Below are 109,284 nucleotides of genomic sequence, written 5' to 3' on the forward strand. Positions count from 1 at the left end.
GGCCTAATACTGGACATGGTACTCAAGATGTGGCCTTGCCAGTGCTGAATACAGGGGAATGATCACTTCCCTTGTCCTGCTGGCCACACTATTCTTGATACAAGCCAGGATGCCATCGGCCTTCTTGGCCACCTGGGCACACTGCTGGCTCATACTGAGCTGGTTGTCAATCAGTACACTCAAATCCCTTTCTGCCAGAAAGCTCTTGAGCCACTCTTCCTCCAGCACTGCATAGGGTTGCTGTGGCACAAGTGCAGACCCAGTACTTTGTATTGTTGAACCTCATGCAGTTGTCCTTAGCCCCCTGATCGAGTCTGTCCAGATCTCTCTGTAGAGCCTTCCTACCCTCGAGCAGATCAATTCCCACCCAACTCAGCGTTCTCTGCAAATTTACTGAGGGTGCACTCCATCCCTACGTCCAGACCATCAATAAAGATGTTAAATAGGACTGGCCTCAGAACTGACCCTGGGGGAACACTGCTAGAGACCAGCCACCAACTGGATTTGGCTTTATTAAACACAACTCTCTGGGTCCAGCATTCCAGTCAGTTTTTTACCCATTGAGTAATCAGCTACATGAGATTCCACATTTGAGAATGTTTTGTTTTCTACAAAATGCTTATTAAACTAGTATTCCAATATGAACAAAGAAATCTTGCTTGTAAACATTGTAAAAGTTTTAAACACTTTACACACGGTGATACATTTTTGTAAAGTACTTAGAACATTGCACAATTTTTAACATGTATAATTTAGCATTAATGAAATATTTTCGTTTGCAATACATAATGGTCACAGCTATTAATTCTGATAACTTCTTGCACTGGTTTTGTGAGAGAAGGAAGCAAGGTTAGCAAAGTGTTCAGCTTTTTGCAGAGAAAAGTATGTTCTCTAAGTTGCAGGGGCATATCTCTGACAGCTTAGCGATATCAAAAGGGGTATGCTTTGCAAACCCAGACCAACAGATACCTGCTAGCCTCTTGAGAATCACCAGCTACATTTGGTAGCAGAAGATCTCAACAAATTCACATGAATTTTGGTCTTAAGGTGGGCAAAGTAGAAAAAATAACATACGCTACTTAAAAAAATAAAAGACAAGAAAAATTGTAATAAACTATGTAATTTTCTATTAAAAACCAAGGAATACTGAAAAGTGTTTTTTCTTATTTAATTTTAAAAGAATCAACGTTCTATTTCAGATAGTTTGAGAACAATTACATAATTGTTCATATTAAGGATTAGAAATGTCCAATCAAATTCAAGATTTGTGTATTCAACAGAATCACTGGGTCGAAGAATTTACATTTTTAGGTTCTAAATAATGTATTCCTGGATCTAAAAGGTAGATAATGGTGTGTCAGTAATCCACAACAAAGAAAAAGAGACAGAAAAAAAGCAGAAAAACATTAGCACTGAAGTTATTAAACATTTATTAGAATTTTCTGAAAAACTAAAATCATCTTAAAATACATGAAAAATGCAAAAAATGTAACACTAATCAAAATATATTTTTATATTTATTTCTTTATAAAGTAGATTATTTGTACTTCCAGCTGAAGTGGAAAGGAAATGTAAAAATTTTGTGGAACAAATAATGAACTTGTTTCCAAACAGCTCCATCATCTATTTATTGAAACCCCATCTAACTGCAACCGTCTTCCAACACTTCCATTTTGAACACAACAGTGTCATATGCCATACTGATTTCTACTAAAATTCCATTTCTGCTCAGCAAAGACTTGCATGCATATAGTAAACACTAAGAACTGGGATCTAAAAATGTGCAAATTTATTGTCCTGTTGGCAAGCAGAAAAGAAGCCGGAATGATGACATTACATCTGGATGGATCATTCAAAATAGGTCCATGTGTTCCTGAGGAATGAGTACCTTTGTGAACCTGAGCACATACATTTGCTGTAAATCTAACACAGACAGTCTCCATTTTGGATGCAGGAAACCAGGGGCTCTGAGAATCTCCTCTTCAGTGAAAACGAGACCAGTTTTTCCATGTATTTTTTTTTATCTTGAAAATGTTGTGGTAGCTGACATAGGGTTGAAAGGGTGGAGGGCAACATGCAGCTGAATACAAAATTGAGTAGTAAAACCCCTACTGCTGATGTTCAGCACCTAAAACACCAGTTACAAAACTAAGATAACTAAGATGTGCCCAAGAATAGCTAGGACTGAGGCCAGAGGGCACAGACTGACCCTCACCCATGGGGCCAAATCCTTCCTGGTTACACAACAAGGAGAGTAACCAGGCCTTGGGAATGCCCAGAGCCCACACAGAATTGCTGAATGAGGTCAGCTAACCACCAAATGATGATGATGAGGTGATAAATGCAGAATGCACAACTTCCACAGTGCAGCCAAGAGATGAGCCTTACGAGGACCGCAGTGTTGTGAAATTATATTTATCACAACTCTCTCTCTACCCTAAAGTAAAGGCAGTATGACTGCTATCACAGCAGTGTAGCTGTAAATGATTACTTTAGGAGCCATCTGGGATAAAGAGTTGAAGGAATTACCTTTTTTTTTTTTTTTTTTTTTGCAACCAGAAGAAACCTCAAATGAAGTGTAGAGTGTCCCTAGATTCCCCAGTGGACAGCAATCTCTCTGTGTCTGCTAAACATTTTTTTCCCCCCTGCAAGATAGTAAAATATTTCTCTGAAGGACAAGCAAATTTGAGAGGCTGTCACAGTAGCTTCTATTTTACTGTGAAGGGAAATCCTTACAAAAAGCTGGACCATAGTCTCAGTATAGAAAATTCCCCACCCCAGTCTGGCCAGTACTGCTGCCACAAGTCCATAATTGCCGTAATTTGCAAGTTTGATATGGAGGGGAACCAATGGAAAACTCTATCTGGGGCTGTGTAGTTGCTGAGTGAGGAGAATCCGTACATCCAAATTGCTGGAAGAGCAAATAGTTCCTTTCTCATAAATGAAATGATTTTTTCTGAGGATTTTCAAGTAGGCTTGAAAATCTATTACTCAAAGGTTTGAAAACTTCATCAGCAAGTCATGAACAGCTCTATTTGCATGAACACACACAATCAAAACTAAATGATTTAAGTTTAATCTACAATTTTTTACCACTCAAGCGAAAATTATTTCTTTGAAAGATTTGAACATGCACTAGATGACACATCCCTCTTAAAAAAAAATCTGAAAGCCTCATTTTTAGTGGATTTTATGCACTTACTTCTTTTGAATTTAATAACTTCTTTCTTGATTACAAGCTTATCATAAAAGATAAAGCAACCAAGTAAGAGCATGATATATCTGCACTTAGTGCAAATGGCAATTGTGCTCTCCTGGATAAGGATTTTCAAGAGACTCCTAGCTTGCACAGCCATGCCTTTTATTAGGGAAACTAGATGAAAGTTGAATATTACCTCTTAAAATTCTGTAGTCTATTCAGGGAATCCATCTTCATTTTAATTGTACTTTCTTCTGCAGGGTTAGAAATTATTTTACAGCTTTTAGAATTTGAAGGTATTTTAGAGTTTAATTTTCTTTGAAAACACAAACATGATAAATATCACATCCTTCAAGATAGCCGGATCTTCAAAATTCTATTTAACTGTGAATGTGGTCTAAATATTTTCATTTTCTTTCATGAAAGCTATTAAGACTAAAGGTTATTGTGAGGCTATTTATGCTAGTCTAAGTGCTGGTGAACAGAAATTATGTATATATATATATAAATGTTAACATTTTATAATTCATTTTGTTAAAATGCAGGAAGACAGGATGCAGCCACTGTATGTCCCTAATTTTCAAGGGAAAAGGTGATGAAGGCAGAGTTGTCATTTAAATAAACACATAAAGCCCTTTCCTTAATATTGAAAGAGAAAAGTTTAAAGCATATACAAAGTGACTATAGAGATTTTAGCTCTTAGAGGTTAAAAATTATTTTCATTTTCCAGAATAGCAAACAGAAGTATTTACTTCTGCCATTGCTACAGTTGCTTTCCATAACTGTAAAATGTTGCAAAATAATGAGAAAATAGCAGATAGAGCTATGCTCATTTTGAGGTAAACACAGCACTTGCACTAAGGCTTATTGCAACAACAAATGTATTAGTAATTTATCCAGATTTTTCAACATGAATAGTTTCTTCAAGAACTTGTACAGTTTAGTAAAATAGAAATGTGTAATAGAAAATAAGCATCCAGATCTTCTGTGGTCTTATTATATTGTACTTGCATTTAATGAAGTCATGTAACTCTGCAGCCCTATGTCACCCCATGAAATCCACGCATATTTCTACGCTTTGAATGAGCTCTCACCATCCTCGTGGGAGTGGTTACCTCCATTAGAAATCATTTGGCATTGAGTGCTCTCACTTTTTGTGTCTCTGAAACAGAAAAAATATGGTAAACTATCTGCATTTTGACTTAGAAACTATGAGAAAGATCGTTGGAATCAAGTGTGGAGGAGCAGGAATCAGAGTGGGAACAGTTCCGGGCATGGAAAAAGATATACAACAATTGAAAAAGGACTTTATTATATGGATTTTACAGTTCTTACGTAGTTTCAAATGTGTATTGTACGTCACCCCTACAGTTGTACTGCCCAGGCATGCCAGGAGTTGTCTGTTCCCTGCTTTCCCCGCTTCTCCCTCTGATTAGCTGAAAAAGCTGCAGTGTGGAGAGAGCTACCATTACATCTCTCCTCTCCCAGTTCCTCCCCAGTTCCTCCCTCTTCTCCTGACTCCCTACTCCTAATCGTTCCCCTGGTTGTCTGTCTCATGCTCCACCCCATTTTCTTGCCCTTTCCACGCCAGAGCTTATATAAACCCCCGCACACTTTCAGTGAACGGCCATCGCACCTCCAACCTTTGAGTCGGACCGTTTGTGCAGTGTCGCGGTCCCACAGCCCTCCCCCTCGGACCGTGGCAATCAAGTATGCTGAAATATAAGTCTTTGAAGAGACTCGGCAGCCACCAGTACGAGGGGAAGAGACCTCCCCATTCGAGCACAGACAGCAAATGCTGACTTGCAGAGCTGCCTGCTTTTAAGAGTTGTCCTGCCCTGAAGCTGACTGTTCTGCAATACTATGGGATGAGCATTTAACAACCACTTTACAAAATACAATCATCACACAACACAGCAAGTGGAAAAGAATCGGGTTCTGGTGGTCCATCCCTGCTTTTTGCTTGGAGGGGTGGGAGATCAGCCGATAATTACATTTCTAGTAATGACCTGATCCAGCCATAAGCATCACACAGTCAGCTGAATAATTTACAAGCATTGCAAAACAAACAAACAAACAAAAATCTCCTGTCAGTGGAAAATCACCCAGTTAGGAAGAAAAGACTAACTACAGATAGACATGGTCCTGCTATAACTTTCAGAGGTGTTACTCAGGTTTTGCTTTGAATTAACTCACTTATCTCTGACCCTGACTTAAATAAAATATTTATGTGTTGAAAGAAATTAAAACACCCTGCTAGATACTCCAGAAGCATGGTCAGAAAAACTGTGGTGCTCAGAGATCAATGCATTTTTCCCTCAAACTCTTTCAGTATAGAATACTGAAAAACTTAGGACCATAGTTACATAGTAGTACTTAAAAGACAACACAGGCCTGCATAATAGAGGGGGTTTTGCCTCAAGTGAAAGATTTGAAGTGCTTATATACTGGAAACCAATAGATTTTTTTTCTCAAATATTTTCTACAGCATTGTAATGTAACTAAAATGGATGCACACACCTCATGTCCTAAATAAACTGCTATATTAACATAATTGTCACCTGTAATATCAGCAAGAGCTCTTTTTCAATTGTTAGCATCTTGAATTGAAATCTCCTTCAAAACTGAAACACATACCTTGCTGTTTTGAACCTAATATAACACAACACAACGGTCAACATTTTCAGTTCTTGAATCTGAGCATACACTGTGCACACCTGCAATGTTAAAAATTACAATTCACCAACAGCAAATGTTGATCTCAAAAACCCCTTTATTAAGAACAATCCAAACCAGAAACTCTAATACTATACAGTAACAATTTCAATGCATAATTTAAGAAAATTATGGATTTTTCACATCCTTTCCCCTATACATTCCTTCTTTTGTGTACATACTTTACATAGTAGCATAATTATAATTTCCCATTGGGATTACAGAATAAATAGTTTGAACCACGTATAGTGCAATTTCTTTGGTTCAAAGCAATGAACTCCTTCCTCAAAGGCTTCATAAATTTCTTCCATAGCACATATGCTGCTGCCACAGAACTGTGAATCAGAAGTGCTTTCCTTGAATTTCAGGCTCCCATTGAACAAGCTGTTCAAGTACAACATGAGGAGTCAACTGATGTCACTAACAATCAAGAAGCTGCACTATATTCTCCAAGCATTTTACATAGTAGGCATGTAGTTCATTTTCTTCTGGCTGTGGAGAAGCTAAAAGGAAGAAAAAACAAGATTTGAATTTCTAGTTGATACTTAATACAAAATTACTTTTCCAAAGATTGTACCAAATCCCTTGCTAGAATTTACTTTATGACCTTAACTTCTGCATTATGAGTAGCAAATCAAACACTAGTACTTTATGTTGCAAGGTTTGTTTTGGTTTTCTCTTCAGATAGGACAAAAAAGGAAATGTAAAATAACAAAAGCCGTATTGAAAAATTCCACCATTGCACTCAGAAGGACAATTTACCATTTTAGTTCAATTATCACTATTAAGTGATCAAACTTTTTATAGCATAGGCTAGTTGAGAACCTTAAGGCAGGAAAATATTGATGACAATATTGATGACATATTACATGACTGTAAGCTATAACAATTACAGCATAAAATCTTTTATACACCATATTTTGATACGTAAATGTTTATTGAATTAAAAATCAATAGTTCAGTCTAGGACTTTATGTTCTAAAGTAGTATGCAAGTAAACGGGGATTAATGTTATGAGGTGTTAGTCTGTAAAAGCTGCATATTTCCACCTTGTTGATTCAACAAGCTGAACCTACAGCATCGAAGCTATTCAAACAATAGTTATGCTCATTCACTTAAGCAAAAAATCTCAAGCTTTCAGAATGTCGGGTTACTCATTGTACTTGTTTTAAGATTGGAACCCTTCTCTCTGTGGCTGAACACTGTGAGGCTGACCACTGTTAAGCAAAGTCAATGCTAAAAGAAAAATTTTTCTTATCACTAAATTTAGGAATTAACACAGACCTGTACTGTGAAAATAAAGAATTTTGTTACAAGCATGATCAGATCTACACTTAGAAACTAATCTTAGCAATTACCCAGGGTCTTATTTATAATTTGTTAACCAAGAGGCATTTTTCTCTATCTGTATTTATAGGATGCCTAACCATAAACCATATTGCTCCTTGTGATTTTAGAGATAAAAGTATAATTTAAAAAACTTGTAGCACAACAAAAACTTATTGCAATGACATAAATTTAAATGTTTTCATGATGGAAAAATAAAGAATTGGCCTTAGGTGTAAGTAAGACTTACTTTTCTTCACTAAAGAATAGGCCTCATCTATTCTTCTCCTTATTGATGGATTCTTCAAAGTCACTTTTGCCTGTAGCACACACAGACACACAAAATAGAATGAGCTGACTTTCTTCTCCACATGATCACACTTCAACAGCAAAGTTTAGAGAATGATAATAATTCAGCAGAGCATGAGATGCAGGAATTTTAGAATTAACATATGACTGTATTATCATACAGATTGCATTTATATAAGCTGTCACAAATTACAGAGGACAAGCCACTTCTTTATCACGTTGTTTAATCTCCTAGACTCAGCAGCTACACAACTAAAATAAAATCGAATGACTACTGTAAAATTCATTATTATTTACTTAGAGACTACTGTATTACAGTTTACAGCATAAAAGTATAACATTACAATTTTTTCAAGCATTTCTCAAATACTAACCTTCTGATAGTTGTGCAGCAAAGCCCAAAGCGAAGCTGCTCCTATTCTCTGAACAGAAGGACTGTCACTTTCCAAACAGGCAGACAGTACTCCAATCGCTTGCTCTAATGAGAGAAATAAAAAAAAATGAACCCAAAAGTATCTAGAAAATATAATCAAAAGTACATTAATATATTTACATGCCTCAGTTTATTAATGCTTGGAGTACACTTAGTTTTATGACAAGTATTGGTATGGCAGAGGAATTACAGAAACTTTATTATTGATTAAATTTCAATATGCTCATGAAATTGGCAGACTACACTGAAAGAAATGTTGAAAACAATATAGCAAAACAAAGACAAGTAATGCTAAAAAATTAAGCCATCAGAAACAAAACACACACATTATGTACAGCCATCAGCTATGCATAGGGACTGAGTAAGCCATGAAACTGTTTTATAACTCCCAGTAGCCACAATTAGAACCACATCAGGATGGATATTAAGATGTTTCTATTTTCCTTCATACTTATTATGCAGATGATTTGCAACCAATGAGAAATATTTGCCACTCCAGTGTAGGTGCCTTAATTTTCTATCATTGCTCTGAAGCCAGACTCTTCAAATTTGCTTGTTCACTTCACAACAAAGATGCACAGATTATGTAACTGAATAATAAATGCTTAATCAAGGCAACAAATCCACATCTTAGTTAAAAATAAAAAGCATGAACACTATGGAAAACCTGCTGAGAAGTTATAACAAAGACAAGAGCATTCTCTCTGCAATTAAATGGGGGAAAGAAACATGCCTTTTACAAACCACCAAGAAAAAAGTTCTGTGTGTGTTGTTAGATTAAATATATATGCCATGATCATACCTTTATCATTATCATAATCATTTTCCACACATGACAAGACATAAAATAGTTTGTCTCAACATCCATGACTTGTAGGAGCTAATATGGCTTTGTCCAACTGAAACATAGGACCTTCAGTTATTTCAAACTGACTGACACAAGGAATCCTTCAATCCTCCCTGAAAAACTTGCTGTTTGAGAAAACTGCAAAAATTCTTTAATTCATGTGTTACTATATCCAAATGATCTATCCCACAATGAATCTTGATTTTCTTTTTAAAACTATTTATTTGCTTTTCCTTTTATTATTTTAATTGCCTCTCTGCCAAAATATGTGCTCTGTAATCACTTCTACAAAAATAATTTTTATAAAAATGCTTTTCTAAAAAGCAACAATTGAGTTCTTTGTCAGTAACCCAAACTGCAATGAAAATATAGTCTTCTGGAAGCCACAATATTCTCAGAATACAACAGCATGTATTCCCTTTAGATACTTACCATTACCTAATATCTTTGGTTTATTAGTTGGACTAAAACATAGGTTATGTAGAATAAGAAGTGCTAGATGTTGGCTGCTCTTGTGTTTGTATTTACACATTTCCACGATCTGGTCTAAAAAACCATTTATCTTCATGACCATCTGCTGTCCATCTTCTCCAAAAGATATGTTCAGTAGCAGTTTTAGCCAAAGAGTAGACACATTACCAGGATTTTTATTACTTCTTTTTGGTAATGAAAGAGACAAAAAGTTCTGCAGGAAGTTACTCTGTCAAAAGAAAGAAAAAGGATGTTAGAATTTACAGTATTCCATGGCTTGTTTGCTGCTGTTTGACCTTCCAATCTATGTACTTCCCCAAAAACTGGTACTAACATTTCATTCACATATTTCAGGCAACTCATTATTAGTCAAGGACTTTTGAAAGAATTACATATGAAAAAGAATCTACTTCCTGCTTAGAAAGTTAATATGGTGAGGTAAATTTTCTTCTATAATAATTTATGCAGGGTAGATAAATAAAAGTGGGTCCAGTACGATATATTTCTTTAAAGGCTAATTCTCACCACTATATAGGTTTTCTGTTTTGCACTTAGCATTTCTGCCCAAAAATAAGCTAGAAACATTTTAAGTGAATCACTGCACTACTCAGATAATGTATTCTTGATTTCTTATTTATTATTGCATGTGTTATTAGCAAATGTTAATAACATCTCAAGTTGGAAGTGACTCATAAGGACCTACAGCACCACTCCTCCCTTCACTGACAGCCAGAGGAATATCCTTTTAATTTTTGCAAGATATGAAGAAAAACTGTATGTCATATCAATGCAGTTCTATCTCAGGGTTTGTCTCCACTTTAAGGAGATTCTGAGCAGGTGAAAATCTATCACCATGTTACAAGAGGGAGATGTTCTAACAAATTCCTGTGATGATAAAGTCCTTGATCTCACTGATGATAAATTCCCCATCTCACTGAACCTTGACAATATATACAAGCATCTGGTCAAAAGCAAACAACCCACCATACAAACTCGTTGTTTTCTTCACATGAATATAATATTGGTAATTTAATTTTCACAGATGGAATTAGTTATTCAGCATTGCTTACACTTATGAAAGGAGAGCTCAGGAGAGAGAACAAAGACTAACACATTAAAGTGAAACTCTGAAGAGAGTAAAAGCAAGAACAATTCACAGAACATAACAGTTGCTACAGAAAAGATCTCAAATTCTTTATCTCTATCAAAAAGTTTGAATATGAGCCATTTTCCAACTTTATGATTAGGTTTTACATAATTAGCATCACAAAAAGATCATATTTCCCCCTGCATTTTCTAACAGGTCCATGCACAGAACATTGTCAATAGAGATTGAAAGAAATGGTTGCAATTGTTAAATTACTATAAAATATGATAAAGATAAATAACTTTTTCTAATTTCTTTTGTGTTAGCTCATCTTATGTCACTACATGGCTGACTTTCAACATGGCCTGACTTCTTTTCCCAAGTTGTTGAATTAATTCAAATTATCAAAGTTTAAGAGAAACAGATTTTTCAAATAACATTTGAAAAAACAGAGAAAGGATCATTCTGTATACAAATTAAAAAATAATAAGACACTGCATACATTTGTGTAACAAGAATAGATTTCTATCTAACATCCAACTACTGACATGTAGGACATCTTCCCTAAAACTTCTATAAAGATTATGTTTCACACAGTATACCTAATGATTAATACGTTTAATTTCTTGTTTACTCACGTGCAGTTTGTTCTACCGCATGCTCACTTTCATGATCCAATAGTGATTGCTACTATACATATGGGTTTTAAAAATTTTACACCCCAGTGAAACTGAGAGGTTATAAAAGGTTGCATCTGTCCAGACTATGAATTTCAGGTTGCTTGTAGGGAACGGTAACACAACTAACTGAGAAGACAAAATGGTTTTGATTCCTGCAGAAGCATTTCTACATGATCACAGGACACTCCATATTGAAAGACAAGCATTTATTAAAAACAAAACTGCAACCATCACATTGCTAAAATCAAGAATATTATTTACTTACCTTCTGAATAATGCCTTTACAGTCATGAGACAGAGCAAGGTTAGAAATTAGACAAAAGACCACCTGCTGAACTGGGCTGTTATCATTTGACACTTGGGAAGCCAATCTCAAGATGTTATGCATTAATGAATTGCCAGCTGCACCTCGTGCAGACAGAAGTGATGATTGTCCACCACTGGTCCAACAAAGTGAAGCACAACCTTAAAGCAATGAAACATCATATTAGAAATGCAGATGTATATTCAAAAGAAAACCTATAGAAAGAGCATCCAGCTGCTTAAAGTTGAGATGGAATTTTTGAAAGGATTTGTTATGTATTTTTTCTTTGAACCACAATGAAGTAAATGGGACATACTTTAAATAGAAACCTGCCTGAATGTGGCAGTTTACTGGAATAGGCGTCTACTGTTCTATTGTTCCAAAATCTAAGAGGCGATTCTGCTGTTAAATAGAAGCCATTGCTCCGCCTCAGAGTGTCTCTTTAAAAACTGGAACATTGTATATAAGGCATTATACAATTATTTGGCAACAGAATCTGAAGGGATCCTCTGAAAATGGTTTAGAAAACAGATGTCTCTGTATAATCTGAAAGGACTAATATAAGTTTTTTAGTATATTTTTTCTGAGAAATAAAAGCACTGTCTGCACCTGTCATTACACTGTACAACAGCAGCATGCACAAACCTAGGCTATAGAGCTACAAGCTCAAATTAACACAGCAGCAGGGAACAACTATGTTACCTGCCTGATGCTTATGCACAAATACAGATATAAACCTTTTTGTCTAGTGGCATTTGCCATCTGCAACAAAGGTTAACTTCTGCCATGGCAAAAGTAAACAAAAATGAGATAGTGTTTAACTGTTACAAATATCTATATGCATTTCTTTGACTACACTGAGGAGAAGGGGTTAACCAGTTCAGAGTAGGTAGATTTGGGACACCTCATAAACCAGCTATTCTGAACAGAAAGAAAAAACATGATTGATCAGAGAACACTTGCTCTCATCAGCAAGAAAAAAAATGTAGTCTAGAGTCACTCAGCGTTAAGAAACAAGAAAGACCATCAGAACTTCAGCTTGATTTCTCCCACGTTGACACGACACTATATTTAAATTTTATACCCTGTGGTTGACTATTAGACATTTGAGCTTTCTTCAGTCCATATTAAAAAAAATTCTTTATGAAAAAAAAGCCATTGCAAGATCATTTAGGTCTGGAGACATTAACTTAAGAAAAAGAGTGAAAAAAGCTCAAGAGACTTTTCAGTTAATATATTTTAACCTTGCTAACTCTTTTATTGTATCTTGACAAGGAGAAATGAACAGACACTTATATGTCTCTTCAAGGCACTAGCAAAACATTTTCTGAGTGAATAACCAGGATATGGAATAAGAAAAATCCATACTAGAAAAAATCCACTACTAGGTTTCTAGTAGTGGGGATAATTATCAATGGAAATAACAGATAAGTTTGCTCAAATGAACAAGAAAATCCTTATGAAAAATATATGAACGCAAGCTACTGAGTCGAAGGCATAAATAAATGGAAGAAATTTAGTACAAAATATTAAATTTAATATTGACTATTTTAAAACTAGAATGTTCTCAATAAGGAGTGAAGTAATGTACTCATACACTGTTCTCTATCAAAGAATTCCTAGAGTAGTACTTCTACGACATAACTATTCATCTTTGTAGGACATTCAGTGAAACCTTCAAACATAATGGTTTGAATTAAATGCTACGTAATCCTTCAGTACAGTTGTAGTCTTGCTAAATCCAACACTCTGAAACAGGATCTGAATAAAAGTCTTGAATGTATTAAAATCAAAACTCTTGATAGACTTTGATGAACCAGGGCTTTTATACTTTCCTTTTATGGTAGTAATAAACTTTCTTTTACTTTTATTATGGTTTCCATCTTAATTATTCTGGAAAAAATATTTTTATGTTTTACATCACAAAGTGACTCTCATACCTGCAGGATAGTTTGCAGTGTAGACACAAAGCAGATGCAGACCTATTTGCATTGAGGAGTCATCAGTTAAAAACCACGGCCACAGTGAATGAAGAACAGGAACGAGATGAGTTTTGAGCGCTGCCACCTGCAAAAACATGAGGAAGAATTTAAACTACTATACTCTTAAATACATTTAAAATGAAGTGTAGTGACAAAAGCATATTGTAATCTTACGTTGTGTTATCTTTATGTTTTATCTTATGGTTTAAAAGATTGTACAGAGAACTGACACCTTCATTTCAACACCAATGAAATTAACTCTATGCAAGCGAAAACCTGCATGTTTTCAATTACTGAGAGACATGCAAACAAAAGTAAAGACTTATTCATTCCAACTGTGATTGTTCAAGAGCTCTCTATTCTATAGTTTTATTCAACTCCAACTAAAGTAATTACTGGAACTCAAAAAGCATGGAAATAGAAAAATGCAGTTGTGTACAGAGCAAATGATAGAAATCTTCAGTTATCGACAGAAACCTCCTTATCTTCTGCAAGCAATTGTCTCTGCAGGTCCTGATCAAAACAAGAAAAACATTCCATAACAATTTTAGCTGAGATTATGGCACAACCAAGTTATGGGGATCTTAGGGATAATTAGATTGCTTATTCAGAAACAGGTGTTCTCTATACAAAAGGAATGCTAATACATGCCCTAGAAAAGGGGTACTTCTGGAAAATCAGGAAATCTTGTGGTTCCACTAATGTATGTGCTAAAAGTAGAACAAGTTGTATAAATAGCACAAGTAACATGATACCAAGACAAATTAAACTGTGAAAGAGAAAATGAAAATAAATATGTGAATGGTATCAGCAATACGAAAGAGCAAGAACAGCGATCAGAAAGAATAGAGGAAAAAATGAGAAAAGGTAATCTAGTATTTTACCCATAGAAAAAACAGCTAGGCAGAACTGAAGTTGAAACGAATTTTAGAAGAACAGAGAAAAAGATAAAGAATGTGAAATGAAAAGAAGAAATTCAAGATTCTGAGCAAGAAAATTATTTTTAAAAAATCAAGATGGAAACAAAACTGTGTTGTGGAAGATTAGTGCAATTTAACTCAGATAAAGAAAAGTAAATGGTAAATTATTATTTAGGGTTTGTTTTTTGTTTTGTTTGAGTTGGGTTTTTTGTTTTGGGTTTTTTGTCTTTCAGAAAGGAAAAGAAAATAAGGAGAGAGGAATAAGGAGAAGAAACCACTTTCCAAGATCTGAAGCTATTTCTATGTGCCTTTCTGGTGGTCCCACACTTTTCTCCACATTCCTTTCTCATATCATATGCTTTGAAAATTAGAATTATTTAATTAAGCAAAACAGAAGTGGATATAAAAGATAATAGCCATCTGAAACCACTGGGAGATGATGTTTCAATAAGACCATCGAGTTCCTAATGCATGTATGAAATATTCTTGGAAACTGGGAATAATAGTGAAATTTGAAGCATTTCCTGCTATTAATATTAAACTTAAATTTAGCCAGCTTGAAAATAGCTTCAAAGTAGAAAATAAATTATCTTCATTAGCTAACTGAATGTGTTCACATTACTTCAGTATAAGAATACTTACTTTGCATTCTTCATTTTGAAAGAGACAATTCCTGAGGAGCTGCATAGAACACCTTAAATCCTTGAGAAGGTTCTCCTCCTATCCAGAGAAAAATAATTGAAGATTGTCAACATAGGACCAGAATGAGTTTTGTACAAGGAAGAAAGAGATTTCTAAGGAGAAGTGCAAATCTAAGGCATTAACATTTGGGTCACATCTCTTCCACAGTTTTCTTCTGACCTCAGGTAGGATTCATCTCATATTTACTAAAGACATTTATAACAAGTTACTTAGAGTCATCCTCATCTCTCTTATAACCCACAGAGACTATTTCTAGGGGCACCGATCTGACCAAATGCAGACATCAGCTCCATTTCTCTTACAATTAATGAAGAATGGCTGGGAACATTTCCAAGAATTGGTTCCATCCTAAAGACATCTAAAACAAGTCAAATGAATCACTCCCGAGGAAAAAGAAAGGTGCTTCTCAGATAAAAACAAGGTTAAACTAACTCTGTCTTGCAGATCTCTACATTTGGTCAGACCAATCCATCCTTATATTCCCAGGGTCTTAGCCTCCCATCCTTAATAAAGGAAATAGCTTCCAACCTGATAAGAATATCACGAAGATAAATACAGACCATTGGACAGTGAGGTACTATACTGAGATTAAAGTACACAAGTAAACAAAAAATCCATCTTCATGATAGAGCTGTGACGCTGGAGGCTAATGATCACTGACCTAACTTCTATAAGGTTGACACAGTAAAACACTTATGAAAGATGATCAAATTCCAACAAGCCTCTTCACCACAGCATACTATTTCTGCCTTATAAAGGAACAAAAATGTAAAATAGGATTTATGCTTAATCTCAGACAAGGTGAAGCAATAATGTATGCTTATAAATCATAACATGCACAGTTGATGACATTTAGAAATGAAGTAACAGTCTATCCCCCAAAGGTTAATGAAAGTCAGGTACAGTAGATAAAGAAAAAACATACCAGTCATCATTACAAATACATTTTATAACTGGTTTGTCTCACTTTTAGCCAAATAAAATGCTATCTCCAAGACATTATTTCAAGGAATTCCCTGTGTATTAATTTAGTTAATAAATATAATAACTCTAAAATGCCACAAGTTATAACTCCTATTTAATGTATAATGTTCTATGAGGCTGAAAAAGTTATGGATTGTGTTGATGGCACTGTTGTATTTACTTGTTTTAGGATATCTTGATTTTTACTAAGATCCTATTTTAAGGGCTTTTTTCGAAAGCTTGGCTATTTGTAAATACTTTCCATGCTCTTGGTTAGCATCACACTAATTATTGTGAAAGAAAAGGATTATCAGCTAAAACACATCAGTTGCCCTGAGAATGAAGCTAGGTCAAACACATTTTTCTCAACAGTTAAAAGAAAAAAAAGAGAAAAAAAAAATAAAAGAAGCTCTCATCACTTCATTTTGAGAGTTGTGCCTTGAAGTGGGTCGAGGGGCAGTTTTGTGAATGATCAGCTAAGTCTACTATGAAAGCAGTGTCTCAGTTTCCTTCACATGAAACTCTTTGTCATTATGCACTACATACGATGCTTACATACGCTTACATGTGAAGTAGCAATCTACAGTCCCAGCTCAGCTGGGAAATCTGCCACAAAGTCTTGCAAATCTTTCAAAGAATTTTTAATTCCTTGAATTAAAAAGTCTTTCTGACCTTTCTCAGAGGCTTCTTTCCTCTAATTTCTTTCAAGTCTTAAATTCCTTCTATGTTTAGCAGAGGAAATAAATGTCCCCAGCTTCCCTCTTCTCACCCCAAAAAAATACAAAGAACTAGTTGACTTCAACTTTACAAGACATATCCAGGGCAGGACACCTTTCAGCCTCCAGCCCTTGAAGAAGGGATAATAAATATGTTTAGCAGCTCTAAAGAAAAAATATTGTAGCCTTCAAATGTCAGGGTCAAACTTAAATTTTTTTAAGAGTTCATTGTTTTAAAACACAGTTCTACACTCTCACATATCAGGGCTAATGTCTGTGTCAAAACCTCAGAAAAATACTACTGAGCTCAAGAAATGCAGAAATACTCTGCAGGAAGATGTTTTCTGCAATTTCTGCTTTATGTGGGAGTGGACAAGATATCAAACTTGACAGCAGAGGTTACTGCCTGTATTTTAATAATTCTCTTAGATGAAAGTGGCAGAAAATAACCAGATTGCAACAAAAATCTTACGAAACTGTTGTATGATGGTAAGACATATCTAGATGTGGTAAGGAAGAGTTGGGTGATATGAGCATCTGGAATAATTGGAAGGAAGTTAAAAAAAAGGCTAAATAAAAAGATTGTGAATGGAGAAAAGAAACTAGGAGTGCAGGCGGCAGAAGGACCGCAAGTGTGACGTAAAAAAAAAAAACTGACAAGAAGTTAAAACCAGGGACAATTGAGTCTGATGAGAAGAAACTGAGATGCCTAGACCAAGTTTGAAGACGAACAGAATAAAAAGTACAATTGGAAGCCAGATAATAGAAGAAGGGGGAAAGTAAAAAAACCTATGATTTACATTCATAAGCAGACTGAAACTGGTTTTGGGATGGGAGGGAGATTGACTGACACAGGAATAGATAAAAACAAAATGGCTAGCACTGGTTGAAAGACAATGAGAAAGAAAACTTGAGAAAAACAAAAATTATTATTGTGGAAACAAGATGGGAAAAACTAGCTGGATTGGATAGAACCATGAAGTCACGGCTGAAAGTCCAACTGTGTTTGAAAACAATACAGTACTCTGATATTGCTGTAAGGCTAAATGTCATAAATTACAAGCACTGACAGATTACAAAAGGATGTTTGTGCATGTAAGCGAATGTCTGAAACTTAACTTTTACTCCTCAATCAGAATCCTTCTAGTTGCTGACTTCATCCAGAATGAGCTAATTCTGATAACCTCGACTAAGAGTGGAAAGTCCTGAATCCTCCAATTAATGAAAAGACATGAGACTGAGACAAAACCAGTAACTCAGAGGCTGATTGTGTGTTGTACTTTGCACATAGATTAAGTTACGGTAAACAGGAGCTTGGAGTTCCAGAAAGAAAAGTTGGTGCAAAAAGAAGGATTCCTGAAAAGGAATTGTCTTTGAAACAAAGAAAACAAAAGAAAAAGAAGAACATGAAGATCCTGGCTAAAGGAAGAACCCTGCAAGAAGATCCTAAGGGCTAGAGAGATGCATGGAGAAAAACACCAGTACTTTGTCCAGCAAACACCCAAGACACAGCTGCACAGTATGAACTGATGTGATTTTCTGCCTGACATTCCTGAAGTAGCAGTCATCTCCATGTTGGAAAAGGAAGCTGAGACCTAGTAAGACTTTACAGAAACTCCAGTGTCTAGATCCACTACAAGTTGTCTCATCCGTGACAGATACAATCAGTATCTTCCTCAAGAAAGAAAAAACAAACCAAATGAAAGAGAGCTGGGGAGTGCCTTATCATATCAGTCTTCTGGTTTTTATAGCTACCTTTTTTCTCTGTGCTTTCCCAGGCTTTAGGGAATCCAAATTCAGCTGTGCGTGAATGTGCTTCATGTTTTCTATACAGCCGTCTATCAGGTCAGCTGGAAGACAAAAACCAGTAACATTTATAATTACATTCACATTCAAAAACATTTTAAGAAACACAAAATATCTTTCTGGCAATGATCTTGTTGTTATCTTCTTGATATCAGAAAGTAACTAACAGTTTCTGAGATCAAGTGCATCCAGTTGAATGATCTCGAGAAGCCAGAATACATTTGAGTCCTCTTGCAACACAGTCCCATGAGAGGAATGCCAAAAGGAAGGACTGGTAAGATTGAGAGAGGAAGATGATTTGAGAAAGAGAGGATAACAAGTCATAACTCTTCAGGGTATTTTCAATGATGCTGCTTAGAAGAGTGAAGCTTCAAGAGGTTAGGGCACCCATTTGTATTACCCAACCCTTCCCTAATAACAGCAGATTTGCTGCACGTGAGGTGGGACAAAGGAAAGCAATTGTTCAGGTGACTCAAAGTGCAAAATGGAGAGTTATGTAATTGACAGGTGGACTGTACGGTGGCTGAGGTGGTTAGATGCTTACTCAGAGGGTAGGAGTCAATGGTTCAAAGTCCAGATGGAGACTGGTGACAAGTGGTGTCCCTCGGGGGTCCATGTTGGGGTCGGTACTGTTTAATGTATTCACCATAATAGAGTGGGATTGAGTGCACTCTCAGAAAGTTTTCAGATGACACCTAGTTGAGTGGTGTGATTGACATGCCTGAGGAATGGGATGTCATCTAGAGGGACCTGGACAAGCTCAAGAAGTGGGTCCAGATAAACCTCATTATGTTCAACAAGGTGATGTGAAAGGTGCTGGACTTTGGTTGGGGCAATCCCAAGTATCAATACAGGTTGGGGAATAAAGGGATTGAGAGCAGCCTTGCTAAGAAGGAATTGGGGCTGTTGGTGGATGAAAAGCTGGACGTGACTTGGAAATGTGCACTTAAGAGTCTAGAAGGACAAATGCATCATGGGCTGCATCAAAAGCAGCATGGCCAGCCGGTTGAGGGAGGGGATTCTGCCCCTCTACTCCTCTCTGGTGAGAGCCCACCTGGAGTTCTGCATCCAGCTGTGGGGGCCCCGGCACAGAAAGGTCCTGTTGGAGTGAGTCCAGAAGAGGATCACAATAATGATGGGAGGGATGTAATAGATCTATGAGGACAGGCTGAGAGAGTTGGGATTGTTCAGCCTGGAGAAGAGAAGGTTCCAAGGAGACCTGATTGCAGTCTTCCAGTACTTAAAAGGAGCGTATAAAAGATGGGGACAAACATTTTAGCAGAGCCTGTTGCAATAGGATAAGGGGTAATCATATTAAATTACGAGAGAGCAGACTTAGACTAGATATGAGGAGGAAATTTTTCACAATGATGATGGTGATGCAGCCTTATCCAGTTGGGTCTTGACAATGTCCAAAGACAGAGAATGCGCACTTTGTCTAGCCACTGCTTTACTGCCTTCAAAGGCTTACTTACAGGCAGTCTGACCCTCAAGTTTCAATTTATGCCCATTCTTTCTCATCCTCCTTCACCATGCACTGCTGTGACAAACCTGGCTCTATCTTCTTCAAAATCTCATAGGTATGAGAAGACCGCTACTATGTCCTCCCAAAACGTTATTTTCTCCAAGTCGAACATAGTTCCTTCAGCCTTTCATCTAAGGACAAGTGGACACAATCACTTTGATGGCCGTCTGTTGAACTCGCTCCAGTTTGTTGACATTTCTTGTACTAGGCCAAAACTGGATGCACTGGTCTAGATTTAGAGTAACAAGAGGTAAGCAGAGGAAAGGTAATCCTTTCCCCTTGATCTGCTGGCTGTGTTCCTGTTAATACAGTCCAGGATGCTGTTAAGTCTTCTCACATTCAGCTTGCTGCCTACCAGGCCTGTTTCAGCTCTCCAGTCAGCCTCTACTGCTGTAAGTGGTTGTTCCTTTTGAGGTGCAAGACTTTGCATTTTTAACTTAAAGTAGTCTTTAAGAGCTGAACAGATGATGTTAGAGCTACAGGTGTCTTAAGGACATTGGTTTGGATCCCAGAAGTCCTATTCCTCTTTTTCTAAGATCTGTGTTGCATGACAGCGAGGATGACTTGAAGACTTCTCAAGCACAGAACAGACTTCCTGCAGTGGAAGTGTCTTCACAGGAAGTCATATCTTCGATGATCTAGTAGGTCATCAACAGAAGAAGGACCCTGATTGAAGTAAGGGTTGAGTACAGCACCAATACACTGAGAAAGAGCAGAAAGCACAGGATTTGAAGTTCAGTGTTTTCTGCTACTATTGGGATCAGACATTCAATAGATATGTCTATGCTATCTACTTCAATGTAGTGTAGGTTTAAAAAGCAGGAAAAAAACCAACTGGGAGATATAAGGAACAAGAAAGCACCCAAGATAAAGTGAACTTGGACTAACCAGAAGGTATTAAACGCATGATACATGAGAAATGCAAATTAAGTACTCTCCGCTGTATTCTAGAGGGCACAAAAAGCATTTGGTTAGAAGTTGGTTTACTACCGTAGACTTAGGCATGAAAGATATTGCATAGCAAGGGAAGAAGGTCCTACTTAAACTGTAAAATGGGACTAAATAAACAAAGAGGCAGGGAAGAACAAAGTTGAGAAAAAAGATCTCTTTTTGTCTAGGTACAGTCAGAACTGAGAACACAGGCCATACTTTCACCTACAAAAGTATCGACATAGCGTAAAACAAGAAATGGAAGATACTGTCAATAAAAAATCTCCAGTTTCAAATGGATGAACATGCCGTTAAGTGGTAAAAGCTCATGGAACTCTTCTCACTCTAACACAGAGCTGTGACTTCACCACAAGTTTTCAGACTGGCTATAACATAATATTTTATTCTCAGCTGAAAACTTTTAACTATTAAAAAGATTTCATAATAAAAATCTGAAAAAAAAACCTGCCACTGAAACCCAGGTCTTTTGCTTTGACAAAAACCATTATGATCTAAAGATAATACGTAAAACACCTGCGAGCATTTGATTCGCAAATCATTTAACATACATTTTGAAATGCTCACCTTCCAAAGCACATTTCTGGGCATTTTTACTGACAGCTAACAAAGACAGCAGTGCATTTGTAGCAACTTCTTTCAGCACATCCTTTGAAGATTTTCTTTCACAGACCTACAAAAAAATGCAATTTCATTACCGAAATGAAGTGACCATATTAAAAATAGTAGTCATATCTATAAATAGGTTGTCATAGTCTACATTTTCATTTGGATGATTCATCACTACATTCTTATATGGAGTTCTTTTTATAAATATTCATGTTTATAGACAGTCCGCATTAAAGTGTTTCATTTATTTTTTGTAATTAAATTTTTTTTTAAAATTAAATTTTTCTTCTTTTGCTTGCAAGCCCACTCCTCTTACTTTTTTCTTAACATTCTACCTAGGTTCTCAGCCCGGGCATTCCAGACTTTTCCTAATATTCAAGGTCTGCTATTGCAGACAATTCATTGATGTGCCTTTAGTGCAATCTCATTTTCCTTCAACACAATGATGAAGAAGAGACATTAAATACAGTGAAATTCCCGAGAATAAAAGTATCACTGATAATTATTTTAGATACTCTTCTAAACACTGCAAAATAGTAGTTTGTCTTATTTTTGTGAGGCCTTTGTAAGCATCAAACCTTTTCTAATAACATAAGTATAATCTCGGTGTTTTCAAAAGAATATTTATCTGGAGTCATATAAAAAGATAGTTGAAAGACAAGGAGTTGTCTGTGCTTCATATATGATCCACTAGAGAATTTTTTCCATCTAGCAATTTTCTCTAAAATATCATGCCAATACTGACATCCAATAAAATGGCAAATGACATGCATTGTAATCAGAAGAATACAGTAAAATAAGAACAGTTGCTGGATCATAGTAAAAAGAAAAACATATTTTAAAGTTAGCCAAAAATACATCATCTTAAGAAAAACTTTATACTTCAGACAGAAATCTTATGAGTACCTATCCATAAGACCTCACAGATTTTACCCCTACTTACATCATGTATTAATGGCCTAAGAAAATTTTCAAATTTTAATATGCAATAAAATATCAATGTATGCTCTAGGGTTATCATTTACTGAAGGGTTCACTGCAACCAGGAGTGAAAAGGTCAAGGAATAAAGACTATTAAGTTGATAATTTGAAAAAAACCCAATAGCTCACTGATAAGGACAACTGACACCAAATTAAAGCACCAAAGCATGGACTGGGTTCTGCATTTATAACCAACAGAAAAAGAAATTTACATTTAGACTACAACTGTTTTTACTAGATCCATTGTGAAATCTCTGTTTAGAGGCTATAGAGCCACAGTGCTGCAACACAGCAGCAAAAGAACACAGTGTGTGTGACAGATGTTAGCTAGATCAGGTCAAGTCTTGGTAGGAGTAAGGTTATTCTACAAGAGTTCAGCACCCATAGGAAGAGAGGAGATGAAATTATACTAACAGAGCATTATTTTGGTCACACCATCCAATACGCATGAATAAATGTCAAATAAATTGTGGTTTACGTAGCAAAATAGTACTGAGATACTTATTAAACAAAATAGTTGCAAGACAATGAGTCCAGAACATTAGAAATCATAAACTACATTATATAAAATGTGCATCTTTCAGACAAACACTACACTTTGAATCATGGTTCACTATTATTGTTACAGTGACAAACTGTACATGTAACTTTGTGTATTACGAAGTAATGGAAGACATTTTAACAATTCATAAATAAGTGAAGGATGCAAATACAAAGGAGGTAAATTAATCTTTTAGGGTAGTGTATAGAAGTATAAATAAGAATAGTGAGATTACATTTATCAAGACAAAACATTCAGAATAAGTATCTAAGAAAAAAACCATCTTGTCACCAATATAGATTATGCTGGCCAACAAGTTCCTACAAGAATTAGCAAAAATATGCTACCTGGCCAATTTAAAACTAGGTCAGAAAATGCATTAAATACAACAACACTGATCTTATGCTATCATGGAATGAATTAGAAGGCTTAATGATTCATTTTGTTAAAAAAATTTTACAAAGGCAGCTCTTAATGGGAATAACTACGTCTCAAACCTTAAAAACATGATTACATGTTTGGAAAATTGGGGAAAAAAGTGCATTGGCATTTGGCCAGAGATGTTCTATCTATGTATCATCTTCTCTGTGTAGAATTTCACACCATATTGTTGCAGCATAATTGCCTGTCAAGGCACTTCCTAGAAGTTGCTTCTTTGCAATTCTTCTATCTTATTGCATGAATTTCAAAAACGAGTGTAATAGATGTCTCAAATTAAAGATGTCTTGGTTTATAACTGGAAACAATTGATTTTTCATTAGGTAACTACATATTCTTTTTTAATGAAACACAAAAATGCAAAAATTTTGTATTTTAAAATGTCAGATTTCAAATACCTGAATAATTAATTCAGTAAGTTGAGTTACTGATGCCTGGCATCCTTCAATGTGCTCCAGAAGAAAGCTAATAGTTGGATTCTGACATACACGTGGTTTATCTTGGAGCTGTCTTCTTCCTTCTTCATTCAAAAGGACAGAGAGGAACTGTAAACTAGCCACATATAAAGCAGGATATGTGGTAGACAGATGAATACAATCAGAAATGGTATCTGAAAGGTTTAACAAAAAAATAAAAATTTTTACATTTCATTATGAATAAAGCTCGAGTGCTTTGGAACTCAGAAAGACTTATCAAATAAAGTGTGTGAGCCAAGAGGCAGTAATACCCACACACTGCACAAGGAATACTACAAATTCTATGCATTTAGTAAGTCTTTAAAAAAATCTAAGAAAGAAAAGTTTGAGTTTTATAAGGTTTGAATGAATTAATTGCTCTGCATTGATTTGACTATAAAACAAAAAAAGTAATTTCCATTTCACTCAAATCACTCATTTGTTCAACAATTTTCTGAACTCTCCTCACTTTATTCAACGGTTTACATTATAAAACCAACAGTATCTATCAGCTGCTTTATGTACAATTGTATTTGGATTCATTAAATCACTTAACATGCACCTGGTTAAAATCACAAGCTTGTCTGGACTATGCTCATACCTCAGTATTAAAACATGTCACAGAATCTTGCCTGACTATGCAAGTAACCAATGTAAGAATAATTTAAAAACAAAGAAACAAATAAACCCCTGTATAATAATCTTGAATTCCTATGTCTCTTACCTCCCCTCAAAACTTTGCTTTCATTTTATGCAAGATGCTAAAAAAAAAAAAATGGGGAAAAATAAAGTGCTAATGGATCATTTCACAAATACCACATTTGGCTTTACAAATAAGTTTATAAAGGTTTACAAATAAAATCACTAAAACCCACACATGCAAAGAAAATTTCTGAATTTATCTGGCTGTTCAAAAGTTTGTCTGATGATACTAGAAAGAGTTATAAAAATTCAGTTAACGAAACAAGTCAGTCAAGCCCTGGACACATTTGGCTTTCATTCTGGATATCTCATTGGTCATTACTTAATAGCATCTAAACAGGAACGACTCTCTTTTCTATTGTTTGTTTTATTAGTTGCTAGGTTAAAATCTATCCAGGAATAGTCATTACCAATTACTGCTGTACAATGATTTGCAAGGGCTGCTGTGACAGATGGAAAAGATATCTGGCCACTTTTCCACAGTAACGTAGCTAGAAGGCTGAAACAGTCTGTCCACGTTTCACGAAGTACAGATGTTAACTCAATATCTGCAAAGACAACATAGAAAATCAACGCATTTACAAATGTGCACAAACCTGGAAAGCTAAGTCTGACAGCAAGTGTCAATTTACATGAAGGAGGTCCATAAACGAAGACCTGGTTACACTGGAAACAAAGTACTTCATTCTGGTTATACTGGAAACAAAGTACTTCATTACCTAACCCATCTTTAGGGCGTATGGTGAGAATCCTGAAGGTATTTTCCAAGAGAGGTTTCAACAGTTCATTCTGGATTACAAGCTGAGAGTCCACCAACAAACATGATTTTAGAAGCCTGGACACAGATGACAAGTATTGCAGTAGTATTATGACCTGTTAAATATTTATAGAAAAATATGAAATAAAGCCATATATTTACACCTTCCACGTTATTTTAAATTTATTCACATTATGTCAATTGATTCATAATATTTTGAGATAATATATGTCACTTTAAGATAAATAATAGGACATAAATTAAAAAAGTGTTCTCTTAATTTTTACTGTTGAAGATGAAACAGAATCCTTAGTTTGGAAACACACGCATGGAATCAATTTTCTAGTGACAAAGGTTTCCTGTGAGAAAGTTATGACTCTTGCTACGTGTACAGCAGCGTATTCCTTGGAAGCTCACAAAGAAAAACATAAAAATGGTCATTAATATTGAGACATACGTGCATGTTTCCTGAAAACAGAAGTTCAATTTGAAGTTTCAGGAAAAATTACTCCTGACATATTTATTTATTCTCATAAGATTTCTACAGAAAACACATTTCTTTAATTACAGGAGTAATTTTCTTCAAAGTATATCTGAATACAGAGCAGCAGAAGCTATAAAAGGGTGCTGTGCCAGGAAACAGTATGTTCTAGATGTTGTATATACAGAACTAAATGTGATAAAAAAGTAGTTCTATCAGCAGTAGCCCTATATGGTTTGCATACATCAAAATTTTGAAAAATTTCCAAGTGTCTGCAGGATCAGAGACAAAGCAAAGCAGCCAGTTTTGTTGCAGTGTATGTGTCAGTAACTGTACCTGGCTTGTACTTCAATACCATACAAATAAATTCTATTATATAATTTCTTTAATGGCTAAACTCAATTTATATTTTTAAAACACAACTCATTTTCAGTTTGATGGTTCTAACATAGTTCTAATACAGAAAATAATTATTCTGTGTTGAATAAAATGGTTTATTTTCACTTAAGCCTTGACAAAAGTGCAGAGATTCACAAGTGTAGCCTATAGCAGCATGTCTGGACTAAGTTAATGATATAGATTATGCTAAAATAATTAATTTCATAACTTCAAAAAATTAGAAAGTAAATGCTTCTCTAACCTGAGCTTTTACATGTTCTCTATGACATGGATGACCCAATGGAGCTTTCAGTTCCATGATACATCTCTCAACCAGATTAGCATTTACAAGACTAAAATAAAGTAAAGTTGGTTAGAAATACAGATAACAGTTAACATCCTACTAACTTAACATTCCATAGAAGAGAACAATATAAATAAACAGTAAAAATAAAATAAGAAGCACTTATTGGTAAATCCCACCATTTTAAGAAACTCTAGTGCAATAGTAACTATAACAGCAGTTAAGTTGTTTCAAAATAGTTAGACTAATATAAATTCCAATAGCTGTTACTGTACTGGCAAAAATCAATTGTTTCTATTTGATTGCTTATTTTCTTTTCTCTAGAAGAATAAACACCTCTGATATAATATAAACTTCATTCAAACCAGAGTTGCTGGGAGTTTGTTTGTTTGGGTTTGTTTCATTTTTTCCATTATTTGCACTAGGAAGAGCAACTATAAAAGCTCTTGAAAACCTTTGCAAAAAAACTGAACTAATTTTTCATGCTTCACTTCAGGACTCCCAAACAGATAAAAGAATTCTTTATGGTAGAAGTGGGAACATGAAATACAATTTGAAGACTACTTTGAAGTAGTTCCTTCTTTTAAAAGAAGCAGAACACCAGGATTTATCATCCATACTTTCCAAAATCTGGCCAGTGTTATTTACTCTCCTTTAATGTGAGAGTTCTTGGCTCATCTTCAAAATATTTCATATAATTCAATTGAAATGATCTGCAATTCCAAATATCTGACTATATTATGTATTGCTTTACTAAAAATTACCCGTCCAAAAAGGATGACTAAATGGTCATCTAGACAAAAACCTAGAACATTATGAGAGGAACACAGTTGTCCTGTAGAAGACAGACACCACAAATTGAATCACCAGTGTGGCTCCCTATTCTGTGAAAAAAATAAATAATCATGATTCTTTTCTTTTGTTGATTGTATTTTTTAAAAAACACATTTCTAAACACCTCAGAAGCAAGAAGTGATCAATATGTTTAACAGTCGAGGTAAGAAACACAAGTAGATCTCATTTGAATCTCTATTGCTACACCTTGTTTATAGCTTAACAGTTATTGATCTCATACCTGCTGAGAGCTGTTAGTGAATGTGCTTGCTGAAGAGCAATTCCAGTATCTTTTGGCATGACAACAAGCAGATTGTGAAGAAGGCTGCAAACAGCTGACAAAAGGGCAGGTGTGACTACACCATGCTTTTTAGACAGAGCAGCAGACATGGGAGAAGCATGTTGAGTTGGAGATTCTGTGATGGTTGTATCACTCTGACCTAGAGTGTGTTTAATTGAAAAAAGAAAGAAACAAACAAACAAAAACCAAAAAAACCCCACAGATGATTAAATTACAGCAATTACATAAAACAAATTTCTTCTTATTTTTCATAAAACATTCAAATTCTCTCTGTATTTAAACTGTATATTCTGGAATGAATGAAAAAAAACAAACCCAAAGAAATCAGACACAGAAAATAGTTCTGAATAGTTCTGTTCCCTCTACCACACACTAATAATTGTTAAAGACAAACAATAAATTTGAACAGACAAAAATTCTCATTCCTTAACAGAAAAGTATTTTATATTTGCACATAGCTCTCTCTATATACATGATTTTATGTTATTATGATTTTATATGTTATTTTTCATTATATTTATTTTTATCTTTCTACATACAAAGAGAATTATATATACATCTGTGTGTGTGTGTGCACTTGTGTGTGCATGTACGTATATGACAGCTTTACCACAACTGATTGTTTTGAAAGGGTGACTGGATGCCAGGAATAGAACCTAAATCTTGAGTTACATTTCAACCAATACCAACAATTTTCACTTATTTCTGTCAAATGTATTTCACCTTATTTCATTTTAGAGGACGTTTTTAATGTTTGTCTTCTAAAACAACCACAGGAAGCACCAATGACCGTTCCAGCAATACGCAAGCTGTACAAATGTACAGCATGGAAAATACTGAAATAGGGGCAGGCTAATACATTGTATTCATCATTATATACACAACTCAAGCTTGACCTACCTTGTGCCATAAGTCGATCAACTACAGCTTCAGGAATAAAACTGGTTGAACTTGTTGGAACTGTTGCCTGAAGCTCAGTAACACTCCCCAATGATGGTGATGCAGACAGAATCTGTGAAAGCCATAAAAACGAAACTAATTGAGTCCAGCTTTTATAGACTAGTCTTCTATTTATACATTGCTTGGAACGAGTGAACAACCTACCATAACCCACAAACTCATAAAACAAAAACCGGTGTAAGTATTACTGTTCAAAAGTAATTTGATTAAATTTCATCCACTGTGTGTATGTGTGTATATAATAAACATCCAGTAATTGAAACTGTTGAAAGATGTGCAATATGAACAGCCTGAAACATTTCAGTTAAAAACTGATCAATGCCCATGTCACTGGAAATTCCTCCTCTTCATCCTTCTTTTTCATCCATATAATTGACTCAACCTACATTTGGATAAAGATAGAAAGACATTACTCTGAAGCATTTAAAGTCAAATTTTTCATGGACTATTTGCTCTACTGAGAACATGAGCACTTGTCCGTTTGTACCAGAACACACTCAGACAAAAATATCACAAGCACATTTGTCATCAGTCAGAGTTGATGTCGCAAAGTCATTCTAACTCTGGGTACTTCTCTTAACCTTAATCCTGTGATCTTTATATTTATTGATTTCATAATGAAGACATGAGATATTCACATGACAGTAGATAACTTTAAGGTCATACTACTACCATGCTCCTCCTACCAATTGTACATCATCCACATTATGAATTTTGCATGCTTTCAAAAGTTCTTAACGCTCTTGCTACTGTGTTTAAACCCACAAGCTTTAGATCAGAAGATCTAGAGTCTCCAGCTAAATGATGTGCTTTTTTAACAGTAAGACCTGTGGCCTGTTTCAGAGCATGGGACAAGTATCTATCATGTCAAGTCACTTTTCACTTCCGGTTTTTATTTTCTAGATGGACAATTCACATCAGATAATTTTCTTGAAGCGTGTCACTTTACAGAGCAAAGAATCCAGAATGTTGGGGAACCCAATGAAATCCCAACACAGTTACAGCTCGAAGAAGAATGTTATTAGACTTTTCCTCACAATGAGCTTTCTAAGGAAGATTGAAATATTTCAGAGGTTTGGTTTTTTTCTTCTAAGTTTTGTTAGAATAACAGTTGGAATATTTTTTTACCTAAGGAAATGTAAAAAGTGACTTAACTGACAAAAAGGGTGGAGAGAAGGAAATCACAGATTACTCCCTTCCTACTTTTAACCTGCATGTTTTAACTCCCTTCTCTCCCCCATTTTCCTCTGGTCTCCCAATATTATTCATCCTACAGTCTTGAATCTTTCTCCTCAAGCCTGCTCAGTTGTTCCCCCCAAAAAGCCAGGAGGTTATTGTAACACAGAAAACAATCTACAGTAAAATTTGGGAGGTGTGTCCAAAACCCAGGATTCACATAGAGCTTGGGTCACATAAATACTAGGACAATGCTTGGCTAAATAATTTTCTTGTTAGCAAAATGTTAACTGTAGTGAGCAATTGAAATTCAAATTCTATTTTGATTATACAAATAAAAACCACGTTTGCCTATTGAAATAAGGTATTTAAAGTTTTATGCTTGCTAATTTAAATAATTACTAAAATCTATTTTTTATATTAAACCAATTGAGCTTGACACATGGTAAATTCTGCATTTATTCAGCACTATACTTCAATTCCAAGCATTCTCATAGGTGAGAAAAACCATAACTCCTTTCCTTAAATAGTAATATCCCAAAACATAGCTTTTAACAGTCCATATGGTCCTTTTAAAAGAAGTAAAGCCCTAAAAGTTATTATAACTATACTGAGAGTCATCTTACAGATATTATTATGAACTATACAAGCTTTCACATATTAGTAAATAGTATCAGTTACATTGCACAACAATTCTTTATCTTCTACAACTGTTTAAACACTTTGGGCAAGGAAATAAAAACAAGTTCTTAGTTATGTTAAAAAAATAAATAAAAAAGAAATCAGCAAAAGCTTTATCTGGTTAGAAAAATATCAGCTTCCTGCACTGATGGAACATTTATTGGTAATTGCTTCACAGTGGGAAATAGGTTAAAACCATAAATTTTCTGCTATCTTAACAGAAAACACACAGCAACACAATGAAGTTGTTTCCACACACTTCTGTTTTCCAGGAAAAAAAAAAGATATTACCACTTTTATAAATCACCTTTGATAAGGATGAACTGGGAGTCTGGGACATAGTACCTAGTAAAGGATATTTACTACAGCCACCATATTGTTTCTGGGAGCAATGAGGCATTGTGTTGCTTAACAGTGAGACTTTGGAAGAGGGTTTAATAGGGGAAAAGGTTCATGTGTGTGGAGAGGGAGATGACAACTGCAGATTAGAACTAATTCAAAAGAATACAAAAATTGTCAGAGTGGAAACACAGGAGAAATGCAAGGGTTTTGCCATTTATCTACTAGATAGGAATAAAAAGTCTTTTCTTAACCTCTAGTACAAAAATCCCTCTGGCATTGCTTTAATAGGCTTGCAGTGATTAATTCTATTCAGTTCTCTTTTCAAAGGTTTAAATCACTTAACTGTATAGCTCTGGTAACCATGGTTCCAGAAAATAAAGCACACATTTTTATAAAATAGCAACAAGATTTCATAGAAAAGAACGGCCATGACTTAAAGCTATCTGGGAAATGTCTGTAGATCTTTAACACACACCATTTTTAGCTCAAGTTTTTAAATAACTGCTCATTTTGCTAAGCTGTCCCAGGCACTGAACAGCCCTAGAGTATTTATGCAGTATGAAGTAAATTGGTATCTCCATGCAGATTGGTGGTTTCTTATCATATATACTAAACACAAAACAAATGTTGGTTAAAATAAGAGTAAGGATTTGCCTTCTGTAATGATAACCTGAGTTAATGTTTAAATTATTAATTCTATAAAAGGCCAACATTTTTAATCTTCTCAGAATTTGACTTTTTGCATTATCCACATTCCAGTTCACAGAAAAATAAAGACAAAGTCGAGAAAAATCTGTAATCCACTGGGATCTTAAAGACACAAAATACACTGCATATAAGTTAACAGAGTACAGACAAATCTATTACTGTCTTTTTACATGATGTTGAATCATTGATTTCATCCCACATGGCAACTCTTTATAAAATGAGCACAATTTTATCTATGGTATCTATAAGATCTCTGACTCCCTTTCTAATTTTCTCTATTTTTCTTTTTGCAAATTTGAGGGAAAATTAGGGGATGGAGTAAAAAAGATGAAGCCAAAAAATAATTTAGATGCAATTATCACTTAATGTCACATGACTCAATGTGAAATCAGCTCTTGATATTAGACAGCTCAAATATACTGATTATATGAAATCTGAAAGCAGAGAGAACTAATAGTGTGTTAGGAATAAGAATGGATATGAACATACTGAGAACAATGTTTTTTTCTCTAATATTAAAATATCAGAGAAGAGTTTCTAATAGACACAATTCAACCTGGTTTGATTGCTGGTTCTCAGCTATTTGTGGCTGTTGTCATAAAAGCTGTACCATGCATCAAAAAAACATGTTTTCCCTTCCATAAGACCTGCAGATTCCTTTCATCTGTGATGGGGAAAGCACGCCATCTTGTGGGCTTGGAATAACGACATCCTCCCGGTGCCGGCAATACGCAAATTTTAAAAACAAACTTCTACAAACTTTTGGTTGACTTCACAAATGTATTTCTTTTACTTATATATCAAAAATGAAAGCTTTGTGTCACACTTGAAGCCAAAAATTTGAAGTTATATAGGAATAAATTACAAATGTCTGATCTCAGGACAAGTTTGAGTTTTCAAAAGTATTTCCTAACTTTATTAGACACACGCAAGTTAACTGCCCTCTGAAATACAGTTTGCAATTAGCCTCAGTTAAAGTTACATTCCTCCATTTTTTTCTCCTAATAAATACTGGTACTGGAACATCACACCTCTGCATTTTGCCATCCAGCTTGCAAACTTACAATCTCTCATGGCATCACGGGTACTTTTTAAAGGTAAGAAATTTAGTTAATATATAAAAAACAAAAGAGTTTGCAGCTGCTGAAAAGGTCCATGAAGGACGAATGCAAATCAAATTAACTTTCAAAAATGACAATCAAAAGTCTTTGTGTGATATATTGATATGCATCAGAGAAAGAAGGAAAACAAAACAAAACACAAACTTTTATAAAGCTCTCACGGTTAGCTTTAAGATTATAACCTTAGCAAGTGTGAAGTCTACCTTATGTGGAAGACTGATACAAATGAGTGTATCTTAGTATTACACTGTGCTTTCCACTTTTAATAATTAGCTGTCCAGCTGTTGAATGGAATTGTTGATCTAAGCCTTTATGTTAAACTATGATGCTACTTTACACATATAAATATAATATATTAATTTGATCTAGTAGATTAAAAATTATTCATTCCCTTTTCATTTTTCTAAACTACTGAAACTGAAGAAATTTAATGTAATGAACTCTCCAATTCTTCATAAAACTCAAGCACAATTTTAAGTACATCAGACACCCAGCCCTGATAAAAATTGCTGAAATTTAACTTTTCCTTCAAGTAACATGAACAAAACAAGATGAAATTTGTTCAGCTTTCACTTCTATAAGCAAGTGGCACTGAATTTATTCAGTAAAAGAAATCCAGAAAGAACCGCTTTTAAAAAACCTGAGATTCTTATGTAAATATTTTTAATCAGCAATCATGATAGCACATACTTCCTAATTTACATGCACTTTTATTTATTTTAATCTTCAAATTTGAATATTTATGTTTAAATAAAGGGGTTGGGAGGGGTGTGTTTTAGATTAATGAAAATCACATTTATTAATAAAAATTAATAAAAAATTTTTGCTTAAAACTAGAGTATAATTTTTCCTCAATTATTAAAAACATGCCAGTAACAGTATCAGTACTAGACTGCAATACATTTATAATAGAGAAGGAAAACATTAAGAAAATTATATTTGTGAAATGTTTTGAAACAAAACTTCAATACTAGCTTTTCTGGTTTTATTTTTATCATGTTCCACAGTAAAACAGGGCATAGCTATTTTAGCCAATAAGATAAGATCTTCCAATTTATCAGCCATTGTTATATTAGCATGGGCATCTGTTTAACAGAAAAGAGTGATGATATTCTGGCTTCCACAACAGATTGGATGGTTATTCATAAATGAAACATTTTTGAATATAAAACTAAAAAAATGGATATTTTTAGGCACATGTTTACAGCCTTTTATTGCACCACTCATCCTAGTCAGAACCAAATTTTTCAAGCAACCACCTGCTTTATGTTTCTCATGTCTGTTTTGGGTCTTGCAAACACTTGTGTCACTTTTATATTCTACCAAAGTATTTTCAGAATCCAGAGTTTATTATGACACGGAATACCCAATGTACTTATGTGGTTTTGATTGATCCAGTTCTGTTGCTGTGTCATTTAAATACAAGTTCACACTGAAAGGACGGTGTGGATAAAAGCAGCAGAAATGACAACTGCAGATAGAGATGTCTGTACTTTGTCAATAAAACCAATTACAAAGTAATCTCTATAGAATATGTCTTGCTGTGAGAAGCTACAGAATTTAGCACTGCATTTAGCTAGTCAAGGTAAGCTATCTTATTTATTTTTTGCTGAGGTTAATAACCATAAAAGGTTTTTCCAGCATATTAAAGTTACTTTAGAGTAAATTTCAATTAGCTTTGGCTAATTTCTGATTGATTTCAGGTTTTGTGTTTGGCTAGAGTTTTTTTAAGATTTGTAGGAGTGCTAATTTTCTTAAAAGCATTTCACTAACAACTTTATATTTAAAATAAATAGATTACTCTGCAAGTTACCATAGTTTCAGATGTTGAGTGAGAATGTGAAGATTTGCTTTGAGTGGATGGAGCCTTCCAAAGATTAAGAGAATCATCAAAATCTGTAAGAAAAAAAAAATAAGAATCAAAACTAATGTAAGATCAGTAGAGAGCATAACAAGCTTTTCAAAGAATTGTTCCAATGAAAAAGCTGCCAACTACAGCTATCCTTCTGAAGATCTCAGAACATAAGTTATCATACATTGTACCTGTGAATTCTTATCCATTAAATTCCTTGAATAAACAGAAATTAAACAAAATATTTTCAGTGCAACATAAAATAGTTTGAAAAAAGCTACACTTAGCTCAAACTGCGGTTGCATAGTCTTTAGTTATTTGAAATAGTTCAGATTTAGTTTTATTTAAAATGCAATAGTACAAAAGCATTGAAGATACTGGGATCTCATAGCACAAACATAATAAACAGATGTCCTTATCTTCCAAAAACTTCAAATTCGCATTTTAAGGGAAGTAGTTTACAGAGAACCCATATTCATAAATATAATGAAGGCACAATTACTTTGTAAATTTTTTTCAGAATAAAAAGTGACAAAAATTTTATAGCACAAATCTGTCAATAATAAGGTTTGAAGCTTTCATATATTTAGAAAAGAAAACAACAAAGAATAAAGCACTAGATTACACAGATTGTGAGCACAAATGCCACAAAAGTAAAAGTCCTATATGTATCTTTACTAATTACTAAACTGAACTAACCATTTTATTTTGACATAAATTTGTAGAGGAGTTTTTCATATTCCTGAAAAATATGAGAAAAATACATATGGAAAAACACAAAAAAACTGAGTTTAGGTCCTGTTCTTCCTTTTTAAAGAAACCAAAAATTTGGTTTTTATTCTTGAAATACTATAGATTATTTCAAAGATCCTGGAAAAGAAATTTTCTGTCTTTGCTTTTCAGTGACCTGAAGAAATGTATCTCAATTGCTAACTGAAAAGTTGTACAATCCTAGAGTTTGAGTTGTTTTTAGATATGATATCACATCACCTAAGAGAACTACTAAAAGGCACAAATGAGAGGACCATGGAAGCAGTGAAACGTGTTGGATTGAAAAAATCTACAGAAGCAGACTTAAAAAGAGCTGTTTAAATCTGCAGCCTTAAAAGATGACAACACAGAAACTTAGGCTCACAAAAAAGAAAACAAAAAATAGAACTTATTAATTTAATTGTCCATCCCTTGAAAGTTTTTACTAATTGATCTCTGAAAAATTCCCTAGCTTTAGAAACTTAAGATTATAATACATATTTGAACAAGAATATGTGTTCCCACAATGCACCATAGTGAGCCTTAGAAATATTGTTCAGAAAATTAGTCAATATAAAAGTTAGATCTGAGATACTCCAAGGGTATACAGTTTAAAAATAAATAAATCCAAACTGAGTATTAAATTTCATCAGTATATGAATTAAATTACACCTCAATGTTTTAGAAAGCAGCTAAATTCAACATATTAGAGTCCATTCCTACTCATGTAGCTTAGAAGTTGAACACAATAAGAAACAGGAATCTTAAAAATAGTCCATATATTTCTTTTTCCTCAATTTTCATTGTACTGAATGTCATAAAGTGACAATTGTTAAAAGTATTCTACCCCTAGTATTTTGCAAGAAAATGTTCTGCAGAACCAATTACGCCTTTTCCATTTACAACTTTTTGAAGGTGTAAGTAACAGCTCAGAACTGTTTCTGAGATATGTTAAACTAGTGACTTACCTACTTAAATCTTCAGAGCAATAATTTGACTTCAGAACATATTTAAGAGCGTGGTTTATATATTTTCAGTTCTATTTTTATTAAGAATTATTGGAGGTAAGTTACTCAAAACTAGAAGTTATTTAAGTAGGTTTAAAATACTACAAGATTACATTAACATCACTCACCAGTTACACCACCTTTTTCTATGTTGAGGTTGTCTTCCTTGTAAGAATTCAAATCAAACATATAACATCCTAGGTAACAGTGTTTCGCCATCTGATTCACATGTTCATAGAACTGGCAGTGATACAAAAGGGCCTTCAGTGCAGGTATTCCTGTCTGAGAGAGGCCAGATTCTTCATCATGTACACAAGGACCCTGAAGACACGAAATTCACAAACATCATTTCATTAAAGAAATGTTGTACATAAAATAAACTGTCAAAATCCCCCAACCTAGTTAAGGCTAATACTATGCATGTGTGTCTATACTGTTTTACAGGCTGTAACTATATAGATTCCAAAAATGAAATGCAAATTTTAAGGCTGAGCTAAGTCATAATATTGAAAAAAAAACAAACAAACCTGTCACGATTTAGCAAAATGGAAGTAGCTATTTAGCTCCTGAGAAGTGTGCTAAGAACTAAGTGCAAACCCATGAAAAGCTACAAATGAATGGTTTTAAGACAGTATAAGTATTAGTAGAGTACAATTTTAATTTCTCATTTAATTCTACTTAGAGATATCAAATAATGAAAAAGTTTTCTTTAGAAAAAAAAGCACACTTTTACGAAGATAAGAGTAAAAATCCTGAGAAAGTTCTCCTGCTCAACTACACTGACATACCACATCTAGCTATGCCAATGTTCTATTTTAAGATTTATTTAGAAAACAAGACATAAAGCAAAAGAAATTCTCCTTGAAGCATGGTTTTTCAGTCATTTCTTTTTAAATACTGACTTCAGGGAAAACTTCCTAGAGCACTGGATTTATACCTGAATATAATGACTTCATAGTCTTATTTCAAACAAAGTTTGATTTGACTGCCTTTGTTACAGTGTTTCTTCAGTGTTTTCTATGATAACAGAAGAAAACAAGAAGCTTTATTAAGTTACACATAATCTGGTTTAGACTGACCATAAAAATTAGAAGGGCAAAGAAGGTAAAAGAACTCAGACTGAGAAAAATTCAAACCAATTATATTCTGCAAGGCAGTTTTAGAAGGCATCTTGCAGAAGTTCAAAGAGGAACTAGTTAAAATTATGGAAAGAAAAATTGTCAGTGCTAATTAGAAACTTTCTTTGGTAGTCAGGAAAGAGTAGAGTTAGATCAACTCAAAATAAGTAATCTGAAAACACTATTTATGTCCAAGAAGCTATCCCCAAAGCCCTCCATTTACACTGAATAAAAGTTTATTTCCCAATAAAATAAAGTAAAACTTGGTTGCATTAAAGGAAACAGACAAACCATCTCACTCAGTTCAAGGGAAAAAAGTAACTCTGAAATATCAAATTTGATTCTGGTGGTATCTTACAGTTTTAACTGTTGTTTGTATTTTGAACAGTTTTAATTTACCAGTTACCATAAAGTGTTGTTTGATAATGTTTTTCAGCATGAACACTTATTAAGTGATGAGTAATTTCCATTAAATTGCAGTTCTTAATAAAAATCACATTGACTCAAAGCTTCTTTTGATCGCTCTGGAATTCATCCAGAATTTTGCATCTGGATTCAATTTTTGCCACCTCACCATAGTCATCGAAATTTTTTTTAAAAAGACTAAAAAACTAATTTTTAATAAAGTCTATATTGACAAGTAACAATGGCTGCCTCTTTGTAAATCCCCTGTTATTATGAATTTAAACAATTAATAATTATATTGATAAATTAGACATAAAAAGACTGAAACAAGGACCAGATTTGTAAAGTTGCTTTCACATCTTCCTTTATGATCACATGTAAAGAAAAGACATTCTGTAAAATTTAACTCTGCAAGAAATAGCATAATTGATTTTCAGTGCAGCTGAATCATTTAATCAATTAGTCAATTTAATTAATCATTTAATCAATTAAATTACTAGGTAATTTATCCTAGTAAAACAGCTGGAATGTGTACAGGTATGTACACAGGTATCAAGGCACTAAGATTTTAAAAATTGGCTACTAAGATCCAAATATCTGTACGTACAATGGACCAGACACGTTGAAAGTAAAATGAGATGACTGATTTAAGAGTAGAACTGGAAAAGTCTCCAGGGGATCTTATTTGTGTAAATATCTGATAAGAGAAGGTAAAGAGAGACAGGCTCTTCTTACCAGTATTCGTTGACCAATGAATAGGTCAATGAATAGGAGAAAAGGCAAGGAGGAAAAACTGAAATACAGGAAATTTTATTTAAACATTATAAAAAACTTTTTTCCATCTGAGGGTAGTCAAACATTAGAACAAGTTACCCAGAGAGGTTGTGGAGTCTTCAACCTTGGAGAGACTCAAAATTCAACTAGACATAGCCCCGAGCAACCTGCTCTATTTCAGCCTGCTTTGAGCACAGCGTTATGTCTATGAGAAGCATTCAAATTGACCTAAGTAACAAACTGTTTCATGTTTCTTTCAAAACATTTTACGAACATGACATTCTCAGAACTTCCTCATACCATTCAAATCATGTTTTACCCATGTCCCAAGTGTAAAATAAATGATCAATTTCTATCCTAAAACATTAATGATACCATATCTGTAAGGCAATTTCCTAGGAGCCTAAAGATACCGTATTCATGAAATGCAGCATATACACAAACTAAATTTTGTTGTTTTATTGAGTTTGCTGGAAGTTTGAAAGAAGTTTGTCTATTCATTTATTTTTCTTTCCAAAATGCAACCTTCAACATGTAAATTTTTTTAAGTTTATATTTCATAGGTATGCTGACACAAGTTTCCGTATCAAATGTCATGTCTCTGTGATACTATGACCTTTCTCATCAAATGTACTAGTCACTCACTTGCCAAATACAATCTTTCATGTCTTCTGTAGGAATTGGAATCACAAGGAGATTTTGCAGAATAAAAGCAGCCTGAAAGAAATTAAAGCATCAGTATTGCCATCTAGCTATCACAGTTCAAAAAATCCACATCAAATTGAATAGTACAGCCTACATTATTATTCCATTGCTTTAGATGTATGTTGAAACCCAACAAATTCTCACGTTCATGTTGGGAAAATATAATTAGAAGGATACAACTTAAATGCCCTCAAACTTCATCTACAACACATGTCATTAGGGCATGACACAAGAGCAGGCTGGTAAGAAAAAAAGACAAGGAAAAGATGGAATAGAAATCACTAGGAAAGAAATTTATCTTTTTATTAAATACTTTCATCACTGTTCCAGTAGTCAATGCTATTGAACAGCATTACATAACATAAAGTACTAGGGAAAAAATTCATGAACAGGAAAACCTAGATAACTGTTTATGATCACTCCCTCTATTAGCTTCATGTTTCTGAAGTTTTTTTAATTATTATAAAATAATTGGAACACTAGGACACACAGATATGTTTCAAATATTTTCCTTTCTAAATACATGGCATGTTTGTTTCTCTAATTTCACGTATCTGTGTGTGAGTTGAAATTCCCTCTTTTATATTTTGTCAATCTTTTGACAATAATCTGACTCTTAAGAGACTATAATTGAGATACAATATTTTGGAAGTTAAATAAAATAATGAATAATTCTCAAAGGCATTTTGCACATAAAAATTCAAATATTACTTTGGAAAATGTAATTAGTTGAGCAATAGAACTGGGAAAAAAACGAGCTTACTGAGTTTGTCAGTTTTTATTTCTTACTGATAGGAGTAGAAGAAAAACCTTCTAACAGAGATGATAGAAAGTTGCAAATAAAGTGTACAGTCTTTAAATACATCATTATATAGTTCTATGTGCTGTTCTACCAGAGTACAAACTTTCAGTTCTCACAAATAAACCTTAGTGCTTAGACAAATTAGATTACTTCAAGTCTGCAATGAACAGATATTTACTGCAGATCAGGTGATAAGTTTGTACCAAAGCATTCATAAATGGAAAAAAGCAGCCATTAAAATCTGGGCTAATTAGTTATGCTTTAGCAACCTATTTATCTGCCTGAGTAAGCCTTAGGAGTTTTTATGTGTTCACTTGTATTGTTTAGATCATTTCTGTTTTTTAAACAAGTAATCTCTATTTGTTCCTTCTTGAGTAATTCTAAATAAGAAGCTAAACATTTATTTTAATCAGGTAGTGTTTAACTTTTAAAGAAGCAGGTGTTGTGCAGCATCAGAACATAGATATATAGAACAAAAAAAAGTTTTATTTTCAATAATGAAAGAGAACTTGCCAATCTACAACAGCAGAAGGACACAAGAAACATACCTCCCTGCGTACCATGCTACATTCAGATTGATCCAGAAGGATGTTTATCACTGTTCCCCACAGGCCTCCTGAAATATTCTGGCAACTTTCTGCTAAAGCAATACATCCTACTTCAAGAGATGTAAGAGCTGATCCTATTCCAAGTGCTGTAAATCTGACCTAGTACATATAAACAGAACACAAAGTGGTATTTCTTATGACAATTAGCAACACTTTTTTTTTATTATTAAGTTGTATCAGCTGAATCTGGAGCTTAAGGGAATCATTTAAAAAAGGAACAACCTCTTTTCCCGTATTTCTCTGGCTCTATACTCATAATCACAACTATGTGTATGCAAAAAGACAAAATTAAAGTATATTAGGTATTCAAAAATCTATAAGATAATCTTTAATATTCTTCATATTTTACCCCTTGTGAATAGTTCCATTTAGCAAATTCATATAATTTAACAGAGTTGCATCAAATACATTTGCTCTAAATCTTTAGTTCATATAAATGTTTCTGCTTTGTAGCTAAGTAACAGCAATGTCAATGAAAACTGCCTATGAATCATGACTGTGAAGGACTAATGAAAGCATAGAAGATGTAGGAAAGGATTTCTCAGATGATGTTTATTGGAAACACTCTCTCTACTGTATTATTACTGTTATTTAGGCTCCAGCCAGTAACATTTTAAATAATTCAAACCAGCAGTTTCAATATTAAATTAATGAAGCAAAAATTTTCCAAATGTTTAAGGGTCAAAATAAGATATGAACTTAATATTGCATTAACTAACCTCAGGGTCTCTGTCTACCCATAAAGGAACCAGCCATGCCAGACCTAGATGAGAGAGAACTTGTTCTTCACTGTTATCATAAGGCAAAGACCAAAGAGATATCCAGTCCTGATTAGAAAAACAGAAAACAAATTAAGACATTTTTTTATAAATCTTTCAATCCACAGTGGTCTACCAACAGCCTGAGCTATCAACTATATACCAAAGCACTTTAAACACACACAACACTAATATTCCAGGAAAAAGATTCTGCACCTATAAACATTTATTTAAACTGCTGGCTTTATCTACAGGATAAAATTAAATTGTGTCTTCTTCTTCAGAGAATGAGGACAGCAGTGCTAAAAGGATATTTAATATTTCTCTTGAAACACTGGGATAATTATTTCCATTCAAAATTTACTCCTTACCTGTTTTATTTTTGCTTATTTTAACATCTGTCTTCCTCTCTCATAAATATGCAGAAAACTACCAAATAAGAATGTGCTATTATTTCTTTGCTCATAATTCATTATTTTCTTCATGTGATGCCTTAAGATCCTTAAGATCTCAAGATCCTAGTACACAGAATTTTAATAATACCACTTTATAATGGTGGTAACAAATCACCCTTTCACATGCTTCGTACCAAATTCTTGAAATATTGTTTAGTGTTCTTCTCAAGGATTTCAATGGAGAAAGATTCTAGCAAGAACATGCAATCTGTAGATGTACCTAAAGAACATAGTAAGCACATTCCTTGATATAACCTTAGCCCAAACTATCCAAGAGGGCCCAGAACCCTGGAAAACGGTCCAAGCAGGACAGAGGGAGTTGATGAAGATGAAGGTGGGATGAAGTATTGGTTTTTTGGGACCATTGATCCAGTTCTGGGAGACGTGCCTGTGGAGAGGTGCTGGGGGCAAACAATTTTTGGGTTGGGCATATCTCCATGAGGTAATAGTTAGATATTATAATTAGATGATATTTTTATTTTCTAAAAGTCGTGTGTGTGTGAGGAGGGGTGCATATGCCATCTTTGTGCACCTAAGACATCTTATTAAAGGGTTGGTTTTTACCCTTCTATACTAACATTGTCCAGAGAATTATTTCTTCGATTTTAGGCAACACATGTACCTGCCGCATGATGAAATAATGTCTTGCAGACTACCACATACTACTTAGCTGCAGATTCCATGAAATTGTACTTGACTTTGCAAATCAATTTCTTTACCTCAGGCGAAAAAAAAAAATACCAACAACAAACCATACCTGCAAAATGCTCTGTTTAACCACGGCACTGCACAAACAATGCATTAAGTTCATAATGAACCATGACAACCAAAATTTTATGTATGCATCTTTCATAATCTCAGTCCTGTATATTCTTACACAGTAGGTAACTAGTGTTTCATTTAGATAACTAATGTTTCATTTCGAACAAAGTATTTTAGATGGATTTTCTCAGTATACACAATATCAATTACAAAAAGTGCTGCAGTTTATAACCTCTGAATTTGGGGAGAGAGAAAATTAAAATACGAAATTGAACAAAAAATTAGGTCAACGAAGCACAACCAGTGAAATGTTACCACAGCAAACAAACAAAATATTGTAGCAATTCTAGTACCCTCTAAGTACATGCTCTATTTCTCACGTACTCCTACAAATATCTGTAAGTAACTTCTGTCCATCAGTATAAGGTAAAGGATCTTATGTCTGACTTAACAAGGTGGCTCTTCAAATAACAAATAAACAAAGTGGTTCATAATGATATAGAAAAAAAATGCCTTAACTAGTTTTAATTGCAAGTCATTAGACTGTGTATTTTAAGTTAGGGGATTTTTTTTTAAAGTAACTGTTATCCAGGGTACTTTTATATAACATTGCTTGCACAGAGGAAGGATAATTTTGTATTTCTCTTTCCAGCAGGACTTAACACTAAATCATCACGCGATTGTAAACAACAGCCAGGATTTAAAGTTTCTTTGAGAATATAAGTTACTAATACAGTCTAGACAGTAACAATGTTGTGTAGACAGATTATGATTCAGAAACACAAGAAAATTACACCCATCCTTATGTTACTATGTATATTATTCTACAATAATGATATTAAAAAAAAAATCAGTCCAAGTTCACTCCTTCATCCATGTATTTATAATCTAATTATTTGGAGGTTGCAGTCTTCCTGCAGTGTACTTAATACTCTGTCACCCTGCAATTTTAATAAACTCTGTTAGTACTTAATATGTTGAGAAAGGAGTAGAGAATTGAAGAAACAGACATCTGGAATGTGGAGAGGCAGGGATATTGCTATTTCTAGTTACATGTATGGTTAATCATAATGAAAGGTTTTCACTTATGGTTATCACAGATATTAACAGGAGTGGATTTTAACTCTCTAAAATCATTACATTTAATTGCTAAATTTGCTTTAACTGCTTCAGGATGGCTATTTTTTCCCAAAACTCTCAAAAATCTAGCTCAAAATCTGCACATGAACACAAAGAACAGATATGAATTTTGCTTATAAGCAATGATAGCTCCTTTTATCCAACAGTCCTTCCTTCATGTATACATACATATACACGAGTGAAAGAATATACACATGTATGTTTAAACACTTTAGAAAGCCTGTTATCTGTAGGCTGAAGAAATAATGATGCTGTAAATCCTTAAATATATTCATCCTATATAAAATCATGATTTCTCATTTTTTATAAAAATAAAATCATATTCTTTACTGTCTGAAAGAGGGCCTTACAAAATCTACAGAATTATGTACAAAATAATTTCAGTAAGGCTAGAACTGATTCTTCGGCCTATCCTGCACATTTATCTGGCATTATATACCAAATGAGTGAGATCAGCACTTATAAGACATCTTCCCCACCATGTATGAAAATTCTCATTTTACTTTAGGAGTTAAAATATATATCTGTGCTTAGCCCTCACAAATGACAAGATAAGGACAACTGTAACACACTCACCGTATCCTTGGCTTGAGCCATCATTTCATGAGATAAGTGAAGCAAGCAAAGAACTGTGCTTTTCGTAACACCTTTTCCCATGAAGGACATGGCATTTCCCCCCCATTCAACATAAAACGATGAGATGACCTAGGAGTAGGGGTACAAATTCATGGCAGTTTTACTGTAAGCAGTATACAAAGAGAGTACAAACTGTCTTACACACTAAATCATAATTTAAACTCATGAAAAGATGACAGATTTTTAGCTGAATTATAAGAATTTCTTTATTTCTGAGTCATTCGGTCATGTGATCATTTCCCATACAGTTAAACTTCAGAAGATCTGTGGGTTTTATTTGCATATTCAAATGAAGAATGCAGTCAAGCTTAATAATAAGCACAAAATTGAAACAGAAACCCAGAAGTTTCTATTAATGGACCTGAAAGTCCATTTATTGTTCCCAGGGTTTCTTTTGCTGTTTGGAATTAAAAATAAAATTTCTTTTCAAAATTCTGTGTTCAAGGAAAAGGGTCATTTATATCTTTTATTGTGATTTGAATTGGAATAAATTTATCAGTTTTCTATATCAAATACTAAGAAACAGAAATAAAGGTCACTGGATCATAACGTAAAATAAACTCTCTGACCAAATATCTAGTCATACTTACTAAAATAAAAGGCATGTTCCTTTCAACAAAACATGCCCAAAAATACTTTTTAAAAAATAATAATCTAAAAACCTACACTTCTAGATTTATTTTTCTCCTCAAAACACAGCAATTTAAACCTCTACATTTTTGCTGTTGTTCTTTCTTCCAGTGTCCCATTTTGCCAAAATTCTTTTAAACCCACTTTGCCCCCTCCAGCTAAAAAAGAAATCTACATTTATTTTCATATTTGGGCCAAGTAAAACTGCATAACTCTTCTGCACACAAACCTTATGCATCACTAGTTGATTTCATTCCATATTTATTATTATTTTGTCCAACAATAATCTTTCTTTCGCATGACAACATCTATAACCTTGGTGCCATTTTTAGTGTAGACTTCAAGTCACAGAGTTCATCTAATCAAATAGGTCTAAAACATTTATTTCTTTTTACTCAAGAAATCTTGGAAAGTTAAGACTTACCCCTAAAACGCTGTATCTTTTTTTCATCACAAACATGATTATCATCTATATACTATTCTTCCAGACACTTATCTGGTTGCAATCCACATGATTCAGATTACAAATGAATTAAAACTACGTTAAAGCTTTTCAAGCTCCTACCAGGACAACAAATAGATTTTGGTATTTGAAACTGAAAACTTTTAAATGTACATTAACTTTCTGGTAAACAAACAGAAAGCGGGAACTATGCTTTTCCTATAGTTTTAAGAAGACTGGAATTTTCAAAATATATAATTTTAGGAGCAAAAACTAGTTGTCTACCACATCCATGGATTTAGGAAATTAATAAGAACACTGAAAACAAGAAAAAATTTTGGTCTCCCAACAACTGCAGGCTCTTTTCTGCTTTCTCTGTGTTAACAACCTATCTAATCAGTTACTGTTCCCCCAGACCACCTTTCATACATGGATCTTGCTTGTGGGAGATTATCTGGGATTTTTCCTCCTAGCATTTTAGTCATTAAAAACATCACTAATTTTTCATCTTGCTTTTAAGTCACTTGGTATTACCTCTTAAACCAGTGATGAAAGCACATATACTACAACTAACCTTCATAACTATAGATAAACATCACTCAATCTGGTCTCCATTCTTTTTGTATTTACTTGGCAGGAAAAAGCATCCTTCCCATACGTATTCCTAGTGGTGACATTTACTAAAAGTACATTGTAAAGAGTACAGTGCCATTAGTTACACAGTTCTTTACAAGCATTCAAATCCAAAGCTAAGTAAGAAGATAGGCTACTTACCTCAAGAAGACCTGTCAAATATTTCTTACAAATTGTGATAGGTTCAACTTCAGCAGAATATGTACTCCAGTCTGGAAGCGCTGTAACATGCACCATTCCTCGTAATGTTCTCTCCAATGAAGGAAGCCCATAAAAATGTGGTGCATCTGTTAGCCTTAAGCATTGAAGCAGCTTCAGAGCGAGCTCTGTTCTGAAACAGCCAGCAAGTTCCAAGCCCTCTCTGGTTTAATTGTAAAAAATCAGAAAAGATCAACCTTCAACATGAAGCTCATACAATGAATCATTTTGCAAGAGGTCAAGGCCTCATTCTTCTTACTGTTAGTCTGTGAGGCTCAGCATATCAATTAGTTAACATTGTGTTAAACAGAGAATAACAAGGAATTAAATTTGACATTTCTAGCTTCACCCAGGTTCTGAAAACAAAACATTGCATCTGATTACAACAGGGCTGCTTAACTAAAAAAAGACCAATGAGATACAACTCTCATTATTAAGGAGCATGTTAAATAAAGACTAAGAGATTGAGGGTGATGGATGACACAATGTGAAGAGTTGCAAAGCTCAGTAGTTACAGAATCGCAGAATATTCTGAGTTGCAACTCATATGCGAACAGCTTGTTACAACTATGTTTGTTCTGGTCCAAGAGACAAGTTTAAAAATATTTCCCACAAAATACAATAAATATAGAATTCAGAACACAAAAAATACAGGAGTGTAAGATATAATTAGCAGGGATTTCTCTAATACGCCCCTTTTACTGCTGTCAACATTTTTAGAAAACAACCACCTGGGAACAGCGAAGAAGGTAACAATTTGAAAGTATCTTCACAAACAGTTATCTTGTGGCACTTAAATAAATAAATATTATCTTAAGCTGAAATTTTAGTAGCTCTTAGAATACACTTGGATAGAGAGATTTAGCGTGGGAGAAGTTTTATGAGAAATTTGAATTAAAAATAATATAGCAATTTCTGTGTTTGCTTAATTGACAGAAAAAGGTTGGAATTTGATACTAAAAGTAGCTGTCCTAAATAAGCCAAAAAGGAGTTCAACAAATATAAACATTTCTTCATACTTCAAATATTTCAATATTTTACTTTGCTATGAATGCATGTTACAAAATCAATGAAGTTACCATTTGTTCATGCAAATTTCCAGCAGTGAAAAAGAAATAGCCTGTCTTCTCCATGCAATTAATTTAATTATCCAGTTGCTGAAAAGTGACCACTAGCATATACTCTTCCCAGTTTCCTAGTTAACTCCCTAATTTTCCTGTGAAAAGGACTACCTAATGTTGATCTTCACTTCAAGAAGTGTATATTACATTTTTACAGTTCAGAACAATTGAGTCATAATTATATTCAAATTGTGACCGAAATTCAGCAGCAACAGGTGTTATGATCCCCAGGCAGAATTACACAGGCAGGTCCATTTACACTGTACCTGTCAGTCACTGATGTGGAACAAACTAATAACATGTTGAAAAGACGGATGAGTTCCTTATCCAGTCGCTGCCTGACAGCCGTCTGTGTTTCATCTATTTCATCCCGCACTTGGGATTCTGGTCGCACCAGGAGACCCAAAAGGGATTTTGTCTTCTAAAAGAAACAAATAAAAATACAGTCACATAATGCATTGTTTAAACACTATTTTAATACCCGCATTAAAGCCATTTTTCTGCTGAACACTCGCAAATTGCACACATTATAAATCACAAATTCCATTATTATTTTACTAAGAAGTAACTCTGTAAAAAGCACAGTGAAAAATTCCTATAATTACTCATACCTTGAATCTTGAATCTACTAAATGCCATAACAGAATCCACTGTTAAGGTTTTTAAAATTTCCTGTCATTAAGCACAGTGTATTTTGAAGCATGACAGAAAACTCAAAGTTACATACAGAAATAACCTGCAACAAAAAAATAGATCCCCAAAAAAACAGAAAACACAATAGTAGCAATTTTAGTTCAGGTTGTATGTCTCAGTTGCTTGAAAGACTTTGTATCATATGGTTTTAAGATTTTATATTAACATATTGAATGGGCCATACTTAAAAAAATTTATAGGCTTCCCAACTACCAGTATAAATTAAAGTACCTGTAGTCTATAAGTAATTGAAATTAGGTCTGCTAGCACTTTTTCCTAAATGTTTGGATTGTGTTTTCAAATGGGAAAATGCAAGTGCAGGCAGACTATATTTAACATAGGATCCTTTTGTAAGACCATGAATGATCTTTCATGTAGGCAGGATGGCCTTGCTTTGTAAAGAACAGTACTTTACAAATTTCTAAAACTTCAGCCATTGTTTAATCCTTGGCATTTAACTATTGTTATTATACAGCAATACTAAATTATTATATTTCAACAATTATAATAAAAGTTGTTTTACATTGCTTTATGATGTTCTTTTCGTATTTGTTTCTACAATTTCCGATTTTACACTTCTTAAATGAACAGATCTCAAATATAAAGCACGGGAGTCAAGAAAAAAAATTCCATTCTTTAAATATTACACATGCATTTTACCTACAGCAATTAAAATATAACACTCATATAATACCTTCTTTGTGCTTATAAAATATTTTACTTAGACATATTATAACCATCTGAAGTCAGAACTTTATTGGCAAACACACTGAAAGCAAAAACCTCAGTCCTAACTTTCAGTTCTTGTTCTTAATGTGAGACAGATAATGTTCATTTATCTCTTTTTGCCAAACGGAAGGTTCCAACACAATCATATGGAACCTCATCCTTTCAGTTAAATAAATAATATATATGTAGCTATGTACCTAAGCATAATCTTACACAACTCTATATGTATGCAAGTATAGTTACATAGTCAATCAAATCATATAAATATATACAGCCCCATTCTTACATTTTTAAGCAATGATTTCAAGATCCACTTTAGATGGTCTGACTCCAGACTTGATTTCTGCTCTCTAAGTAATTTATTTAAAAATCTTAAAACATCTACTAAAAGTTTTTCATCCTCCACAGAAGCTGGAAGCACTTGTAGAAACCTGCAATGTAAATAAACATACTTTCATAGTTGCAGCACATTAAAAGAGATTTTAAAATCTCAGGCTAATAGAACTGAAGTCACCTGCAAATGTGAAATTATACTAATATATTATACATATAACATACTAAATATATCTAAATAATTTTACATAAAATATTGACTATATTAAATTATTATAATATTACTGTATTACTGTAATTCAAATTTTTATGTATCTTTTAAAATGTATTTACACATAGTAAACATGTAATTCTGTATAGTAAAAGGTCACAGACAGGAAAGAAAAGGTTAATTAGCTATTACATACAAGCATTTAATAATAATAGCAAAGCTTACCTACGCATTTTAAACAATCCTTATTTTAAACATATTTTAAATATTTGATGGTTTTGTGCACGTAAATTACAAATTCACGTAATTTTTGAGATTGGAAGGGACTTCTGGGGGTCACCTGGTCCTGCCACCCTGCTCATGAAGGAACACCTGCAGCTGGTTGCCCAGGACCATATCCAGGCACCTTTTGAGTAACTCCAAGGATGGAGACGCCACAACCTCTCTTTCGACCTGTGCCAGTGCTAGGTGACCTTCACAGTGAAAAAGTGTTTCCTGATGTCCAGCAGAAACCTGCTGTGCTTCAGTTTGTGGCCATTGCCTGAAAAGAGCCTGGTCTCATCTTCTTTCTAACTTCTTGTCTGGTACTTGTATACAGTGATAAGGTCCTCGCTCTGAGTCTTCTCCAGATTTATCAGTCCTAGCTCTCTCATCCTTTCCTATAGGAATGATCCAGTCTTCCATCATCTTTGTGGTTCTTCATTGGATTCTCTCCTCTATGTATTATCCATATGATTTTCTACTATACTGGGAAGTCCAAAACTGGATAGAGCACTCCAGATGTAGCCTCACCAGTATTGAACAGAGAGGAAGGATCACCTGCCTCAACCTGCTGCTGACACTCTTCCTAAAGTAGCCCAGCATACCACTTGCCTTCTTTGCTGCAAGGGCACATTGCTGGTTCACGTTCAGCTTGGTGTCTACAAGGACTCCCAGGTCCTTTTCCGCAAAGCTGCTTTCCAGTTTGGTGAACCCCAGCATATATATCAGCTCCAGAAATTTAAAATATGAAAAGTAGGAATTCTACCATTTTAGCATCACAATCTTTAACGGATATTTGTAGTCAATATGCTTACCTGCTTATTGCTTTTTGCCAAACAAAGCTCTTTAAAGTGGTTCCACAAGATCCAGAACTGCATTTTAAAGCAAGTCTATCATTCAGAATATAGAAACTAAGCCTAGTGACAGCAGTCCTAACATCCCCGTGGGATGCTGCCTGAATGATTGAATTAAGACAGTCTTGCAGTCCACAGTTTGTGTGAGATATTTTCAGTATAAGAATATCTTCTGGGGATAGTTTTAGCGAGTCTAAAAATCTGAAAAGGCATAGAGAAAAATTATTAAAAGTCATCATCTTTACAAACTGTTTCAGAGAGTGTTGACTCCTTCCCTTTCCTGTTTAAATGAGAAGACAAAACAGAAATTGCCTTAAAAATTTAATTTTGTTAACCAATTCTTTCTTCAAAAAAATTCCAACAACAAAAACACCAACACATTTAAATTCAAAAAATTACCCAAAAGGTACTATTTCCATTGTTTGTAACAAACTTTTTCTCCATGTTATTGCAAATGTTGGTCACTTGGGCTATTCTATTTTCCTATTTTCTTTTTAAGAAATTGCTTTGTTTTTGCAAGAGTGCACTTAAAATTAAAATGACTTATCAAATCAATAACTGCAGTTTCCAATGGCAGTTTTTTACTAATAAAACCTGTAGGACCCTTTAAAGGACACAAGCAAAACCTAAAAAAATGTGGAGATGGACAGAGATATAGATACAAGCATTTCAGTCCTATTAAATCAGGAATCTGCTGAGACATTGAGTTCTGTGTACAAAATAGTCTCAAAGAAAGAAACCATGCTCAATCAAGAGCTAACCAAAGGAAGAAAAAGAGAATTTTCTTCATTATCTACCCTAATTCTTAGTATTATCATTAAAAAAGAATAATTCTTTGAAATTTAAATCTTCAAGGAAAGAAAAATTCATGTAACTTGATAGTTGTGGACTATATAGCAGGGGAAGACAGGTGGCTTCCTAAAGAAACACAATAACTACAAGGAACAACAGCCACAGAAACCCATTTAAAATTGTTTGATATTAGCCTCACCATCAATAAATGTTCTAGACTTCATGAATAAATGCAATTTAGGTAAAACATTAGCTGTGACAACATATCTTCATCCTCTTGAGATGCGATCCTTTATGGATTGGGACAGCATTCTCAAACCAATAACAACTTGAAGTGCTGTTTGAAGTTAAAAACCTATTTAAACTTGATGGAACACTAATTTAATTGAAATATATTGGCATTTAAAATGAAAGATAAAATGACTCACGTTTCTGCTTCCTTCTCATAATCTATCAGTTGCAATAGGTTTTCAATCCCATGGTACCATGACAGATTCCAAGCCATTTTAAGCATATCTGACACAGGTTTCATAGCCAAGCACTCAGAAGACAATGGCACCACAACAGCATTAGGGCTAACTACATGATGAGCAGTGATCCTGACTGGGAGATGATACCTAAAAAAACACAAATAGAAATAATAATTTTTAAAAGTGGTTGGTGAAGGTTTTTTGGTTGCTTTTTTTAAATTAGAGCTAGTTTTTAAGCTTACAAATAAAGTTTTTGAAATTCCTTTTTCAGAAAAAAAAAGACTTGGAGAAAAAGCTCCATGTTTAAAAATGCTGACAACTTTTGATGTTAAATCCAAGGTTTCCCTTCATTCTCCCACCTCCATACTTCAGGAAGGACACCAAATGCAAAACAGCAAAGCAAACTGTAAAATAAACAAAGCCAACCAACCAACCAAAAAAAAAAAACCAGCCAAAAAAGCACCACCAACACATACCTTCTAACAACAGCAACAGGTAAACTGAAGGCAGGTATGCCAGTATCATTACTGGTTATGCCATCAGCCCTGCAAGAGATTAAGTCATAATTATTATGCTCTTTTTTTAAGATGTGATTTTCTCCTAATGCTACACTCATTATTTCCTTATTATTTGGATATAGATGTATTTTTCCCTTCAGATAGATCTTTAATCACCCATTGATGAATAATTTGTTTATTAAACAATGTTTCTTCATGTTTTTGCAATATTAACATAGTTCTTAGATCACACATATATGGAATACTCGTTGCAGGTCTGCTGTACATTAAAAACCTGCATGCTTGTTTCCTTTTTTTATTAGAAAAAAATATGCATTATAATTCTTTTCAGTATGTTTCATGTGTATGAATTCTGAAAACATATGTTTTTCTCACGTATATGCAAATTTTAAATAATAAAATATCATAAGCTGACATTTTTAAAGACAACTGCCACACTTAAAAGCCAAAGTAGATAGAAGAATTCTAATTAAGCTAAGTTAAAAAAAACATGACTACAGATAGTTATTTGATTTATGGAGTTTCTATTTATGGAAAAGATGGATTACAGACTAATAAGGGTTTTTTGAAAAATAAAGTAAACTTCGAATTCACACTGAAGTATTCATACTGCAAAAATATGCCATGTAGACCTAGACAGCATGTAACCCAAGTATTGAAACAATTTTGTTGGGACTACAAATATGTGATTTTGGATCTATAAAAGTTTGAGGCATAACTTGTTTGGAGATATACAAAACCTAATTTCAATTAAAACCTAGAAATTTGACTAGAGAATATGCTATTAAGTAACTGGTTTTCATACCATGTTTCTGTTCTTGCTACTTCATCAAACAACAGAAGACAAAGCAATACTGTAGTTTCGGTTAAAACAGCATGATCACTTTGGAGTATCAGGGAAACTGAATAAAATAAAGACAATTAAAAATGTGTTAGGAAAATGTTAACAATAATATATAGGACACTAGTTGAAAGCAACTGCTTTCTTCATTTTTTGCCAACATCTCAAGCAGATACCACAACATGGGTATCACTAGCACACAGCGATTTTTCTTCTAAATATTAGACTCTGAAGAGACCCAAAGTTCTTAAGAAGGTGTTTGGTTAAACATCTAACCATCTTTCCACACAGGTACTACAGTCAAAATACAATCCTTACCTCTGAATAGCAAAAGCAGTACAGTTGACTGCTGTGCTAGGGACAGGCGAATAACTGGATCAGCACACACAAGTTTGCGTAAGAGTGTCAGACATGGTAACACTATGGATTCCATAAGCTGCAGGAACAGAGAAAAAAAATAAATAGAGATAACTTTGAGTATAATCTACTATGAAGGGCTTAATACAAACTATCATGTCATTAACCAATATGTTCCATCATTTATAATAGAGAAGCTAGAACTTCCTTAGATAAGCACGTTTCATCCAGATGGTAATTGCATATTCATTGAAAAAAATTTTATTCACTTTTAGTTTTATTTTATTATTAATTGACAGTCATTTTATTGGTCTCCAGCTTCATAACACAATTATAACATTTGCTTTCAAATTATGTATTTTTAAGAAGGATATAAAAAACCCCTAAATATTTACAACCATGTAAGTTTATTCATTTTTTTAATGCAAATAATTTATTCTATCACATTCATTTTCTAGTCCCAGCCTCTCAGATCACAAGATCTAAGAATGGAAAGCAGTTTGCTAACAGTTAAAAGTCTCAGTGAATGACCAAAAATATGACCAAAGTCATGGCTTCTAAGAATGAGAAGACAGTATTCCTTTCGAAGTATCATTACTTTGCCCATGAGTTTCTGCCTTTAAAATTTGTTTTCTAAACTTCATCAACAAATACAGTTTAGTTTAATACTCAGTGAACAAAAACCTACTTATTTAGTATGGAAGGTCTTTTGCACAGCTATACATAAAGTCTTATTTTAAATGGTGCTTTTTCTGTCTACTACTTCTTTTATCCTTTTCTCGGTAGCCACTTTTCTAAGAACACATAAGATTTTTTTATTGGTTTTTTCTTCGTTATTGATTTTAGGATGAAATAAGAAAAAAATCATTTGAGGGGAGAACAATAATGTGGGGTAGATTCCCTCAGGATAGTGTTCTAACGTCACAGGCCCTGGAGAGTTGTTGGTTGAGCCCTCTCTGGACTAAATTAAAGTTTATAAAGGGATAACAATATTATTCTAAAGCTCATCCTAGACTCTTACTTGGTTATGAATGATCTGCTTAGGGCGATATATTTCCTACGCTTGTACTTCTGTAGTATTAAGTAATATCTACTCACTACCCAAACCAAAACAGTAGATGCATCACTGTTTATCTCTTTAAAGAAAGTAAGATACTAAAAAAGTGACATTAAAAAAAACCAAACATAGTAAAAAACCAGAGGAATCCAATATTTCAATTTTTTCAATCGTGTTTGAGTGATTTACAAAAGTACTTGTATAAAGCTATCATAAACTGGACAAGACATTCCTTTATGTTACAGGGAAAAAGTAATTTTAGCCACTGATCATCTAGGAAAAAAGAATTACCATTTCTGAAGAAGAATGCAATTTTTACTAGTTTGATCAGAAAAAGGAATTTTATTAAACATCAAGCAGTTCATTTCTCTTGTACATTTCTTGGAAAGGAATCATTACTACATAAAAAGTCTCATGGTTTCTTAAAAGAACTCAAGGTTTGGACTGCTGGACTGTGGTAACAATCCTATGCAAGCACACCAAGAAATACGCAAAAGGTTTATCCACAAAGTTAATTGAGCACCTTACAGACCAAATATGCTTGCATAAAATGATTTCAAAGAATGAATTCCAGAAAAAAATCAAGCATCAGATTAGACATATTACAAAAATGGAAAGCTCCATCGTCTACAGCAATTACACACTCAACTCTAAATAGGATCTTATCTTTTGAGACACTCCCTGGTGAGGTGATCTTCTACTGGTCAGAAAATTACTTATACCTGAAACTCAATATGACACATTTACAATAACATGTCATTTTAAATTATAATTTGCTTCAGAATTTAAATTTAGAGATTATGATATCTAACATAACACTTTTTTTTTTAAGGTCATTAAAATTTGGTTTTGGTCTGTACTGAGAAAGCTTCAGAGAAGTTCTGGTATGCTCCAGAACCACACTATACACAGTTCTCTAGCTAACTCTTCTCATAGGTAACTCTTCTCATAGGCAAACCAATCTTCTCTCATCAAGAGAATCTTAGCATTATCAGAAATAGAATAAAATATACATTGCAATTACAATTGTTACAATTTGTATTCAGTGCAGTATTAATGCACAAAAACTAGTGTTACAAGTGCAGAAAAAGGCAAAATCTACTACTGTCATGCTGCACAATGCCTGCAGAAGAACCTGCAACAGTAGTTTTACCTTGCCATCCACATGTACACACTCATTAAGGTAAGCCACTATCTTTTCTATCACACCCAACTTTTTCACAATTTCATGCATCTTGGTATCTATAGGAAAAACAAAAGATAGTAAGGATGACTGGTTCCGTACAAAGTTAATATTGAACTTCTTTTTGTAAGATCACAAAGTCTTGCTGTCGAGAACAAGTTTCCAAAATTGCCAATCAACAGTAGTACAGATCTCTACCAAGGCAGGTCTCCTTGAAGTCTTGTTATCTGGCTATAGTAGCCTCTTGAACACTAGATTCTTAAATATCTTACATAACTTCCTGTAAGTCTTTTATGTTCAAGAATTACAGTAATTCCCAGTGCAACTCAATTTCAGTCAAACGAAGATTTCACTTATCATATTTTAGAAGTGTTTAACAATTTAACATGGAACTGAAAATGGTATGAGAGTATTTTCCAGTGATACCACCCACCCTGAAGAGTACCTGGTTTATGAATACTCAACAACAAAAAAAGTATGTTATTTGAGTTGGTTGTGTTTGTTTTTAATAACTAAAAAGTGATCCTTCATATGACATATGTCCTGATAAAGCTGCATTTTTTCCTTTATAATTTCATCCTAAGCTTTGTTTCACATCTCAAAACTTTTTTCCTGACAAAAAAAGATGTTAATTTTAATATTATCTAAGATTTCACCTTCTCATGGTGAAAAACTTCTGTTCTATCATTAGAATTTAAACTCCTTAAAGAAAACATCCTTGAATCAGTTTGAGTACATAGAGTACAAACATTAAGGTTTGAAACTCTACAGTTGTGACGCTGCCTCGAGTGAAATAATGCTCTATGCAGGACTGCTTACTTGCATCTTAATTTGATCATATCTTCTTAATTCAATCATAACTTCTCCCCATGAGAGTAACACAACATAACTACAAAAAAACACCTGTGATTCTTCACTAAGTATAAAATCCCTTTAGTTAGCCTGCGTAATCTAAGAATTAACTTTCCTAATTAAAACACACCACCAACAAAAACATATATTATATAAATATATATGACTGTGTATCTGAGTTAACAATAGGAAAAAATTGGAAGCTTCATTAGTTCTGAGACAGATCAACAAACTGATGAATATTAAAAAGGAAAAGCAGAAAGTAAGCCCTTGCAGAGCTTACAGAATTCAGCTTAGTCCTCTACTACCCAAGGGAGCTGTTTTATTTAAATAAGATCTCTTATTCTTGAGGGCAACAATGACAAATAACTCTTTTTTTTTTTATTTCAATTGGTAGATCATCTACAACAGTGCTAATATTCTGGTCCAACAATATACATAAAAATTACAAAGAGTATCCTTAGCAGAAGCATACAGAAAATGTAGCAAAACTGCAAGTTCATGAATGACCATCACATGAATACAAATTTTCTGAAGAATTTTACCTTCTAAAATGACAGCAAGCTGCTCGGCTGCAGACTTCCGTAAAACTAGGTCAACAGCATCAGAAGTCAAGATATCATGCAGCTTTTCAACAGTTTCTGCCTAAAAGTAAAACTGTGTTAGATTTGTATCCAGTATGTTATCATGACACAAAGTAACCAGCCAAATTTCCTAACAGAAAGGAGAAAACAAAAATATTTAAATTCCTTATTAGAATGTATTTGATTAAATCCCACATGCATATAACAGCAATGGATTGATTAGGTTATCATCTTTTTGCAACAAATCTCTAATAATACCTGTGGAATATAGTTTCTAGTGCACAACAGATGCAGATTTATAACAAATAACACTTAATTTAAGTAGGACTACAGAAAGCTCAACACTACGCAGAAATGCTACATATGCTTCCAAGTCTGAAGGGAACTGAATTTTAATGGCAATAGTTAATAGGGTTAGAGAAATGGATGGTTAGGATGCAGGGAAAGAGTATAAATCAAGAGTACAATGAGCTGTCAGAATTTTTTTCAGAGGACAAGCATCTTAGCCTTTGTTTACATATTGTTAATCTGAAAGCGTTGAGGGTAAGTAAGGAAGGATAATGGAGGGGAGATGGCAAAAATGGAAAAACAAAAGAGAAATATAAGTTTTCCCATAGGTCAAATACTCATGATTTGCTTTTCACTTTGCAAAAGCAGCAATATTAAGAAAACACAGACCTAAGTTTCTAATCTGTTTTAGAGTATAACATATCAAAAATTATTTGTGCCTGTTTCTGTAAAAATATTGATTTTGTGGAGAAACCTCTATGTGAGAAAAAAAATCAGACTATCCATGCCCAATGAAATTGTTATAAAAAAAGCAGGCCTGTGTTCTTGGCACTCAAGTCTTCTCTGAAGAAAAGAAAAAAAGGAAGTATTTTTTTCTGATTGTTGCATAAGGTAGCATAAAAACTACTGTTAAAGTTCACACAGAAAGAATATAACAACGGATTTCTTTTTATAAAGCAGGCTGATTTGTATGAAATATTGCAAACTTCTGAAAGTTCAGTGACTAGGTAGGTAAAAGAGCTCATCAATGACACAAAATTTAGACAGAGTTTACTCACCTTAATTATTGACTCCTTTTTATCATCCAATTTTATCTCAATAGCTCTTTCTATAATAAATAAGTTTGAAATGCTGGAAAGTACATTACCATCCAGACATGGGCGTTTCAGGTTTGCCCCTTCTTCATTCAAAAGATGGAATGCTAAATGTTTAGATGCTACAGAACGAACCCTAAATGAGTAAATAATTAAAATAAATATATAAATAATATATAAATATATAAATAATATATAAATATATACTGGAGAACTTTGGTTGTATAGTTAGAAATTAATTAGTTTATAAAATTAATGGAGGGGAGGGAAAGTAATCACCCAACTTAATATTGATCAACCTTTCAAATCAACCCACTGCATAACAATTAGTTGCTTTTTTAAGAGAAGACGTTGTTGTCATCAGCATTAGAAGACATGCTGAAATGCTACATTACTTACAACTGCTTTTTTGAGAAGAGAAGGCGCAGAGCAGCCTGTAGTCTCGTAGTTCTAGGGAGAGTACCCTCTCCTTTGTCAGAGGTTGTTTCACTCAAAGAGAGGATGCAGTTACCTAAAGTATCTTTTGTGTCAGCATAACCCTAAGGAAAACAACAAACAAAAATTTCCAAAATTAAAAAAAAAATCCACTTACTAACTTAGCAAATTAGACAAGGTAATTCCCTTTTCAGAGGTTAAGGGAAGGTGGAGAAGAAACAATACCCAGAAAAAAATATTAGGAAAGTATTCAAATTCTGCAGATTAATATTCCTCTCTGCAAACAGTTTTAAAATTAATAAATGATTCTGTCCACAAACAAAAATAAAAATTTCTTTATGTGCCCCAGAGGTACTTTGACCTGAAGTTTTACTCTTCAGTATATTAACATGATGCTGCTCAGTAAGGTCAGTTTCCATTTCAATAAACAGAATTCAGTCCCTACAAGAAAGTTACTTCAAAACATTAAATTCTATCTATCTACAGATCTCTGTCAAAGCATTTTCACAGACAAACAGTCAAACCACAATCACTTATGTCAAGCAATGATACTGCAAACCTTTTAAAATTAAAGTACAATGCATTTTATATGCACTGGGTAAACATAGGCCTTTGGTATGCGCTACTCAAATATCTATCGTACGTAGCCACTATAGGTTATAGAATAGAGGGAAATTCTACTCACAAAAATCTCTCACATTTAGCCTACAGCTTATATTAAATCAATCCCCACTTATTTAATCTTGAATATTAATCATATGTTGGATATACACACAGATATAACACAGAAAAGCTAAAATTACTAGTTGAGAAAGCTCTGAAGTAACCTTTCTCTCATCACTTTAAAGTTCTCAGTCTGTTTCCTCTGCATACTTTTCTGTCTGAGCCAACTACTTCAGGGCCCATGCTATTTGTAATTTCTCCCCATTTTTGCCTTGATTTTGTGCAGTTTGAGTAAAGGCTTAAGGTATACAAGCAGTTTTTTCAACTTATGGCAACTGAGGTGCAGGCAACTAATGAATACATAGCAGTGAAACAATTAAGTATCTATAATTATCAAGAGTGATATTCCTGGAGAAAACAAAGACAAAATGCATACTTGGATGTATTAGCTAAGTTAAATAAAAGACAGAAATATGGTAAAATAACAGGTACATGCAGCAAAATATCTAATCTGGAAGACTATGGGCAGATCACAAAAGGGAAATTTCAAGAACTAGAGAAAAAACAGTAAAGAATTCAGATGGAGCAATTAGGCTGAAAATCAAAGTAAGAAAAGCAAAAGTTCTCATTATATTAAGCTGAGAGTAAAGATAATGAAAATAAAATTTGCACATTATTGGAGATATGAAAACTACGGTCTAAAGATAATAGCAAATGCTGATACTTCTATAATACTGGAAGCAAAGAAATGAAGAACAAATATCAAAATATACTGAAAATACATCTTAAATCTATTGCTATTTTTTGATTGTGTATTTAATTGGAAAACTGTATCATTATCAGAGAGAAGTTACAATTTTCAAATTTAAGATATGTGATTAATAATTATTAACTCATTTTAAAAAGCATGAATGTCTATATTTGGATTTTAGTCTATACTTGGATTATCCACTCATATCTTCAAACCATTTAAGTTCCAGTCAGTACTTCCTCATTTGTACAACATTCCAAATTTCATATTATAGTAACACCAGACTAAAATTTGTCTACGAATTCAATGTACTAACTCTGACTGATATTAGGACCCCTATAAAACACTTCTCCATTTGACATCAGATAAAACAAGTCTGTAGGTATGCTACTGTTAATCTATTTTCCATCTCCTACTTCTGTCTGTTATTTGACATGATCTACACGATTTCATACATCAAATTCAGATTAAAGCATTTAGAAGTACCTGTAAAACAGGAATGACAGGACAGAGGGCCTCAATAAACTTGCTCCAAGTCAATACTGCCATTATTAACCGTCCTTGTAATAAATGTATCAGAATGGCCTTGGCTGTTGAGTTCACCTGCTCAATAACAAAAAAAAACCAAACCACTAATGTAATTTTCAATGTGTCTAAGTCAGTTAGTTAAAGCTGTAATTGAGAATGTTATACAAAAAGTCGCAAAGACAAAACATTGTTTCTGCAGAATGTTACTTTTAAATTGCCAGTTACACATTACAACATTACACATCACACATTACAACATTAAGTTGTTCGAAAAGCCTCTCAGAGGAAACACACAAAATAGTTCTGCCTAAATAGCACCCAGTCATTTTCCCCTTAGAACTCTGGTTTGTCTTTTCTGAAATAAAGTAAATCATTACTTAAACTCATACACCTATTGGTCCCTCTATCCTGCAGGTAAAACAAATTCTGTTTCTTTTCTTTCCTGATCCTGCCTTTCTCAGGCATTTTATTCCCAGTCTATGATATGCATCTGAAGATACAGGAAGAAGAGAGATTTAAAGCCTCTTATGTGGTCATTTCACTTTCTTGAGACAAACAGTCAAACTGAGAAGGCTACCAAATATTTCAAATTGTAAAAAATTCATCTGAAGCTATTTATCAAAAAGGAAAAAAGGTGTACGATACAGTAATTATACTGTATTCATGTACACAGCATATAATCTATACAGTAAGCAATATTGGAGTATTTACAAGGAAAAATTATTACTGCAGTGGGAACAGAGGGGAAAAAGCCAGCTTCTCACAAGTTGCTCTTCCTTACATAGTGTAAAAACAGAGCCAAAATCCTGCATTTTATGCCCCAGCTAAAAATCATCTCACCCCAGCCAATAAGGACAGTCTTTGATAATATGACTCTAGCCTAACTTTTAAATAGAGGTTGGCTTTATAAAATCATAAGGCAAATCTTAAGACCGACCCTGGAATACAAGGTTCTTCTCAATTTTTTCTCATTGTGACATGCCTGAAAGATTCAACCGATGCGTTATGAAAACTTAAGAAGCAGATATGCATCGAAGAAGTAAAAAAAAAAAAGCTTGGATATGATCTTCATTATCTGTTTTGTAAGAAGTATAATAAAAATGCATTATAAGGTTATAAAGAGAACAAAAAGTGATATTTTTGTAAATATGCATTCTTTGATCTTTTTAAATTCATTATCCAATATCAACTGAAATCCATTTCTTATGCTTGACCAACCACTAAGAGAAAACTGTCAGTCTTTTCCATATGGTATCCAATGGGGTAGTCAAAATAAATTACTTCCTTGCAAAAGATAAATTACACACAAAGTATAAACACATAGCACATTACTAAAGATATTTTACTTCCCCTTTTAAAATGCTCAGATCTAAAAAAATAACTTCTAAATGGAATTGTGCACAGTACTGTGTTTAAAAAAATATCATTCCAGGAGAGAAGCTGAAAATAAATAAATAATTTGTTAGTCAATGTTCTTTCCCTCTGACTGTAGGAACATTACAGATCAGCCATAAAGGAGTTACAAAGAAGCTAGGTAATTTTTTCTTCCTCTCACAACTCCCTACTTAGCTCTATATGTGAGCTAGGAAATAATGAACACTTGTTAAGCAGTCGTGCATATAAACGAACCCAACAGAAATTTGGTCCTATTCTATAATATTATAAAACATTTTTATAATAGTCAGGTAATTATATTAAAACACAGATGTGCTTGTAGTGATGAAATACAAGTTTATAGCAAAGACATTGCAGATTTAAAGTGTCTTTTTGTTCCTCAACCAACTCAGAGGTCACCCCACTTTTACAGAGACTTGAGACTTCAAAGTTTGTGTCTCCCATAAATGTAAAGCAGCATACATACTATTTCATCATATGCATTTTATTAGGGCCCAATATATCACAGGAAAAGATGAACAAAAACAATATTTTATTTCATTTTCATCAGTCTTTATTACAGTTAATAGCATCCTATACCTATAATCTTGTCTCTGAATTCATCACAAAAAAACCCCAAAACTTTCAATTTACTACAATTTCACTATTTGCATAGCTTTTCTATAGCTTTTCCATATACAAAACCCCATATTTAGTCAAAACTTCATGTAAGCCTCAGACCACTGTGGAGAATATCAACACCTTCTTTGCATGCACATCAACTTATAAATACAGCTACTAAACACAGTACCTCATTCTTATCATCCTGAAGGCCAAATGTACAGATTTCATATAATACTTTAGGATGTAGAAGAAAATGTACTCCATGGCAGACTGAAGGCACAGGCTTCGCAATATTATGAATACCTAAACAGTCCTTCAGTAAAAATAAGGTCAGTCAGTTTAAAAATTCAAGACAATCTCCAGTACTACATCTTGTTTTATAAACTGCCAGAAGTTGTCATGCAGTGAAAGGTTTTTTCCATGCACTTTGGATGACTAGTTCTGAAAGTTAAACTTTACAGCCCTGGAAGGAACTATCTTTAAAGATCACTAACTGAAAATTCCTATTATTACACAGGACTAAGAAACAGAAAATAATTTTGTTCCTGCTTTAAATAATAGTGAAAATAAATTAGAAAAACTGTATATGTTGTTTGGCCTTACATTAAAATAAGGAAAACCTAAAACAGGCAGGTAAAAATCTCACAAAAACAGACAAGTGTCATTCAGTGGAGATAAAGAGTTTTCTTTCTGAAAGACTAGCTCCACCATATTTGTACATTACTGAATTGTGCTATAAGCACACTAAGTATAGATGATGTCCATTACAGAAAACAAAAATTACAGGGAAGTATTATAACAAAATACAAAAGTGAATTTTGTGAGCCATGATTACTGAATACCTAAAATGACCTGATGAATATGACATTGCCATTCTCAACACAGAGTACAGCCATACTTCTAGGAAGTTTACACCCTATTCCTTGGACTATCATTACAAAAAACTAAGGCAGTGACAAAATACCCATATAAAACAAAATCAAGACACACATAAACCCTCTCCAGGTACACAAAGAACCCCAAAAAGAACCCCAAAAAATCAAAGAAAACAAACCAAAAAACCAAAAAATCAAGCAGTACATAAAAGGATTTACATGTTCTTAAACCCAAACTTGATACATATACAAATCTGAACAAAAAAAAAAAATCAAAGAGAAATGAAAAATTCCTGTGAAGGGAATCAAATCTGTCCTTGAAAAATGGGCCCATGTGAACCTCATGAAGTTCAACATGGACAAGTGCAAGGTCCTGCCTCTGCACTGGGGCCATCCCCAATATCAAATACAGACTGGGGGATGAACAGATTTAAAGCAGCCCTGGTGAGAAGAATTTGGGGGTACTGGTGGATGAAAAGTTGGGGAAGCTGACAGTCCATATTCATAGAAAGCCAGGAGCTGTGTCAAAGGAAGCATGGCCAACAGGTTGAGGGAGGTGATTCTACGCATTTGCTCTCGTGAGACCCCGCCTGGAGTGCTGTGTTCAGGTCTGGGGTCCCCAGCACAGGAAAGACATGGACCTGTTAGGAGGGCCACAAAGATGATCAGAGGGCTAAGAGACCTCATTGCAGCCTTTTAGTACTTTATAAGGGGTCTTGTAAGAAATACAGGGACAAATTTTTTATCAGGGTCTCTTGTGACAGGACAAGGAATAATGGTTTTAAACAAAGAGAGGGCAGGTTTAGACCAGGCACAAGGAAGAAATTTTTTACAATGAGGGTGATGCAGGTTGCCGAGAGGTGGTGGAACCCTGGAAACATTTAAGGTCCAGCTGGATGGGGCTCTGAGAAACCTGATCTAGTTAAAGGCCTCAACTCAAAGGAGTCTGTGATTCAAAGAACCTCATTTCAGCAGACAAACAAACTGAACACTTGAATTCTTTTCAAAAACAGAAATAGAACAAAAGAAAAAACTCTGTATAACAGCAATCAGAAAACAAAGCAACCAGCATTATTAAGAAGGCTTTTAAAAAAATAAAAAAAACATTTTTAGTCACGGCTTTTTCCCTTCTAGAGATCCTGTCATTTTGAAGTGCAGTACCTGAAGTATAACTTAATCAAGTTGATTTAATACCAAAAATGTAACAGCAAACTGCAAGTCCAGGTCTACTAAGATTTTCCAGCATATAACACAATTATAAACTGAATTTGCATTAAAAATGCTTTTAATGATGAAATCAAATAATATGCATTATTGAGTGCAACACCAAGAGTGTTAAGTAAGCATTAGTTCTAACCTTAACTACTTCCAAACAGCAGTGATAGGCTTCAGCTTTTATATTCAATGAAGGATGAGACAATAGGCAGAGAAGCATCTTCTGACCCTCCGCCTGGAGCAATGAGTTGGCCTCAGCAGACTTCCAACTAAAAACGAAAAATAATTAATTTAACTATTGCTTATTTTACAGTACCTAAAGATGTCTACAAAAATTTTCCTCTTCAATTTCAGGATTATCTCTAAAAAATACATTCTGCAAGGGTATATACACCCTGAAAAACAGACAAAATTCAGAGATCACAATATATTTGCCAAAATCAATTTCTGAAAGTAAAATAAAAGTTATACAAATATACTTGGAACAAAAGATTTAAAAAAAGTCTGAAAGACAAGTCAAAATGTTTTAAGACTGTTTCTTTGTAAATCACATAACACCTTTATATACAAAATCAGAAGAGCTTAGATATGTAATAAAATATTAAGTTTTTAGCATGTAAAATTCAATTTTCAATACACTCACTACAGAATGACACAAATCAGTTAGAAGAGACCTTTCAATGGCTAAAAGAAAACAATTGTTCAAATACAGGGAATAAACAAGTTGAGATTCTATTTGAGAAACTTTATCAATCTAAAAAAAAAATATACTTTCACAAGCAGTGTTTTACACAGTAATGTACTCACATATTTGAGCACATGTGAATGCATTCTCGAAGCAAGGGAAAGTGTTGGTGGAAAGGTAGACTAGACAAGGCCTGATCTGCCAATTCTACTAATTCAGAAAGATTCGCATCCCCCTGTGACATAAAATGAAGAGAAAGAAAGAAACTATTAGAAACAGTAAAATTAAAAGTATCCTCTGTTATTGCTTAATCTTTCAGAATTTATCATAATTGAATATTAAGTAGGTTTTAGTTTAGTCTTCAAGGAAGTTTATAATTAATTCAATAAATTTCAAACAAAAAAAATTTAGAACCTCTTCCTGAGAGTGGAAAACCCTTCACCTGATGAATCCAAATAAACTTCTGTTAAACTCTGTGGGAATAATGTGTGTCTAACATTTCATGGCATGAACGTAATAACTCTATTCAAATTACTATTTTTTTAGTCATTATGCAGTTTATGTGAGAGGAGTATAATGAAAGATTCTATTAAACTTTTAACAAATAATTTTTAATATTAAAGAGCTTTTTTCTAAATTTAAGTACATATGTCTTCATTGTATTTGGTTACCAGATACATTAAATATGAGCCATTTAAAATTGATGGAGTTAACTTCATTGTAAACAGTATTTTATGAGCAAAGTATTGCTTCTCTAAAGTCCAGAACCTGCCTAAATAAAGGATAGATTAACTCTGATTTAAGACAGCATTATATTTCTGTTGCTGTATTTTATGCATTTATTTTAGTATTTTCCAAAATTGCTTGTCCATTTAGATAATAGAGAAGAATATTTCAGTATTGTGCTAGAAGCACTTAACTAATAAAGCAAGGCACATTCATTGTCTTCATAACAAAGCGACACACACAAATCTCAGCCAGTCCAGAAGCAGTTGTTTTTTAAAACTGCAATTGCCAAAGTAGTTGGGATTTAAAAGTTTCTGAACAATATAATTAACTACTGGACAACATGCATACACACACATTATATAATTAAATAAATATAAAATATTGTATTATATATAAATGTACATGTTTACATAAATATAAATAAATAAATAATTTCCTGCTTCTTACTTCTTTGCCCATAAAAAGTCCAGTGCTCACTTTCAATCTCCAATTGTTTATTTCTTTGCTTTTACTTAGGATAAGATTTTTTTACAAACACCATGAAGAGTATTAATGAAAACAAATATAAATTAACTACATCTTGCATCGTATGAAATTCTCATACTTACAAGATCTTATTCTGCCATGTTAGACTATAATTTTTACCACATTAAAAAAAGAAGTGAAGGAACAAAACTTGTCTACAAAAAGTATTTTATATAATAAAATTCCACACCTTTTTATGAACTTCAACCATAAAGCTACAAGTGCATTCAATTGAATATGTAGCTTCTGAAACTTGTTTATAAATAGTGTAGTTCTCAGTACTCATCTGCTCCAGATAGGCTGCAATGGATTCATGAATGCTTGGGTATTCCAAGGAGAAGGACATGTCCAGAGAGAGAAGAAATAAAGCATTCAGCAAACTCTTTTGTATAACTTTACTGGCCTTTGAAAAAGAAAACAACTGTCAGAATAACAGCCTGAAAATACAGTAAAACCAACAATAGCATTTGCAGTCATTCAATAAGTACAATCACTGCTGGTGCTACGTAAAAATTAGAGAAACGCAGATCATTAAATGAGTTCTGTATGAAGAATTATTTTTTTCACTAAAAAGTGATAGTTAATTAGATGTCACTCCTAATATCAGACCTGCAACCAGTCCAAAGTTGTGTACGATCCAAGAACAGCACTAATATGCACTGCTGGCCAGAGTCAATTCACTGGTTGACCACAAGATGGCAGAGAATACACAGATCACAATTATTTCTGTATTTAATAAAAAGCTGTCTACAATTCCACATGGTCATACTGCAAACTAAGAAACTGGGATTTCTCTTTTTGGTTTGGTGTTTTTGATTTTTAACTGCAAATGTTCAGTATTATTTCAACTAAAATGTTGACCTCAAATACAGTAGCTTTTTTCTAACTCCTGTCATACACAGAATGGATATATTATGTGCATAAGAACATAAAGACAAAAATTATAAAAAGTTATGATATTAGTATGTCTACACTTATTTGCAGTACAAGATGTAATGTTTGTGACAAAAAGCCGTCAGTAATAACTGATCTTCTACTCTGAATAATGTCTAAAAAAAAAGCTACACTCACTAAAAACTGGTCTAAAAAATTTAAACCCATTCAGATTAAAACACCTAACATGTTCCATCACACAAAAATTTTATTGGACCTTCCCATCAGAAATAAACAGAAAAAACCCTCCACCAAGTCCAAACAAAAAAAAAAAACCTCAAGAGCTACATCAGAGTTCCTTTTAAGGAGCTCTGGAAGCAAAGAACAGTTAAAATCACTATGATGTATGAAACATAATTCCTTACTACATTTCATCAGATTAAGAGTGATGATTTTAAATGTTATGTCATTCTAGTCTTACTTGCATACATACTATAAACTAGCAGGGGGCAGCAGAGCTTTGCAAACCATACATCATACCAGAGAAAAAACAATATAGGAGGGAAAAGAACACTGAATTTCAAAAACTTGTTTAAAACTGTAATAAAAATTGTTTTTTAAAGATTTGAAATCTGCAGTGGGCACTGATAACTAAGAATGGACAAAGCTGCCCTCTGTGACCATACATCAACCAATGCAGATCAGATTAATTTCTCTGTCCAGTGGCTATTTTCCCAGTATTAATACCTGAGGAAGGCAACACTTTCCGCCCTCTTAAAATGCAAAAGCAAAAGCCAATCACCTATAATTAGTGATGTCATACCTTTTCTACAGGGAGAAGTATTTGCAGCAATCTAACAGTGAAGACTGAAATGCTAATAAATGCCATTCTGTGATGCACCAACATCACCTTGGGCTGTTCTGCACTTATATTGGTTTTGTGATATAATATAGTTTCTCCAAGTAAACCCAAGACCAGAAGCAATCTGTCTTTCTGAAAACAAAATCAGAAATACAATAGTTAAAAAAAAATGAAACATTCCTGCATATTTATAGTGTTTATACAGCACCCACAGTATCATTAACACAATTATACCAAATACGCTAAAACTGCACAAATACACAGCATTGTTTGTCATACAAACAGAACTATGCAGTAGACCTCAGTCTACTTTCACTTTTAGTTCTGAATACTTGTTCAATAATTACCCACTACTGATTGCTCTCTCGCCTTTCCTCTCCCACTTTTCTCCCCTCCCTCTGCCTAAATTTTTGCTCACTACACTTTTGAACTTCAATTTTAATATGGAAATACTAAGGTCTGGTCTGAACCTGCAAATAAACCTTTACCTTAAAATTAAAAAAAAAAAAAAAAAAACAAATCAATTCACAATCCAAACTTTGAAAACATCAAAGGTTTTTTTATCCCTATTCATTCTCAAAGGAAACAGCAAAGTATTTTTTATCTCTCAACCTTTTTTTTTTTTTTAAATCAATACAATTGTATAAAATTACCCAGCTTATTTGGAGAATTTTGCTTGTTAGTAGCCTGAAAGCAAACATTATCCTACTAATAATAATCAGCAGGTTACATATATATTGATGCTCACAGTTTATATTTTAGTTTAATAGACTTGCAAGTAATGAAACATACTGATTCAGATCATAAAACAACTAGACAAAAAGGTATTAAGCTTCTGAGATAAAATATTCTGCAAGAAATCTTCAGCACTGACTTGGAGCTGATCAATTATCATAGATTTTCACAGATCAGTATCTTAAATTCAAAGAAAAAATTCTCATTTGCTAATAGGTCCTATAAATAATATAAAGATTAACATTTATAAAACAGATAATAGGGAAGTCTACACAGTATTTTAATTAATTAATATTGCAGTTATTATTGTTTCATGTTCAGTGGTATTTTCATGAATTCTAACTTAAGTCAGGTGCATTTAATTCAAGTTTTTAGACAAGTTTCCATCTGTAACTCTGATATGTTTGTTTCATGCCTAAGCCATGGCAGTTTATGCTTCAGCTTTCACCTGTCTTCAAAAAAGCAAGACAGTCATTATTATTTCATCTGTTATTCACTAATTTGATATTTATGTATATAAGAATTCTCAATTGTGTCCAGATATATTTCCAGCAATTTAAATTATTTGGTCAACAGCACCTTCACGCTTTGAATCTCTCCTGAGCCAAAAAGTCTTCTTTCTTTCCCTGTTAAGCAACATAGTTAAGGATATCTGAAATTTGTGCAGAGATCTATGGTTCCTATGTAGGAAATAGATAGCATGTACGCATCTTACAATTCTGGTCTTGGATCTAAACAGTTATCTCCCTGATTTTAAAAAAGATAGTTTATAATGAGTAAAGAATGTGAAAGTTGCCATTTACATCAAATGTCTCCAACATTTGTGGTTGGTGCTTTTCCCTCAGATCCCCTACCTTACATAAGTTTCTCTCAATGGCCGCTTATTTTCTTGAGATGAAACTCCATGTGTCGTCTGGTAAAGGAAGTTACATTTAAAAAAAATAACATGTCATCAATAGAACTAGTCATAAACTACTTAAAATTTTCAAAAGGGTAGCTCAGCAGAAGATTAGATCTGTATATGAATCACTGCAGAAAATGTCAGAGGCTTACAAAAGAAAACTGTTAAATATGGCTAAACAAAGTCTGAGGAATCTTACCAATTCCAATGCAAAAAGGCTATCATCTTCCCAAACATTTTCAGAAATAGCATCACCAATAAGGAACATGTCTTCAACAAGCAATTCAAGAACTTCCATTGTCACTCTCCGACTGCCTAGGAACACAAGTGAGAGGATAAACTGAAATGCAGACAAAGTATTATATTTTGATATTCAGAAGACATCACTATAAACAAGGGTTTATTCTAAATATAAAATATAAACTTACTGGGTTTTTTTTTTAATTTAAATAGAAAAAAATCTACATTATACCATATAAGTTGATAATAACGTTCATAAAAGTGCCTGTTGATATTAGTGAAGATAAAAAACTCAAAATATAACCACATGAGAAAGAGTGTGTTACTGTCTCACAGTATCACACTGTCTCACAGTGTGCCTTCAGATCACAGGCTTTCAGATCCAATATTAGTTTTCTTACAATCTGTGTCTCATTACAGCACAGTGGAAGAATGAAGAAATATCATCCAGTAGAGTTTAAAAAGTGTAAAAAACCTTACAGAAAGAGAAATAAAGACAGATCAACTTTATCTGAAAGCAAAACTATTTTAGGTCACAGAATCACAGAATATGTTAAGTTGGAAGAGACCCACAAGGATCATTGAGTTCAGTTCCTGGCCCTGCACAGGACTATCCCTAAGAGTGACATCATACCCCTGAAAGTACTGTCCAAACGCTTCTTGAACTTTGTCAGGTTTGGTGCCGTGACCACTTCCCTGGGAAGCCTATTTCAGCACCCAACCATCCTCTGGGTGAAGAACCTTTTTCTAATACCCAACCTGAACCTCCCCTGACACAATTTCAGGCCATTCCCTCAGGTCCAGTCACTCATCACCACAGAGAAGAGATCAATGTCTGCCCCTCCTCTTCCCCTCTCAAGGAAATTGTAGACTGCAATGAGGTCTCCCCTCAGTCTCCTCTTCTCCAGGTTGAACAGACCAAGTGACCTCAGCTGCTCCTCATACAGTCTGCTCCTCATTGAATCTATGATAAGATTCAATGAAAGAAACTTGAAAGGTGGAAAAACTGTATCTTAACTTTGCAGATTTGAAGTGACAGGCACCAGAAAAGGAAAAGATAGAAAATACATTTTCTGCAATTTTACATTATAAATAAAAGATGCCAGAAGTCACAAATGTGCTTGTGACCAATTAATATTTAAATATCACTATTCTGAAAGGGAAAAACAAAACTTTAATTCGTTTTAGTTGGTTTATTACCAAAAAGAAAAGAGGACTGAACAATTTTCATACATATTTCATACAATTTTTAAGGTAAAGCCTCTTTTACTATCCTAGTCATAGATAGATACATGTATATTTCCATCTCCTATATTTGAAAACCTTACCATGTTTACAATACCTGTTTTGAATTACATTTTACAGCTAAATACCATTTTAGACAACATAAGAACAAAAAGACTGTCCTTCAAAAAGACTTTGTAATTTAGAAACTTTATAAGTTAAAATTAAAATCATAGTTGTTATCATTACTTATGTTTCTTAAATCAGTTACAACGTGCTACTGCATTCATATGAATAAAAACAAACCTCTCCCCAGAATTTTTGTTTATTATTTCTTGAACAGGAGGTAAACTCTATGCTCAAAGAGATCAGAACATGTTTGGTTAAGTGTGGTTATTTTTTCATCCACACATCCACTTCTTCCCACCATCAGTAAAAAGTACTTAAAACTTCTGCAGCAATTCTGGAAAACAACCAGAAGATTCGAGCTTTATGACCTGAACAAAGTCCCAGGAAAAGAACTGTTGTAACTAGTTACAGTACTTCACTAATTATCTGTACCTCATTTACTTGAGCTACTCACCTCATAATACCAGCTTCTTAAGAGGTCTGTATTAAAAATGAGAAGGATAAGTGAAATATTTAACACTTTCTCACCTGTTCTTAGAAGAGGTACTGCATTTTCCAAGATAGAAACACAGAATTGAGGAAGGCTAAGCTGCTTCATCTGTAATTCCAAAGTGTCCTCAATTTCAGTATCTGGTAGATCAATATGTCCTACATCAAATGGGGAATGCAGGGAGATTCTGGAGTTCGCATTTGCTTGAGTACTGTTTCCACTTAAAACAACAAGCAAACAACAAAAAAAGACATGGTTAACTCTTGCAAAGAGAAAACCCATATATGTACACATGTCAAAAATAGCATCAAGTATTTTCATGTCCTCCTTCCTTAAACATATCCTTCCTTCCATCCCATTCTTTTTCTGCTATCCACCAGTGTTGCCGGAAGAGGGGGATTTGGTTTGGTTGGTTTTGTAAATGTCAGAACTAGTAACATCACAAGTGAATGCCTAATGTTTTGGCAGCCATCTTCAAACACACTTAGTACTGTGTACTGGAAGAAATACACATGCAATGAATACAATATTGCAAGAGAAATATAAGTTGAATTGAAACTTATTTTTTGTGATGAACAAAATCTCTCAAGGCCACTTACCAAATAAATTTCATCCTGAATTATACTTACTGTATTTAAACCATTCTATGTAGCTAGCCACAAGAATCATTGGAAGGAAAATTACAAAGTGTGCCCTATGTTAAAGCCTTAGGACTACCTCACCAACTGTAAAACAGAAAATATTCTCTTGCCTAAGAAAGCTTTAAGTGTAAGGAAGTATACATTACAAAATATACATGGTGTGATTATATTATAGAAATATTTTACTTATTAAATATATACTATATATGTTCATATGTAATAGTTCATATATTATGAACAGTATATAGTTCATAACTGTATTCTTTTTCAACTGTTTTCAAAAATAATCTAATTCTGTTGTCAGCATTATAATTAGTACAATTCAGAACAGATATTTTTTATGCTTTTTCTTATCCTAAGATTTGCTTTAAAAACCTGTATTTAAAAACCTGACTTTTGTAGTTGGTTTTTGTTTGGTTCCTTTTGTTATTATTAAACATGCTGAAAAAAAGGAATTGTGGCATGACTGTGTAGCACTATATTGTCTAATTAAATGCAAGAGATGTATAAAGAATAGCAATTAAGAATTTAAACACCAACTGATTAAGAGGTCAATAGAAGACTACAAGAAAAATAGAAGAGTTCAGTAGTGTGTAGTATGTTTGGCTGCACTTACCAGAGGGTAAGGAAGTAGAGGTATCAGTCATAAAAACAATTCAGAAGAGGAAAGGTTAAGTTTCCAGGCAGAATTTGAAACAGACAAACAGATAGATTGAAGAGTCTCAAGATTTAAGAACAAGGAAAAAGAAGAGTTACATATAGTTAGTAATAAACAAACAATTTACATTACAATTATTTTGAAAAAGACAAGATTCACTAAAAGCAGTTCTTCCATATCAAAATAAGCAATGTCAGAGCAACACTTTTGTCATTTCACTCTATCATATCTTCTATTGACATCATGGGGTTTTTTATGCTACCTCTGGGCTAAATTATATCTTTGTAAGAAACGGGATTTATGGACAGTGAGCAGTTCTACTGCACCACACAGGATGCAAGAAGATAAAAGCGTACAGTCATGAACAATTCATAATATGGCCATATACTTTTAATAAACTACCACTCCCTGATTTCTAGATGCCTCATCACCACCTTGACTGGTCCTTATTCTTACACAGATTTCATTACTAGACTGATAGCCAGACTATCACTATTTCTTGCACAATATACACCAGCTGCTATTAAATTGTGAAATGTTCAAAATGGTCAGATCCTAAAACGCACTAAGCCTGGAGTTCATCGACATTAAAATATTAGTTACATATTAAAATATTAATATATTAGACTTGAGCAAAAATAAACTTCTAATATAATGACTCTCAAGATGCATTTACAATTTACTACATGAGATATTCTCATCACAGTCGAATGCCCAGGAGTTACTCAATCATTAAGCCCATACACTACAGAGACTCGTACGAACTACCAACAAGAATGCAGTAAGGACTTACAAGGACTTTTAAACTTCCACATATTAAAAGACATTGGTTCTTGAATAGCAGCTTTATGTCTGTTGTGTCAAGACGAGTAACAAAATCACACACAAATCTCTCCATTTGGAAGGAACACAGACAATTCATAATTTCATATTGGAGTAAAATTTTTAGATGTTATAGAACTGAATTTTGTTGTCAGATTGAAAAGTAAAGATTAAAGACTAGTGGAAATCTTTCTACATCATAGCATTTTTGACAATACGATACACCGTTACCTATGGGGCGGCCATTCTACTTAAAAGAACTACAAGGTCATCGGCTGAAAAAAAACAAAAAATTCCTGACTTTATAGCAATAGTCTGAATAAATGCTTGTCTGTGTATTACAAATACATGCACAAGCAATAACAATTGATACTAAGAGATTTTGTTTAAAAAGGTGGTTGGGCACAAAATGTGGCAACGATCTTATATATTCCTAACACCGCTTAAAGAACAGTTTAACTCATAAAACATGGCTTGAATTTTCACAGTTACCAAAACTCTTGCATCATTCCACACACTGACAAGGAGCTGATGATATAAGCCCATATTAATAATGTTTTTTAATTGAAGTGTAAGTTATTTCCTGTTTTATTCACCTGGAAGATACTGCATCCCAATCTTGACCATCTCCTCTAGGACGCTGAACTGTCCGTCCAATTACAGATGGCCGAGGGCTACTACTTCCAGGTGATGGATTCTGAGAACGAGGAAGACCTCTTGGCTCTTGACAGTAAGATATAGATGAATTCTGGGAAGCTGTGCCTTTATGCAACACAAAGCATATATTTTCCATTAGTGGAATCCATTATTCTGAAAGATACTAACACAGTGAATGGTAAAAGTAACCCAGGTAAGATATGGAAAACACCAAGTACATACTGGTGAGCTAGGACAACCTCTCACTGGCAAGCAGCAGAGTTTGGAAAAGTAATTCCAAGGCAAAACCACTAAAGATTCCAGTTGAATCATAAATCTTGAGTTTTAAAAATAGAAACAAGTGTGTCTGCCTAAGGCTATTGGACTTGTTGATGTTATAACTGAATTAGCAGCCAATATCATTTATTAAGATACCAAATATAGTGGCAATCTTATGAAGAAAACCAGACTACCAATTTACAGAAACAGAGTTGATTCAATTCAGATGACAAAATGGAAACAGGAAGAGAATTACAACTAATTTACACCACTAAAGCTATAACATTTAAGCATTAAGAGCATTGTGAAATAGGCCTAATGACTGCAAAACTCAAAACAATGATTAAACTATTTTTAGCAATCAGCATAAGAAGTTGACATAGCAAATAAAATTAGTAACTACATTGTTAAGAACTAATAGCTCAAAAACTTTTCTGAAACTCTGCCCACTTTTATTTTACAGATTTGATCTAGTTTTAGTTAAAAATCCCTCTCCTGCTGACATACAAACAATTGGATACTGGTAAAAGCTGATGAATGAGTAATCTCAGCAAACTGTAAAAATTAGTAAGTACTTTAAAACAATTCAAGTACTCAAAATTTTTTTATTAACATTAGTAGTACTGAACAGCATTTATTCAGCAAAACAGTTTCACAAGATTACATTTGCTGTAAGTTTCAGGGGCTTCTTTCCAAAATCATTTTAGGCAATCTTAACTGTAGTAAAAACAACAGTATTTCAAATAGTTAAAAATACCTACCTTGCTCTGTGGAAGAAAAACTTGGATCTCTATGAAAGTTAAGCCTGCTTCTCAAGAAGATGCACAACTGTTGCAAGCATGACACAGCCTGCAAAGCTAAACGATGTCTTCCATCTCCTACAAAAGCCAGGTTTAGCAGGGACAAAAGGCTCTGCAAAGGCAAAACCATCAAAACCAATAGCTGAACATTAATCACGTTCATGAACAACTATGCCAGCAAAAGTCTTGCATTAAATATAGTCCACAAATGCTTCCAAGGTTTTTCAAAATCACAGTAAAAAATAAATAGGCTTAACTACTGTTTTCTTACTGAATGCAAGACTATCAGTTCTAAGGAAAAAGCAGAGTTCTACACTGCTTTTTCCAATGAAGTCAGTACTTTCATTGTGGAAGCCCATTAGAGGGTGTGCATACAACACCACCACAAATTTATCTTATCCAGAAGAAACAAAGTATTACTTCAGAACACACTTCATTACTGACTAGCAATATACATTACAACCAAAAAATTCTCTAAGCACGATAGGTAGCCAATGTCCGCTTTCCTATGCACCTAGAGTTAACATAAAGGAACTTCTGTTTAACTATTTTGTTTAGAAACAAATCATATAATTTACATCAATTCTTTCTTGGCACAACTTATACCACAGCACAACAAAAACATTAAACTTTATGTGAATTCTTGCCTGTACAATCTTGGGCCTTTGAAGGAAGATCTCAGCAGGAAAATCTTGCATAATCACATCCTGAAGAAGCTCACAAGTACTCCAAATTAAATTTTGGTTGTTACTTCTCAAAGAACTAAAAGTTCATATTTAAATATGTATTAAAATTAAATAGAACCAACCAGTAATTACTAGCTTGAACAAGTATTTACAAGAAAGTTACAATCACAACACTGAAGAATCTAAAGGAAAAAAAAACCTGTACTACTGTCACACTACTTTTAAAGTTGAATTATTTCTAAGCCATGCTCATCCTATATACAAAAAAGAACAAACTCAACTCCAGCTATTATCAAGCCACATGTAAAATTAGGTTCCAAAAAGAGAAATAACATTACTGATATTCAATTTGAAATTAAAATAACAAATACTGGAAAGTCCCTCTGAAGCTGGTAATTATCTGTGTTATACAGTAAGTAATCTAACTCACACCAGTAAGAAAGTTTCTTTCATTACTAAGGTTCATGTAGAACTTAAAAACACTTGAATTACCTATGTGGGAAGTTCCTTAAAGGAAGAAATTTATTAGCTATTCTCTAAGATGTATATTAGTAAATAGTAAGAACCTTTAGGATATTCTACTTCACTTTTTTCCACTTTAATCGTTTCAGAAACCACTGTTTCTGAACTCACTGTAAAAAAATACGTCCAGTTTTACAAATCTCTGTTCTTTCTCTATACTCAGGAATAAAGGAAATTAAATATTAAAGAGGTTTTCCAGCTTCAGAGATCTTTCAAAAGGAAACAACAAACAAAAAAACCTGTACTAGAAATCTATCACAGTTCTGTGTCAACTCATAAGGAATCCCAACTACTGAATTTTTCCTTGGGTCACTTCAAACACTGTTTTTCTACATGAAAGTTAAAACCAAAAAACAAAATCGCTGCAGAAAGACAATCAGAATGACTCAGTACCTGGATAAGATCCTGTACCTAAACTTATTGCCCTAAACCTAGCCAAGGGACTACTGAAAGTATGGATTTTCCTGCCAAGTGGTCATGGGGGTAAACTAAATAATGATTTTATTCCACCTTGTTCTAATATTAACTGAACGAAATCTTTGATCCACTTGAGAAATTTAGAAGACAGTCTGAAGTATCATGAAAAAAAACCCCAAACGTACTCTGATTTAAACACTAAGAATGGAGAGCGACACTGCCCAACTTCAGCACAGCTTTCACAATCATTTATCAAAAAGTAGCTCATTAGGTTATTTACAGGAACAGCTTTATGATGCAGAAGGACAGAAATTGACAACTGTTATTTCAGAAAAAATAAAACCTACAATAAAATTCTAATGTTTCCATTACTGCACCTTTCATTTGATGAAAGTACATGTCTATCTGTTGAAGTCAGAGTTAGCCAAGGAAATGTGGAAAATTTCAAGCATTTCACTGCAAAAAAAACAGAGCAGATATTTTGGAATATATTTTATAGTAATGTTATACTGTATATATCCATTCAAAGAAACTTATGAACTATACAGAATCTGAAAAATAACTACGTTTTACTAAATATGGACTTGCACGAACTCAAGTGCTTTTAATGAAAGTATTCAGCAACACCAAAACACCACTAAAATCATCTTAAACCCAAATGAAATATACTTAATGAAGAAAGTTTTAGCAAATCTGGTACTACAGAATATTTATTAGCACGATCTCTAAAAATAGAAAATTGCCCTCATGCTTTTACTCTTAAAGCAGTAGAAATTATTGTTCTTACAGAATTATGGCACATAATAACTCTAACAAAAATAACTTTGAAGCTACTTTTAACTTAAAGTTTGTAATAATTATTGTGCAATTCTTAAGACAGCTTATAAACTACTAAAGAAGTAAACTGGTGATTCACATACAGTAACTGCAAAGTCATATTTTAAAATCTAGTTCTTAGCACCATACTGTATGTTAAATAGGACACACTTCTGTGAACTGCTACTAATACAGTGGTACAGGCAAAGACTTGCCAAAGTATTACCGGTCTCTGCTTGTCAGAGAAACACTTCATATAATCTTACTGACAAAAAAATCAAAGTGTAACACCGGTTTTCATTTAGATACAAGGTAAACATTCCCAAAGCATCTAATCCAGTTCTCTAAGAAGTAGAAGGGTACTCCAGACTAAGTTTTTAAACAGACACTTTTGACTATGAAACACAGATCTTCTGAAAAGCATTAGCAATTTAAATAATCTTTAAAATTGCAGCACTTTTTAACATACTTTACATATTCCAAAAAGCTAAGCTTTTTACTAGAAAAGAGAAAGATCTATTAAGACGAGTGTCATTTTTATAAGCATTATAATTGTAGTTTCTGTGGTACTCGATTTCACAGAATAACAATAGGAAAAAGAATAACCAATATTGCTATGCACATTTCTAATGAAATTCAATCTAAATTACAACTCTAAGCACTTTCTATAATTAACATATTCCTTCATAACTACACATACCGGCTGTTCTTTTGGGAGGTATTTCTAACTGTAGTGGATGACTTCTACCTTGACAAAAATATCCAGTGAATAATTCCTCTTGAGGCAGAACTAAAATAAAAAAAGGATAAATTTAAAAAATGTACACACACACACACACACAAAACAAAAACTCGATTTATTTTCATGTTTTTCCTGAACTACCTCCGTTTTGCCCTTGAGTTTTAAATCAGTCTCCTTAATAGGTTAAAATAGTCTCAGATGATAAAAAAAATTGAGTAAAGAGAGTGTATCAATGTGTATTTTTTTGTAATTATATTCTGCAATATCATTCAAGTAATAGCAAAAATAATTACACAAAATGTATTGCCTGATGGAGAACTGGTAGCCAAACAAAAGGTTTTCCTTTAATCTACGTATGTAGCAATAAAATAGACTTTTTTTAATTAACTACTTATAGCCTTTTTCTACCAAAACTGCTGTCTTCTCAGGTCACACGAAAAGTTGTCCCCTTTGTATATAATATGTATATTGTTAAATACATGTCATTCATACACAAACTTTATAAATATAATCACAAGGTATGTAACACTAAAAGCAGTCTCTCCAGACCATAATATTTGGTTCAAAAGATCAGACTAAATAATGCCCAGATTATTAGTTTACATTTTTTCCCAGTAACTGAAGTTAAAACAGAAAGAAAAATACAACACTCCTGTTAGGAAGCACTAAGATTATTTCATCCACACATGCATACAATTTACAGCTTAAGTAACTTCAATTGAATTACTAAAAGTAATTGAGTTACTAAAAGATAAGAATGCACATGTACAACATTAATATACTTTTTCCCATACAGTGGAAACAAGAAGTAAAAATCTGCCCCTACATGGGCACAGGAAGAAAAAAAGAAAAGGAAAAAAACCTCCACAATTGCCAGGCATCACATAGTGCCAAATAGTTCTAGCAAACTACAACTCCAAGCATTAGACAGGCTGCAGAACCACAGAAAAATTGCTTTTATCTCTGAAACTGCACAGTATGAGCAAGAGAGGTGTGGCCATTATTACAGCATGCACTGTAACAGCAGTGTCTTTCCCACAATAACCAGGAGGATGAAGTAAGCACTTCTATGATTTGTAATTTTGTCCTCCAAACTTTGTGCTAAAATTTTTAAGGCAGAAGAGGAGAATCACAGGAGTTACGTTATATTTAAGAGGCACTGTAAATCTTTGTAACAGATAGATAATGAGCTAGATAACAGAAGCAAGTAATAGCACTTCACATATATGTGAAGTACTTCACACATAATATGACATTTTAAAGAAAGTTTACGGATTTTTCTATGACAAATACTTATGCAAAACTAAGTAGACAGTACATACAACTAATGTAATTTTAAAAATTGTTCTGCTAGAATCAACCACTGCTTATTTCTTTTTTTTTTTTTAAATCTGAATTGCTCTCAAAGCTAAAGCCTATTACACAATGAACAGCAGTAAAGCACACTTTACTAACTAAATTACAGATTTATTCAGAGTTGCTACACTTGCTGCCATAAAGTTGTTCTTAGAAGTTGTGTCATGCTCTTCGTACAATATAGAAAATAGATATTACACACTGAAGGAATGGACAGAGAATTCCATTACAAGAATGGCACTAGGTGGTTTAGCTGAAGTCATACTGCCTCTGGCAAAATTTGATTACTACACAATTCACTGCTCTCTCAGGAATAATTTGCCTATTATGGTTAAAAAGATCAGCTTTACATAGCCTTTCCCTTTACTTTAATTTAAAATAGATTACACTCCAAAATATGTAATTTACCTGGTTGATCTACTGAAGGCTGAGACTGAGTTTGATAACATACTGATAAAGAACTAGAAGAAAGTTCAGAAGGAAGGAAGAACAGTCCATCCACAATCCCATCAATTATAGCCTGCAAGTTCGGATCCACATCAGGGCGAAGCTGAGAGAAAAATTCCACTGCACCAATTCCAATCATTTTCTGGGCAGCAGGTGGATGCTATATTAGGACAAATAATTGACAAAGTTAGTCTGAAAAGTCTCAAGGTGTCTGGATGAGGGTGGGGGGTAGAGAGCAGCAGGGGAGGAAAAAAATAGAATTGTAATATTTAATTTATATTTTGCCTTTATTCATTTAGACCATTGTGCTGAGATAGAGCTCATTTTCTCTACAGTGGCTGGTAGGGGGCTGTGTTTTGGATTTGTGCTGCACACAGGGTTGATAATATAGAGATGTTTTTGTTATTGCTGAGCAGTGCCTACACAGAACAAAAGACTTTTCTGCTTTTCATACTGCCACACTGGCAAGGGGTCTGGGAGTACATGGGAGGCTGGGAGGAGACATGGCTGGGACGGGTGACCCCAACAGACCAAAGGGATATTCTATATCACAGATTCATAAAACAGCTAGGGTTTAAAGGGACCTTAAAGATCATCTAGTTCCAACAGCATGCTCAGTCTACAAAGTGGGGGAAAGAAGAAGGAAGGGAGAGATATTTCGAGTGATGGCATTTGTCTTCGTAAGTCACTGTTATAGGTGATGGAGCCCTGCTTTCCCAGGGATGGCTGAACACCTGCCTGCCCATGGGAAGTGGTGAATGAATCCCTTGTTTTGCTTTGCTTGTGCACACAGCTTTTGCTTTCCCTATTAAACTGTCTTTATCTCAACCCACAATTTTTCTACCTTTTACCCTTCCAATTCTCTGCCAGATCCCACTGGTGGGGGAGTGAGTGAGCAGCTGTGTGGGGCTCAGTGTCTGGCTGGGGTTAAACCATGACAACCATCCAACAGTATCAAGGATGCGTTTTTTTGTTTCCTCTGCCTATCTGCTGTTTAGTGATTAAAACAGAAGAATGTAAAAATCTGAGATATCTGAAATTTCTCTAACATTTTGTCAATTTTCTTAAGATAACTTGCACTGATGTTCAAATCTTCATTTTCCAGGAACAGTGCAAATGCCTAGCTGCAAATAATGCTCCAAGGAAAAAAAGAAACACTTAGTGAGAAACTAAAGGAGAAATCCAGAAAAGAACGATTTTTCTCAGCTATAATCTGGTGCCCTCTTACCCATTTTCAAGTCACTCAAATTGTTTTAATTTTGGTCTACACACAGTGGCTTTATTATTCCTGTTTTACAAAAACACTCTAAAAATCTCATTATATGGAGCTACAAATTCAAATAATATTCAGCTTTATTTAGCTTCGGCACTCTAAGGGCATATAGTTTAAAAATAAATGAATGTTAGTATGCCATACCTTGATCAAACTGTTCACAAAATTTAGTACTTCCTCTTTTATTGGGACGACTGGGAAATTGAACCACTCCAAAAGGTTACGAAAAAGCGCTTTTTCATGGACCAGATCAGCATAAGAAATCAAGTTGTGATCTAATTTAAATAGAATAGTCTTCAGAGATCGCTCTCTTATCTCTGTCAGTTCATGACCTGCTCGAAAAAAAAAGGTATTAAAAAAGCTGTAATATTATTTGATGTAACTTTTTTCTTAATTGGACAAACAAAATACTGTCAAAGATCTGTGGGGATAAAAAAGCCAGCTTTTATGCTGTCAGTATTATGCCTACAAGGAAGACAAATATGATTATGCTCACCAGCGATAACCTAATCAAGTGTGTTTGCATGGTTACAAAGCAGTGAAACATTATAAACTATACTGATATAATATGGTGCCAAGTGCACCTCTCCTGATATAACCTGGTGCCTGAACCTCTGCCAGAATATGCTGTGGATACGGAAAGCTGCCTCGGAGTCGTCAATCAGACAAAGAAACTACCCAAGCCCACTGAATCGAAAGGCACCATCGAAGGGGCAGCCTTCGGCGTTTCCTAGGGCAGCATTTCCACCTAGGGAAGCGCCGCCTTCCCCCCACGCCTGCAGCGGCGAACCGAGCGGGAGAGCAGGAGCCAGCGGGGCGGCAGAGGCCGGGCAGGGATGGCCGGGCTCCCGCACACCACGGCTGGGCCCCTCGCCCTCCCTGCACACAGCTGCACAGGCGGAGGGGCCGGGACAGCCCCGGGAGGAGAGGGGAACCATTACCCAGCTTCCTGACGAGCGACGACAACTCCATCGCACCCTCTCCCCGCCCGCATTCAACCGCCGCGCCGGCCCCGCCCGCCCGGCTAGGAAGGGGCCGCAGGGCACCTCGAATCGGCGCGCTGCCGCCTGGGACCCGCCGCTGCCCCCGCCGCCCTTCGCCGCGCGAAAAGCGCGCCGGGAGCTTTCACCGCCCGCGGCGCGCCGGCGGGAGCGCAGAAAACTACAACTCCCAGACGGCCCCGCGTCGAACGCGCCCGCCCACACCGGGCCGGCAGCGGCGCGCTCGCTGTGCCGCCCAAAGCGCCGCCTGAAGCGGGGCTTAGCTAGGGAGGTGCGGCTACTTCTTCCGGGAACAGAGGCAGGATGAGTGGGCATGGTCCTGAGCTGCGCCAGGGGAGATTTGAGTTGGACATTAGGGAGGAGTTTCTTCACAGGGAGGGCGATTAGACACTGGAACGGGCTACCCAGGGAGGTGGTGGAGTCACCGTCCCCGGAGGTGTTTAAGGGAAGACTGGACGTGTCACTCAGTGCCGTGGTCTGGTTGACAGGGTGGTGTTGAACTCGATGATCTCGCAGGCCTTTTCCAGCCCAATCGATTCTGTGATACGCGCAGCCCCGGGGCTCACGGTGCTGTGCCCGGTGGTGCGGTGGGGGCCCCCAGCGCGGCTCTGCCCGTCCCGGGGCGTTCGGAGCCGTGAGCGGCTCGGTGACAGCGGGTGTGCGCTGACCAGCCCGCGGCTCTCACCGCGCCTCCCGCCCGTACCTCTGCCCCTGGAGGGCCGCGGCTCTTCACGTCCTCCGTTCTGGCCTCATTCTCTGCAGCATCAACTTCTGCAAACATCGGATTTATTTTTTTTTTTCTGAGTCCAGACATTAAATTAAAAAGGAAAATATGTGTTTCTTTAGCCTTTAGTGCACCATGGCCCCGATTTGGAAGCCAGAGAATGATTCGTTCACTCCAGTACTTGAAGGGAGCTGACAAGAAAGATGGAGAGGGACTTTTTACAAGGGCATGTAGTGACAGCACAAGAGGAAATGGCTTCAAACTGAAAGAGGGTGGGTTTAGATTAAATGTTAGGAAGAAATGCTTTACTGTGAGGGTGGTGAGACACTGGAACAGGTTGTCCAGAGAAACTGGGGGTGCCCCATCCCTGGCAGTGTTCAAGGCCAGGTTGGATGGGGCTTTGAACAACCTGGTCTACTGAAAGGTGTCCCTGCCCATGGTGGGGGGGCAGGAACTAGATGATCTTTAGGTTCCCTTCCAACTCAAGCCATTCTACAATTCTACAGTTTATGTTTATAGTAATTTACTAATGTATTTGCTAATATCACTTTGATGGGTCTGACAGCACATGGGAGATAACTCTTGCTGACTTCTGTAAAGTAAAGGGATTAGGGGGTCAACTAAGAGATGAATCATTAGGGAGCTTGGGTTTTCATTTCTATGTAGCCTAGACCATTTCTCTATCAACCTGCATCTCAGGAAGTCTTCCATCATCCCCATATCACCATTGGCCAATCAGAACTCAAATCAGTCCAGCAGTTTAACTACCTAGGTAGCCTCATCTCCTCGGATGGCAAGATTGACAGAGAGATAGACAACAGTTTAGCAAAGGCATATAGTGCTTTTGGAAAACTCCATAAAAGAGTATGGTGTAATAAACACTTGAAGAAAAGTACCAAGATCAGTGTTTACAGAGCCATTGTGCTGTCTATTCTCTTATATGGTTCCAAATCATGGGTCATCTACCGCCACCACCTGCGTCTCCTAGAACGCTTCCATCAACGCTGCCTCCATACAATCCTAAACATCCACTGGTCAGATTATGTGACCAATAAATCTGTTTAGAAGAGCAGCAGCAATCAACAATTGAGGAGGCCATGTTGCTGAGAACACAGCTGCGCTGGGCAGGGCATGTCTCCAGGATGAAGGACCACCACCTCCCTAAGATCTTGCTTTATGGTGAACTTGCCACTGGCTGCTGCAAGAGAGGAGCCTCGAAGAAAAGATACAAGGACTCCCTGAAACAACATCTCAGCCTTGGCCATATTGATCAACATAACTGGTCTACTCTGGCCTCCAATCGGGAGGCCTGGAGACACACCATCTATAACGCTGCTGTTTCCTTTGAGAACGCCCACAGGATCACTCTCGAGGAGAAAAGACAACGCAGAAAGAACCGTGTCTTGCAGAATATACCTCCTAAGGAGTCTTTCTGCTGTACCTTTTGCAATTGGACATGTCTATCTCGCATTGGCCTTATTAGCCACCAGTGTGCTTGTAACAAATGTGGATAGAGCCTTTCCCAAATCTTCGTTCGCGAAGCCCAGCCATAATGATGAGCCTAGACCATAGAATTACATTGCTTCGTTTATAGTGCAAAGTAATTTCACAAAGCAGAGTTTCCTAAATGTGTAGTAAAGACACATAGTGCATTGTTGGTCATTTGGCCAGAGGGCTGATCTTATTTTTGAAAATTTGTGTTTGCCATCATAATGGGAAAAGATAAATTGATGATAGGTGGACAAGTGATGGACATTGTTGTGTGTATGTGCTCCTGATTTTTTTGTATATAACTGCAGGTCCACAAAAGAAGATGGCCTTGTAATACTCATAGGGTGTTTTTTTAATACCATTTATTGCATGAGAAACTATATTTTTATCAGCACCCAACAAAAATGTGAGAGTGCAGTACAGTATATGCAAATGCTTTCCGAAAGGATGTACATTACTGCCGTCTCAGTTTATGTCTAATTTTTTTTCTACCCTGGTCTCCATCACTGTGCTACTCTCTCACAGTAAACTCACGTTATTGTCCTCCATGTGCTGTATCAAGATTGTACTAAATTATTAATTGCAACTCAGAACTGTCCGTTGTTTTCCAAGACAGTATTTCTATCCGTGGAGCAATAAAACAAAGGGACTTCATTAAGCTAATTTTAAATGTAGTGTGATTGCTGCAATGAGGATTTGTTTTCCACAAGAGGCTGAACTCACAGGGATCCATCAGTGCTTTTTCAAGAGCAATTATGGAAGAAGTATCACTGACTAAGTAAAAATTTCTTTTAGCTGTGCATGATATGCTCGTGCAATGAAATATGAAGAGCTCTAACCAGATGCACACAGGGCTGCTCACATTTCTACAAACAGGACTGGTGGGAACTTTATGAGACACCATGTGATACAATAATAATAAAATGAATTCTTATCTCATTTGTCCTGCAAGGAGAAGGAATTGCTGAAGCAGGCATTTCCCAAAATAAAAACATTTTTTCAGGAGGAAGAGATGCATCATTCACATCTATAGGAGTGTTCAATCCAGGCCCTTCTCGCCTCTTTACATATGGTCAGTCTACATTGCATCAGAAAAACAAATGTTTTCTCACACTGTCTTCAGTGTCAGAGTAGCTGCAAAATCAATTCAGTGAGTTGTTACTAACACAGGGGAGACACATGCACTCTCTGTTGCCAATATACTCCTGTGCCATAAGCGTGGGCATTTTATCCAGATTAATACAACTAATTAGTTGTATCAGCTGGTGCATTTTATGCTGCCATGGCTCAAGACTGGTATTCAAGATGATCATCAGTAATAAAGTTTCTGCTGTTACGAAAAGAGGAGTGATATATTAAGGGCAAAGTGGGTATCTCAATAAAAATAATAAACCACATACACACACACACAAAGTTTACTGGACATTAAAAATGAAAAGAAATGGTGGATGAGTTCAAAAATTATTGTGAGACTACCTAAGTAGGCGAAGATTAGTCTCTCATTACTGGGAGCACTGAATCCCTCTGTGTCTGCATCTCCTGTTTTGAACTCCCACTAGTGCCTCCACTTTCCCTCTTACCTGCTTGTTCCCATTAGCTTGTATATTCCCACAACTGCTTCTGAAGCCGGTTTGAGTTTTTCCTCTTCGTTGGCATTATTTAACATGGCTGTCTCTTCTACAACGTATATTCTTACTGATCGACAGTTAAAATGCGGAGGAGTTCCACCACTGGGGAAATTAGTCACTCAATCTCATTTACATTGTCCCTTGTTGCTTTCTTACTGCACTCTACATAAGATGAACTTTAAAGAGCTGCCTACTCCTGACTCCTCACAAGCCTGGTTTCTATAATTCAAAGAACTTTTTTTTAATATATTTTCTTTTTCAGATCGGTTCTCTCCCAATAACCTGGTGACAGGTGGACAAGCAGTGGATATTGCTGTGTGTCTAAGCTCATGAAGTTTTTGCATGTAACTGCAGGTGCTCAAATGAAGATGGTTTTGTAATTCTCATAGTTTTGTGAAGATTTTTGACAAAAGCTATCTTTTAGCACTTTCAATATGGGACGTGCTAAAACACAGAGAGATGAGCTTGAAAAAACTTTGAAGGTTTTTTAAAGGAGTTTTCAGTTTCCCTTTATTTTTATTTATCATTTCTGTGACTCATTCATTGCAGGATGAAGTCTTATTATCTCTGCATCCTTTTTTCAAAGCTATCTATCCGTAACAGTTTTTTTCCTTCCTTACTGCTCTGAGTTCTGTCCTTTTACATTCCTAAAGTTCTCTGAAGATCAACATATCAAAGACTTTATCTGACAGGGTCTTGATACCATTATTGATTATATCCTTACTGTACCTCTGAGCTTAAGTGTTGCAACTTCCAGTTCTCTGTGAATTTCCTGCTGTCTGGCTCTTCACATACATCAAGGAACAGAGACCTTACAAAGAAATATCAGGGCATATCAGATGCAAAAAAAAATGAATTCTAGATGCCTCTCTGATGGGAACGCTAAATAGGGACTGTGATGCCCAAACATCACTGACTGATATAGTTAAAATGAACCTTATGACTTACCAGCTGAAAGAAGATTGTGAAAAGGAAGGAGAGAAAGCAAAGAGTATGGGAGCACTGGGAATGGAAGGGGGCAGAAATGGACAAGAGAGTTTAGATGAGGACTTCCCCACATGAGAAAATTATCCCTGTGTATTAACCATTTTCTCAATCTACCTCTCAATTCATTTCAGTCCACTTAAAAGTATCATTTCTGGCCCTGAAGGCCTCCCTTGCTTGCTGTCATCCCAAGCTTTCTCATATTTCTCTGTTCACTAGCTGGTACTGGTAAAAAAGTACAACAGTATCTGAAATGTAAAAAAAACCACCCGGCTGTTGGTTACCTGTATAAATGCAGTCCGTACTGGGCCTACTGCACATCCATAGTAAAGATAACCATATGCCTATGCAGCAGCTGTGTGTTTATTGCTTTCACTGACTAGCAAATTCCTGAAATTAGTATTCTAAATCAGTAGGATGATAGCAGACTTGTAAAGGTTTTCTGTAAATGTCAGTGGAGCTTCATGTATAAAAACCTTTTCCGTTGTGCCTTCTGCAACCAGGAACAGCATTTAATTATCGCATTATCCTAAAGTTTGTGACACGATCTCAACAGGTGCTTTAATGTAAATTTCTGATTTTTACGGCTTCTAAATCAGGTACAAAATACCCAATCCAAATACATGTTGCAAATGTTTGTATTTGCAGCAGTGCAGATGCAAATGTGGAAGCTCATTTATGATATTATTAATTTATTGTTTATATTTTCTACCCCAGTGAGACTTTCTAATTTCTCTGTTTTCCTTTATTATTTTCTATGTAACTGGATCTTTTATGGTAAATTGCATATGCAGATATGAAACTGACTGTTTCTGTGTGGTGCAGAAAAAACAGTTGCATCTAAATAATTGCTAGACAATTTCATTTAATACAGATTATTGTATTTGGTGAGTCAGTCAATATCAATATAAATGCCTACTATGAACTGCTAGACAAAAGGACATAAGAAATCTAAGTGAGACAATCTTTATCCTGTGATGTTTGTTTAAAATGTATACAAGCACATTTTTATGCCACAAGTAATGAATGCAGAGAATTCATTGGCATGGGAGGTTGTCAATAGAGGTAATAACAGTAAACTACCCCAAAAGATTGGTCAAATTAATGGAGAACAGGCCCATAAGCACAAGAATCACTGACCTTCCAAGGTAGTGGTTGTGGTGCCTGGGTAGGACAGGGCAGGCAGACAGGGGAAAGCAGCTCTCCCCCAGCACTGTCTTTGGTCATGGTTTGGGGACAGCTAGATCAGTGTACCCTGGTAAGACATTTCTTACTTTCATGGGATATCTGAATTTAGATCCCATCAAAGGAAACACATCAGGACCAAAAAGGGAACTTCAGGAATTCAGATAAATAGGATTATTAGGCTTTACAACTCTGAAAAGAGCTCCTGCTTTTAGCGTTTGATTCCAAACCCTTCAAAAGAGAGATAAAGCCCACAGATTTTTAATTACCTTTTCACAGGTAGTAAGCATCTTCTTCCCTCAGAAATATAAAGCCAAATTAAAGGGAACATTGGCATGTTTGGGGGTTAGGGCTTTTTTTTGCCAAAATTAAAAGGCTGGATTAAGATGCCTTTAATTGTATCTGCATCCACTTCACAGAAAGAGCTGGCAAGGCAATACCTAACATACATGACTGGTTTTCTTCACTTGAGGGCACAGTGCATTACACATGATTTTTGGCTCAGGATGCATAATTGCCACGTATATTTTCCCTTCCATGAAGAAATTCTGTGGTTATGTCATTAAAAATTAATAAACCACTGATAAGACTTTTGATGCTATTAAAACATCTAGCATTTTAGCTTGTATCAGGGCACTTCTCTACTACTTTTATATAGTTTAGCACATTGTTTAGTGCACTTACTTCATGAAGCCAGTTTATTCTAAAGGGAACTTCTTCTGTAGATTATTGCTCAAATAATATTATATATTGCAAGAGAGTCTACAATTCTAGAAAACAATATGTTCTTGAGAACTGTTAAATTGTCATGAGAGTTAGTTACTCTTTTCTACTAATACTAATTCTATACATCATTGCAAAGGATAAAAACATTTAAGTAATCAGTTTTTGGATTTGGAAGATATTCCACTTTAGCCAACATTATATCATTTTTGTTTTTATTCTGATGTAACTGTAATTAAGTTAAAAAGCCTAGGTCAAAACAGGAAATAATTCTTCATAAAATACTGGTGTAGTAATCATTTTGTATCATTAGTTTATGGACTTATAAAAATGTTGGGTGACATTAATAGAGCTCAATATAATTTCAAACATTATTACTGTTAATTAGTAATAATAGGATCTGCAATCAATGTAATACTCTTTATTTGCCTCAGAAAGTGAGTTTTCCAAGCTCATGTCATCACCCCTACACATCTCAGCCACATGGTCAAATTCATAATTCCTGCCATTATTAACCACTGTACTTAGTTCAGAGTCTCTACATTACAGAAGAAAAGAGAAACCAACATTGAGTGCCTCCCATTTAATACTTTTCTCTACTGTTACTCTTCCCTTAGAATTAATGAGTAACCAAAAATGGTCCCAAAGAAAGAGGAAATGAGATTTTGTTTCCAATCTCTCCTTTCAAGAATCTACCAAGTTCCTCAAAATCATGGTTCTCATTACACAAATAAGAGGTGGCCCACTGTTCATGTGTGGGGCTTGCATCCTCTAAACACTGTAGATTCACATCAGGCAGAAAGGACAAGAGGGAGAAAATTACCAAGGCAACTATAGTAGTGTAAGTTGTGTCTTGGCTTGAATAAGGCACAATTTCCGAAAAGGAAGATATACTCACACAGCAGTGATTTGACTGGAGATGCAGTTGGAATTATATATTTTATGTTCTCAACTTTTCTAGCTTTTAAAAAATGTTGAAAACCCAATTGTATGTTGAAATATTTGACAATGGAGTTAGATGCTCTTTATCTCATGATCAATTGGAAAAAACATGTTGGAAAAATTTTCTGTCATCAAGATCATAAAATTAAAAAAGCATTTGTATTTCTATCTGGAACACAGTTCCAAAGTAGTATATACATGAATTCCAGATTTAGATTTTTTTTTTTATAAACATTTTCCGTAATATAGATTTAATTTCCTGATTTCTCATGTGACTTTCCTAGGCTTTGAAACACAATCTTGAACTCTAGATATCTTGCAGTACCATTCCTTGTCCTCTAAATATTACTATTGCTGTTTCATTTGTTACTGCATGTTTTTATATAGGCACAATAACTTTCAGAGACTCTAGTACTGCACATTGCTCAGTTGCTGTTTTTGAAGGCAGCAGAAAGTCACATGGCTTGTCATTGCCCACAAATCTGACATCATGACATCTGCAAGATCTGTAATTGCCTGAATGTTCTTGGGCAGTAACATGAACAATGTGAGATTTCTCAATTTTTGCAAGCTTTCAAAACTTGTTGAGATGCTTAAACAGTCTTGAAAAAATATGTACATTTTTTTAATTATTAAAGATCTTAAAGATAAGGTATTTATTTCTGATAATTTGATCTCTAAATAGACCTAAATTATTTTATATAACTGTCATTCCATTGTATTATTTACCATGTTTTCCTACTCAGCCTCGTATCTCCCTCTGAATTGCTAAAAACTGAAGACTGTCAGCTGGCATGTTCTGAATGTCAACTCTTACATATTTTTTAACCCATAAGCACTTTTTCAAAAGTATCATACTCAAATTCACCTGTAGTACTAGTAATAAATAAGTGTATGCAGAAAATCTATTTTCTGTACAAAACTTCAGTTCTGTCTTTAAAAACAGGCATTTTTCCAAATATTCTGAAAACGTTTTTCAGAAGTCAGTTTGAAAATGTAACCATATGTATGCCTTCACCTAGTCACATTTTCTTAGTGAACTGACAAAAATAAGTTTTAGCTAATGTCACACTGTGAAGTCATACTGGCTGGAATAGCTGCCAAGCAGTGATCTGGATGGACCATATTCTGCCTCCAAAATCAACCACAGGGATGGTTACTAGCAAGATCAAGTCTCTCTGGTCTTCACTGGTGGTAGGCAATGAATGACAGAGAGGAGAGGACGTGGTTCATTTGCAGGTAGCTGAGTGCACTCTGTTACTCTACTGGCATGTGTAGCCTGAGAGAATAAATCAGACACCGACAGAGACAGCCAGCAGAGCTGCCAACTTGTCATTTTTACAATTTTTGATGATAATTTCATTTGGTTAACATGTTAAATATAAAACACAGAAGCTTCAGTTGTACTCAGTGAAGAAGAGGTCGTATGTTAAAACACTGAAGCTTAGTTGTTAGCGCTACTTAAAAAGGCAGAACAAACCCAACACTTATGTTTCACCAGCACTATGGGCCTATAAATATATATTTATTTTAATTTTATTATTATATGTGTGTACATATCTGTATAAGTAACACAAGGAAAAGATTTCCACTAAGTCTCTCTTCACCTGTCTCTGATTTCCACGTTCTTTTAGCTCTAATTTTTCCAGGGCTGCCTATAGGAGTCAATTTTCTGATGGCATGCATTATCTGAGGATTTATTTTCAAATGTAGGCACTTTTAAGGGATGTTAATAATCTGAAGTATTCATAAGCATGAAAACATGGAAAGATTTCTGCTGTTATCAATGAGTCACTCTTAATTGGGTTTTCAAAGTGTAAATGGCAAAAATTTATATTTTTGCAATCCCTGGCAATGCCTTTTTCTGGTTTCATACAGGAAAACTTTATTAATAGCATCCTAAAGATACGAGATATATGACACATGCTAGGCTAAAAATATTTTTATTCAGTACTGAGTTCTTTACCATCTTAGTTCACACATTCATCTTTAACTAGTAGCAAATTCCATGCAAAATATGTATATTTGGATGTAACGGTGATAAAGTTATAAGATGTTTTACTTTTCATTTTTTCATAGAAAAGTCATTCTGTTTACAGATAGTATTTAAATGTTCCAAACCCCTATATTTAGTGAAGAAAAATACATTGGTTTTTTAATGAATAATGTAATGGTGGCTGTTAGAAAAGCTAACACTGTTTTGTTGGACAATGTTTCTACTCTTCACTTTATGGAACAGAAATCTGTGTTTCCTTATATAGGGATATTTTTCAAGGCTTCTTTTTGTTTAGTTGGATTTTTGCTTTACTTTGATTTACGGAGGACTTTTTTTGTTGGTTGTGGTTTTTCTAGTGATTTAAATTCTATATATTGAGTGTAAGCTAATGCAAAAGGGCTATTTAGCTATATATACCTTCCCTTTGCTAATGTCAGGAACAGAGGAAAGAGTATCCCAGTATCTATCCATGTAGATGTATATTTATCTCTAAGGGAGATATTTGTTATAAAAACATGCCTTGAAACTATCTCTTAGTTTGCACTAATTAGGTCTACAATTAGAAATAACTATTTTCGTTAAGAATCCACTTGAGCTGTGCGAGCCTTTCAGAAAGCACTGAGTAGATTCTCTGTTATTAGTGCTAGATAATCATTTGTCCAATATGAACCACAAATCACTTCTTAGATCTCAGTCTTGTAATTCTCTCAAGTCAGGGATCTATTACTGGCTCACACTGATGGAAAGATCACCTTGGGTTCATGTCACCTTGCTATATATGGATTAAACAGCATTTAGCTGGTGATGCTTCAAAGTGAGAGGTTTGGTCCTAGATTGTGCCTCCCCAGATTTCTCTTATAGTTCCAAGCCAGCCATTTAGCTGTCTGAAAGCTGTATCACTATGTGAGCTCTCATCTCTTAGTGAAGTGACAAGCTGTTGGCTAGCATTTCTTCATAAATGTATGCAGAGAAATGAAGATGAAGAATAGCATATTCTTCTGTTTCCTTATTTTGCTCTATTCAAAACTTCATGTTTCATCAGGACCTGTCAAAAGTGATGACAGAAACCTGATTAATGGTAGGCAGCAGCCGTGACACCATTCAAGTGATGATGCTGTTTGTACACAGATGTCAGTAGAGATGGACTGGTGTAGGAGAGGGTGTGCTCAGTCTCCATAAGGGCAGCAGCAGCTGCTGTGTGTGCAATCCCAGCACAACAGGGAGTATTGCTGGGAACTGTTATTAGCATACAGCTCATCTTCCTCACTGCTAGCATGAGGTCAAAGCTGCAATCTAGCCCCAAATTACTGCTTGATAGGTTGTACACTTCAAAATGACATGATCCTGCTCTGCTTCAGCAGCAGCATATTTCTGCCTGAAGGCCAGCTGCAGCCTCACTGCTGTGTGTTTATAGACACCCACTAGCTAACACATGGTTTACAGTTCATGCCAACTAATGAAAAAGGAGTATAATTAAAGATTTTTAATATTTTTTTTGTTGTTCTGTTTTTAAAGGAGATGTTCTAAATCTGAGAGATGTTGGGCCCCCTCTGGGCAATCTGAGCCACTATACTTTTGACTGTCAATTGCTTTTCTTTGCCCTGAGGACTGAAGTGCAGCAGAAGCATAGCTTGGGAAAATGGGAAACTCTCTGAGATATGCAACAGATAGAAGCATGTTTAAGCAGCCACACCAGAAGATACTCAGAAACAGAGGAATCATTTTTCAACTTCTATTTGGTCACTAGGTTTATTATCACAACTGAATGTCTTCACTGGGAATGAAAAAAAAAACAACCAAACTCCCAAAAAGCTGGTCATTATCCCTTGAAAACATTTTTCAGAGCTCATATATTAAGCCAGCAATTATCTTTAATTCATCATGCAACTTTTCAAAATAGTTTTTCAAATTACCTGATACTCTAGATTCTTGCTTTTCTTCTACATCCAGCCATCACTGATGCAAGTAGCAAAATCTGGGACACCTGGTAAAGAGCAGAGTAGAATTTACTCATGGTCCATAGGCAGTAAGAAGGAAAACTGATTTCCTGTATTTCCCCTTGAGGAATATTAAGGGAAAATTTAATTAAGTAAACAACTTCACTGGTATAGTAACTGTCCTAAGACAAAGTACTAAAAAAAGCAATGCATGACCTGTAACACTAACAACAACAAAAAAAAGGATAGAACCACCTTTAGCTCCTCAAAGGCTGTAGGTTTTTTACAAAACATCCTTTTCACCACAAAATGGTTTAAGTCTCAGGGGTTTCATAAGAAGCTGAGACCCGATCCTGTTAACAATAAGGAAACTGGACACTCAGTGTTGCAGGCAGTTTTGTGACATCCACATCTCTTCTAGAAACTACAAATGAAAGAAAGTCTAGAAAGTCTTCCAGCTCATTTTTGCATTGAAGAGAAGAATGTACCGTCTAGCATTTATGGTTTTATTTAGCCTATTTCAACTGTTTCTAATGATTTCTTATGCGTGACTTCTGTAAATATTCTGAACTCTTTTTTTTTTTTACTTTGTATATTTTTGACTAAAGATAAATCTTGTTTCTCTGCATTCCATTTTACGTGCTTACATTTTCATTCCTGACAGACAACAGACTATTTATACCCCTCTGATTCTAACACCCTCTATATATTTATCATTGGGTAGCATGTTGTTTGTCTCAAACATTCTTCCCCCATGCAATTTCTATACATATTCATTTTTATTCATTTTCTTAAAACATCAGTTTCTACAAGGTTTCCTTCTCTAAAGAAATACAGGATTTATCGATGTGATTTTCAAGCTGTAGTACATAAAAATGCAAGCCCATTGACATCATTGCAAATTGCACACCAGCCTAAATTGTGTATTAGTTATTTTTCAAAAAGAACCTAGTTCTTTACTCTTGAGAATTTAGTTTTCCTCTTAAATATTTTGCTGGCCTTTCAGAAAAATAGAACTGTCAAATCCTGATGTCAAAATACTAGGACTCAGAATAGAGGGAGAAAAATATCCCTCAATATGACTCAGTCCCAAAATATTTCTGGTTTATATTTTATTCAGATCAAGTCAGAGATGATTTAAGCAATATTTTACAACTAATTTTAAAAGTGTTTTCCAGATCCGAGGCTTTATATGATAACCATTCATGCTGAAATTGTTTGACAATTACCAGCTTCAAAAAGCGGAGCTAAATAGGGTGGCACTGAGATAACCCCAGCTATTCTGCTGCTTCTAAGATAAAATGATATATTACAATAAAATATATAGCTACATTTACAATTCTTTCTGAGAAAATGAGCAGTAATTCACTACTAAAGAAATTCCACTGACTTTATAATCCGTGAAGACTTGAGTGCGCTCTGAAAGAATGCCACTAGGAATCCAAGGAGATTCTGTTACTTAAATATTTCATCACAAGTTATTTGTTATTGATGTGACAGTTTTCATAGTTAGCACAGCAAGCTATCTCATCCAGCAGCACTAAAATGTCCTGTTCTAGAAGAGACCCTGTCCTCAATTGCAAAGGATATTTAAGTAGAACTTGTAGGAGTGAGGCTGCACACACATGTAGTCACAGGTGCTTTTCAGTAGCAACCTTCTGCTCATGCTCCAGCCTGAAGTCTGGCTTTTCACTAAACCTCCTGTCTCCAGTTTTCACTTTTTTAAGGAATTATTTTCATAGTCCCGTTTCCTTTAGGTAGGTTGAGAAGAGTTGAATACAGCTGTCGGCTGAGACATATTTGACAGGGAGCAAGTAGAGGAGGCGATGCCACAGAGCCAGTCACCACACCTTGGCTGCGGTCTCAGGCCTAGACCTGTGCTTTAAGAAAGCCTAGGGGCTCAGCTTAATGTTTGGTCAATTTAGGAAACAGTTGCATCTCCCAAGCTTTCAACAGCATTACACAATTATCTTGGTATTTGAGAGAGCAGCGAAACTTCCTCTTTAGATGAAGCATCCCACACTGGGCAAAGCTTTAAATAGATTACCAGGTTTAGATAGGATGTTAACGCAGATGTTGATCAGGTATAATAAATCCTGCCTTTGTATCTCTCTATGACACAAATAAAGCTAGTGTTTTTCCTCTCTCTGTTACTCTTTGCTTAATCTGAGATGTTAACATTGCAAATTTTTGACTTTGAAAGATTCTAAACAGTTTTGAAGTTTCAGGCTACAGTTGTAAAATAGAGTTTTCTAAAGCTGACGTTCATTCTTTTGATAACAGATGAGTCAGAGAAGAACATAGACATGGGCTTCTTGCCTGTAAACTTATATTAATAGAACTTCCTTTTTTGAGAAAATTGTTCATAACTTCAAAAAGAGATACTGGCCTGGCTGAAGTAAACACTCTCATGTGCCCGGATATGACTAGTTTTGGAAATAAAAGGTATTGATATTAGAGATAGTTGAGCTCAGCAGTGTATCACAACAGCTACAATGAACAGCATAGTATTTCAAGGTGCATTTTAGTGCTTATTCCTGGCAAATGACATGGAAAAAATTCTTGGAAAATGTAGAAAGATACAACAATTTACTGTGGATTGACAGATATTTTATGTTATATAGTCATATGTTATATGATGATAATTTCTAGTTTGGCTAGAACATTATGACAATTAAAGCAAAAATAAGGCATACTCTTAGGAATTATGAGCTAATTACAACTAAAACACATAGAAAACGTCCATGCTTAAATTGCTACTTTATTTGCATGCAGATGAGAAGATCAAATTTTTAAAGAAGATCTGACTCTTGGCCAGGATAGAGATCTTCAATGAAGGCAAAAAGTACAGCACTTTAATAGATTTATATTTTGCCAAAGCACTGAGGTAGATTCATAATTGTGTGGAGGAGTTTATCCCCAATTATTGGGACTATGGCTTAAAACATTGGAAGGATTGGCCATTAAACCTAAGAAAGAGGAAAACTAGATAAACATATGCTCAATCAGACTCATCATTATACACTTTGTTATATTATCAGTTGCACATTATATATTAAAAAAATCTAACATCCCAGTATTTGTTCTTCCTTTTCCTATTTTTTAAAATAGAAATTAATACTCTATGGCATTCCATGTGATTTTATGACTTGTAAAATCTCTGTTGGAAACCCTAAACATATGGGAAGGTCCTAAATAGAAAATTCTAATGACTATACTGAACTACATTTATATAACTGAAACAGGAAAAAGTTCCCATTGATTTTCAAATTAAACTTTTCAAGTTAAAGAGAAGATGACATAAAAATAGTGGTAGTAAGGAAAATGGTTATATGCTTTTCATTGGAGACTTATAACCTGTACTCAACTATGTAACATATGTAATAATTCCCATACATATTTAGTGAAAAAACATTAAAATTTGGGAACAGGAATAGCCGGGAAAACAGTAACATGGCTATCTTCATTCGTTACCTTACAGAGTATGTAACTCATTTGTTATGCCAAAGTGCTGCATGTCCCACATACATACATCAGCATGCCATCAAACTTTGGAATTTTTTTCCTTTATGATTAACAACATAAAATAGATTAATTTTTCTTTTACATGGAAATGTCCATAATTGAAAGTCAAACTCTAAGGATAAATGCCACAAAGATGCTTGGCTCAGAGTTCATGAAGTTTTATATAATGCAAACCTATTTTATAAACAACTGCTGAGTCACAAAAAATTATGTAAATTATATACAGAACAAATTTATAAGATCAAACATCCCATCTCTTGGCTGTTACAGGGTTGTTCTGTACACTTTCTAGTGCAGTCCACTTTGTTATCATTGAAACAAGCAGTTAATGTAATCTGAATCCCCCTACAAGAGATTTTGCATTTAAGTCGATATAGCTGTCATGCCTAAATATTTTGCTACTTTAGATCAACTCCAAAATGACTAGTGTCCTCCTTTCTGCTTCTCCCAATTTAATACAGCTTAAATTGGCATTTCCATGGGACAGCACATATCCTTTCTGAGTATCCTGAGATTTGACAGCAACTGCACCAAAAATACTCCACATTGAAATCAATCAATGTTGTTATTTTAGTCATATTTAATGCCCTTTAAATATGCCTTGTGAAAAAATAAACCATGAATAAGCATCTAAGGACACTTATGGATTGAAATAAACCTGCTTCTCAATGTAAATTTTCTTTTTTTCTTTTCTTTTCTTCCTGGGGTTTTAACAGCTCTGAACCTTCTGATAAACTGAATTCACACCTTTTCTTTCTTTTTCTCTACAGGCTTCTCTTCATTGTTTCTTGGGGGCAAGACCCTCATTCCTCCACCAAGAACTGGCTCATTTATTTTAGATATTCCTGCTATTAATGACAGCAGATGTGGACAGCTGGGAAAATCGATGCTAACTTCTTGTTTCTTTCTTTGTATCTCAGTCCATTGGTCATTTGCATACAGTGTCGTGTAGTTGGGTTACAACAAGGACTGTCCTAAATGGTACATTGCAGCAGATTTGCATGAATAACAATAACAAGCAGTGAAGGCTCACAAATGTCTTTGTTTGCTAATTTGTAACGTGGAGGTCAGATATAATGGAATCTGACCTCCGAGGGTAAGAGGAATTGCCCATATGCTGTTCCCAGATCCAGAAACAAAAGCCCTACACATAAAGTGAAACTATTGTTAAACCGCTGTTACATGGAGAACACTTGATTCTTTATTTCTTTGTTTGTTCTGTAAGCTATTTTCTCAAAACTTGGTTACATTGGTGCAAACTGCAACCAAGATCTGCTCCAACTTTGAAGCTCTGTTTCGGCCAAGATTTAAAAAAAAAAAAAAAAAAGACCAAATTGTTGTAGGAAATTCCAGTTATGTTTTCAGAAGCTAAAGTAGTCAAGAATGTAAAATGTCATTTACCCAAGATAAAATTAAAATTATAATGTAATAAAATATTGTTTGTTTTCTTCAAGGAATATTATTAAGTGTTGTTTCACTAGGTTAGTGTATTTTAGTGGTATAATTTAATTGTTGAAGTAAAGGTAAGATTGCCCTTTAAAAGAAGTAACAAATGTGTTTACAGTACAGCTGCACAGGATTATCTAGTTTCTACAGGCAAGCTTTGGTAAAATATTTTTTTAGTTTGAATTGGTATTAACTGGAATCCTAAAACTCAAAGCATAGACAACTAGTTGCAGTTTATAGAATTGCGAATTCGAACATCAGAGAACATTACAGTCAGTGACATAACTATAATTTTCGAACTGTATCAAAATACTGAGGAACATAAAAAAAATTCAAGTTTTACAAAGCTAACTTTAAGCTAATCAACACCTAAGCTTACTGAAAGTCACTTAAAACACAGGACAAATTTAAAAATATTCAGATTTTCTAATAACTGAGAATTTGACAAAGTACGCAAGTTATAGTTCTCGATTTGGTGATGGAAGGAAAAAGTTGTTTCATTTTCATTCATTGCCTTGAATGTATCTTGAAACAGCTGGGGATTTTTTTATATTTTTCCTAGAAAATTATTACAGTTGCAGACACTTAAAAATTTTGCAGATTTTCTGATTGTTAGGTAGGAATCACTGCTTATAAAAAATGAAGTTTGAATATCAAAGCTTGTAAAATTGCATACTTAAATTTCAACATGGTTGATTGAGTCTCTATTTTTTCTGTATAACTGAGTGCTTAATATCTGTATTATTACATAGATTCGATTTTTGATTTAATATAATAAGTTCAGATCTCTCTGTTTCATATGGATAGTGCTGGACTTTGTTTTGTACATTACTAGTACAGAGATTTTCCCATAGTTTTTCACTTAGCTTTTTCTATTATATGTGTTAGGGCATAGGGATATTCCTTTCCTTAGTCTATTTTCTACAGGGAATATAGATCAGACAAATACAGAGAGAGAGAAAACTTGTCAAGTCTGTCCAGCATTAAGATCCCTTTATATGAAAACTGCTTTTTTCCAAGAAGCTTGAAGTTTACTTTGAATTTATGAAGGAAAACAACAGGGAAATTTACCTCAGTCTACTGTTCTGAATATGATTGGGCAAATTTTTACTAATGGCAGCCTATTTGATACTGACATTAAATAAGTGTTTAATAATGGAAACGGTACCTGGACCACAGGCACTGATTCTCTTGACAAAGGTTCCCAGCAGATACTCAAGCACTTGCATAATGGTAAGGGGCATGACATGCGGGATGAATTTGCTGCCATTTCTAATGAAGTTGCACCACTGTGCTGAGAAGCAGGTGAGGGATATGAGTTATTTTCTACATGCAGAATTGAAGACAAGCTGGCTAAAGGCAAAGGCCATCCATCTCATGCTCTCTTCTATTGCTCTTTTGCACCTCATCCAAGGGAACATTTTTATGAGTACCTTCAAACAAGAGTGAGTCTGAGTGATGATCCTGGCTTTCCCTGCATCTGAATTTCAGGTGTTAAGCATCTGCACATCCTTCCCCTTGTCTTTACCTGAGGTTGGAGATGCTCAGGGATGCCTCAAGATCTGGTCCCTAGTACTATCCAAATCCAAAGGTGGTCATGCCCAAGATGAGGAGGCCCTTATCAAGTTCTGTGCACTCATTATTTGTGTGAGACCTGCAGAGCTGAAATCAGCAATGGCTTTGGTCCTCAGGTTTTAGTCGTACCACTGAAATGTTCACTCGTGCCTTGCAGCACATCCCTGACCCCCTTGCGCTAATATTCCTCCTGATTTTCCTTTTTACATGGATGTACTTTCTCCAGATGCCACTTCTCACAGTGCTTAATGCAACATGATCATCTCTGAAATGAAAAACTCTGCTCTGTGGTGACCATTGTCATGCAATGAGAAAATACTATGACAAACTCCCCAAAGACTTAAAGCAACTCACCCTCTAACAGTGTCATCTAACAGAAAGTGATCTCTGCCAGAAAGCAGTTAAGGATGTTGGTTTATCCTCTCTTTATTACTAGCTTGACAGTAGGTGGAAGAGAGAATATTTTTGATTGAAATACAAGTATGATTTTGAACGTAGTCAGGGAACAATGCACTTAATTCTTAATATTAACACTTTGGTAATGAAATCAGTATCCTTTTCAAACAGATAGCAAATATGTACAACTTTGCAAAAAGTTTCCTACAAAATTTGGCAGTAATACTTCACAATTTTGCAGAATCACCTTCCTTTTACTATACATTTCTTCAAGATGGATGGTATAAATCAATTTGGAATATAAAGTAGACTTCCTGTAATCTTTAAGAACTGCTCCCTCCTATAGCTGCCAACCACTTAGTTTCTTTGCCTGGAAAAGATCTAACTGCAAATCTTGAAAGAATATGTTGTGAGGGAAGCAGATTTAGCCATTTAGAAATGAAAGAGCTTAATATCTTGTGTCTATATTTGATTCTGTTCTTCTAGACAGTTAAAAAAAAATGCAAACCTGATGCCTACACTGTGAAACTTTTCCCACAGTTTTACAAGAACTGACAAGGTCACAGCCTGAGGTAATATGGTTGCCAGATGTCACACCATTAGTTACAATCTTAGACAGAATAGGTATAAGTAGGGAGAAGCAAGACTTAAAATATCTCTTCATGTAATGTTTTTCCTGCCAATGCTCTTCCAGCAATGTAAGTGCTATTTCTTATTTCATAGTGTTAGGTGGATCTCAATATTTTTATGTAACAGAAAATAAGCATTTAATTTATAGTTATGTGAAAAAAACCTGTAGCTATTTATCCTGTACAAACTATGTCTTTAATTATCAAGTTCTTCATTTTCACAAGAAAAAAGTCTTTGATCACATCACATCACATCACAGCCTACCAGTGACCTATGATTTCTTTGAACAGAATATTTGTGCAGTCACTTTCAGATATATTTGTTAACTATTTCGTTTTAATATATTGTGTTCAATTGAAAGCATAGTTTTTTTTCAAGCAGGGGCAATATTTTTTTCAGAACACCTTTCTTACCTTTGAAAGTCGCTTTCTATACTGGGATGCACATAAATAAATCATTGCCTTACTTCATTGGCTTTTGATGCATGTGTTCTACAGGTCATTCTTCACTGAATGAAAGCGATATGTCTTTAGTAGCCAGCTTGGTAATGTCGAGCTGGTGGTGGTTAGTTGTTCTGAAGCTTTCAGAGAAACTGTAAAATTTTAAGTCATTTTCTATACTTTTGCATTTGCTCACCCTGTCTCTCCTGGAATAAGTATTCTTATTTCTCACATAAGGTTTAATATGGGGAGCTATTTGACCTGCTGAAAGTTTTTTAGAAGTTGCTTTTCATTATAAAATAAAGTTACACTTACTAAAACAAGTAGATCAGGTTTTCTTCTATAAGAAATTCCGTTACACAAAAAGAAGAAAATAAGCTGTACAGAAAAATGAATGTATGTGGAAATACATATATACATGTCTGTACCTGTATTCTGTTTGCAAAAAAATGCTGTTCTTGTATTCAGCTAATTGTATGCACCTGCATACATAGGTGAAGGGTTAAAAAACCCATTCAATAGTAGCCTAGCATACAGCTACTATTTCCCTCTGTTTTGCAACAAAATAGTGAAGGCCAAGGTCTGACAACTTTACAACATGGCTAGTGCTGTTATGCCAGTAGACTCAGGAAAATATATACATTGCCTGGTATGGAACCAATGCAGAGGAAAATGCTAGGCTGGAAAGTAAGTCTGTAAATCATTACATCCAATCACCAAAACCATATTCAACCATAGCTGTTTAATACAGGAAAGTCTATAAAAACATCCATTCCTCTTCCAACGTGCTCTCCAAATCATTCTTAACCAGACAAATGACAAACTTCTAGCACTAGGAACAATAAAACTTGTGGTGTTATTGAACAGTAAATCTGAACTTTGACATAAGAAAATGAGCAAGACTGACTTTGCAACATTTAAAACTATGAAATATTATTGCTCCTTGATGTGTTTAAGTCTGGTAAACTATACATAACAGTATCATTCACCCATACACAGAGAACCATCATTAAAAATTCAGATCAAAATAATAAAGGAAATATTGCATTGCAAAAAAAATAAGGAAAAAAGGAAAAGTCTTATAAATAGACTGACCAGTGCAATGTTTTCAGTGCCATGGTGAGGCAAGTAGACCATGTATGAGACCTTAGTAGATCACTGCATGTAAGTAAATAGTTGTTCTATTCCTGTTTTCATATGGTGTTCATTAGAAAAACAAAAGAAGTGCCTCCAGCAGTTTTTCCTTAGAAGCAGACAATGCAGCTTTTGTCTTTTGAATCTGCATAAGAGTCACAGACTGGAAAAAACATCTAAGTTTCCCCTATGAATTAATGATATCTAAAAGTAACAAGGATGAAATACGTTTTGATTATCAGATGAATGTTAAAGTGTAAGTAATGCTCTATTAAATTTCATTCTTAAGAGAAAAATGACCCTTTTTAGATGCATCGCCTATTTGCTCAGGGCAGTCTTGCTAAGAAATCTAACAGTGAATTATCATATACAAATTAAACTTTGATATGAAAGGAGTCCTTAGAGAGCTGGTGAGAACTACCTGCATATAAATAGTCACAATATGGAATGAAAGAATCTAGTGACTTACAGGGTAGTGATAGGTAAAGGCAGTAAAAATTGCTGTGGAGAAATAAAGTCACCATAGTCACTTATGTGCCAGTAATCTAAAAGTTTTCATGGCAAGTCACTTTCTATTGCACCAGTGACTAATTAGTAAATGATTGGCTAGAAACTTGTAATACCAATTGGTGTAATTGCACTGAAATGAAACCATTTTCATCAAAGATCAGCCACTTAGCATACCTCCACAAGCAGACTGGAAAATCTGAAATCACTGAGCATTCCCAGAAGACTCCTCCTCTAGCATAAAGTGACTAGTCAAGAGTAGTTATTTCAATGTTTATGAATGAAGTTCTTTCTAGAATTTTTATAGGACTTTTTCTGTAAATGTTTTAGAGTTCTTACCTGGTAGGGAAGATAAATTCAAGAACCAGAACAGCAGACCGATGAAAAAATACTTTGAAAAGCTGTCTGCTGCTGCTAAAGTCCTATTGAACTTCGGTCAAAGCACAATGCCTTCCACTCATCCTCTGGTTGTCTTACCTATTCACGTTGCAGTTTCAGTAAATCAGGGATTTTATGCACTATGAGTGTGGTTTTAGCTTACGTTCACCTGGTGAGACTGTGGGCTGCTGATACATGGGTGATCCTCCTCTTTTCCTCCTAACCTTGTATGGGTCTAGTAAACGCACATCATTATTAATTGGATCAGCTTGTTGAACTGTCAGAAAACTAACCCAGCTCCTTCCTTGGCAGACCCCGAGTATGAATAAGGGATTGAGTTGATTCTTCCCTGCAGCAGCACAGTCTCCAGGCTCAATTGAAGGGAAACATCAGGGACACACTGCTGAGAATGGAGAATGAAGAAATGTTTGCAGATTTGACTGGTTGAAGTGCTTATGACACATCCAATCACACATAGCTGCTGTAACTAGTTTCAAAATCACAACCCTGTTTGTGGGTGTTGGATTTGCATTACACAGACTGTGGACTGGGTAGGAAGTTAAATTAATCACATCTCCTGAACGGTGCCCTCCTCCCAGGCTGACAGGTGCAAGCTCAAGAAGGAGCTGCAGACTCCACATCACAGAGACCATACAGGCACTGTTACTATACCATCTTTGTCAAACTTACAAAAAAAAAAAAAAAAAAGTTTGGTTTCACTTGAACAGATAATCCTAAAATGCTGCCTTCATCACTAACTGTAGTCCAAAAAATTTCCTCTCCTTGCCTTCCACATATGTTAAGTGTTATCAGCCACAGAGATTCTCTTAGTGCTCAGTAAGGCTAGAAAAAAGTACAACAAATGAGTAGCCTAGGTTTGGACAATGAAGTCTTAAAAGAGAGAATAATGTATTGCCAAGCATCTGAAGTTTATTACACATAGGTCTCATCAAACGAAGTGAACTTTCTGTGAGTCTCAAGTTTGCCTGCTAAGTGAAATAGTATTAATGTAATAGATTGCTACTGATCTTACTATGAAAAAAGTCCTTGATTAAGATTTAATACACCTAAAAGAAACTGTGGGATAATGAGTAGATTAAATTGAAACTATATATATAAGGACAGTTTTTAAATTACAGTGCTGAACCTGAATGCTGAGGACAAAGAAGCTGAACTGTACAACAATCAGTATTTATTGATACCAGTTCAACCAAGAATGAACAACAGCCAGCAATAATTTGATGTAATGATCAATAATAGTAAAAAAATTCTCAAAATTTTAGAGCATTAGTTAAATAGAGAATTTTTGCAAGAGCTAACACAACAAAAGTAGTCATTTCTGTTTATATTAATTTGCTTTTGATGTTCCATGTAGCTAATTTTGATGTTTTTAATAATTTAAAAAAGTAGTTTGATTTCCTCTGAATCTGAAGCAGGAAAGTTTTAAAATGAAGTCCCATTAATTTTGTCTTTACATTGCTACAGGAAAGGTTTACCATTCAGTAGTGCACATACTACTGCTATTCTAGTAAGCATTTAAGCAAGAGTGAGGAAGCCACAGTTGTCCTGAAGTGTACAGCAATTTTGCTAAGGATTTACATGGAATAAAGATGTTGTTTTGAATTTTTGCCTCTAAAAAATTATATGCTGATTGATACAGAAACATTTAGCTATCTACATATAAAAATGGCTCTCACTAGGTACACACTTACATATTATCAGTATTTAAGCATCTTCTTATTTTTATGAAAAATGAGTATCATTATGAAAAAAGTATTCTATATTTTTCAATGTGTTCTATAGCTTCTTAAATTACTTTTAAATAATATGGGTTTTAATAGCTTTGTTTCCTGACTTTTTTTTTTCCAAATAATACAAATAGAGATTTTATTCTTTTTCCCATATGATGAAACAGCATTTCCAGTGTGATCATAGTGAGATTGCATAGAGTCTTTTGTAGCTATTGAATATTATTTAAACCAACATTTCTCAGTTTCTCAATTCATGCACTTCACTTTTGCTAAGTACCCTTCAGCTTCACAGTGATTAATGTTTTCCATGCTGCCTATCAACATATTTATAAAAACAAGAGTATGTTTTATTTACAGCAAAGATGTGATGGAGGTGAGTCATAAAAGAAGAGAAATTCTATGTTAAGAAAATCCTAACAGAGCAAAGGCATGAAGATCCATGAGGCACCTAACTGATGTATCCAAGTGCCCTTCATGTCTGAAAATCTGCTCTGAATGCATCCTACTTAGTAGAACAGCATTGCTTCCATCAAAGGAATCAATTTCTTTTCTGGAGCAAAATTTGATAACCAGCTAAAGACTCATTTTTACCCACAAAAGAGACTATGTTTGTGTATTCACTATGTAAGCACGTTTTGCAAACATATTAACCTCCCTTTTTTCTAAAAAAATAGCCTTATTTATCAGTTTCAGCTGAAAAACCTCAATCCTGGGGTTTAAGATTATATCATTCTTAGTGTTGTCTTCACTGGTGTTGATTTTAGTGGTGTATTGAGGAGCACATTCAAATCCACTACATTTGCGGTGGAAAGAAGATGCTGCTGTGTTATTTTACATCAGTAATAATTTCCAGCTTTGAAACAACACATTGCATATTCATCACTGCTCTTTTCTTTTATAAAGTTCCTGCATGAAAGGAATGAGAGCTGTGATACGATCTTCAGCATGTCCAGGTTGTAGTCACTGAGATATTCTTTTAATTTTCTTTTAAAAGATGCCTCCGGTCACATAATTCTAGAGCAGAGTAGTATGACTGAAAAGAGTTTTGCTACGCTATAATCAACGGTGACTAAATTTACTGCTCCATAAATAAAAAGTATTGAAATGTTTAAGGGACCTGTAAAGCTTTTTGGATGAAGAAGGCTTATACAAAGCATCATTCAGTTACTACTGCAACTCTGTCTTTGGTCACCAACTAGCAGAGAGAGAGACTGACAGGATATTTCCTCACTGTTTTGCATACTGAAAACAACCTGCACACCCAATCATTTTCTGAGGATCTTTCACCTTTTTTGAATCTCGTTCTCATATTTTTTAAATGTTCAAGGTACTTCATGTGACGAATTTGACAAACTTACTTCTGAAGAACAACCCACATTTAACGAACTGACTGTAAAGGCTCCTCACATTTAAGTGTCACCCATATTTCAGTGCGGTCTACACTTGCATAGACATCTTCATATATGTTCTCAGGATGTTTCTGAAAGTTATTGCAAAGGCACAGTAGGCTATTTCATAATGAATGCAATGCCATTTCAGGATCTTACAGTGATCTGACTTGCGATCAAGGCCTCATTGAAAATGTGTAGTGTAGGCAGAGGGCTTTTCCACCCTGCTTTGCCAGTCAGCTTCGCCTCTACTGAGAGATCAGTGCGTGTGTAAAGAACTGCAGTTGAAAGATCTGACTTCATTGAGAAAGTAGGTTTCAGATACAACAGAACTTTTAATGTCAGTATTTTATTATTTGTTTAGGTAAGAGTAATAAAACGGTATTTTGCCAAATTGTAGAGGTTGGTACTGTTGAATTCTATTGGATAGATAAGATTCTTCATTTTAGAGAAGAAACATCTTTAAATGTGCATGTTTAGAGTGCATTTAGAAACAAGTCTATTGACCTATCCACTTTAGAAAGCAACTCATTCTATATCAGTATGTAACAGATGTCAGTTATTGATAGGTTTAATTTGCAAGTAATGAAGACCATGTTTGAACTTGTGACCTAAATGTGAAAAGTTCCATATGTACCTCTGTAAGTTATCTAGATTTAAATACTGTTTCTGCAACAATAGGAAATTTTATTCCAGAAGGCTGTGAACAATGTTGCTTGACTGAAGTCTCCTTGGGTTTTATTTATTTTATTTGAGCTTTATAAATATAATAAATATGGGTTAAAATTGTTTACAAACTATGTTCAATTAAAACTAGGAGCTGCAGGTGCACCCTCTAATGATAAGATCTCTAGAAACAAGAATATCGGGGCAACTCTTGATGTAGCTGAGAGTACACTGTGTAACGATAAGCACATGAGAAATGAGAATACTGTAGCAGCCACGGATCTAGCTGAAGTCAGTGGGAGTTAAGAAATCAAGAGAAATTGCTCATGGCTTCACAGGCACAGCCTCACAATGCTGAAGTAAATGTGGATCTTTTCTGTGAACTGTAAGGAAAGGACAATCAAAGCCTGACTAGAACGGCTGAGCTGGCATTGTGAAATCTGCTGACATCCTGCAACCATACATTCATTTTAGGGGTCAGGGTCGTTTGTTTACTTTTAATATGCTTTTGCCCATTAATCAAGTATTTATTCTGCTTTTATGCATGT

General features: G+C 34.7%; 1 protein-coding gene across 2 annotated transcripts; it reads right to left on the reverse strand.

Annotated features, from left to right (window-relative positions):
• Window positions 1-4,210: 4,210 nt before the first annotated feature.
• On the reverse strand, window positions 4,211-83,320 carry RTTN (rotatin). Of its 2 annotated transcripts, XM_018082027.2 has the most exons (50): window positions 83,231-83,320; window positions 82,434-82,621; window positions 80,978-81,176; window positions 79,172-79,261; window positions 78,033-78,111; window positions 76,678-76,792; window positions 75,992-76,142; window positions 74,912-75,077; window positions 72,233-72,414; window positions 70,311-70,426; window positions 68,437-68,607; window positions 66,931-67,143; window positions 65,609-65,721; window positions 64,944-65,070; window positions 62,899-63,024; window positions 60,672-60,788; window positions 58,736-58,875; window positions 58,301-58,472; window positions 57,195-57,294; window positions 55,768-55,856; window positions 53,519-53,636; window positions 53,165-53,261; window positions 52,318-52,386; window positions 51,800-51,988; window positions 50,541-50,780; window positions 49,207-49,351; window positions 47,765-47,919; window positions 46,321-46,540; window positions 44,415-44,543; window positions 41,443-41,550; window positions 40,664-40,822; window positions 39,254-39,325; window positions 36,440-36,632; window positions 34,516-34,598; window positions 28,615-28,726; window positions 27,655-27,853; window positions 26,538-26,628; window positions 25,379-25,532; window positions 25,070-25,207; window positions 23,901-24,112; window positions 21,501-21,606; window positions 18,410-18,504; window positions 14,916-14,993; window positions 13,312-13,438; window positions 11,333-11,532; window positions 9,262-9,529; window positions 7,924-8,027; window positions 7,491-7,560; window positions 5,837-5,916; window positions 4,211-4,361 (listed from the first exon to the last, which is right to left on the reverse strand). In XM_018082027.2, the coding sequence occupies exons 1-49, from the start codon at window positions 83,259-83,261 to the stop codon at window positions 5,852-5,854; spliced, it is 6,681 nt and encodes a 2,226-aa protein (XP_017937516.1). In that variant the 5' UTR covers window positions 83,262-83,320; the 3' UTR covers window positions 4,211-4,361; window positions 5,837-5,851. The 2 variants fall into 2 exon arrangements, with proteins under 2 accessions (XP_017937516.1, XP_017937505.1); XM_018082016.2 differs by lacking the exons at window positions 4,211-4,361; window positions 5,837-5,916 and adding an exon at window positions 5,963-6,417.
• Window positions 83,321-109,284: the final 25,964 nt, after the last annotated feature.

The sequence above is a fragment of the Manacus vitellinus genome, unplaced genomic scaffold (genome assembly GCF_001715985.3).
Source record: "Manacus vitellinus isolate BGI_N305 unplaced genomic scaffold, ASM171598v3 scaffold_1_pilon, whole genome shotgun sequence".
NCBI classification, from domain to species: Eukaryota; Metazoa; Chordata; class Aves; order Passeriformes; family Pipridae; genus Manacus; species Manacus vitellinus.

Coding starts and splice junctions, on each gene's coding strand:
- RTTN (XM_018082016.2), bottom strand. CDS start 83,261: ATGGAGTTGTCGTCGCTCGTCAGGAAGCTGG. Junction 39,326..40,663: donor GTAGCATGGTACGCAGGGAG/GTATGTTTCTTG, acceptor AATTTCTTTCAG/GCTGCTTTTATTCTGCAAAA. Junction 13,439..14,915: donor TTCAAAATGAAGAATGCAAA/GTAAGTATTCTT, acceptor ATGTTTTTGCAG/GTGGCAGCGCTCAAAACTCA.